The sequence below is a fragment of the Phaseolus vulgaris genome, chromosome 4, assembly GCF_051622355.1.
Source record: "Phaseolus vulgaris cultivar YP4 chromosome 4, ASM5162235v1, whole genome shotgun sequence".
Lineage (NCBI taxonomy): Eukaryota > Viridiplantae > Streptophyta > Magnoliopsida > Fabales > Fabaceae > Phaseolus > Phaseolus vulgaris.
This window is the reverse complement of record NC_143501.1, coordinates 12,619,502-12,763,680: the sequence shown is the minus strand read 5'-3', so window position 1 is coordinate 12,763,680 and position 144,179 is coordinate 12,619,502. Positions and strand designations below refer to the sequence as shown.

The 144,179-nt window shown below is 33.2% G+C and overlaps 8 protein-coding genes, 1 non-coding gene and 3 pseudogenes across 20 annotated transcripts in view; 6 read left to right on the top strand and 6 right to left on the bottom strand.

Moving 5' to 3' along the window:
• The window catches only part of LOC137837270 (putative protein S-acyltransferase 7), a 9,174-nt gene extending 4,327 nt beyond the window's left edge, over positions 1-4,847 (bottom strand). For 2 of the 3 annotated variants that reach the window (XR_011085406.2, XM_068646230.1), the window contains exons 1-2: positions 4,255-4,847; positions 2,967-3,149 (exon numbers count right to left, since the gene is read on the bottom strand). Coding sequence is in view for 2 of the 3 variants with exons in the window: in XM_068646230.1 (XP_068502331.1) it covers positions 2,967-3,149; positions 4,255-4,341 (270 nt within the window). In the remaining variant the exon portion in view is untranslated. The remainder of the gene's footprint in view (positions 1-2,966; positions 3,150-4,254) is intronic. The other variant, XM_090301141.1, reaches the window with a different exon arrangement.
• A 19,768-nt stretch (positions 4,848-24,615) lies between these two features.
• On the top strand, positions 24,616-26,879 carry LOC137838289 (uncharacterized; the record flags this gene model as incomplete). The annotated part of the gene is made up of 4 exons (XM_090300948.1): positions 24,616-25,946; positions 26,043-26,439; positions 26,518-26,626; positions 26,668-26,879. Coding segments are annotated over 4 exons (2,049 nt in total), but the record flags the coding sequence as incomplete, so codon positions are not given.
• Positions 26,880-38,047: 11,168 nt separating this feature from the next.
• Positions 38,048-42,674, top strand: LOC137837269 (signal recognition particle 19 kDa protein). Its single transcript, XM_068646229.1, has 3 exons — positions 38,048-38,450; positions 38,525-38,624; positions 42,429-42,674. Exons 1-3 carry the CDS (start codon positions 38,271-38,273, stop codon positions 42,560-42,562), a joined length of 414 nt encoding a protein of 137 aa, XP_068502330.1. The 5' UTR covers positions 38,048-38,270; the 3' UTR covers positions 42,563-42,674.
• Positions 42,675-49,693: 7,019 nt separating this feature from the next.
• Positions 49,694-53,172, top strand: LOC137837268 (signal recognition particle 19 kDa protein). 2 transcript variants are annotated; one of them, XM_068646228.2, is made up of 5 exons: positions 49,719-49,838; positions 50,249-50,283; positions 51,263-51,462; positions 51,537-51,636; positions 52,804-53,172. In XM_068646228.2, the coding sequence occupies exons 3-5, from the start codon at positions 51,283-51,285 to the stop codon at positions 52,935-52,937; spliced, it is 414 nt and encodes a 137-aa protein (XP_068502329.1). In that variant the 5' UTR covers positions 49,719-49,838; positions 50,249-50,283; positions 51,263-51,282; the 3' UTR covers positions 52,938-53,172. The 2 variants fall into 2 exon arrangements, with proteins under 2 accessions (XP_068502328.1, XP_068502329.1); XM_068646227.1 differs by lacking the exon at positions 50,249-50,283 and having other exon boundaries at positions 49,694-49,838.
• A 5,619-nt stretch (positions 53,173-58,791) lies between these two features.
• On the bottom strand, positions 58,792-68,837 carry LOC137837267 (long chain base biosynthesis protein 2a). The gene is made up of 12 exons (XM_068646226.2): positions 68,324-68,837; positions 68,177-68,242; positions 67,917-68,005; positions 67,609-67,754; positions 67,380-67,504; positions 67,206-67,299; positions 66,679-66,842; positions 65,453-65,614; positions 60,126-60,252; positions 59,831-59,997; positions 59,637-59,744; positions 58,792-59,204 (listed from the first exon to the last, which is right to left on the bottom strand). The coding sequence occupies exons 1-12, from the start codon at positions 68,447-68,449 to the stop codon at positions 59,115-59,117; spliced, it is 1,464 nt and encodes a 487-aa protein (XP_068502327.1). The 5' UTR covers positions 68,450-68,837; the 3' UTR covers positions 58,792-59,114.
• Positions 68,838-86,564: 17,727 nt separating this feature from the next.
• Positions 86,565-106,364, top strand: POL{LAMBDA} (DNA polymerase lambda (POLL)). Of its 9 annotated transcripts, none has more exons than XM_068646221.2 (14): positions 86,565-86,848; positions 86,993-87,130; positions 87,640-87,954; positions 88,193-88,271; positions 88,371-88,501; positions 89,030-89,092; positions 92,309-92,488; positions 92,592-92,645; positions 94,245-94,333; positions 97,959-98,049; positions 101,607-101,687; positions 101,948-102,015; positions 105,891-105,975; positions 106,052-106,364. In XM_068646221.2, exons 1-14 carry the CDS (start codon positions 86,750-86,752, stop codon positions 106,148-106,150), a joined length of 1,572 nt encoding a protein of 523 aa, XP_068502322.1. In that variant the 5' UTR covers positions 86,565-86,749; the 3' UTR covers positions 106,151-106,364. The 9 variants fall into 9 exon arrangements, 6 of the variants coding, with proteins under 6 accessions (XP_068502322.1, XP_068502326.1, XP_068502324.1 ...); XM_090301252.1 differs by having other exon boundaries at positions 86,742-86,848; positions 90,264-92,488; XM_068646223.2 differs by lacking the exon at positions 97,959-98,049 and having other exon boundaries at positions 86,614-86,848; positions 101,603-101,687.
• Positions 95,356-97,426, bottom strand: LOC150027911 (uncharacterized; annotated as a pseudogene).
• Positions 106,365-107,048: 684 nt separating the features above from the next.
• TRNAY-GUA (transfer RNA tyrosine (anticodon GUA)) lies at positions 107,049-107,139 on the top strand. The gene is given in 2 exon segments: positions 107,049-107,085; positions 107,104-107,139. It is a non-coding gene; the product is annotated as a tRNA-Tyr (tRNA).
• Positions 107,140-107,742: 603 nt separating this feature from the next.
• On the bottom strand, positions 107,743-114,683 carry LOC137837264 (V-type proton ATPase subunit C). The gene is made up of 11 exons (XM_068646220.2): positions 114,331-114,683; positions 114,172-114,240; positions 113,855-113,982; positions 113,663-113,762; positions 110,640-110,707; positions 110,407-110,548; positions 110,074-110,190; positions 109,748-109,873; positions 109,296-109,379; positions 109,127-109,206; positions 107,743-108,142 (listed from the first exon to the last, which is right to left on the bottom strand). The coding sequence occupies exons 1-11, from the start codon at positions 114,442-114,444 to the stop codon at positions 108,040-108,042; spliced, it is 1,131 nt and encodes a 376-aa protein (XP_068502321.1). The 5' UTR covers positions 114,445-114,683; the 3' UTR covers positions 107,743-108,039.
• An 8,160-nt stretch (positions 114,684-122,843) lies between these two features.
• On the bottom strand, positions 122,844-125,191 carry LOC137838817 (uncharacterized; annotated as a pseudogene).
• LOC137838947 (small nucleolar RNA R71) lies at positions 124,539-124,644 on the top strand (annotated as a pseudogene).
• A 13,786-nt stretch (positions 125,192-138,977) lies between the features above and the next one.
• Positions 138,978-141,563, bottom strand: LOC137837263 (exocyst complex component EXO70C2). The gene has a single exon (XM_068646219.2). It carries the CDS (start codon positions 141,371-141,373, stop codon positions 139,247-139,249), a length of 2,127 nt encoding a protein of 708 aa, XP_068502320.1. The 5' UTR covers positions 141,374-141,563; the 3' UTR covers positions 138,978-139,246.
• Positions 141,564-144,179: the final 2,616 nt, after the last annotated feature.

Below are 144,179 nucleotides of genomic sequence, written 5' to 3'. Positions count from 1 at the left end.
GAACTTATCTTACCCTGCTAGTTGTCGTTATGTCCCCACTCAGCATGGAATCCCCAATTTGCCATCCCTGATTCTCACCTTACCACACTTAGCATGAGGGATGCCCACACTTGGGTGAAATTAATGTGGCAATGAGGATAGACAAAAAGAATAATTCCCAAAGTGATAAACATTCTGATATATAGTGGCTGAAAGAGTCTGTTCTTGGCTTCCAATTCAAATTTCTTCATTTCTTCAAAACAAAATGGTGATTCCAATGTCTAGGACTAGCTGATGAGTGCATGAAAGATGACCAAGAAAATGAGCAAGAACACATCATTCCAAGAAGAATCACTAGAAATCTGGCAAAACAAGATGTTCTTGCTCTCAAAAAATAATTCTTTAATTTCTATGTTCGGTATTTCTTGGACTTGTAGGAATGAGGAGTTATTTTCTTGTAGGTGCAAATAACCATATGTAAAATAGGATTTAATTGGGTTATTCAAACCCAAATAGGAGATGGGGTGCAGCCAATACAAGGAGTGCAAACAGGGTTTCATGGGAGCAAAGAGGAGGCAAGGAAAGCATGTCTTAGAAAGAGGGAAGGAAAGCATGTCTTAGAAAGAGGCAAGGAAAGCATGACCAAGGCATGTTGCATGTCTTCTAATTTTTAGCCAAACATTTAACAGATGTTTAAAATTTGAATTTCAAATTTTCCCTCCTTTTCATTTTAGATTAGCATTTTATGTTTGATTTAGCAAACATTTCTTTCGAATTTGGATTTGAATTTTTGGATGGCATAGGATATAAATAGCCATCTTCATCCTTGGTAAAATCAGTTTTGATATAATGAAATTTGAGAGCATGTTTTGGCACCTTTGTGTGTGTGAAGTAGATTGTAGTCTTATCTTATTTCTTAGGAGTCAGGTAGTGTTTCAACATTAGGAGCTTATCTTAGAGAAGCATGGAACCATCTTCTACTTCAACAAGTGGTGCACCTTTCTCCATTCTCACCTTTTATCTTTTATTCTCTCTTCATCCATCCATTTCATATTCCATACTTATTCTTGTTCTAGGTCGTGTGTTAATCTAAACTTGTGATTGGAATCATTGACTCTACGATGAACATGAACTCATTTCATAAGATCATCATTGGAGCAGATTCAACTCTTGTTTAATTCATGTTCATAAGCCTATATGCTTCCTATTGATATATGCTACATAATCACTAGCTAAGCTCCTCATTGTTTGGGTAGATGTAATGAAACTAAACTCCATGTATTCTTTGTGAGATAAAGTGTAACAACTAAGAAACCTGGCTATGATATTTGGTTTGTTAGTCATCCTTAAATCCTTCTCTTGCGTAAGTTCCATTGTTAAGATAACTAAGAAATTAGGGTTTAACAATGGAAGTTAGACTTTCACCACTTAAGGGAATAGGGTTTGAGTAATAATTGTGTATAAATGTTGTTTACGAATATAAAGTTTTTTTATTAATAGTTTGTGGTACATGGATGGATGTTTATTACAACTCATAATGACTGCATTGTGTTGTTCTAACTTCTAATTCAGAAACAACAACATATTTACAGTGCAGAGCAGAGCATACGAAGAAGTATATTGTGTTTGGTGAATCATGGAACCTGATAGACACCCAAAGATAAGTACTGCCCTAAAAAATTGTCCACTCAGAATTTCCTTCTGGAATTGTCATTTAAGTTAGTTGTACAATAGAAAGAAACACGAGAAGAAACTAACAAAAGGAATACAGAAGAAAGAATGAAACTGTTTATTTCCAAAATGTAAGATATTACAGAAAAGAATAGCTCTGGTTCTTTGAGGTACCAGAATCCTCCCAACAATATATTTCCTGCCTTCCTCCAGCTTCGCTCTCCTTTCTATGTACAAACCTCTCTTACTGCACTACTCTTAACTAACTCTGCTGACATGGTAAGTACCTCAAACAGCTTTATTCCCATTTCCCTTATTTCTTCTCTCATAAACCTTTGTGATAGGGGACCACCGTATCATTATATCAGTCCAGAACAAAGATGGTACCAATAGTGTTTACACCTGTTGTCACACACTTTTTAAATTTAAACAAAAGAAAATACACAGCATGTAGTTCACAGGATCTGCAAACCTTTCACTTTTCTACTCAATTTCCTTTCCTCCTATATTTTATTTCTCAGAATCAAATTCCCTTCCCATCCCCTTCGTTGTAGCATACACCTTACTTACAGATATTTCTCAAAACCTCATTGCTTGGGAGCAATTCATCTTCAATTAGATTAAAAGGTTTAAACAAAAGCATGGACAATACAGTTGTAAAGTAGAATGCTATATATGCTGACATTCAGCATCTGTAATTAGAACCAAAACTTCGATACTTAATGGGAAGTCACCATAATTGATATGGAAACAATTGTATTCTCCATGGCCGGTTTTCAGAAAGGCTCTCGTACAGCTATGCAGTAATGTGCTTGCAGTGGGCTTGGACTTTATTTGACTTATCTTATTGGATAAAGGAGGAGAATGTCTACTCAAACTTCTCTTCACAATATCTGTTTCCCGTTCAAATAAAGTATTTGCTCTAATACAAATAAAATGACATAACGCAGAATACTTGGCTTGGTCAAGGATTCCATTCCTTTGCCAGGAGCAAAATTATGTTAGTTGCACTAGCTGATCATATTAGATTCATTATGGTCATGGGCTAGTTTCCTTTTAGTTATCATTCAAATAAACAAACAAGAAAAGGGACATCATCCAAGTTGCATTTCTATTCAGAAATTAGAAGTTAACTAAATTCCCAACTTCTAACTTACTTCGAACAAGCATGTGTGAGTTGCAACATTCTACATTTATCAAGATTATAAATAAAGTACTCAATCAAATACAGCTGAACAATGTAGGTTCAAAGAACAAAACTTAAGTTTGGTGTGTGTTTGTATGCATACAAGAGACAGAGAGAAAGGGAGTCTCACATAAATTGTGAATATAACTGCAATGGCCATTATGGTCATCCCCAAGTGATCAGAAAAATCATTTATTAGTTTTCTGGCAACATAGACACAGAAAACTGCAACAGGAGCAGCAATAAGAAAAATCGTCAGGGCCAACGATCTTGCATCTGGTCCAAATATGAACCTGCCCTGAAGAAAAAATTTCTGCAGGAAATGGATGAAAACAATGAATAAGCATTTTCACAGAACCAAAACCACTAGAACAACAGCACATGTTAAATAAAATTGCAGCATTGGCCACTAACATAGTACTGTTCTTTTTGGGTTCTGTCGAAAAGACAAATTATTAAAAGCAAATGCAAGATATAAATTACTAGCAGTTCTACATCACAATAAAGAATTAGGCATACAAATAATGTATATGTCAGTCGGTACTGTCCAAATTCAGTGACAAGGGTTCAACCTAAATTCAATATATCATTTTAAAAATAACCAGCAACTACTTTCTACTTATCCTTGTCAAAACCTCGCTTATTATGCTTTCTCAAAATGTTTTAGGTTCTGTTTGGATAAATTTCTTTATAAATACTTAAAAGAGAAAAGTAAAAAGCTAAAATGAATTGAGCTTTCTAGAAAGCTAAAGTCAACTTGTGCATTTAATTTATAATTTTTATAAAAACTCTTTACAAACTTCTCCAAAGCAAAAGGTATGGTATATAGGGTCTATTTGGATAAATTTATCCATAAACATTAATAGAAAAAGAAAAACAAAGGAAAATGAAAAAAATATCTTCAGAATCTAATGCATAAGTCAAAGTACATCTTTTAGAGAATCTAACATGAAAGAGTTTCTACAAATTAACGAAAGTCAAAATCCATTTCATCTTTTATTTTCTTCTGTTAAAAGCGTTTATGAAGAAATTGATCTAAACAGGCTCAAAAGTTTATTTTAGCTTAGGAAAAAGCTCAATGCATTTTCCCTTCTTATTAATTCCTTCTTCTACAGGTGTTTATAAAGAAGTTCATCCAAACAAGGCCCTTGATTCAAACACCAAAGCACAGGGTTTCCAGCACCCTCCCTGGGTCAAATCCATCTTCCAAGTCAATAACTTTCCCCCTCAGCACAAAACCAATTTCCGCCAACAAAAGAACTAAGCAATCACAGTAAAAAAAAATTGATAAATTTAAGAAATGACCATGATTAATTACAAAATAGGCAACTCAACAGAAAGCTGCGGTGACACTCTTCATAACAATTCCAAAACAACAAACTTTAATAAAATAATAAAAAACCCAAAAGCGAACTCACATTGCTCCCCTTCCACGCTTGGTAGACCCGCAAATCTCCGGATCCCGCACCCGGATCCGAACGCTGGGGAGGAGGTACCACGTACATATCGTACCCACAAAAAAGAAACCAAAACAAGGAAACTAAAATCACACACCCAAACTCTCGGAAAGAAGAGAGGAAGAAAAGGTGGAAGAGGCGGAAGTGAATTTAAGGTTGGGAGACGGAAAACATGGCGGAGAAAGCGGCGGAAGCAGCACCGGCGAGCTGAACAATGCGGAATGCAATGAATGAATGGAAGTAAAGTAAAAGTGAGGGTTTTGTGTTGTGATGTTTTGATGGGTTGGGGAAGCAAGAAGGGGATTCCCTTTACATTTGACTATTGGTGTGACAGTATAAATGTCTGTGCTTTACAGAGTGTAGAGCGGTGACGTGGCTTGTGTGAGAGGGAAAAGGGCCTTCTTCTTTACTGTTCTGGGACTATATGCTTAATCCTTCAGGTAACGTTTCAGCAAGTTTTTGTGTCATTTTATGGTATTTTTTCAGTGACGTCGTCGATTGGATCCATTATTGGGTAGTGTTCCCCATGTTTAGCTTGTTTACAAGATTTCTTCAGTTTTTTGGTTTAAGAAAATGCTTTTCTTTTTAAAAATAGATTTTCTTTCTAGATTCTCAAATCTAAAATATGTTTCCTATTTACACATACGACACAGACATATGTAAAATCTCTAAAATATAGTATACGGAGACACAAATCTATATATTATATAATTATGAATTATATAAATTAACAATAAAGATTCGTGTGCACAAATATGTTTTATTATTTTTTAGAGCAAAAAGATATTTTTCATGACTAATTTACAAAAATTTGTTTATTATTTTTATAATCATAATAACAATTTATACAATAAAGTTTAAAGGTTTAAAAAATTAATGTATTTTTCTTTTTTAAAATTGTGTTAGAACGGTATTAGAATGGTTAGAAATCTAACAAATACTTTTTGAATTGGACACTTCACGGATACGTGTCTTACCGGTGTTATACGAGTGTCGGTGTCCGATACTCCGACACGCCATTTAGGAAGAGTGTCTGAGCTTCATAGTATGTTTCTTTATTTTTTCAATTTTTTTTGAGTTTCATCGTGTAATTAATGTGAGTTCATGTGAATATTTTTCACTCTGCATGATTTATTTCATATGTAAAGTAATATTATCCAGCTACTTTAATTTTCTAATGATGTTAAATATTATGGATGGCCTGTCATTAATTAAATTTTTAAAACGACTTTTTATTCCATTAATGTAAAATAGATATTCTTATTAATTTTTGTAACTAAACCAAATTTATAGGTGAGGAATTGATTAGAATGTTCTAGGTATATTGGAAATAAAAGTACATGTTCTAATAACTAATTGCACAAATACTTTGTAAGGTGATTTGGTGGACCGAATTACATTTTGAAAAGTTGGATTCTTTTATTCATAGTGTGTAAGTTGAATGATCTAAGTCACAGTCAAATAATTTAATTTTTAATAAGATAATTATTAAAAAAATATAATTATAGAAGGTAAAAAGTGTCACATTTAGATGAAACAAGTTACAATCCATTACTGAGACTTGAACAGTTACATTCTTAATTAGAAAAAATTATATATCGACTATCAGTTATATTTTTTAATTTAATAATAAATACTCCATCCAACATTATTATAGAGTGCATGTTATAAGTTTTGTAATTAGTAGTTATATGTTTAATAAAAAATTATTAGGTGTACAAAATTAACTACCTCAATAAAAATTTAATAAAAGTTATAATATCGCAAAAATAAAATATAATATTACGTGAAAAAACATAATAATAATAATAATATAGTAATATATAAAAAATTATAATAAAAAAATAAAATATCACAAAAAATATATAACATAAGGTAAAAAAACAATTAGTAAATATAAAATTATAAAATAAAAAACTGTTATAAAAGTATTACAAAATATATTACTATAATTTTAAAAATGTATTAAAAATATTATCAATAAGAAAATAAATAAATTTTTGTTTATTTTTATTTTACATTTGGTCCAAACATAAAATGAAAATGCATTTTCATTGGATATACCTACTAAAAGAACAGTGTTTTCATTGTGTATAACCATCACAAATAAATATATATATATATTCATTTTTTTTTTAGCAAAACGAAGGCAAAAAGTGGAAATTATGTTCAATTGCGTTTGAGGGAGGGTTAAGGATATAAAAAAGAAGTTCTTGGTTTTTAAAAGTATAGGCTGCCAAAAAGGAACAAAGGTTGCAAACAACAAAATACAAAGGTTGTTTCTTCCTGCACCCCAACATTCTTCTTCCTACATTCCATTATTTTTTGAAATCCTGAAATTGTTCTTCGGATTTTATTTCAAAACTCGATTTCCATGGCAGTTTGTGAGTTGCATGTGGGATCTTCAAGCTTGTTGCAATAAAGGTTGAGCTTGGTGAAGGTGTGATGGAGGTGTTGGTATGTTGAGAAAGCTTCATTGGTGGTTTGAGGTAAAAAAATTAGGTATGTTATACTATTTTGTGGTGGTTATGGTGGCATGGAGGTTTCTAGAAATTGGGTTATGGAAATAAATTCCAAAATTGGTATTCCAGAAAGGGTAAAATGAATTCCATAATTGGAAATCCATAAGTGAACAAAAGCATTTTGGAATGGGGTGCTTCGTAATGCAATTTTGTTTCCCATAATAGGCATTCCATAAGAGAAAAAAACTTATGGAAAGAGTATGTTTAGAATGTTTTTGTCTCATTTGAAATTCCTAATTCGAGAAAGAAGTTTTTAATATTTTGTTGGAATTTCCTGTTTGGTAACATGTTATTTTGCAGGAGTATGGAGAGTACTGTAGGGTTTTACCTTATGAGGTTGATGTGTTGGAGAGACTAGATGATGTTGATATTTAGCCGTCAATATCTTGTAAAACATTAGACATTGTATGTCAACCACATGAATGTAGTGATGTGTTTAAGAGGGGTTAAATGTGGAGGTTGAAAACTATGTTTAGATTGCGCATTATTCGGTAAATTAAATATGAAGTTGATAACTTTTTGTCGGGATTAGATTTTGAAGGGGGCTAGAAAAGTTGTGTTTGATTTGGCTATGTTATAGTTATATTGAGGTCAGATACTTCAAATAATACGTAATATTGGATTGTGAGAGATGAGGTCAATACAAACAATATAAGAAGGACTTACAAATGACTGAGAGTGGAAGTAAGAAATGTGACTGTCGTTTTAGATTACGAGGGAAACCTGTAAAAGGTGGTGAAGGATGGATGTTGAAATTAGTTTGTGGGTCCTATAATCATGATTTAACATATACGTTGGTTGGTCACCCATATGTTGGTAGATTAACATCTATTGAGAAGTCAATGATTATGGAAATGACAAATAGTGCAGTGAAGCCTAAAAATATTTTGCTAGCAATGAAGTAGCATAATGAGAAAAATGTCACCACCATAAAGCAAGTTTATAATGTCATGCACATGTATAGAAAATAAGAACGAGGTAATAGAATTGAAATACAACAATTGATGATGTTATTTGAGCAAGACATGTCCACTGGTGTAGGTTTGATGAAGGAAAAAATGTAGTGCAAAATTTATTTGAGTGCACCCTGATTCAATGAAGCTATTGAATACCTTTAACATCATGTTGTTGATGGACAATATGTACAAAACTAATAGGTACAGGATGTCATTGCTTAAAGTTGTTGGCATTACCTTAACGTGGTTGACCTTTAGTGTTGCATTTATGTTACCCACATTTGCACGTCAAACATAACTTTATATGGGCCCTTGAGAGACTTAAAGGGTTCATACCTTAAGGTCGTGGTTAGTGATAGAGATATTGTTATAATAAATGCAATAAATGTTATCTTTTTTGAAGCTTCTAATTTGTTATGTCGTTTCCACATGATAAAATTACCAAAACAAAATGTAAAATGATCGTTCATTCAAGAAAGGCATGAGAACAAGTGGTGGAATCTTGGGGAGTTGTTGTCGATTGTGATAATGTACAAGCCTACGAACATCGTGTGCATACATTTCAAGTTGTTCGTTCACTATGACCTATATTTATTGAATATGTGATTAGTACTTGGTTAAATCCACACAAAGAAAAGTTAGTTAAGGCATGGACGAATAGGGTCGTGCACTTATGTAATACCACAAGTAACAGGTATGCATATGTTTTACTTATGATCATATTTGCTTTGCTCTGTAGGGTTTAGGCTGCATATTTAATTTATTGACATAATATTCTTTGAGTCTGCACATTGGAGTCTAAAAAGGATGTTTCAGACGCCAATGAGAGACTTATGCTACTGTTGGGATTCCATGAACAAGATAATCATCTTGCAACATAATGCAATTAAATCTTCGTTTGAAAAGATTTTTCATGTGGTGGGTCATGTCTTTAATTTGACAAGATGCAATAAATTGCTTGACTTTGTATTGAAATATGCTTCACAAAATATTGGAAAAGAGATTGATCGAGTTGAATATGTTGGCTTAGATAAATCTCATTGTAGATGCACCCTTACATTTAGTAATGACATTCCTTGTTCTTGTGAATTGACTTCCTTTTGTGTAGGTAGCATACGATTGCAGTCAATGCATTTCATATGAACATGATTAAGCTTTTCATATATTTCAAGTTTTGATACTTCAACATAATTGTCAATCCAACAAGAGTTTGATGTGATCATGAATCAGTTCAAAGAGGTTGATATTGATGGTAAGGTTAACATCAACTCCAAGTTACATGAAATTGCTTATCTAGATAACACATCTTTGTGTCCACCAGTTGAGAGAGTCAAAACAAAAGGTGCAAAAAAGAGATGTGTCATTAAATTTGCTAGATCTACGAGACGAATATTTTCTTATTTTAAGCATGTCAATGCCCTACATTAAGTACATGGTAGTTCTTCTACTTTGAAAGCTCGCAAGGGATTCATTAAAGACAACCCTCCGACTCACTCAAACCTATTGCCAGAAGGATGACAACCATTATGTGATGGCATTCCTATGAGCTCTTGGATTTTTGTTGATGATGGTGCGGAAGCTTAGTGGATGAGAGTGGAACAAGGTCCTCCTAAGAGGTGTGGTGACCTTGAAGGTGCATGAGAGGTAGTGAGGGTTGGAGTGGTTTGGCCATCTCCATTTGGGGGTGAAGTTTGAAGACTAACCCCTGTTTGCTTCCATGGATGTACTGTTCAAGAGGAAGGATGTGAGTGGATATCCATGGTTTGGATCAAGGGATGTGCAGGGAAGTTAAAGAGAGGATATACCTGTGAACAGTAAATATCCTCTCCCCTCAAAATGAAGAGATGTAGAGGGAAAGCCATGTCAGCATCCCTTATTTCCAAATTTACCCTCATTTGAATGTATCACAATGCTTCATTTGAATGTATTAGTATTTTAAAAAAATTATTGTACAATGTTTAAAATATATATATATATATATATATAATATTTAAAATGAAGAAACAAATCACAATAAATTTTAAAGAAGTTTTAAGTTTGTTTATTATTTTATAAAATATTATAAATCAGTGTAAAAAAAATTTAGTTAAATAAAATCTTTCATTTATATATTAGTTATTAGAGTAGATCAGGTGATACCTATTTTCAAGTTCTAATCAGATATTTTATTAAATGTGGTTGAATTTAGTTTTTTTTAAAGAAAAGAATATACTATATCTAATTAAAATTTAAAATATTACCTGGGTTGGATCATGGTCATCACCAAAAGATTATACTAAACATTTTTCATTTTATTTTATACTAAATATTTAATTTATTTAATACAAAAAAAATCTGTAAAAATAATCCTATCACTTAAAATAATTTTATTCTAACTTAAATTATTCATTAGAAACTGAAAATATAATTAATATATTTTCACGTATTTTTACATAATTTATTAATAAAAACTACACTTTATTATAAATATTAGTTATTAAATAAATTTAACTAACACAAATATTTAATAAAACAAAATAATAATAATTAATTATTGAACTATATCGGATTATACTACTAATACGTTTTTATCCTTATTTTTTATTATAATTTTTTATGGAATCCTTTTCTATGATTAATTAAGTTATATTTTTGTTACTATTGTATTTTTTAGATTGTTTTATTGTGAGATTTTTTAATATTAAAAAATAGTAATTTTTTATTTATATAAGATGTGATTTATTTTTTAATTTTATAGTATATGTTTAATATTTAAATAAATTATTTGAAATTCTATTTTTTTTATGTTTATATTAATATATTTCTATATATAGTTATTATGTTTATGAGTTATAATTTATTTTATTATAATTTTTTATGAAATTTTTTTATTGTTAATTACGTTATATTTTTGTTGTTGTAGTCTTTTTTATTTTTCATTTCTAGAGGGTTTTTAATATTAAAAAATAATATTTTTTTATTTATATAAGATTTGATTTATTTTTCAATTTTATTACTTGAAGTTCTGTTTTTATTTAATTTGTTGAATACATATTTTTTTTAATTATAGTTTTTATATTATGCATATTTACATTTAACATATATTTTTTAGTTATAATTTTTAAATCTACGAAATGTGTGAAAGTTTTTCATTTTTAAGCAAAAACAACTCATTTTATTATTAATTTTTTTTAATAGGCAATGGTTAATCTGTAAAGTAACATTTCACATTTTTAAAAAAAATTAAAATTTCCTCATAACCATCACATCACTCACAAACTCCCATAAACTTTCCTCACACATCCACCCTAACAAACACCAATCCAAACACCTTCACTTTCTTCACACTTTCCTCACACATCCTCACACATCCACTCCCTCAAATCTTCACACATCCCCTCCCTAATCCAAACAGAGCCTAAAAACCTAATTCTAGAGAGACTTTGGCAAGGGAGTAATTTGAATGGCACTTGGGCAGCATTTCATTACTCAAAATAGTCTTCAAAATACATGAGCCAAGCCCTCTTATTTATAGTGTTTAGAGGGCTGGAAATTCAAAAGAAAGTGGAGGAAAATTCAAATGAGAAGAATTTGAATTTGGAGCCAATTCCTAGTCACAAGAAAAGTGTGACTTGGTTTCTTTTTTTTGGCACCTCCTAAATCTACACCTACACCTTCTTTTTATGTCACATGGAAGGTGTGGCTTAGCTTGATACATTTGCACCTCTTATATTTATATCTACACCTCCCTTTATGTTCTACTAAAAATACTCAAAAGTAATTACAAAAGAAAGACATCCAATGATGCTTAGTTGGCCCATATCTTCTATTTGTTGGGCTTGAGTTGAAGCTTGAACTTGTATTTGGGCTTGGGCTTGGGCTTTTTCTATCATGGGCTTGGGCCTCTTCCATCATCCTCTCCCTCTTGAAAAGGATTTGTCCTCAAATCCAATGCTTCTTCTTCATCATCATTATGTGGATGTATGTGGCTGGATGGTTTCCATCATCCCCTCCTTCTTGAGAGGATCTGTCCTCAGATCTACAAGTTTGATCTCGAACAACAGCCTTATTCTTATTTTGAAAACTAGGCTCGTCCTCCAGGATCAAATGTCCATCTCTATGAGTCATCAAACAAATCAAATGAGTTAGTTGGAGCAGTTGTATAAAAATCATCTTTAGGAAGTTGCCATTCCTTTTGTTTTTCTTTTGTTTTTGGCAACTTCTCATAATATTTCTCTATTTGTTGTTGTACTTGTTCTTGAATCCTCTCATGCATTTTTTTATCAAATTCTGCTTTTGTAACTCCTTCCTTATGCACAAAGGTATGTGTATTAGGAAGGGGCAATAAATCTAAAGGAATAAGAGGATCAAACCCATATACAACTTCAAATGAAGAAATGTTAGGAGTCTTGTGAACTACTTTATAATTATCCCTAGATTTGTGATTGTCTCTCATGATTACTCTAAGCATAGTAGAAAAAATGATATTTTCAACTTCATTTTGGCCATTTGTTTGAGGATGATAAGAAATTGAAAAGTTCAACTTAGTTCCAAGGTTTTCCAAAAGAATCCTCAAAAAATGGTTTTCACATTTTGGTTCTTTATCTAACACTATGCTTGGAGATAAACCATAAAGTCTTATCACTTCTCTAGAGAAGAGTTTATCCATAAAAATGGAATCAATACCTTTTGTGGTCCAAGGAAGCTCTAATATAAAATCTAGCTTTATATCTTCCCATGGATCATTTACAAAAGGTGAAGGAGTATAGAGTTCATGAGACATTGCCTTAGGTGTAGTTTTAAAACAAGAAATGTATCTAGGGTAATGTCTTTGAACCTCCTTTCTCATGGGTGACAAAAGTTTTCCTTTTAAAAGCTCTAGAGTTTTATCAACTCTAATTTGGCCCATGAGTTCTCCTTCATGAAGACTTTTTCTCTTATGTGTAAAGATAATCTCGTTGTTACAACCATTGTTTATGAGAATTTGTACACTTTGCAATGGTTGTCTCAATAAGACATGACAAGTTTCTTTAGGCACTACCTCACATAAAAATTTGTTTTTGTAGATGCTTAAAGATAACTTGACATTCACTTGGTGATATCCTAGCACATATGAGAAATAATCCACTTCATCTTTATCTATGCAAGCTTCTTTTAAAGACTCTTCTTTTTTTATTATGCTTGCAAGTGTTCCTTTACAAGAGGTAAGGCTAGGTTGTTCAACAAGAAACATGTTTTCAAAGGTATTTTTAATTTGATTGTCTTGTTGAATGACCTTGTGGGAAGGAACACTCTTCTCCCACGCCTTTTGTTTCCCAAGGGTTTTCTCTTGCTTTTCTATTTTTACATTTTCATCACTCTCACTAGCTTCTTTTTCTTGGCTACTATTCTCATCTTTGTCCCTTAAGATCATAGATCTTTCATTGAAACATTGAGATGCTAATTGATCATTGCCAAGGTATTCTAAACATGGAATTTCTCTAGCTTGAGTGTGAGAGATATGCTTGGTTAGGTTTTGGGAAAGTTCTAGAGATGTTTCTTGTATATGTTCTTCCCCTTTGTGGAACTCATCCTTGTCATAAGATACATTGTATGAACTTTGTTTTTGACTTGATTGTTTTCTCGAAATTTGTTTTTCAACTTTAATGCTAAGTTGAATCAAGTCATTTAAATCTCTATAAGATAAAAGTTCAACTTTGTTTCTTATCTCAAGTTTGAGACCACTTAGAAACCTAGCTATGGTGCTATGGTTGCCTTCGTTAATCCTTGCCCTCTCAATATATGATATCATCTTTTGCCAATATTCTTCTACACTCATATCTTTTTGATGAAGTCCTTGGAGCTTGTCCATCAACTTCCTATTGTAATGTGAGGGAATATGACGACATCTTAAGGCTCCCCTAAGGTCATTCCAAGATGTAATGGGAGGGTCCTTGTGGAGATGTCTCTCTCTTTTTAGGGCATTCCACCAATACATATCATCACATTGAAAACTTAAGGTAGCTAAGGGTACTTTCTTTTCTTCACTCACATGGTTGTAAGCAAACAATTGCTCTACCCTCATCTCCCAATATAGATATGTTTCTACATCTTCTTTTCCATAGAAATGAGGTAGCTCTACCTTAACCTCCTTTAGGTTTTCTTGTCTCTCTTTTCTAGCTCTCCTAGGGGGTGGTTGATGATATTCATTTATCCTAAGACTTTCTTCCCCAAAAGATTCATAAACTTGAGAGCTATATGCATGAGAAAGTAATTTTTTTGAAATTTGAGACTTCTCATCCTTTGCTTTAGTCAATTCATTAGTTTTGGCCTCATTCTCCAATTGTTTAGATGAAATTGATTGAATATCCTTGGAAAGTTGTTTCAAAAGGGATTTGATGGATTTCACATCACTTTCCATAGACTTTGAAGAATGGGAAGACATGACTAGAACTTTGTGTATGAAAATGTTTTACTTTGAGAAAAATGAGGGAAGTTAATGAAGGTAGTTTTCCAAGTAAGAGAGGTGAGTTACAGTGGACTACTTAAATACCAAGTCTTGCCTTAGCCAAAAACTATTCCTCAAGATCTTCACACAAATCTTTCTCTTGGTAAATCACTTAAAACACAATGTGGATGGAGAAATCAAATTTTTAATGCAAGAAACAATGCAAGATATCTAACAACCCAAGCAAAAAATATCAAAGCTTAAACAAGACAAAAACAAGCAAAATAAGCGTAGCTAACTAAGGCAATTGATGTAATTAAAACAATTAACAAGTGCTAAGCTAGATAGTTTTTAAGCTAATCGGCCCTAGGTGAGGCTTCTTGGACACTTGGAGCCCTTGAAGACACACTCACCGTCTAATTGCGTAATTAACAAGTAATTAACAAGAGTTAAGTTGCAAAGAAATTAGATGGAACTCCCTTTGTTGATTTTCTATTTGCACTTCCTTTGTTGTCTCTTCTTTGTTGGGCCTTCCAATGTATGTGGTGTATTTAGAAAGTGTTTGTTTCTGCCCCTTGCCTTTGTTCCTCTTGGAATTAGGTAATTAATTCTTCAATCCAGCACCTATTAAGCAAACTAGACTCCTCTCATGTCAATTTCCACTCAAACAAGTACCAATTGATAATTAATCCACCACCAAGCTTAGAGGTCAAAGAAATAAAGCAAGAAACAAATTAATTTGAAAAACAGTACCACACAAATGGACTTAAATGTGACAACTAGAAAGAGTTTCAAAGAAATATTAGACAAACAAATAAAAAGGTACTCAAAGAAAGGATGACACACAAAATGGAACCTATGGAATAGCACTAGATTTGATTTCAAAATCAAAAAACAGCACCACTGAAACAAATTGTTGTGGTCCAGAATGCGTGATTTTCACAGATTTATGCTGAGCTGGCCTTTTAATATTTGCTTCTGAAAACTTATATTCCAACATATCAAGATCTCAACAAATTTTTGGCGTTGGTTTCACTCCAATCGCATGCACCATTTTTTTTTAATAAATTTTCTAAAATCAGTGCTCAGATTCGCCAGTTGTAGCGTCAGGATTGCACACTGTTTTTGTAATATTTATCATTTTTTTTCTATTTATTTTTTTGAACTGATTCTTTTTTTGTCCTTTCTCTAACACCTCAATCTAGCAAAATCCAGAGGCTCAGAAATTTCTTATGTGTATTTTAATTTTCATAAGAAAAATCGGCCAAAACAGAATGGTGGAAAACAGAGGATTCTGAAAATCTGGAAATAAAAACAGAATGATATACCAAAGGAAACACAATGGAATTAGTGTAAGGAATTTGTGTGGATCTAACAAAAAAATATGAACTCAAACTAAAAAATAAAAAGCACCAAAGGATCAAAACACAACAGATTTCAGATCAAACATTTATACCAAAAACAAGAAACAAATAAGCCAAAAAAAGTACTACTAGAATTTGATGACAAATATGGAATCACAAGACTTGACAAAACTTATAGATTCAGAAAATAAAATGACTCAAGCATATTAATATGAACCGAATAAAATTTCAATCAAGAATCAAGCAACCTAAAAATAAAAACACGACACAAAATATCAAGAATCCTACACAAAATTGAAATGAAATGTTCAAGCACAAATTGAACAAAAACTACTGATTGAATTGAATAGAAAAGCATTCAAATCATATTAAAAACAGAAAAACAGCAAGACAACTTGGAATCAAGATGAACAACTAGGAAATAAGAAGAACTCAAAAAGAAAATTGCAAAGAGATACTCATCTTTGAAGAACCATAGCTCATGATACCAAATGATGGCATTCCTATGAGCTCTTCTTGGATTTTTGTTGATGATGGTGCGAAAGCTTAGTGGATGAGAGTGGAACAAGGTCCTCCTAAGAGGTGTGGTGACCTTGAAGGTGCATGAGAGGTAGTGAGGGTTGGAGTGGTTCGACCATCTCCATTTGGGGGTGAAGTTTGAAGACTAAAAACCTAATTCTAGAGAGAATTTGGCAAGGGAGTAATTTGAATGGCACTTGGGCAATATTTCATTACTCAAAATAGTCTTCAAAATACATGAGCCAAGCCCTCTTATTTATAGTGTTTAGAGGGATGGAAATTCAAAAGAAAGTGGAGGGAAATTCAAATGAGAAGCATTTGAATTTGGAGCCAATTCCTAGTCACAAGGAAAGTGTGACTTTGTTTCTCTTTTTTGGCACCTCCTAAATCTACACCTACACCTTCTTTTTATGTCACATGGAAGGTGTGGCTTAGCTTTATACATTTGCACCTCTTATATTTATATCTACACCTCCCTTTATGTTCTACTAAAAATACTCAAAAGTAATTACAAAAGAAAGACATCCAATGATGCTTAGTTGACCCATATCTTCGATTTGTTGGGCTTGAGTTGAAGCTTGAACTTGTATTTGGGCTTGGGCTTGGGTTTTTTTCTATCATGGGCTTGGACCTCTTCCATTGGGCTTTTTCTATCATGGGCTTAGGCCTCTTCCATCATTATGGGTATCGTGTTGTTGTTGTAATGTTGGGTATGGGAGAGACTCATGGGTTGTTGTGCGCATGAACTTGCATATAGAACTTAGTCAATGACGATAAGAATATATTTATTTGTTTGGAGGGGATGCATGATACGAATATCTGAAAAAACTCACTTCTTGTTGACCACATGGTAATTATAATGATTTCAACTCACGTTCTTTATTTATTAACACTTTGTCATATGAATTAAGTTAACTAATTTCCTTTGGTTTGCATGTTAGTAAAGATAAGTGGATGACAACTCCATATATGGGATATGTTATTGCTAATCAATGACTATTTTCCTATTATGGTTTCAACCACCAAGTAATTTTAATCATCATTGCATCATCTTAACTGGATACGTTTATGGAAATCATGTTGTACAGGTATAATCCACTTAACTTGTAATCCACTTATATTGCTTAGGAAAAGATGTTTACCTACATTTTTTAATGATTTTATTTAGATGCAGTTTTAAGGTTGTCTGATTCCACCAACAGATAAATTGTGGTCTATCAATTGTTATCCCATTGCCCAAACTTGGTCATCATATTATACTTAGGGATGGCAATGCGGGTTGGCCTGTCCTACAGAGGTTCGCCCCGCGTAGTGAACGCGGACTGACTTCTCTGCCCCACCCCACATAAGAGTGAGCTCGCATATAATTTTTTGTTTTTGTTTTTTTAAAGAAATTAAATAAAAATATTTGCTACTGAAAAATTGAATATAAAATAATTTAATCAAAATATTTGCCAATATTTGCATTGCTACTAAAAAATTGAATAATAAAATTGAATAATTATAAAAAAAAAATTGAATATAAATTGGTTATAATTGAATAAAAATTGAACCTATGTTTGCTACTGATATAAAATATCAAATATTAATATTCTTTTCTTCCATTTCAAACATAGTCAAACATCAATAATTCAATTAAGATAAAACATCAAACATCAAACATCAATATTCTTCAATTTCAAAACATACTCAAACATCAAACAACTACACCACTACATTAAACATAGCCAATTCAAAAACATTAATATTCTTCCATTTCAATAACATTATATGCATGTTAGTACATTCCTCATCCATTCAAATCCAATTTGCAAATTAAGATTCTGTTGAAAAATATAGAATAAAAAGAACAGTGAATTATCAAGTACAATAATCGCTAAATATAACAACAGAACAATAAAAAGAGTTTTGAATTGATTATGTTGACACTGATCAATAAGAAAACAAATAAAGAATTAGTTGCTTCAATTGGAAAAATAGGGATTGAGTTTCATCTCTCTCACCCTTGATTAGCATGTTAATATTAAGTTCTTTGATTGAAATTGATGCCCGTAGAAAATTCATATCCTTCGCATATAAAATTCTTAAGAATGTTTCCTAAATATCGATCTCTCGCATATTTATAAAAACATCTTAGAATCATACTCAGACGTTAATGACAATTAATATTTCAAGTCTATAACACTCAAATATGTTAAGTATTGTTGTTTAGGTTCGAACCCTATAAATACCTTTCGGTCAGATTTAAGATTCTCAATTTGTCACGGAAAGTTAAAAGTAAAACAACAATATCAATAATCTATCAAGAACTTAATATTAATACATAAGAGTTTGAGTAGATTATTCTCAATCCCAAAGGGTAGAATTAGCCACGCATACTTCTAACACTTTCAATTCTCCCAATTGGGTTACAATCCACTTTATGGTGTTTTCCTCTCAATATGGCACACTAGGGTTGAGCCTTTAGCCCCCTATTTAACATAATTTTCTAGGGTTAGATTGCGTTAATGGGCTAAGTGATAAAACATAAAAAAAGGACCAATCTTTTTTATGCATTCTCGCTCGAGCAACCTGTTGCGAATTGGCTTTATGACACTTTTCTTCATTCTGGGACCTTCCAGCTTTCTCTTTTTAGCTCAAATCATTCCTCTTTAATCCAAATCTCCAATCTTTAGAAATATGCAATTAACACCAAATTTGGGAATAAAATGCTCTTATTCAAATAAAGATCATAAAAAATGTAAAAGTAAAAAGGTATAAATTCATAAATTAGGGATTATTTTATATGTAAATTAACAATAAATCATCATAAGTGTCTATATTTTAATATGAAATATTACTAAAATTAAACCCTTATCAGTGAATTACATACGGAACTTACATACGGATTTTGTAAAATTTAAAAAAAATAAAAAATTTGAAATGGTAATGTATGGTTTTGTATGTGCGCCAGAATTCTCTATCAAAATCTTCTGCATCATAAGGGTCTATTCCAATCAGATTTTGTTTTGATAAGTAATGATTGCACAAGGTAAAGCTTTTAGTTGTTCAACTGTGTAAATTAAATTAATGGTTCAACAAATATGGTCAATGTACAAAATATATAGTCACCGTAGAAAATAAAATATCATCCTAGTCCCACAATAAACATGGATAAAGAAATGATGGTTCAACTAGTTCAATCCAATTCGAAAAAACATTATTGGCTTGTTTCTTTTTCTATATTTTGAATGTATTCAAACATAGGTGTTTGACATAAGTATTCCATAATTAATTTATTGTTAATCATTCAATATGTCCTACCAAAATCTTCTGCATCATAAGGGCTTATTCCAATTAAATTTTGTTTTGATAAGTAATGATAGCACAAGGTTATGTTTTCAGTTGTTCAACTGTGTAAATCCAAATTAATGGTTCAACCAATATGATCATTGCACAAAATAAAAGGTCTCCGTACAAAATAAAATATCATCGTATTCCCACAATAAACATGGATAAAGAAATGATGGTTCAACTAATTTAGTCCAATTCGAAAAAAACATTATTGATTTGTTTCTCTTTCTATATTTAGAATGTATTCAAACATAGGTGTTTGACACAAGTACACACTTTTGCCTTTTTTTTTTTTTGTGCGAGTCAGCCCCAATGCCTATATTAGAGGCATCACACTCAATCTCAAATGACTTAGTAAAGTTGAGGACGGTTAAGATGGGTGTCTTGGTTAATATTTCTTTCAAAGCTTGAAAAGCCTTAGCTTGTTCTTGGCTCCATTTTAAAACTATATCTATCTTTACTATTTCATAGAGAGGTGCAACAATAGTAGCTCTTCTTGATGTTGGGGCCTTCACAGGCTTTCAAATTCGTAAGTTGTTCTCTTTTCTTTTTTTCTTGTGGATTCAAGTTCTTCTTCCATGGTTTGTTTTTTGCGATATCTCTTGTTTGCTTCTAGAATTTATGGTTCAATTTCTCCTTTCACCGATTTCTTGTTGTGCACAAAGCTTGAAATCTTGCAAGGACTTGGTTATGGCATGAGGTAGTGAAGGAGAGACAAGGTATAATCACATAACTGGTTAGCATCTTTGCATATTCCTTCTTTTCCAACTACTGTATAATTATGAGAAATAAACTCTTCATAGGCATATGAGCAGAACAAAATGCATCCTGAAATGTTTACCGTGACTGTCTTTTAGTGTGATGCAACTTTCTTGATTATGCAAGAGTTCAGAAGGCTGGTGTTTGAAGGAAGGGATGGAAAGTATACATCTGAGGAATTTCCATATTACTTAAAATGATTTTGAGATTTCATTAGTATATAATAATGGTAAAATATGACTCAAACTTGGTGTTATTGATTTTTGTGTTATAGACTTCTCTGTTTCTTGTCTACTTAACATTCGTGGTTCCACTTTGCTTTAGAACATATAAAATGGTGATCACAATATATCTGCACACCCTAATTCAAATTATTAATACTACTTAACATTAAAAGATCAGTGATTCTTAGATAATACTTTTTGGTTAGGGAGCATAGTATTCAACCTGCACCTTGTTTTCTTTTTATTTTCAAGTTCTCTTATACACTTGCACCTAGTTTTAATTTAGGTTTTGTTTTGCACCTGCATTCTTTGTTTTAATTCATGCGGGTGTTTGATTTTGCTTGGGACTTGGTTGGTACTGCCTATAATTAAGTTTTGGACGAGTATGGGTACATTTTGTGCATGGAGATTATGCGTTTGGATCATCAGCTACGTTTTCTTACTTTGATCCATCATTTTTTATGTTTGTGAGACCACCGAAGATATTTCAATTAAATTTTAATTTGAAGAGGTGGTTGAATAATGAATATGAATTTGAAATGGGTAATAACCTATAGACTGTGGAGGATCTTGTTAATACTTTATGTTATTTTGTTTTATATTATTAGTTTTTGTTAAAGACTTAATAGTCATGTTGCTCCTTCTCCTTATACCCTAAGCTTTTGGGGGACTTAGTCTATAGCATGGTATCAAGGTCTCCATGATCATTTGGTGCTTGCAGCCTTTGAATGTTGATGAATATTTGTCTTTGAATAAATGCTATTGAAAACTGAAATGACTTTCGGTATATGCAGGTGTGAAACTGATTTCCAGTGCTTTCAAATATAAAAAAAAAATCAATTATAATTATATATGAATCCCAAATCCATAGGTGACAGTTACCTACGACAGTTTTATATATAGATTTTTATTAGTATGTAATCCATGTGTGACTATGTTTTACATCAAGATTTATTGTCTTACCTACGCATTTGTGTTGTATGTAATACCAAATTTTCTTGTAGTGGTAAATTAAAATGAATGGTTCAACCAATATGGTCATCGTACAAAATAAAATATGATTGTACTCCCACAATAAACGGGGAGAAAGAAATTATGGTTCAACTAGTTCAGTCCAATTCGAAAAAACATTATTGACCTGTTTCTCTTTCAACTAGTTCAGTCCAATTCGAAAAAACATTATTGACCTGTTTCTCTTTCTATATTTTGAATGTAATCAAACATAGGTGATTGACATAAGTACACAATTTTGCCTCTCTTTTGTGCGGGTCAGCCCCAATGCCTATATTAGAGATCACACTTAATCTCAAATGGCTTAGTAAAGTTGGGGAGTGTTAAGATGGGTGTCTTGTTTAATATTTCTTTCAAACCTTCAAAAGCCTTAGCTTGTTCTTGGCTTTATTTGAACACTACATCTTTATTTGCTATTTCATTGAGAGGAGCAACAATAGTAATGAAGTGTTTCATGAATCTTCTATAAAAACAAGCTAACCCATGAAAGCTTCATACTTCACTGATATTGGTGGGTGTAGGCCAATTCTTAATTGCTGCCACCTTTTGTTCATCTACTTGCATCCCTTGAGAGCTAACTACAAATGCTAAGAACTTAATATGGTATATTCCAGAGACACATTTTTTAGAATTAGCATACAAAACATATTTCCAAAGATGAGGATGAGGATAATAACATTCTAGTACCTTCCTAGAACTTGGTGGTCTTATATGTTCAAGTTGTAGATGAGGATGTCATCAAAGTAAACAACTACAAACTTGCCTATAAAAGGTTTAAGACATGATGCATAAGTCGTATGAAGGTACTCGAAGCATTGGTTAAGCTAAAGGGCATGACTAACCACTCACACAATCCAAACTTCCCCAACTTAAGCTTCAAATTTGTTTCCCTAACCTAAGGTAAGTTAACCTGAGGTGAGTTTGAATCTCCAATTCCGTAACACCGCCAATTTTCACAAACGACCACTTTTAAAGTTTGAATTTGGTAAGATTGTGCTTTGTTTCTATTTCCCTTTCTTAAATTTCGGTAACTCTTCTTTATGTTGGGGCCTTCATATGCTTTCAAATTCGTAAGTTGTTCTTTCTTCTTTTTGCTCATGGGTTCAAGTTCTTCTTCCGTGGTTGGTTTGTTGCTGTATTTTTTTGTTTCCTTCTAGTATTAACGGTTCAATTTCTCATTTCACCGGTTTCTTGTTGTGCACGAAGCTTGAAATCTTGCAAGGACTTGGTAATGGCATGAGGTAGTGAAGGGGAGACAAGGTATAATCACAAAACTGGTTAGCATCTTTGTCTATTCCTTTTTTTGCAACTATTGTATAGTTATGAGAAATAAGCTCCGCATAGGCACATGAGCACAATAAATGCATCCTGAAATGATTATTGTGATTGTCTTTTAGTGTGATGCAGATTGGTTGTACCGTTCGTTTTATTTATTAAGATTTTTGGGATTTTGGGAAAAAAATTAAACGAATCGCGATTTTTTTTGGGATTTTTTCAGATTCTGATTGAATCAGATTGAATAGAAAATATTGAGATAGAATTGTGAATCCCTTGATCAGGCGATTCATACCACGATTCACGCCCAAAATCGAGTCACTTCCTGATTTGAATCGGCAAGGTGAATTTTTGACTCAAATCGCGATTCGAATAGTACGATTCGAGCGATTCTAACTACCATGATCTGTATATAGTTATATATGGATCCGAAATCCATAGGTGACAATTACCAACGACAATTTTATATACGAATTTTTTTCCGTATCTAATCCATGTGTAACTATGTTTTACGTACAAATTTGTGTTGTAATACCAAATTTTCTTGTAGTGGTAAATTAAAAGTAATGATCCAAACAATATAGTCATCATACAAAATAAATTGTCACCGTACAAAATAAAATATGATCGTACACCCTCAGTAAACAGGAAGAAAGAAATGATGGTGTAACTAGTTCAATCCAATTTTAAGAAACATTATTGACGTTTTTGTTTTTTTTTCCTTCTATATTTTGACTGTATTCAAACATAGGTGTTTGACACAAGTATTCCACATTGTTAACCATTCAATATGTACTACCAAAACCTTTCTGCATCATAAGGGCCTATTCTAATTAGATTTTGTTTTGATAAGTAATGATAGCACAAGGTCATATTTTCAGTTGTTAAAGTGTGTAAATTCAAATTAATGGTTCAACCAATATGATTATTGTACAAAATAAATAGTTATTGTACAAAATAAAATATCATCATACTCCTACAATAAACATGGAGAAAGAAATGATGGTTCAACTAGTTCAATCTAATTCGAAAAAACATTATTTACCTGTTTCTCTTTCTATATTTTGAATCTATTCAAACATAGGTGTTTGACATTAGTACACAATTTTGCCTTTCTTTTGTGCGGGTCAGTCCCAATGCCTATATTAGAGGCATCACACTTAATCTCAAATGACTTAGGAAAGTTGGGGAGTGTTAAGATAGGTGTTTTGGTTAATATTTCTTTCAAACCTTCAAAAGCCTTAATGTTCTTGGCTCTATTTCAACACTACATCTTTCTTTGTTATTTCATTGAGAGGAGCAACAATAGTACTGAAGTGTTTCACGAATCTTTTATAAAAACAAGCTAACCCATGAAAGCTTCGTACATCACCGATATTGGTGGGTGTAGCAATGTAGTCAAAATCGTGAGTAAACTCGCAAAAACGTACAATTCAACGATCCTGGAGCCAAAATCGAGTTGACTCGCACGGTAGATCGGTGCCGGAGCGGATCGCACCGCGTCGTCGCAGAGCTCGCTGCCTCAGAGGCTGTCCCCGAGTCGCCTCGCACTGTGGCACGACACACCCTAACCCTAAAAAACCCTAATTTGTTGTAGTCTGGTGCGGCCCAATCCGACCAGTGCGGCCCAATGTGTGTTTTTTAGAGTGAAACCCTAAAAAAAATTAGAAACCCTAAAAAATTAGATACCCTAAACAACATAGAACAGAACCTACCGCACCCCAGAACTTCATTACCGCCGATTGCGCCGCCGCCGCCGCCTCTGCCCCTGCTCGTGACGCCGCCTTCGCGAACGTTCTCCTCATCTCTTCTCTCTCATTTTCCATCATAGCCCCGTGCTATTTTTTTATTCTACAAGACAGTGCCTTCTACTATGGATTCAGGAGGTGGGGACAGTACAAAAAAAGGAAGTGTCAAAAAAGACCCTGGATGGAATCACTGTATTTCTATTGATGGGATGGGAAATCAAGAAACGTGAAGTGTAAATATTGTGAGAAGATTGTAACTGGGGGTATCTATAGGCTAAAGCATCATCTTGCATGCACTTCAAAAGATGATAGAGCATGCTTTGCTATCCCAGAAGAAGTTAAAAATTTAATGTTGGGTACTGTTTCTATGCTGCAGCAAAATTTAATCAAAAAATCTATGTTCGGAGTAGACTTGGAAAACAATGTGAGTGATTGTGAAAATTTTAGAAAAAGACCTTCTCAAGAAGAGAGTGTGGGGGTTGAGTCATCAAGTATTTTCAAGAGAAAGGGAAGTCAAAGTACTATCAATTCCATCTTCAAGAAAAGTGAGAGGGAAGATACATGTCAACAAATTGCTTTATTTTTCTACAACAATGTTATTCCCTTTAATGTAGCAAGGAGTGAAGAGTTCACTAAAATGGTTGAAATGATTGCCAAACATGATCCTGGAATTAAGCCACCATCATACCATGAAATCAGGGTGAAATATTTGAAGCAACAGGTTGAAAAAACCAATCAAATATTGGAAGAACATAGATTATGTTGGAAAAAATATGGTTGCACAATAATGACAGATGGGTGGACTGACAGAAAGAGAAGAACCATACTTAATTTTCTTGTAAATAGTCCAAAGGGGATTGTTTTTTTGAAGTCAATTGATGCTTCTGACATATCTAAGACAGCTGACAAAATTTTCAAGATGATGGATGATGTTGTTGAAGAGGTTGGGGAAGATAATGTGATGCAGATTGTAACTGATAATGCAGCAAATTACAAAGCAGTTGGAGATCTCTTAATGCAAAAGAGAAACAAATTGTATTGGACACCATGCGCAACACATTGCATTGATTTAATGTTGGAAGATTTTGAGAAGAAAATACCACTCCATCAGAAGACTATATCCAATGGTAAGAAAATCACAGCTTACATCTATTCAAGAACTAGTCTTATTTGCTTGTTGCACAAACATACTGAAGGGATAGATTTAATAAGACAGGCTAATACTCGTTTTGCCACTTCTTATTTAACTTTGGGATGTTTAAATGAGAATAAGAAATCACTGATTAGGATGTTTACATCTAAGGAGTGGCAATCTAGTCAGTGTGTAAAGACTAGAGATGGAAGACTTGTTGAAAATTTGGTATTGAATAAGGGATTCTGGTCAAATATTTTGAATTGTTTGAGGGGTGCTCTTCCCCTAATTAAGGTATTGTGCATGGTGGATTCTGATGAAAAACCAGCCATGGGTTTTATTTATGAAGAGATGGACCTTGCTAAAGAGAAGATACAAAGTCTCTTCAATGGAGTTAGTAAAAGGTAAATAACTAATTACCTTTCACTTTTATTTCATTCCTAATCTCTTTTAGAAATATAAACTTTGTTTCTATATTTATTTACTTTTATCTTACTTAGTTACACTCCACTTTGGGAAATCATTGATCAAAGATGGGACAACCAATTGCATAGGCCATTACATGCTGCAGGCCATTATCTAAATCCCATATTGCATTATCATCCGGATTTTAAAGCTGATTATGAGGTGAAACGGGGAATGTATGAATGTTTAGAGAGGATGGGAGGAGACATTGATGAGATAACTAAGATTGATGCCCAAATTGAGGGTTTCAAGAGCAAATCTGGATTTTTGGGTAGTGAAATAGCTCAACGTGCACTCAAAACAAAAACTCCAGCACAGTGGTGGGAACAATATGGTGATGCACTTTCGGAACTACAAAGATTTGCAGTTAGAGTTTTGGGTTTGACTTGTAGTTCATCCGGGTGCGAGCGCAATTGGAGTGCATTTGAAAGGGTAAGTATTTAAATTTATGAGTTCATTTTATAATTAAAATTTATGAAGGGATAAATTTATGATGTTACAATTATTTAGGTCCACAGGAAAAAAAGAAACTGTTTACACCAGAAGACCATGAATGACGTAGTCTTTGTGATGGCTAATTCAAGATTGATGAAGAGGAAGGATGTTAGGAACACAAAAAGCTACAACATTGATGGACCTAACATCTTGCCTCTGATGAAGAATGGACAGTGGAAGATAATGAAGCAAATGATGTTGAACTTATGGATGATTTGGATGAAGTTGGAGAACTTGAACCTATGGATGATTTGGAGGTTCCTCCAATTGTTGCGGATGATGAAGGTCATGGCATAGATAGCATTAATGAAAATGAAGATCTTGTAGAAGAGAATGATGATTATCCTTCAATTAATATGAAGGATTTCCTTGGATAGTTTAATTGTATTAGATGTTTGTGAACTTAGTTGTTTTTTGTATGAACAATTTATGATTTATGAAATTGTTTCCAATTGTGTTATGTATTGAATGTTATTTTTCATATGTTAGTAACTCTTACGAGTCGAGTTACGATCCTCGAGTTACAATCTTTTAGCTCCTTCCCGATCCTCATACGAGTTAAGAGTTTGACTACATTGGGGTGTAGGCCAATTCTTAATTGTTGCCACCTTTTGTTCATCTACTTGCATCCCTTGAGAGATAACTACAAACCCTAAGAACTCAATATGGTATATGCCAAAGACACATTTTTCAGGATTAGCATGTAACACATCTTTCTTAAGGGTTTCTATTACCTTCCTAACGATCTAATACCTTCCTAGCACTTGATGGTCTGATATGTTCAAGTTGTAGATGAGGATGTCATCAAAGTAGCCTACAACAAACTTGCCTATAAAAGGTTTTAAGACATGATGTATAAGTCGTATGAAGGTGCTTGGAGCATTGGTTAAGCCAAAGGGCATGACTAACCAGTCATGCAATCCAAACTTCCCCAACCTAACCTTCAAATTTCATTTCCTTAACTTAGGGTAAGTTAACTTGAGCTGAGTTTGAATCTCCAATTCCACAACACTGCCAATTTTTGCAAACTACCACTTTTAAAAACCCTAAGTTGCTTAAGATGAGGCGAGTTGCAGTTTGAATGGTTTGAATTTGGTAAGATTGTGCTTTGTTTCTATTTCCTTTTCTTAAAATCCAGTAGCTCTTCTTTATGTTGGGGCCTTCACATGCTTTCAAATTTGTAACTTGTTCTTTCTTCATTTTGTTCATGCGTTCAAGTTCTTCTTTCGTGGTTGGTTTGCTGCTGTATTTCTTATTTCTTTCTAGCATTTACAGTTTAGTTTCTCCTTTCACCGATTTCTTGTTGTGCAAAAAGCTTGAAATATTGTAAGGACCTTGTAATGGCATGAGGTAGTGAAGGGGAGACAAGGTATAATCACATAATTGGTTAGCATATTTGTTTATTCCTTTTTTTCAACTACTGTATAATTATGAGAAATAAGCTCTGCATAGGCACATGAGCACAAGAAATGCATCCTAAAATGATTATTGTGACTCTCTTTTAGTGTGATGCATATTTCTTGATTATGCAGGAGCTTAGGAGGTTGGTGTTTAAAGAAAGGAATGGAAAGTATACATTTCAAGAGTTTCCTTATTACTTAAAATGATTTTCAGATTTCATTGGAATATAATAATGGTATATGACTCAAACTTGGTGTATTGATTTTTATGTTATAGACTTCTCTGTTTCTTGTCTACCTAACATTCGTGGTTCCACTCAACTTTAGAACATGTAAATGGTGATCACAATAAATCTGCACACCCTAATTCAAATTATTAATACTAGTTAACATTAAAAGATTAGTGATTCTTAGATAATGCTTTTTGGTTAGGGAGCATAGTATTGCACCTGCACCTAGTTTTTTTTTTCAAGTTCTATTATACACCAGCACCTAGTTTTTATTTTAGATTTTGTTCTGCACTTGCATTATTTCTTTTAATTCATGTGGGTGTTTGATTTTGCTTGGTACTTGGTTGGTACTGCTTATCATTAAGTTTTGGACGAGTAGGGGTACATTTCTTGCTTGGAGATTATGCGTTTGGACCATTAGCTACGTTTTGTTACTTTGCTCCATCACTTTTTATGTTTGTGGGACCACCGTGTTTTTCTAGTTCATAAGGGTTTAAAGCTATATCAATTAAATTTTAATTAGAAGTGATGTCTGAATAGTGAATATGAATTGGAAGTTGGTTAAAACCTATAGGTTGTGGAGGATCTTATCAATAATTTGTGCTATTTTATATGATTAGCTTTTGTTAAAGACTTAATAGTCATGTTGCTCCTTCTCCTTATACCCTAAACTTTTGGGGGAGTTAGTCTATAGCATGTATCAAGGTCTCTATGATCATTCAGTTCTTGCAGCCTTTTAATGTTGATGAGTATTTGTCTTTGAATAAATTCTATTAAAAAAAGGAATGACTTTCGGTATATGCAAGTGTGGAACTGATTTCCAGTTCTTTCAATTATAAAAAAATGAATTATAATTACATACGAATATATTTGTATGTAAATGTGCACAAAGTTTTCTATGAATATATCTATATGTAAAATATCATCATACTCCCACAATAAACATGGAGAAAGAATTGATGGTTCAACTAGTTTAGTCCAATTCGAAAAGACATTATTGACCGGTTTCTCTTTCTATATTTTTAATGTATTCAAACATAGGTGTTTGACATAAGTACACAATTTTGCCTCTCTTTTGTGCGGGTCAGCCCCAATGCCTATATTAGAGGCATTACACTAAATCTTAAATGACTTAGTAAAGTCAGAGAGTGTTAAGATGGGTGTCTTGGTTAATATTTCTTTAAAAGCTTCAAAAGTCTTAGCTTGTTCGTGGCTTTATTTGAACACTACATCTTTCTTTGCTATTTCATTGAGAGGAGCAACAATAGTACTGAAGTGTTTAACTAATTTTCTATTTAAACAAGCTAACCCATGAAAGCTTCGTACTTCACTGATATTGGTGGGTGTAGGCCAATTCTTAATTGCTGCCACCTTTTGTTCATCTACTTGCATCCCTTGAGTGCTAACTACAAACCCTTAGAACTCAATATGGTAAATGCCAATGACACATTTTTCAGGATTAACATACAACAAATATTTCCTAAGGGTTTCTAGTACCTTCCTAATGTTCTAGTACCTTCCTAACACTTGGTGGTCTTATATGTTCAAGTTGTAGATGAGAATGTCATCAAAGTAGACTACTACAAACTTGCCTATAAAAGGTCTTAAGAAATGATGCATAAGTCGCATGAAGGTGCTTGGAGCATTTGTTAAGCCAAAGGGCATGACTAACTACTCATACAATCCAAACTTGGTCTTTTAAGCGATTTTCCATTCATCTCTCGGTTTATTCCATATTTAATTATACTCGCTTTTAAGATCAATTTTGGTGAAAACTTGAGACTCATGTAACTCATCTAACAAGTCATCTAGTCTAGCGATGTGATGCTTGTATTTGATGGTGATATTATTAATGGTGTGAAAATTTGTACACATACTCAAACTCCCATCCTTTTTAGGGACAAAAATGAAAAACATAGCAAAAGGACTCATGATGTGTTGGACCCAACTCTTATCTAATAAAGCCTCAACTTGATTTGAATTTCCTTGGTCTCGTCTAGATTTGTTATGTATATAGGTCTATTTGGCAAAGAAGCTTTAGGAATGAAATCAATTTGATGTTTAATACCTCTTAAAGGAGGTAATCCTTGGGGAGGCTCTTGGAACACATCCTGAAATTCCTTTAACAAAGGTTCCAAGCATTTATAACTATCTAGAGCTGAATTTATTTTTAAGAATTTCCTAGGATAAGCTATAAAAACTGCCTTGCGAGCTATTATTACCTTTTAGACCTTTTTGGAGGAGATGAGAAGGCTCGTTTTAAAATTTTAATTTTTTCTTTCTTTTCATTTTCTCTCTTCTCTTTCATTTTTAGTTGGTCTTCATTCACCTCTTTTGGAGTGAGAGATTGTAGACCTCATGCCCTTGGAATAAAAAGAGATTTTATTAGTAAGGCTGATGAGCATATATTTATTCACACTCACTAGCCTTATTCATAGATTATTGGACTATAATAATAAATAAATCCATTGTTTTAATTAATATTCTTATAATTGGGTTTATTTGGGCCTTAACTATTATTATTGTTAATTTTGTGTTTTTAGAGTAAATTATCCAGAGGAAGCATCTACCTTTGTGAATGGGCCAAATATGCAAAAGTCCAAGTTGCTTCTTGAACCAAAACAGAAAACAAATTTTGAGGAGAAGAAAGAGAAAATAAAATCTACAATATCTCAGAAACAGAATTGGAAGCAAATCTTCTGCAAAATACAAGAATTCTGGAAAGAAAGAAACTTGGAAATGGTTAACAAAATATAAACTACAATATTCTCTCAAGATCCTTGGAGCAGAAAAGCCTATAAAAGGAGACAAGCATAAAGGAGAAAAGGGAGAGCTTCATAGGGTTTTCTTAGTTTATTTTCTTCTTAGTAATTCTTTTGTTTTGCCTCCGCATGGAAGGCTAAACCTTTTTGGTTGATTCTTTTGTAATTCCCCATTGAGTTCTGAGGTTTTGTTCAATAAAAGTTTCGATTTTTAATTCTTTATAGCAATTGTTTTTATTGTCTAATCTCCTGGAAAACTAGTTTTTGTGAGAGGTTGTACTTGAACGCATGATTGAGAGTCTTCCTTATCTTAAACTTTGGTTTCTTAGTTAGTTCGCATTGTTCTAATTAATTTCTTGAACGCATGATTCAAGGGAGAGGAGGTAAGCATTCCCATGGAGTATACGCATGGAACAAAGTGGGTATTGATTAAACCAGTAGACGCATGTTTTACTTGTGAGTTTCAGTTGAATTAGATTGGCGCATGTTCAATCTGGTTTAGCTCTGTTGCAGGATTGAGAAAAGATTAATCTTTAGAGAACCTGTGAAGAATTCAATGGTGGAAGAACTTGGGATCAACCGCTTTTTATTTGCTATTTTAATCTTTTTTATATTTTCTGCACAACTATCTTAAATCCCATTTTTTTTATCTTTATTGTTATTGCTAACTTTTATTGTTTGCAGATAGATTTTAAACCCTGATCAACTGATTTTACTATTGGATTCGTTGGGAGACGACTTGGGGACATTTGTTCACAATTATACTATCATCTTTTTAGTGTTAGACAAGTCTACGCTAGAATCATATTAATTTCACAGCAAAACGACAGCTATCAAAGGCCATCATGTAAATTTTTTCTTATATATTGTCATGGCCTTCCTAATAGAATATAGGTTGCTTCCATAGGCACAACATCATACAAGACCTCATCCTTATATTTTCCAATGGATAAAGATATGAGGACTTGTTTATTAACAACCAATTCTCCCTCTTCACTAAGCCATTGTAGTTTATAGGGCTTTGTATGAGAGGGTGGGTAATCCAAGTTTCTCCACCATTCTTGTACTTTCCATATTTGCACAACTACCCCCATCTACTATCAAGGAACATAATATGTCTTTAATAAGACACCAGGTATGAAAAATATTTTTCCTTTGACTTTCATCATAAGGTTTTTGGAGTTGCCCCAACATGCGCCTTACTACTAACAAATCACCTTCACATGGTTTCTCATATTCTTCCTTACTTGGGCTTTTTGAAGAGGTAGGGGAGCTAGACCTAGAGGATTGGGAACTATGATCACTTACTACAACCCCCTTTGACCATCATGGTTCTTTTGGTAGGACAATTCATAACTATGTACCCAAAACCTAAACATTTGAAGCACTTTCTACTTGAGATTTTGGTGAGTGACTTAGGAGTAGAGGTGGAAGGGTGATTTTTAGAAACTCTATGTTGGGAAGTGGTTTCCTTTAAGAAATTGGAAGGAAAAGTTTTAGTTAAAATTTTGTTTTTGTCCTTTCAAGAAGAATTATAGAAGCCATCATTATGAGCATTTTTTAAAGAAGTTTTCTTCAAAACTTGTGATTCCACCTTGATGACTAGGTGAACCAATTTTTTAAAGGAGAATACTCATATAATTATACAATATCTTGAATTTCTCTCCTTAAACCACTCACAAACCTAGCCATCTTTAACTTATCATTATCATGCATATTAATTTTGGTCAAAGTAGTTTTTAAGTCTTTGAAATACTCATCTACTGTCCTAGGTCTTTGGTGAAGTCGTTGGAGCTTTAACAAGAGTTCCTTCCTATAATAAAGAGGAGCAAACTGTGCGCGCATACATTCCTTTAACTCACACCAAGAGACCATGATTGACCTCTTGTTCAAACCAATGTCCAGTATAGTTTGATATCACCACTGCATGACATAGTCTTGAAATTCTAGGGAAGCTAAACTTTTGGTCCTCTTCTACGTCATAGACATTAAAAATCTGATCTTCCTTAGTTTCCTATCCTAGATACAAGTTTGGGTCACTTTCCCCATTAAAACTAGGTAATTTAATAAAAAGAATGGCCTTCTTTGGTAGTTGAGGTTGACGTGATGACACCTAGCTTCAAAGTTTTGCACTCTCTAATCTTCTTCTTCTTCTTCTCCTTCTTCTCCTTCTTCTTGACTTCCATAGTGCATGTGGTACCTTGTAGCTCTTCTAGGCTCCCACCTCCTTTCCCTGGCTTGTCTTTCTTGGGTATCTTCTAGTCTTTGCATCCTTTCTACTAGTTGTCTCATGTCTTCTTCCTTTTGAGCCAAACTTCTCTTGGTCTTTTCAAATTCCACTAAAAGGTGTGCCTTTTGAGGCGAAGGTGGTTTGGAAGATTCTCCTAAAGATAAGAGAGCCATAATTTTGCACAAGAAAATTCAAACAATTAGTTTTAATAATAATTATTGCACTCACTCATGTGTATCACTCAACTTTAGAAAAATGATGAAAAAGGTGAAGTGCATTCAAAAAATGATTGTTCAATTTTGCCAAAGGGTCTACACTTGGGAGCAAGACTTCAAGTGAAAGAGATTAAAACTCTTATCACTCACTCAGACAAGGACTCCAACAAAACTTAAAGAAAATTTGAAAGAAAGAAAGCTAAACCAAAATGGAATTAAGATGATGACAAAACTTTAAACAAGACAACCAATAAAAGCACGTTTAAGACTCAAAGACACTTACTTAAACTTTTAACTATGAAGGTTTAATGTTCTTAGAAATTTTAAAAGCAAGAAGGATTAAATTCCAAAATATATGCAAATAATTTGCCACACAAAAATAATCCTCTTTTAACAATTTGAACTTTGAAATGTGAATTGCACTCAATTTGTTTTTGTCTTTGTTTTTGTTTTATGGATTAAAAATTTCTATATTTTTGGCATGCATATTTTTAATTCACTTTCAATTTTCGTAAATGGTTTGGGATTCAATTCATATGATCACTTGAATTCTTTGTTTGAAACTAAATCAACTACTAATCAAACAAATTCTAATTGTTTTTAGTTCTTCACTCTTAAAGTCAAAATAAGTAGAATGGGTGTAAGACTCCTAGAACACTAAGAAAAAAAAGACTCAAGCAAAATAGATAAGGTAAAAAAAATGACACAAATAATTCAAAAATAGAATTTAAATTGCTTAATGAATAAACACTAGAATTGTAAATGACAAGGACTTTAATGACTGAATTGAAAAGCGAAAATGAAATTGTTGGAAGATAAAGGCATAATTGAAATGTGATGGAGTTTTAAAGTAGAAAATCACTTAGAAACAATTAAGCACAAATAAACCATGCTTTAATTACCACATGATGTGAATTGATTTTAGATTTACGAATATTTTAGAAGTTTCACTTTGGATTATGATTTTGATTAGCGGAATATGGTGAAACTCAAAGAAGATTGCCACTGGACACAAACTTAACCAAGTGGTTAGGTAAGTGTGAGTATTTTCTTCTATAGAGCAAAGAGAAAAACACAAGATTAAGGTGAAGATGATGATTGTGAAATTTAAGGAACAAAAAGACAATAACGAATGAGCAATGACCGAAATAAAAAGAAAGGAAATGGAAAGGGTCGTAAGGAATAAAAGGGAAAGGATGAAAAGAAAGAAAGCTTATGAAGGAGATGGCAGTGGAGATAGCATCAAGCCACTTGGAATGGTGGGAGGTTCCAAGATGAGTGGTGAAGAGTCGCCACTTGGAGTATGCTCTCTCAAGATAAGACCCAAAACTTTAAGTTACTCACAAATCACTCAAGCAGAGTTTTCTTACTATAAATGTGTCAATACAAAAGGCAAGACACTCTATTTATAAGAGAGAGTGCCTTGGGAAACAAGAGGGAGAGAGGGGGAAGGGGGCGGCATTTCCAAGGCTTCTAGAAGCTAGGTTAAGCCTTGGAATGCCGCACCATTTATGAGTGCTTCCAAAAGGTAGGTTAACTTTAAAACCTAGGGAGACACATGGAGTGAAAGATGGGCTTGGCACAAGCCCAATTTATATTAAGTACACCCTAATCTACTGACATTAAAAATAATGAAACCAGTTGATGCTCAACTCCAATTATGTAGATTTGCTCCTAGTAATCCTCTAAGGAATAATAGGCTTTGAAGCACTAGCTATGTATTGATCCTGACCTAGCCTTGGGTCTTGTGTCATGCTCTTGGTCATCCTTCTGAAGGTTGGGCTAGCTCAGTGGTTGCTCTATCTCTCAAGGTTCCATCACATACCCAACTAGTTGCCTTGTATTTGCATAACTAGCATCTTCCAACTACTCTTACAAGTAGGTCAAAGTAGCTCCCGCCCATGAGTATCCCTAGTGTGCCTCAAATTTATGAAGAATCCCATGTAAGACACACTAACTGATGTAACACTCTTATCTGCAAAGATGGTGCAACCAAAGAGGTGGAACAAATATGCTCTAGCAACCACTGTCCATTGTCTATTGTTGTATGTATGCATCCTCATAGACCACCCTTGACCAACTTAAATGACGTGACCACCCCGACAATGCGTTGTCTCAACATCTACTGCTCCACGATAAACACTAAGTGGCTTTACCAGCAAATATGTTGCCACAACAACATCTAAGCTCAGGTAGGTGTAGAGTTTCTCGATAATCGGGAAATGCAACAAATTTTACACATCATCCAATGTGATGGTCAACTCCCTCCAGGATAATTCATCCTCCATATTGGGTTGGGCTTCACCTTCCACGTGGGGTTGGGCTTCTTCAGGTCCATGTTCAATATGTTGTCCATCTTCATCACCGCATATTCTTCTTCTAACCAATGTTGTTGATCGTACACGGTTTTCCTATATACCTCCTCCCTTAGTTCTCACCATGTTTATTTGCACATACATCATTCCAACTAACACAAAACACTTTATTACACAAAATCAGGCCCTCATTCAAAACAGTGTTTCTGGAATAGGATTTCCATAAATGCTTTCCAAAATGGCCTTTTCAGAATAGGATTATGGAATTCCAAATATGGAAGCCTATTCCAGAAAGTTCATTCTAAAAAGCAGTTCCATAAAGCCTACTCCAGAAACATGTTACAAAATTCCATTTCCATAATTCAAATTGTATGCACTCTTCCAATGCCTTCCGAATTTACCATTTCTAGAAAAATTCCAGATTAGGGATTCCAAAAGTAAAAAAAAAACAACTAAACCTTACCTTTCTTCTCCGATGAAAAGTGGCTCCAAGCCCTCCCACCAACCATCGAAAAACAATCAAAATCCATAGAAGTTTGTGTATGTCCATTGAAAGTGCACCATAATCACAAAGAATGCTCACTAGAACAATGTGAAGAAAAGATGCAGAAAAGAGGGAGGGAAGCGTTGCATAAGGGTTTATTTAAAATCTCCCAAGGCTATTTTTGTCATTTCATGTTTTTGATGGGTGCAGGAAGAAAAATATTGGGGTGCAGATCCAAGTACAAAATATTTAACTTATGAGCTTTTGGCCCAGAAGATGTTGAGCGGATTTGGCCAACAATATTGTGGTTTCTCTTTGGGGGCTTTCTTCCTATACCTCATGGGGATGGTGCAATTACCATTGTATCCTTAATAAAAAAAAACCTTTGTTCTTTTTCTCTGCTTTGTCCATGATGCACCACAAGTGATTCTTGATGGAGCGGTTAACCCAGTGAGACATGACATGTTTGATAGTGCGTGTGATAAACTTGATAGTGGCGATTTTGCACTGCATGAGCTAGGTGTCGTTGTCGTTGTTGAAGATGCGTGGTCGAGGAGGTCATGAAAGGGGGTGTGCGAAAGACATGCTCGAGGTTCTTGGAATGGCATGTAATGGTGCAGAACCGTTGCCTGGGAGCCAAGAAGAGGATGGGGATGATAAAATTCAAATGTCAGGGCTTAATCCTCCCATAAGTCTTTTCATTGGATTTGAGACTAAGAAGTGAGTCATAGACATCTGCAAAGTTATCAAGCCCCCAAATCCAGAATACATTCCAATTTGAAATATAACATTTACATTTTGGATTGTGTAATCCAGAATACAAATTTTATATTGTATTTTGGATTATACAATATTGAATATAAAATATGTATTATGGATTATGCATTTTGGAATGTAACTTTTCATTTTGAATTTAAAAATACCTTTTAGATTGTACCGTCTAACATGATACATTATGGATTGTACAATTTCGAAGGTAATTTTAGATCCAAAAACACCTTACAGACGGTATAATCTAGAATGCATTACAATATGGAAGTTTTTTTTAGAATTGAGAATTAGTTTTTGGATTGTACAATCCAGAACATATTCAAGGATCTAGAAAAGTATTCCAGATAGTGAAATACGGAATATAAGATTCTATTGTGGATTGTACAATCCAAAATACAATTTGTATTTCATACTGCATAATCAAGAATGCATAAAATCCAATTTTTTATATTTTAGATTCTCTAATTCATAAAGTTTTCAAATTATAGAAATGGTAATGCGGGACGGGCACTATGGGCTAGCGCGCAACCCGTTAAGAAAAAACGCGATGCATACTACCTATTTCAACTTGCTGGCACGTTTAGGTCTACCCTGCATAACCTGTAGTTCGCCCCTCAATTCCTAATTCATAACACTTTCATGAAATTCGATAATAATTTTTTAATATTTAATAGTATTTTTTTTGTCTTTCTACATAGATTGTTTAGATTTTAATACTCATTAAATGCAATAGTCAAATCTTAGTCTTTTCTATAATAAAAGTTAAATATAATATTATATATATATATATATATATTATTTTATATTATAATAATAATCATATCTCTCCAGGTATTACCTTAAAAAACATTAATAAAATATTTTATTAGTCAATTTATAATCCAAATTTTATTGAAAAAAAAAGTATCATAATAATTTTTAACTCATATCTTATTACGCATGTGTCATAAAAATAATAATGTGAAACCATTTACCTAATTCATCTAAAGAAGAAAATAAACTAATTTAATAAAAAAAAATTACATTTCATTAATTTATAAAAATAATTTTCTATGTAAAGTGATCCATACATCCATAAAATAAAATCAACTCACATTTATCATGCATGACCAATAAGTTCAATGCAAGACCGAAAATATAGATGTGGAACATTGTCATTCCACCTAGATTCCTCAATCCAAAATAAAAATAATAAAAAAACGATTTGGGTATTTTTGGGATTTACATAATTGTGGCTTGCAGTAAGAAATTCCCTTCTATTCGTCACCTTCTATATTCCTTCTTCTAATTTGGGAGGGTGCGATCGAAGAAGCAAAGCAAATAATCAGTGTTCAGAGTTAGATTTCGCGATTCTGCAAACCATGGATGCTAGCGAGTTGCCCAGCATAAAAAAGTGGATTGTGATGTATCCTGTTTACATCAACTCCAAAAAAACGATGGCAGAAGGAAGACGCATCGCGGTCGCCAATGCTTGCGAAAACCCTACTTGTGCTGAAATCGGTGATTGCTGTAGCTATCTCAAGCTTCCTTTTGCAATTGAGGTTCGTTAATTTTGTATTTTTTACTCATCTCTGTTTAACCACTGCGAAATTTATTAATGCATAGAAAATTGCAGATAGACAAGGCGTACCCTCGCGATTTCATGCAAAGAGGGCGCGTGAGGGTGTTGCTGAAGAAGGAGGATGGGACACTCAATAATCCCTCCATTGCGTCAAGTAAGATTTAATATTTCACCCCGTATTAAAAAGCATTCTCAAATATGAAGAAGCATATATCATATAATCATAGTCTCTATTCATTCATCTTTATATGTATTCCATGTCTTTTACATCCTTAAATATGATTACTAGCGTTATGAACTGTTAGCTGTTGCTTATATTAGAACTACAGAAATATACTCACCTCGAAGCATTAAAATTTGATAGTTTTTTTATGAATAGTACAAGAAAAAGCAAAGTTCTTGAACTTGTAATAATTCAGTTTAGTTTTTTAATTAGAATTAGTTCGCTAAACTTATGAACAGTTTAGTTCAATTTAGGATTGAAAATAAATGGTTCAGTTTAGTTTTTTAGAACTAGTTTTTAGTTCACTTTATTCCAGTTAGTTTTTCCTCTTGAACTAAGCTACGAACAGCCCTAATAGTACAACAAATGCATAATGCCATCTAAAATGAAATGGTGTCAGTCCTCCACCTTCTCACAGAATATACCAAATGATAATTAACCAGCACATAAAAGTCGATGGTTGTGAAAAACCCTGCCCTGCTAGCAGCTAGAATCGCATGCCCTGAAAGAAAGAATTTAAATCTAGAGAAAAAATTTCTCCTTTCAAACAAATTTGTAAAATTGTATTGTTGGTTTAGTCTGCAAGCTTATTCACCAAGGCGTTGCCCAATTGTGCACATATTTGTTTCGTGAATTACAAGGCAAACTCACAAGTGATTGATCATTTTGTAACACCCAGCAAGAACTGCTTATGCTTGTTTGTTACCGATCACTGGACTTCTATTTTATATTAATATTAGACCTAAAATCCGGATTAGATAAGGTGGTAAATCATATAAAAGTTGTTAATGATATATGATATTAATGATAAAGTCGAAGTTGGTTAATTATGGGGCAGTTGATGGACCAATAATTAGCTCGACTAAGGTATGGAGGGCCTATTCTAGGAAGAACAAATGAGTCATGAAGGAGTGAGTGAGCAGAATATTGTCAAAATTGCAAGTATACTTGCAAAATCGTATCCTGCAAGTAAATGAGAAAACATCGAGCTTATGTGCACAACAGATCAGAAAAATCACAAATCATTGGGAGATCATGCTTTTGCTTGGGAAATCGGCAGATCATGCACCATGTTAATCCAATTGTGCAGGCTGGGATTTGGGTTTAAAACATTAAAAAAGATGACCCTCTTTTCCCCTAGGTTTCCAATCACAAATAAGAAACAAACAACTCTACTAGACTACACTCATGATTGATGACACCCCATCACCATTGTCATTTTGGCCATCACAACATTCACATTGTTGTCGTTGATGCTTGCATCACCGTCGACAAGGTTCACATTACCATCTCTAACACTCGATAAAAATCATCAACACTACCTTCGTCTTCAACTCTACTTTGTTCTGTAGTTTTTCTTTTGTTCTTTCTGCCATGTAGACTTGGAGAGTGTTTTGTTATGGTTAGAATTTGAAGAAAAAAAATGGCATTAGAGTGGTTAAAGTCATTCATCTAGTAGAGGAAGTGGTATTGGATCAAGGATTGATGCTTCGTGGAGTCATTGCATTTCAATTGATGGGAACGCAAGAAATGTGAAGTGTAAATATTGTGAGAAAGTATTAACATGAGGAATTTATCAATGGAAACATCATTTAGTTGGAACTTCAAATGATATCGGAGCATGTGTAGTAGTTCTTGAAGATGTTAAAAAATTAATGTTGGGTGTTGTTTATCAACCATAGCAAAATTTGATTAAAAAGCCAAAATTCAAAGAATTTGAAGGGGGGAGTAGTATGGGTGATATAAAGGATGGTGGAAAGACTAAGGCAGGAAGAAGAGAGTTATACTTCATCAAGTATTGTCAAGCAAAGGGTAGTGAGCATTCAAGGTACTACAATGACATTTTCAAAAAAAGTATAGCAAAGAGTAAAGAGTTCAAAAGGATGTTTGAGTTCGTTGTCAAACATGGTACTGAAATTAAGCCACCATCACATCAAGAGATTAGGGTGAATTATTTGAAGCAATTGATTGAGGATCAATCAACTTTTGGAAGAACTTAAACACTTTTGGAAGAAAAATGGATGCACAATAATGATAGATGGATGGATCGATAATTTGTGGTAATTAAGGGGACTATCCTTTTGAAGTCTATTTATGTTTTTCCCATTATGTAAGACAACTATTTTTTTTTCAAGATGATAGATGATGTTGTTGAGGAGGTTGGGGGAAGAGAATGTGATCCAAATTGTAACTTATAGTGCAATAAAAATTACAAGGACGCAAAAAGGAGTTATATTGGACATTTTGTGCAACTCATTGTATTGATTTAATGTTGGAAAATTTCGAGAAGAAAGTACACTCCATCAAGAGACAATAACAAGTGGTAAAAAAGTTCACAACCTGCATCTGTTCAAGAACTAGTCTTATTTCTTACTGCACAAATTTGCTAAAGGAATAGATTTGGCATGACCAACCAACACTTGTTTTGCTACTTATTTGACTTTGGGATGGTTGAATGTAAATAAGGGATCACGTATTAGGATGTTCACATCGTAGGAGTGACAATCTAGTCAATGTGTATAAACTAGAGATGGAGCGCTTGTAGAAATTTGATATTGGGTAATGGATTTTGGAAAAATATTTTGAATTGCATGAGGGGTGCTTTTCCCCAGGTGTTGTGCATGGTGGATTCAGATGAGAAGCCAACCATGGGATTTATTTATGAGCAAATGGATAGTGCTATAGAGAAGATACTAAGACTCTTCAATGGAGTTACTAAAAGTTAATAATAGCTAGTTACTTTTCACTTGCTTGATTTTCTAATTTACTAAAGGTTTCCTATTAGAGTATTGAGTTTGACTTGTTGTTGGTCCAGTTGTGAGCGAAATTGGAGTGACTTTTAGAGTGTAGGAATTTGAGTTTATGAAATTGATTTTATAATCATTTATCTATACCACCTAGTAGGCTTGTATGTGTTAATTAATTTTATAATTATTTAGGTCCACAATAAGAAAATAAATTGTTTATTGTTTAGGACAATGAGAAAAAATGACTATAACACTGGTGATCTTGCTTTTGTTGATGAATGAATTGTGGAGGAGAATGAAGCAAATTCAGATTAGCTGAAGTTGGAGAAGAAGTTAATGGTGCTGCACCTATGGATAATTTGGAGGTTCCTCCAATTGCTTATAATGGTGTACGTGGAGGAGTGATGAAGATGAAGATCACGTAGAGGAGAATGACTATCCTGATTTTAATATGAATGATTTCCTTGGATAGTTTGTTTATGTTAAATAATTATGAATTTGTTAGTTATTACGAGTAATCTTATGACATGTGATCCTATCCTTAGTTGTGCTATGTATGAGATCTTAATATTTATGATTTATTTTCATATTCTTGCAACTCGAGTTACAAACTTATGGCCCCCATCGGATCCTCCAGCGATCCTTGAGTTTGACATTATTGAGTGGGCGAGCTGGCAGAAGTTAAGGAGCCCTATGTTCTCGTTTAAGTCTATTTCATATTCTAGTTTCCTTATCCAATCTCTGTTAACTGCTTTTACTGCTTCATTTCTGGTTTTACTGTTTTTGGATGATGTTAATGAATAATGATGATATCTTTTATTTATTACGTGTTTGGAAACTGTTACTTTTTTTTAACCTTAATGTCTCTGACATTACAAAAGCAATTTCGTTGTTTTATCTTTTTGGTTGTGAACATGACTTGTCAAATTGATGAGAAAATGACTACTAGAAATCTTATGTTTTCATTTTTGGCGTGTTTGTTTTGCAGGAAAGCAACTAATGTTACGGGTTGCAGAGATGGTGCCTAGGCATCATGGAAGGACCAAGAAGCAAGAGACTGCATCAACGTCAACTACTGCACCTTCCAACAAATCTGGAAAGGGTGGGAAAAAGAGGAGATAATTTGTGTTTTGAAACGTTGTTGTACATGTTTGAGTGTCTTGTCAGATGTACTTTCTATAATATGAACAAGTTACAAAATTTCCAACCGAACAAGTTACAAACTTTAGCACAATTGCTTATTGGACAATTTTTTCAAGCCTTCTTTTGGGTGGGGTGGGATAGAGGTGACAATGCGGGCTAACCGTCTCGCATTTGGCCTGGCCCGCGCTAGGAATGCGATCCCATTTCACTAGTCTATTCTGCATAAGAAATAACCCGCGGGCCAGCCCGTATAAGAAAACTTTGTTTTTCAAAAATTAAAATTTCATTAATTATAAAAATAATTATTCTTACCACTGAAAAATTAAAATTTTATCCGTGTTTCAAATCATTTAATTTAAATAAAAATATAAATTCAAGTATAGGACTTGTTAGAAGGCTTAATTAAAAATAATTAAAGTTTTCTTTTGCATTTATTTTTTTCTATATATACATAAATGTATAAGAGTATCTTAGTAAAGTTTTGTTACAAAATATTTTAATGAAAATGACTAATTTTTTAACTATCTTATTGAAATCTCTTCTTTATATTATTTTTTTATTAACAAATTTAAATATAAGACTTAACTTAAAATTAAATCCACTGTCACTCTTAATACTAACTTCTTTAGATGATTAAAATAAAACATGAATTTTCTTAGTACATTAAATTCATTTTTTTTAAATAAAACAAAAAAAAGTCACACTGTAATAATGGATGAATGGGATATGATTATTTTTTACAAAAAAAAATAATTATTTTTTTATTTACGCGGGCTAGCAGGTAAACTTGCTCCGCTCCGTTGTTACCTGCATGGGTTGTGGGTTATGCGGGACAGGCCAAAGCGGGTTAACGGGTTAGATTAGTGAATTCGTCCTACACTTTTTAGTAGCAAGCCGTAGGGCGATCCCATGACCTGTCCCGTATTGTCATCCCTAGGTGAGATAACTTTTTGAAGTTGTAAAGGGTTACTTCTACATTCAAAAAATTTCTGTGATTTATTTGAACATTTGTTCCATTTGATATTAAATAGGACAAGATTGGGAGGTTAAATTAAAGATTTAAATATGTTTTTAGATTTTTTATTTTTAGTTGCATTTGTTTATTTTTATTGTTTCAAGTTAGAAATTATTTTTTAGTCGGTGTAATTTGAAATTTATTTTTAATTCTTTTGTTTGCATCAAAAGGTTTTTTTTTACTTGTTAGTAACTTTTATGAACAATGTGTATTCGGATTTTCTGGGTATTTGATCGGATAAATATCACATTGGTGATGAACATGAAATGAGTATTTATCCCTATAATTTAATGAGAAAGGTAAATGTATTGTTGCATTAACCCGTTTTACACATATTGTGTAAATAAATAGTTTTTATAGTTTCAATTTACATGATTAACTTAGGTAAAAATGTTTAACTACTTTGTTATAACTTATTAAAATTACTTAAGATTAAATTTTTAATATTGTGTTTGAATATTTTGATTTATACTTGAGAAAATAGTAAACTTATTTTACAATTTTTCTATAATAATAATAATATAGGTGCAGTTAGCTCTAAAAACGGATTGAGTAAAGTTTGAATTATTTTTTCAATAGATAAAGATAAACTATATAATATTCTGTCTAGTATAATCATCTAGCAAATAATCTAATAAAAAACATACACAAAACAATAAAGTAGGAACAATAACAAGAATAATAAGAGATCAACATACAAGAATTTATCATAGTTCATCTAAACTTAGACTACCTTTAGCCCCTTAAGCAACTATTTAAGAGTTTTCACTAACCAACACACTTGGTTACAACAAGTATTCTCACCACTTCAGGTTACAATGAGTATTTCCTGACCTCTTCAGGTTGTAACAAGTATTCAAACCTCTCAAGATTGTACATTCTTAACCCCCCTGAGATTAAGAACTCTCAATAAAACAAAGAACACTCTCAAATAGAGCACAAACAAAGGTCACAAAGGGTATAACTTTACAATGTGAAGAATTATAATGGTTTAACACTCAATCCAAAAGACTAGACGCTCTAATAGCTTGATTGAATGCTCACCATGGCTTTTGTGGAATTGTCTTTTTTTTTTGTTCTTCACCTTCAATCCCTTCATATAGTTTTTCAAATTTGTCCTTAGATACTTAAATTAGTTAAGTTTGAATTTTGCAATATCTTCATCTTTTTTGTGGAAGATGCTCAAAACAAAATGCTTAAATTTATAATACTTCAAATTGTTTTTGCTTCAAATCTGTTTAAGAAACTATTCAAAAGTATTTGCAATATAGGTTAGTAAAAACAAATTAAAACATAATCAGAAAATCAATTTGTTCCTAATAATATGTGATGCTAAAACTAGAGTACTTGAGATTTTCCATTTTTTAAATTCATTTTTGTTTTAAAAAGATTCAGAGATATTTGCAATATATATCACAAATGATAAAATATGTTTAAGCAAGATAATTTTGAAAGAGATTATAAAGATATTTTTGTTTCCTGTACACTCGTTGTGAATATATTTTTATTCCAAAAAACTTGTAGATAAAATCCTTTTTGTGTTTTTATATAATATCTCTTGGGTTGAATGCGCTACTAGTTACATATATGATTCATAAGATTTGATTTAACTATTATAACAAAAAACATGTTATGTATTCAATACATTCATCATATCGTCTAACATGAACAAAATTGTAGAGGCTTAGAGGATCTACTGTATACTGCAACTTTCATTGACCACTGTTAGACGTTAAATCACTGTGATAAAGTCATTTAGCAAATATGTTCTATGTGTACGCTTTGTGAAAAGCACGATGAATCTATTTAACATTTAGTTTTTGAATGTTCTACTGCTTTGCATATTTGGAGATGAATTCGGTAGATTTTTCTTACTCTTGAGTTCTCTAATAAGGAAGATCTTCTTTCTTTTATTAAGAGGGATGGTAGTTCTTTGGTTAAGTTGCTTAAGTTTGTTGTGATAACCTTTTCTATTTGGATGATATGGCGTATGAGGGATTATGCTAAATTTCAGGATAAAATTGATGTTTTTCGGGCTATTTTGGTAATTAAAGATTTAACTTGTCTCGTGGTAAATTCGTCTAAAGCTTCAATGAAGAATGATATGTTCGATTTCAGTGTCATTAAATTTTTTCGTATTAATACTCGTACTGGTAAAGTTCTTCGTCCTCTTCTTGTTAGATGGGAGTTCCCTTCGCCATAGTGGGTTCAAATTAACATTGATGGGGCTGCTAGGGGATATCCTAGTCTTGCTACTTGTGGAGGTATTTTTCGTGGGAGTATGGGGGAGTTTATTGGGGGTTTCTCTGCATTTCTTGATATTTATACTGCTTTGGTTGCTGAGTTTTATGGAGTTATATATGCTTTAGAGGAAGTTCAAAAGATGGGATTTACTAATGTATTGCTTGAATGCGATTTTTTCCTGGTTTGTGTTGCGTTTACTGCTAGGACTATTGTTCCGTGAATGTTTCGTAATCAATGAAATACTTGTCTTAATTATTGTGGGAATATCAGGTTTATGGTTACTCATATTTTTCGTGAGGGGAATGTGTGCTGATAAGTTGGCTAATTTAGAATTTATTCATAGAGAATAATTTCATTGGTATATTAGGCTTGCATCTAGTCTGTTCTTAGAATTCTTTATGAATAAGTATAGTCTACATATGTACCGTTTTTGTTAACATATGTGTTTTGTCTAGTCTCCACATAGTTTTATTGTATTTTCTTTCTTTTTTCTTTTTTTAATAATATTTTTTTTGTAGCAGATGATTGTTGTTACTTGAGGTATCAGCATAGTTGAGATGTCAAGTTGCAAAGTGATGTCTAACATGAAAGTTTTATAAAAAATAAATTTTTTGTACAAAGTATGCTGGTTAATTACTTAGTTTTTCTTAGACTTTGTTTGGTTGGGTGTGAGAGTAGAAAGGGAAGGAAAGGAGGAGAAAATGGGTAGAAAATTTGGTTGTTTTGTTATAGGAAAAATGAGTTAAAGTTAGTGGAAATGAAGTTTGTAGATGAATTGATTGATATGATTGAAATGTAAAAAAAAAAATTGTCTTATTTAATCATTTACCCTTGTCTAAAATTAGGTAAGTTTTTGTTTTAAAATAAATATAAAAGTGTATATAAAGTATTATTTATATATTTGTGAAGAAAAAAAATTAATTAAAGAAAATATTGGGCAAATTAATTTTTACAAACAATATTATTGCGTAATCAAAAAAATATTAATAATAATAATTTGTGGTGTGTTTATCGAAAAATAAATATTTTTTCATAATTGTGCATGAAACATGAAATTTGGTTGATAAACGCATCTAAATAACAAGTTACAACAATAAAAATAAATGAGTTTGAAAATAAGAACAATGAATAATTGATTAACTGAAAACTCATAATTCATTGCAGCACAATAGATAATTGATTAATTGAAAACTCATAATCAATTACAGCACAATTGATTAACTAAAAATCCATAATCCCACAACAATTAGTGATTTTTTTTATAAAATCACGAGATGTATGGACACTAGTGCAAAAAGTTGTTTAGACTATGACTTTTAAAACCATTCGGTGACAATTTTAAAATCATAATCTATGCTAACGTCTAAAGTAATTCAATATAGACGATGATTATTGTTTGAACCTTCGTCTATTTATGCATAATGGACGACAATTACTTGACTAAATATCACCTAACATGAGGCATGTAAAAAAACGCAGAATATAAACATAGTTCACGATTGTTATCTTGGCAAAATAATCATCCCTCGTTCCAAATTTTTAAAAAAATATAAATACAAATTTAGTTGTAGATTTTACCTTCTTTATAAGTAAAAAATAAAATAAAAAAAATACAATTCTTATATTCTAAGAAAAGACAAATGTTTCGACAATAGATACAAAACACATTACGTACACATGTGGGTCTCAAAAGCTTATGCTTAATATAGATGATAATATTTATGCTTATATAACACTCATAACATATAAATAATTTTCACTTGGTAGAGAATGTTCTCTTGGTTAACCACCAATATGATCTCACAAAGAATGTCAATATTAGAAAATTTCTTGAGAAATGTGTCAAAGTTATCTCACGGGTAAATGAAATTTCAATTCATAGATTCAATATTCATATAATTCTTCTTATAATAGTTATTTAAAGTTTCAAATTCAAGTTTGAATCATTAACCAATTTATTTAATTAATTCAATTTAACAGCATAATTTGAGTTCTAGAATCAGAATCAGAAAATACATACCCAAGATTAGAGAGAAAAAGAACAAACTATAGGATTGTGAAATGAATTCAATCCAATTTGTTTGATTTTGATTTTGTAAGTTGAACAATAATTAGTTCTCCGAACAAAGAACATGAATGATAAGAGAAGATAAAAAAAGTAATTCAAATTTTGAAACAAAATTAGAGAAAAAAAAGACCATTTTTAAAACTAAGAAGTTAAATAAATGATTTAAGACCATATATGCATTGCATGAGTTCTTATACAAAAGTTAACAAATATGTTTCAACTTCTCAAAATCGTAAAAAAATAATGTAATACTTCAAATTTAACAAAATGCGTGTCATTTTTGAAGTCTTCTAAATTTATAAAACAATACAACTAGAATTAGTCCAAAATAATATAAAAAAAAGTTTATAAGCAAAGATTATATTAGTTGAAAATAAAAAAATTTAAAACAATTGTATTCATTATATCCAATCTATTAATTATTAAAAGAAAATGTTTTTAAAACTGAAAATACAACATATTGGAAATGTTTTAATGTAAAATGAAATTATTAATGTCTGTATAAAATATTTGTCATCGGTCATCAATGCAAACTTTAAAGAAAAAATATCTTTAACAATGGGTGTGTTCTTTTAAAATTACATATAACTATTTTAATTAGATAATTAAACTACAATTTTTTTATATATAATTCAACCCTATTTTTATATATTTCACATGTCTTTCACTATGGATTTATTCACTATATAAAAATCAAATTGTATTGTATAAATTAGAATGGTATAATACATAAGATTTAAAAATGTTATTTATAGGATTTCGATCTCGGTTTATCATCAGCAGAAGATATTTTTTTAAGTTCGTTACTTAATATATATACCGTTTAAATAAAAATTAATTAACCCACTAAACCAATCACATACATTCCATTTTGTTTTACTTTTAGTTTGTTTTATTTAAACGCTAAGTCAACGTAATCAATGGTTAAGAATTATTGAATAAAATATTCTTTCTATTGTAGAAGGAGATGATTCAAATTTTTATTTATCTTTATTTATGTATATTCATATTTTTAATAAGATCACAAGTTGGTGAAACTATTATATTTTTTGACAAAATTCTTCCAATATTTAGTGCAACTTTATTTTGTAAAATCAATAAATAAATGAAAAATACATTAAAATCAAGATATATATTATATATCTAACTCTCTCTATATAAAGTGATTTTCCTTTTTTTAAGTATTTTTAAATATATACAATTTTTTATTTATTTTATCTTTATAATAATTTTTTTGATTATTCTGTCATCTTGTAATTAATAGAGTAGTTATCAGTTTTTCTAAATTTAAATAAAATAATTATAAAAAATAATTGATAAATAGTTACATAACAGTTTTTTTACTTAAATAAAATAATTAAAAAACATTTTTAATTTAAATAAAATAATTACAGAGTAGTTGATATAGAGATAAAACATTTTTTTTAATTTCATAAAAAGAATCAGTAAATTATCTATTTTATAACATTTAATTTATTATTTTATTATTAAAATTTTATAATTAATTTTAATAAATATAGATACATATATAATAATTATAAAATGCGAATGCAAGCGCAAGAGCGCTTTCCGCTAGTAAATATAAAATTATATATGATGTAAGTAAAACTAACTTATACCCATAATTAAAAATTAAAAATTAAAAAGTAATAAATAAATAAATAAATAATAATAAAAAATCTCAATTAATCGTAGCCCTAGAAAGAAAACATCACTTAACTACACTAAACGGCGTCGTTTCAGTAGCCGCGTAATTGAACCCCGTTCGCACCGCCAGCAAAATGAAAAAGGACACAAATGGAATACGTAAAATGATAAGGGTATTTTCGTCAACGGAGGAAAAAACTTGTGCCGTTTCCTCACTTCTCTTCACTCTATTGTTCGCCTTACTTGTCTTGCGGCAAGGGTTTCAGAGCAGCTTCTTCTAGGTACGATTTCTTATACCGTTTTATTAGTTTTAATACTTCGATTCATGCGTATCCTATTGGATTCTGTTGCCTGCAGCTTATGCTTTTGTATCTATCGCTTATGTCTTCGATTTATCCATGTTTTGTTGATCATTTTTAATTGTTCCATATGAATTTCATGGTTTTTTCGATTTTTGTTTGAGTTGTTGGTTATATTCGGTAAGATGTTTTCAAAAAAGGATTTTTTCTTCGTTTGCTTTTGTACGTTTGAAATAGCTAGATTTGATTTTATTTTGTGGATTTTTGTGCTTGTTATATTCAAATCCCTGGATCCATATCTTGTTGAAGTTTTGTTTTCGGTTTATGATTTTTCTTATTTCTGATGAATGGATCTATAAACTTCGTTTTAATTGAGTTGCGGATCTTACCAGGCCTTGGTGAATATTTACGACATGACATGTTAAAGGTTGTCTTCTTGAATCTCCATTGAGTGTGGCGTTGTATCTTAATTTTGACGTATCTACATTTTGATCTGCGTGAGAATGTTACCTGTGCTGAGTTTGATTCGCTTTAACGAGCTTTATTGATGAAATACTTAGAGGAGATCCACCTGCAAAACATTTTTGGACGTTCAACTTTGTAAGAACTTAGAGAAATATAGAAGTATTTAAGTAGGTGAACAAGATTAAGTGAGTACCTAAGGACCTAGGTTAACATGAGTTGTTACCATTCGATTATAACCGAATCAATTTCAGAAGAATCTGAGATATCCGGATTTTGCAGGTGATTTTACCCTAATTTGAAAAGCTGTAATATTATCATTATTCTCCGAGTACAATACCTTTTCCAGAACTTGTTCTGAATCTGTGGCTTTTTCAGTTTTGCCGTGGGGTTTGTCTTCAGATTCCAGGACTGACACGTGAGTAGTGTCGGAAGTGTTGATGTTCGTTTTCTCCTCTTTATGAGGGAAACTGCTAGAATTATCGTTGAGGTTCTTTTACATTGTGATTGTCACTATGATTGTTAATTGTTTCCATCAGGGAAAACAAACAACGAAAATTGTTTCAGAACGATAAAAGATGCAAAGACAATATTGGAGAATTATCTGCTTTGTGTTTTTGTTTTTTTAATTTTCTTTTAATTAATTACTTCCTTTTGGATTTTGATAGTTATTGACCTATTATTGGTTCCGCTTTTCTTTTTCCTTTGTGCTGGTTTTCTAAAAAAATATCAGGGGAAGAGGGTAGAAAAGGTTGTGCCAGTTTGTCTGTAAAGGGGAGAGAGAGAGAGGAAAAAATGGACAGAAAAATGGTTGCAAATGTGTGGGGTTGATCGTGGACCCTGTTTTCCTTTTATGCATAACAAAGATTTTTATTATTACTATTGTTGTCCTCTTTTGAGAGATGGAGGAGAAATTCATTTGCATGTTGTTTTATCTGTGTTAGTTTTTTCGATTCTACAAACCATGGATACTAGCGAGTTACCCAACATAAAAAAATGGGTTGTGATGTATCCTGTTTACATCAACTCCAAAAAGACAATGGCCGAAGGAAGGCGCATCGGGGTTGCCAAAGCTTGTGAAAACCCTACTTGTGCCGAAATTGGTGATTGCTGTAGCTATCTCAAGCTTCCTTTTGCCATTGAGGTTCGTTAATTTTGGATTCTTTACTCATCTCTATTTAACCACTGCAAAATTTATTAATGCATGGAATATTGCAGATAGACAAGGCATATCCTCGTGACTTCATGCAAAGAGGGCGCGTGAGGGTGTTGCTGAAGAAGGAGGATGAAACACTCTGTAATCCCTCCATCTCGTCCAGTGAGATTTAATTTTTCAACCCATATGAATTTCAGTCAGTATGTTGCTTTGAATCAGATCTCGCTAAATTAGAGTGCTTTTTAGAGCGAAAGAATTTGAATTTGTGAAATTGATTAACTAATTTTATAATTATTTAGGTCCAATTGATTTTATAATCATTTTCCTTACCAGTAGGCTTCTAGGATGTGTTAATTAATTTTATAATTATTTAGGTCCACATTGAGAAAATAATTTTTTATTGTAAAAGATGATGACTGATGTGGTGTTTGTGATGGCTAATTCAAGATTTAACGAGAAGGATGTTAGAAAAAATGACTTTAACATTGATGATCTTGCTTTTGTTGATGATTGGATTCTGTAGGGGAATGAAGTAAAATTCAGATTTGATGCTTAAAATGAAAACATCTTAGCTGAAGTTGGAGGTTCCTCCAATTTCTTAAAATGGTGTGGGTGGAGGAGATGAGATTAATGAAGATGAAGATCATTTGGAGAAGGATGATTATCCTGATTTTAATATGAATGATTTCCTTGGATAGTTTCTTTGTGTTAAATAATTATGAATTTGTTAGTTATTATGAGTAATTTTATGATATGTGAACCTATTTTAAGTTGCGCTATGTATGGGATCTTAATATTTCTGGTTTACTTTCTTATACTCAACTCTTACTAGTCTGAGTTTTGAACTTTGGTCCCCTATCGGATCCTCCTACTATTCTTGAGTTTGACAATATTGAGTGGGCGAGCTGGCTGAAGTTGAAAGGAATCACAGAATAAATATGTGGGGAGGTAATGAGTGATAGAAAGGCAGGGAAAGAGCTTGCTACGTAGTTACTAGTTGGGCAGAAAATTCTTCTCTAAGTTCAGGAGCCCTATGTTCTCGTTTAAGTCTATTTCATATTCTAAGTTTCCTTATCCAATCTCTGTTAACTGCTATTACTGCTTCATTTCTGGTTTTACTGTTTTTGGATGATGTTAATGAATAATGATGATATTTTTTATTTAGTACGTGTTTGGAAACTGTTACTTTTTTTGAACCTTAATGTCTCTTGACATTACAAAAGCAATTTCGTTGTTTATCTTTTTGGTTGTGAACATGACGTGTCAAATTGATGAGAAAATGACTACTAGAAATCTTATGGTTTCATTTTTGGCGTGTTTGTTTTGCAGGAAAGCAACTAATGTTACGGGTTGCAGAGATGGTGCCTAGGCATCATGGAAGGACCAAGAAGCAAGAGACTGCATCAACGTCAACTACTGCACCTTCCAACAAATCTGGAAAGGGTGGGAAAAAGAGGAGATAATTTGTGTTTAAACATTGTAGTACATGTTTGAGTGCCTTGTCAGATGTGCTATTTTATATCACATGACCAATTACCCCGGCAAGTTACAAATTTTCCAACCAATTTTATCTGTTAAATTTAGCACAATCTAGGCATTCTTACGCGAGGGCCTCTATCTTTAGAATAATTTGTTATGACTTGTATTTAAATTACTTAAGATTTTATTTTTAATATTATGTTTGAATATTTTTATTTATATTTGAGCTAATAGTAAATTTTGACATTTTACTAGTTGATTTATAAATTAAGAAAAAAATTTAATCGCAAAGTAATAGTTATAGCTTAGTAATATATTTCATTGATTTGTATATTTAAATGTTGCTTACGAATATAAACTATTTTGATTAATAGTTTGTGGTACATGGATGGATGTTGTTTTTTACACATAATGACTGCATTGTGTTGTTCTAACTTCTAATCCAGAAGCAACATATTTACAGTGCAGAGCAGAGCATATGGAGATATTGTGTTTGGTGAATCATGGAATCTGATAAATACCTGAAGTTGTCATTAAGTGAGGTTGTACAATCCCACTCAGAATTTCCTACTGGAGTTGTCATTAAGTTAGGTTGTACAGTAGAAACTAACAAAAGGTATACAGAACTAAGAAAGAATGAAAAACTGTTTTTGTCCAAAATGTAAGATATTACAGAAAAGAATAACTCTGGTTCTGAGGTACTAGAATCCTCCCAACAATATATTTCCAGCTTCTCTCCTTTTATATATACAAACCTCTCTCTTACTGCACTACTCTTGACTAATTCTGCTGACATGGTAACTCCCTCAAATAGTTTATTCCCATTTCCCTTATTTCTTCTCTCATAAACCTTTGTGATAGGGGCCACACCATATCATTATTTTAGTCCAGAACAAAGATGGTATCAATAGTGTTTACTCCTGTTGTCACACACTCTTTGAAGTTTAAACAAAAGAAAGTACACAACATGTACATCACAGGATCTGCAAACCTTTCACTTTTCCACTCAATTTCCTCTCTAAATTTTATTTCTCGGAATCAAATTCCCTTCTCCCAATATTCAGTTCCAGCTCAACATTCAACAAGAACATTCCTGTTCCCATTTTTCCCTCTTCACCAAATGTAATGACAATGTACTTCCCATACCCTTCGTTGTAGCATACACCTTACTTACAGAGATCTCTTAAAACCTCATTGCTTGGGATCAATTCATCTTCAGTTAGATTAAAAGGTTTTGACAAAAGCACGGACAATACTGTTGTATAGCAGAATGCTATATATGCTGAAATTTGGCATCTGTAGTTAGAACCAAAACTTGGATACTTAGTGGGAAATCACCATAATTGATTTGGAAACAATTGTATAATTGTATTCGCCATGGCCAGTTTTCAGAAAGGCTCTCTTACAGCTAGGCAGTAATGTGCTTCCAGTGGGCTTGGACTTTATTCGGAAAGCGAATGTTAACTGGAAAATTGATATTCTCATTAATTTTAACCGAAAACTGTAATTAAAAATTCTAAACGAAAATTTTAAACTCGATATTATATATTCAAAATGTTGAATCGAGAAACGTTTAAAGTTTAAAGTTAAGATTTTTGGTTAAAATTACTATGAATATTGATTTCTGATTTACATTATTTTCAGTTTTAACTTTCTAGTTAAAGTTTTTTATTTATTTTTACCATATTAGGATTTTATTAATTTAGTTTGATATATTACATAATTAATTTTATTAAAAATTTAAAATAATTTAAATGTATTAAAAAATATTTAAAATATTTTTATAATATATATACATATACGTAACAAAATTTTCCTACATTCTTTAATATAAAAATATTTTAATTATAGAAAATTATTTTAGAAAAGGCGTGCATCCAATGTACGAATTTTAACATGTATTGACATACCTTGTTGATGGAGAAGGAAAGTTTAGGAAAAGTGAGAGTAACATATTGTAGAGCCCCAACGGTAGAGTGATAAAGAGTATGATCATCTACAAATACCGAATCATCAAAAGTGAGACTCAGAGAAGAAGTCACGGGAGTTGGTTGTGGCTTGAAGGTCAAGAGAAAAATCTTGAATATATTTGGTATGAGAAAGATGAATGGAATTATCGTTAAGCCAAGCGACCTCAACTCCTAAAAAATAATGTAGTGGCCTGAGATCCTTCAAAGCAAAATGAGTGCTTAAGTGTTTGATAAAACCTTGAACTAAGAGTTGTGAGCTACCAGTGACTAAAGTATCATCAACATAAATCAAGATAAAAAGAGTTTTAGTTGTAGTGAATAAACAAAGAGTTATCACTTTTAGAATAAGAAAAACCCATTTGAAAAATAATGTTGGAAAGTTTTTGAAACCATGAGCAAGGAGCCTGCTTAATCCTATAAATAACCTTTTTTAGACGACAAACTAGAGAAGGATCAGAGTTAATAAAACCTGGAGGTTGTTGCATATATATAGGTGAATCCATATCACTATGAAGAAAAGCGTTGTTGATATTGATTTAGTGTATGGACAGAGCAATGATGAACACAATGCAAATGGTAATTGGTTTGATAACAGGGCTGAAAGTTTGTAAAATATTTGTTTTCTTGTTGATGAAATCATTTAGCAACTAAACGTGCCTTGTATCTTTGGAGAGAGCTATCGACATTATATTTCCACTTGAAGACCCACATGCACCCAACGATATTTTCTCTAGAAGGTAGAGAGGTTAAAGCCCAAGTATTGTTATGCATAAGTGTGTCATACTCAACTTGCATTTCATGAAGCCAAAAAGGATGAGCCATAGCTTGTATGTAAGTGGAAGGTTTAAAAGAATCATTAATAATCCTAGTATGGTAAAATTTTGGTTTATGAATACCATCCTTAGCACGGGCTATCATGTGATGAACATTAAGGTCTTGAGTTTCTAAAGTAGTTGAAGTAGGAAATGAAGAAGAAGTGGGTGATGAAGATGACAACAGAGGATTGGATTTAGATGAGGGAATTGTAGAAGGTGAATCGCAAGACAATGAAAAAAAGGTGAAGATGAAAAACCAGAATCAATAGTTGTATTATCATGATACTTAAAAGAATTGTTAGGCAAAGAGTAAGGAAAAAGAAACTCATTAAAAATAAGATGGTGAGAGATTATAGTCTTATCAAAAGAAGTTAAATAAATATAACATCTATGGTATCACAACTAAGAAACAAATATAATGAAGAACAAAAATCAAACTTACGTTAATTATATGAGCGTAGCAAAGGATAACAACCACAACCAAAAACTTTTAGAAAGTTATAATCAAGTGTAAGAGAAAACAACTTTTCATACAAATTGATATGGTTTAAAATTGGAGTAGGCAGGATGTTAATAATATGAACATCAAAAGAAAAAGCTTCACCCAAAAAATTTAAAGGAAGAAAGGAGGCATCAAGAATAGCCAAGTCAGTGTCAACAATGTGCCTATGTTTTCATTCAATGGAGTCATTCCACTCGTGAGTTTGTGAGAAAGTGAGCTGTGAAAAATGCCATACTAATGTAAAACTTTGGTTAAAGATAAAAACTCTTTTGCATTATCACTTTGCAAACATTTTGTATAACATCCAATTTGTTTTTCTACAAGCTTTTTGAATTATAAAAACACAAAAGTCACTTACAATTTGTGTGAGATGAGATATAACCATGTATACCACTGGAAAAAAGCATAAAGAAAAGCAGTATAATACAAAGAACCATTTATGAACACAATATGAGAAGGACCCCAAATATCCACCAACACCAATTGTAGCGGACCAGTGTAAACAGTGTGCAAGTGTGTAAAAGGAAGCTAATGAGCCTTAATCTAACACAATAATCATAAGAAGAAACATTTGTATTATAAGAAATATCATTTAGATGCATAACATGATGAACAATTTTAGACAAAGCATGACCAAGGTGTCTATGCCAAAGTTCATAAGCATTCACAACACTATTGTATAAAGTAGTGTTAACAGTTGGATATAATGGATATAAAGGACGTTCTAAAGTAGGAAAAACATAAAGAACATCATGTATTCTTCCTTGAAGTATGATCTCCTTTGTAACTTGATTTTTGACAAAGCAGTGAGTAGGGAAGAATTAAAAATAAACTCCATTGTCTCAAGAAAATTGAGAAACACTCAAAAGATTCTTGTTAATCGATGGAACATGTAAAAGATTATTAAGAGAGGCAAAACCAACGTTATGAATAGGTATACCCGAGTCATTACCAAGTTGGACAGTATCATACTAGTGTAGTTTTTTTTCTTGGAGAAAACAACAAAGTCATGCGTATGTGATGTGTAGCTCCAGTATTAGGATACCACAGGGGATCGTGGAAGGTGTGCCCAAATTGGATGGTTCAAATTCATTGGTAGTGGACTGAAAAAATGAAGCATTAGCAGAAATATGAAAGACCTGGGTTAAACCTTGTCCAACAGTGTAACGCAGTGTGTCCAAATTTGAAGCATAATTGACACTGAACACGTGACTGTTGAGACAGAGAGGAAACAAAGTCGAACCAAGAACTGTTGTTAGAGTTGCAAGAGAAATTTTTGTCTTTTGTTGTTGGAATATGTTATTGAAGAACCACAACCACCACGAAAAGAGTTTCCACAAAATAAATGTTTTGAAGAAGATGTGTGACCCCAGTTGTTAGAGGTAAGATTAACTTGTGCAAGAGAAGGATTAAGAAACTTGTGTTTTTCGAAAAGATCTTCTTGAGCCAAAAGTAGAGTCTCAATGTATTCTACGGTATACGAATTAAGACAAAAGGTGATGGAAGTGATGAAGTTGTCATACTCCTCCATTAAATCGTCTAAAATGGTGTCGATATGATCCTCGGAAGAGATCACAAAACCAATAGCAACAAGAGAGTAAACCACTCTTTTGATGTTAAGAAGGTATGTCAAGATTGAACAATCACGTTTTTATATTTGAGTTTAAGCTTGAGTTTACGAATCTTTGCACGAATATGTGAGGCGTAGTAAAAATTCAACTTCTTCCATATGATATGAGCGGAACACAGGCTAACCATCTAAGTGAACATAGAATTAGACATGAAAGTCAGAAACCAAGCAACAAAAGGATTGTCTTGTTGCTTGTGCAAGACAAAGGAGGGATCCACAGTGGACGTATTAGTGAAAAACTTCTATAGAGGGTAGCAAAGGATTCCAAGAACCAAAGAAAATCAAGACCTTCAACCTGGGCAAGAATTTGTTGACTCAATCAAGGAAGTTTTCATCATTTAGTTTTAGAGTCAGAGTACAGAAAATATGGAGTTGAGTGGAAGGGTTTGAAGAAGAATTGGTTTAGGCACAGACAGAAGAAGACCGAAGAAGATGTGAACTTGTGATACCTTATAAAGAAGAGAGAAGGGAGAGAGAAAAAAGACATCATAGAACTAAAACAAAAAAAAAGGAATATTATTCATTGAGTCATTAGTCATGTATTTTAATTATATAGTGTGATGTATTTAGTGAAATGTTTAATAGACTGAATTTTAAATGCTATTTATTTCATACATTTCAGTTTTCCAAAAACAAACTTATTTGATTAAAATATTGGGCTTCATTTATTGTTTTTAAATTAAGAAATATAACAAATTGAAATGGAGGCGAGTAATAAAATACGGAAAGCGTGATTAGGCTAAGGAATACATATAAGAAACGTTTTTGAAGTTAATAACTAGAGAATTTGTGAGACTTTTGTGAACACGAAATAAACTAATCCATACAACTGAAATTTGGGTCCATAGCTTTATATTGTAAGGATTGAGAAGTAAAACATTGCTAAACCTGCCTACAATTTCAAAATTACAACTCGACAGATCATCTTGAATTTGACTTGATTAATTCCAATAAAAAACAAGTTTAAAATGAATAAACAAACTGCAACTATACATATTAATATCTAATGGGTCGGTAAAATAAGAACAGACTTCCCTTTAGAATACGTTTCACTTGAATCTGAGAACATTTATATGAACCCGCTCCTCCTGGCAAAGTCCACACTTTCGAAGATGACAACAAAAAGCAACGAATTCATACAGAGCATTGAAATCAATCTATCGTTTAAAAAAAATGCCTTCTTATCACTACAGCTCTATCTTCAGTAGTCTTTGTTCCCCTCCCCGCTTTTACAAAGTTCTCTATCAATCAAACTTTTTACTTGTATCTTGTTGCTTTGCTGGTTCAGCTGGGAAATATTTTATGCCAACCAGATCACCCACTCTGCTAATGACCTATGAAAGAACAATCACAGCAATTTACCACACAACATATCAAGGAAGTAGCAATTTTAAACAAATTCCTAAGCATATCTAAACAAACAAAATAACAGTACATGCATATAAACAAACCCTTGACATCTGACACAAGCAGAGGAGATGAAAAAGGGAATTTACTTTGAATAGAAAATACATTTTCTTAGAATGGAAGAGAATAATGTTGCATAAAACCTTATTACTTATTGAAATGTTAAATAGAAGATGACCCAGTGCATTGTGGGGTTTAGGAATGATAGACGTATGCAGTCTTGCTCCCCACAAGCAGCAGCTATTTTAGGGTTTAACCCTTAACCCTCCAGGTCACAAGGCAGCTTGCACTAAGTTTCATTCTAATCATTCGTGTATTTTTCAAAATGATAACAATTGAATGAAAATTCAAATGCACACCTGCAAGGCTTTGATAAGGTCTTCCCTTGAATGGGAAGCAGATATGCATATACGTGCTCTTGCGAGTAGCAGTGGGGTTGCAGGAAATGCCACTGTCACAACAGCAACCTGATTTCAAGAATTGCTAACATTAATTAACAAATCCATGATATATAAAACAAGGAGCGTAAATAGTTAGATATTTATGTTCTCACATTCTGCTTGAGGCACTCCCTTGAGAATGCGGGGATTTTGGCTGGGTTGTAAAGCATGATTGGCATTACTGGAGAATCATTATCCCCAAGAACCTCAAATCCCATCTTCTGCAGTTCTGACCTGAAAAAGTTGCTATTCTCTCGAATTTGTGCTAGTTTCTGGGCACCTGTATGGAAACAGCTTACTTTCAATGCATGGTAAACAAGGCAGATGAATATTATTTGGATTGATGCTTGTAAAAAACCATTGAACAATACAAATGCAAAGCAAAAAATAACAAGTGCAAGCCATAACCTCTATTCGAACCATCCTCTCCAAGAATAACTCTAATCGAAGATATTATTTGTTGTGCAGCTGGCGGTGAAATTGAAGTTGCATAAAGATGAGCAGGGCAAGCGTGCTTCAAATAATGGACAAGTTCCTGATAGTACATACAGAAGTTCAGCATGAGAAAGAGTTTGAAACATCCTATAATGAAATACAGAATATCCATGATGCAAACTTTTAGAGACCATGAAATACAAAATCAGAAAAGATCAATTTTCACATGTAGAGAAAAAAAATCCATCAGTACTCAAACTGCACCAGTACAGAAATATTAAATAAATTCAGTTGTACTCGTATGAAACCAATCCAATTAAGGTAAGGAAAGCCAATTCTGTAGATTTAAGAAAGACAGCATAGAAAGGGAATTTCAACAAAGAAAGACAAAGTCAGTAGTTTGTAAAGAGGAAGGTTTGTATAACAAGCAGGACATCATGCAATCCAGGAGAGGGGGCAAGGATCTGGTTCTCAAATCCCAATTCATGGCATAAAAAAATATATCCCCTTCTCAACCTTTCCCTAAATTTTGTCTCATGTCCCAAGTTTGGAGGATTGTACCAACTATGATTGTCGATTGCATGTATCACCCAAGCCTCCCCATATCTTGATCATCAACTCCTCAGTTACCCCTAGCCAAGAAAAATTATGCCTTTTGGTTCCTACCAAGGTTATCAGACTCGAGAGTCTACTCAGATTCGTGGGAGGTATGAAAACCCGATTCATAGACTCATAAATACAAAAAATTTAATTAAAAAAATTTCATGATACCAATTCCATAATATTGAAATAAACAAGTTCATACACCAACAAAATATTAATTGTCAAACTGATAAGATAATTAAATAACTAAAACAACACATGTTATCAAGTTTAAAAATCTAAAAAAAACCCAGTATGCCCAAAAATCTCCATTCTTCTGTTGTTCTACCGTTGAACATGGTCCTCACTATGTTTCACTTGTTTTTCCTATTGTTTTAGCTCCAATAGTTACCTTTGCTCCACGTATTTTACGTCCAAAACATGCACCAACAGTCACATGTACTACTCTTATAGTGTCATCTCCTGTTCTAACTATCCCTTTGCCAATGTCACTTATACATGACAATCCAATTGCCTTTCAAAAAAGTATTTGACCTTCTCAGCCCTAACCCTCAATATTTATTTCCCTTAATTATGACTAACTATCTCCCTCTTATTTCTCCCTCATCTCTTCCTTGGATTTGGTGTCCATTCCTATAAATGAAGTCATGGTTAATCCCAATTGGCAACATGCAGTGTTAAAGGAAATGGTTCCTCTACATGCCAGCAACACTTGGAAACTTGTCCCTTTACCTTTTTGCAAGACCACTATGATCTCACTATATATATAATGAAGATTGGCTTAGATGGCAATGTTAATTACTTTAAGGTACTCTTGGTGGCTAAAGAATACATTTAGAATTTTGGTATCAACTATGGGGACACCATTTACCCATGGCCAAAATCACCTATGTTCATCCTTTTCTTTCTATGGCTGTCATTTGTAGTTATTATCAACATTTGGAGATACTTGAGAAAAGTACAAAGGAATTAGAAAGAATGAGAGTGAATTTCCCTCTCTTAGGATCTCATATTTATAATTACTTTGGATACATCAGACACTGTATGAGAGGGAAGAGAAGAGATTATGAAAAGAAATATCTAGGAACTAGGTAGAACGCAAAACACACAACACCTTTACAATAATTCTATTTAAGACTAATTATTCTAACACTCCTCCTCAAGTTAGAGCATACAAATTATATGTGCCAAGCTTGGAACAAATAAATTCAATCCAAGGTTGCCCTCTCAATGATTTTGTTAATACATCTACAAGTTGATCATTTGATCCGACAAACTCAATGAGGACTTCCTTGAACAACAACTTTTCTTAAATAAAATGACTGTCAATTTTAATGTGTTTAGTCCTCTCATGGAACATTGGATTGTAAGCAATGAAGAGAGCAGCTTGGTTATCATAGTACATCTTCATCGGCCTAATCTCACAAAAATCCAACTTGGAGGAATTGTTCGACCCATATAAGCTCACAGGTGAGGGATGCAATCACTCTATACTCAGCTTCAGCACATGATCGGACAGTAACATTTTGTTTCTTGCTTTTCAAAGAGATAATGTCTTCCAAGCAAAACACAATATCGTGTAGTAGAGTGTGTCATCCATAACACAACCATCCCAATCAGCATCACAATATCCAAAGCTTTGGGTATTCCCTTTATCTTCATAGAGGGGCCCTTGTTCTGGAGCCTTTTTGAGATATCTCAGAATATGGATGACAACATTCCAATGATCAATACAAGGATTCTGCATGAATTGACTCACAACACCAACTACAAAAGACAGATCATAGCAAGATAAATAAGTTTTCCAACCAGTCTTCTACATCTTCCTAGATTAGAGAAAACTTCTCCCTATTCTGCCATTAACTTTTATTTGGATCTATGTGATGCATTGGTTTGGGATGTCAAGAGCACATTTCTTTTGAGAGATACTCCTTCCTTTGATTGGGCTACTTGAGATTTCCAATATTCTTGATCCGAAAATGATTGCATAGGTGTTCCTTTAACTCGAGAGATTTTAGCAACATCATTTCTTACAACTATATTTTTAACATACACTATTAAGTACACACATTCTCCAGGGGAGGCGTGAATAGAAAACAGAGTGGTCCGTCTTAGTGCATTTTAGCCCAAAGAATTAAACATTGTACCTAAACTTTCCAAACCAAGCATGTGGAGATTGCTTGAGGCCATAGAGAAACGACACAACTTAAAAACCAAACTAAACTCCCTTTGAGCAAAAACCCAAGACGTTGCTCCATGTAGACCTCCTCTTCCAAACTACCATGTAGAAAAACATTTTTAATATCTAATTGATAATGGGCTAATGACGTATGGTTGTCATGGCAAGGAAGAGTCTGACAGTAGTCATTTTGGCCACCATACAAAAAGTATCACTAAAGTCAAACTCAGATCTGAATATATCCTTTAGCCACCAAACGAGCTTTAAGGCTATCCATTTCACCATTAGGTCCAACCCTAATGGCACAGACTCAACGACAGTCTATTGTCTTCTTCCATGAGAGAGGAGGAACTAACTCCCATGTTTTGTTATGTTCGAGAGCCCATTTTAGTAATCATAGCTTGTTGCCACCTAGGATGATCAAGTGCTTCTATCACATTGTTAGGAATAGTAATAGAATAGATGGAAGAAATATAGGAAAAATAGGAAGGAGTCAACCTATGGTAGTTGTTGGAGATTACACATTGACTAGAGATAAGGACATTTCATAGTATATAAGTGGGTGCAAATCTCATCTTATAAACCGGTTTATGAGGTTGAGTTAGGCTTAAAGTTCACTTCTTAATATGGTCTCAGCCATTTAGAGTCTATCATAGCGAGTGTTTGTTGGGCTTATCAGGCCACCCATAATATTTAGTCTCATGCACGAGTTGGTAGTCTAGACGTGAGGGGGGTGTGTTGGAACTAGGTAAGAGAATATGAGAGGGAAGAGAATATGACAAGATACATCTAGGAACTAGGTACAACACATAGCACACAACACCTTTACAATAAATTCTATTTAAGACTACTTATTCTAGGAGAGATAACAATCTTGTTGCATAATTAGGAGATAATTATTCCATAATTACTACAGATTCTGTTTTTTCTATTTATTTGGACAGATTTGATATCATTTGGAGATTTGAATTTATTTGTATAGCTTTAACTACCTATTATTTCTTGCTTTAATTACCTATTATTTCTTTTCTTAATTAGGTTGTAAATAGTCTATAAATTTATACTGTAATCACATTTATAAATACATTCAGAAATACATTCAACCTTTTGCTTTCAACTAATCCTTCTTGCATGGTGAGTTGATGCTTATATGGATTGGCTACCAGGTTTACCATTTCAAGTGATTGTTACCTTGTCTAATCGTCTTAGTCATGTTATCTATATGGTTGAAGTGGTCACTTTGTGCCTAGTTTGGTTGTTTTAGTTCTACTAGGACTGGCATGACTCACTTCCAAGGCTAATCGCTTAGTGTTATCCCTCCTCCTACCTCCTAGTGGACTATGCATTTACCTAGTCATTTATGCTAATGACATTGCCATTACTGAAGATGACTTTGACAATATCCACCTACTAAAATCTCATCTCCAAAGTCACAGTCAAACATAGGAGCCAAGTGCACTCAAATATATTTTGAGAATTGAAGTTGCCTAATCCTCATCTAGCATTATTCCCTACGAAAAATTGAGTAAGCCTAGTATGCTTGATTGTAGCCCTAGTGATACCCCTTGTGGATCCCAAAGTGAAGCTTCTATCGGGTTTGCAAGAGCCATTGAAAGACCTAGGAAGATATCATTGTCTTATGGGTAGACTTAATCATCTAACTGTGACAAGATCAAATATCACATTTGCAATTAGTGTGGTAAATCAATTCTTGAATGCTTCCTTCATAATCATTGGGATGTTGTAGTACACATTCTTTAATACATTAAGAACCCACCAAATTGGAAATTACTATATGAAGACAAGCAATGCCAAAACTGTTTATTACTTCAATGTTGATAGGCATCACCATTAAATAAGAAATCCACTTCTAGGTATTATGCTCTTATTGGAGGAATCTCAACAAGTAGGAAGCAAAACATAGTTGCTAGATCCAATGCCAAAGCTCAATATTTTGCTATGGCAGTAGTTGCATGTGTGATTACATGACTTACAACTTAAAATTTGGAGATAGTAAAGAGACTAGATATGGACAATCAAGCAACTCATTGCATCAAATCCAACCTTCCATGAGCAAACTAAATTCTGAGATTGACTATCACAAAACTCGAGACTCTCATGCTGCCAACTTGATGTTAGTCAAATTCATATCACAAATTATGTAACAGGCTTGATTCATACAACATCTATGCTCCAGCTTGAAGGTGAGTATTAAAGATCTGATTCTATCTTTACATAAATGGGGGAATGTCATATTTCATATCTGAAAGTTAGGGATTTCATCCATTGTTTGTTTCCTTGATTGTAGTATTATTGATTAAATTAAAAATAAAGCACTGTATGAGTGGTGTAAACCCACATTTTCAGCAAACCTAATAAACAAGATAGAAGAAAATGATATAGTTGTTTCTCAAATGTTTGATAGAAAAGAAAATATGAAAACCTCTGTCTGATTTTATCAACTTACTACCTCAATTAAAAAGCACTAAATTTGGAGTCTAACATTTAACGAAAGTACCTTAGATCCTGCAATATATCCTCCACATGATCCAAAAGATTTGGTGAATGTTCCCATCATAATGTCAACATCAGCAGTATCCACACCCAGTAGCTCACAAACACCTCTTCCTGTCTTGCCCACAGCTCCTATGCTGTGTGCTTCATCCAAATATGTATATACCTATAAAGCAATTTAAAAAGGAAGCGACAAATGAACCAAAGTAAAATGGAAAATTAAAGGTTGCCAATGAAAGTTTTTTGCAAAATCCCTCTAAATGTCTGCTAAGAGAAAAGGAGTGCTAAACGATGGAAAACCTAGAATACTGTGGGCTCTTCTTCCCCTTCTCTGAACTAGACTTTTACATTGTGTTTGGATGACAGATTTCAACAGTCCCTAGAAATTGAAATGCATGATATTTAAATCCTTGCAATTGAATTCTCTTCATTCTCTAAATATTTTGTTTGGATAGAGGAATTAAAATATCTTACATTTCAAATTTCTTATTTGGATAAAGTAATTGGATTTCTCTTTTAAGATAAAATTCCCTTTCAAAAACATTTATTTTAAAATATAAAATTTTAAAATTAAACATTACAAAAAAAATATTAGTCAAATTTAAATATTCAAATAATATTTAACAATTTAATTTTTTTCAATATATGTGTGCATAAAGAGAAAGTGACTAGTGGTGGAATTTCCCAATTTTCTGCTTTTTTTAGTGAATTTCAAATTCCATTGTTTTAGTTATTTGAAATACCTTCTAAAAATTCCTAAATTTCAATTTCCTTTTAATTTCCTCATCCAAACAACTCCTTTTACTCCAAAGAACTTTAAACTCACCAAATAAATGAATTACTCTATTAAATTACTTCATCCAAACACACTATTAAGGAAAAAAGTAGCAGCATGAGGGTTGTAATGAGACTATACAAAACTATTCCAGCAAAAAAAAAAACTACAGGAAAGTAGTATCTTGTTTCTTTTACATGGCATGCCCATTTGAGTCAATAGATTAAATTATGTTAAATCGAATACAGTGTTCCTAAGCATAAACCATGTAGAACATTCCATTCAGAAATTTTGCAAGTAGCCTTGTCTGTGTAGACTTCCGCAAAGCGGATCTTAATTTTAAGATTAAATACTGGCCCCATATAAAATAGAAAATGAAAAATGCACACCAAAAACAGGTATAAATTAAAGAAATACAACTTGTATATTACATTAGAGCTACCATAATAGCCAACCTTATATTTTTTACATATAGCTATGATCTCTGGAAGTTCGCAAAGCTCTCCTTCCATGCTGTATATCCCCTCCACAATAACCATTATTTTCTTCCAAGGCCTATGTGTCCTTGGCTGTCCCTCGGCAATTTGTTCTCTTAACACTTCTTCTAGATGAGATGGAACTGTGGATAAAAATACACAGAAGAAAGTGAATAAATATTGATGTGATCTCAGCGAGCAACATCATATTAACACAAATACAGAGAAATTTAAAAAATAACTCAGCAGGTAACCAAGTGCTCAAACTACATATAAACATAACTAATCATAAGCCAGTTCAGTTACCCTTTCTGTTCCATTCTGTTAGCATAAATGAGGTCACTGAAATTTAACCATCCTATCCTATACACATATTTAGGATGAATCCCAACCCACGAATTAAAATAAAGATCTTTCCTTTCGTAACAGTATGTGAAATTGAAAAGCTGGGGACTCCAGGACTAGCCCAAAACTTACTTTAGTATACAGCAAAGAACAATACTCACCGTTGTGTTGAAAAACACGAATAGTTGCTCCTGATCCTCGTGCACCGTTAACAATTGAGTTGTGGTTCAACGAATCACTAATAATCAGACTTCCCTGTGAAAAATTGTTATAACAATGAATAACCATGCAAACATTAGTATCTCAAAATGGTAAAATTACTATATTTCACAAACCTTCCCCATCAAGACTGGAAGAATAGCAGAGTTTGTCACGTAGCCCATACCAAAAACTATAGCAGCTGGCTTCCTAACAAAGCTTGCAACACACTCCTCGAGTTCATTGTGAAGTTCAGTCGTCCCTATTGGAGAAGTCACATTCAATGTAACATAATAAGACACATGTAAAAATAAAAAACCAAAACCACACTTTAACAGCTAAAATACAAACAAAGATAATACCTACCTCCATCCACACGAGAACTGCAAGTGCTTGGAGAGTACTTCTTCAACGTTTCAACTACTCGAGGCGTGCAGTATTCGTCAGCAGCCGCAAAACCAAGATAGTTGTATGATCCCAAGTTAAGGCATCTACTTAGTTTATCAGTCCGTCTGCATTAGGATAAATAGTTACAAAAAAATTCTAGGGGAAGGATTCTGATAGTTTGCAAGAGATCATACATTAAACTTAGTTGCCGCCATTGTGTAAAATAAATCATATTCTCAAACATAAAAATATATTTATAGGCCTGAAAACTAAATAGAAGGTTTTACGTCAGTGTCTTGTTGCTATCATTGGAGAAGCGTTCCACTACATCAAACCACGCATCAGGAGCACTTGCAATTGGTCTCCCAAAACAGTCCTGGGAGAAACCAAAAATCAAAACAAATAAACTAAAAGAAAAAAATGAAGAAAATTACACAAAAAATCACAAAAACGCACCCAAACGAAAATCAATAAACATTCAATGTTGGAATAGACACACGCATTTCACTTGCTATTAAGGAAGCGAAAAGCGAAACGAAATAAAAACCTGAATGCGAAGATACAAACGGCGAATGTAAAAATCTTCGAGCCCTAAGCAGATCGGTGCGTAACCCTGAGAACCAACGCATTGGTATAATTACAAGTATTATAGTATAAATGTATGGAATGAAAAGAAAATGGCGATAAGAAGGACCTGAAGATTGTTGGAGCTGCACCAGTCGAAGATTTTGCGGAAGAAATCCCTGAACTGGCCGAAGGCGAAGAGCAAGCCGTAGCTGAAGTAGGTGGTCAACGCGGTGAGATACGGAATGGCGATCATGGTGTGGGGAATGGGAGGGATCTGGATTCTGAGTTTGGAAACTCGTTTCGCGGTGCGGCGGCGATCGGAGATCCGAACCCGAGTCTGGCGGAGCCGTGAGGGAGAGAAAGAGGGAGAGAGAAAGGGTGGTGTTGGAAGATGGAAAGTGGTGTTGGGGAAAGAGAATGTGTTGAGCTGTGTTGTGTTGTAATGGGTAGTAGATGAAAACAGACCATACAATGAAGGAAAGAAACAGAGAAAGGTCCACCTGGCGGCTAGACCAAGCTTCCCTCCCAGCGGTTATGAATGTAATTTTGTTTGTTTGATTGGATCTTTTGGTGGAAAGAAAATAAGGTTTCATTACAAGCTTTTGAAAGCAAAATTATTCCGACTGCTGACTCTCGTGGATGTGTGAGATTTTTTACTAATTTGATCAAATCAACTTCTAATTATTAAAATAAATAAAATATAAAAAAAATATTAAAATAAATAATTCGTGCTACATGATTTTATTGTAAAAAATCGGATTTTAATATATTTGAAACGAAATTGTATTAAGATGTATAATTTTGATATAATCAAATTTTAACTAAAATTATATCAAATTTACATAATTTACTTATTTTGATAATTTTTATTTATTTTGATAAAATTGTATTAAATTAATAAAAACTTTAAATGTGTAACAATGAGAATATATTAATATTACATACCAATACAAATATATACTACAAGCAAAATCTATTTTAGTTGTCAATAAAAAGTGGGGCTATAAAAAAAAAGTCACTAGTACGGATAAAGTCTACTCTAGTTGGACACAAAAATAAATGTTAAATATTATGTCGACAATAGAGACCTTTAATTCACACTAAAAATTATTAAAATAATAATAGTAAGTTAGTGTCTAGAGTGAGTGGAGACACAAAGTAAATGCAATAAAAAAAATTAAGTGATAGGATAATATTGAGTCTAGAATGGGGACACAAAGTAGATGTAATCAACAAATAAGTTGCAGAATGATATTGTGTCAAGAATGGAAACACAAAGTGAATGTAAGTTAATATTTTATTACATTTAGTGTAGGTCTAAGCTACACTAAGGTGACGTAGACGTTTATTGTCCCATTTGGCACTAAAACTCACTCCAATTCTCACCAAATCCTCCTCCATTTGGTGCAATCACTCCTTAAAATTATGTCACTCACCCTCAATCCAAGCAAGCTTCTACAGTTTGCATCATGTGGTACTCATGGCAACATAAGATCCACTGCATTGCTCACGATTTCAGCTAAGTTCTTTGGTTAAAAAAAATCACTCAGTTTTTGTGTTGTTTCATCATTGTTCTTGATGTTTCATTGTTTGATTATGAGTTATACCAAATTTTTTTCAAGTTTCATCTTTTATAATTCAATTCCACCATTTAAAACTTAAGTTACACCGTTTGCTTTGTGTTCCTCACTGTTCTTCACAGTTCTTGTTGTTTGCACTGTTTAATTTTGTTTTTTCTGTGTTTAATATTTTTTTCCACTGTTTAATTCAAGTTCTTAACAATTTAAACAGTTCAAACTATGTTTTAATCAGTCCAAACCATGTCAACTTGTTCTACATGTGTTCTGTTGCATAACCTATAGTTGTTCATGTTCTTACGTGTTCTTGTTGTTCTTAATTGTGTCATTGCTTTTGATATATTTTCCCATTTTAATCAGTGTAATGTGTTCTATGTGGTATTAATTTTCGTTTTTAATCCTTGCATGTATTGTATAATGTCATGTTCTTTGATTAGTTGTCCATCAATTCGAGTTTTTAGCTATTTTCATAAGTGTTTGTGTAAATGCCTCTTAAAATGAACATAATGTGTTTGATGAAATGCTGTGAGTTTAAAACTTTCATAAAAGCTTTGTGCATTATCTTTTTCTAATCTTTGAGTCTCTAGCTTGATATTTGTTCATTAGTAAACCTCTATTACAAATTTATGTGCATGTCTTGTTGTATTGTTCTCCAATTCTTTGGTTTCCATAGGTTTCTTCCAATTTCCAGATTTGTGTGTTTCTGACCTAGTTTACAATTTTATTCTAAATTTGTTTTCCTTTTTTGTATGAAAGATTTGATGTGCTCTTAATATCCAGTTAAAAAGGCACGTCCAAAAATAAAATACAAAAAAGGAATAAATCATAAAATCCTCGACATCCAGTGATCATAAAAGACTGACTCAATGTGTTGTATAGCTCTCAATTTGGAATTTTTATGTGTATGTCTTGTTGTATTGTTCTCCAATTCTTTGTTTTCCATAAATTTCTTCAAATTTCCAGATTTGTGTGTTTCTGACCTAGTTTTACAATTTTATTCTAAATCTATTTTACTTTTTTGTATGAAAGATTTGATATGTTCTTAATATCCAGTTAAAAAGACACATCCAAAAATACAATACAAAAAATAAATAAATCATAAAAGCCTCGACATCCAGTGATCATAAAAGACTGACTCAATGTGTTGTATAACTCTTAGTTTGGAATTTAGTGCACCTTATTCCGTAGTTGTTTTGCACTAATTTTTTTTACTAGACCTTGCCTATAGTGTTACCTTGTGTTTAAGGATTCATTATACACAATTTGCAATAAATTTTTGACACACTTATGCCAATGTTGAATTTGAGACTTATAATCTAGTGACCTGGGCTATGTTTTTCATTGCCTTATCTAATTTTTTTCTCACAAAATACACATAAGTTTTACCTCAAATTTAATGCGTTTGAGCACATTTTGAGTTGTCATATTACCATAAAAATTTCACACCACAATACGTTCTGAAAAAATTGCAACACATTGGAAAAGTAAGTGTCATAATCACTCTAGATTTTTGTTTTCTTTATCTATTCTAGAGCTAATTTTTTAGGTTCAATTTGTTGTTTTAGCCTTTTATTTTTCCTTTAATTTTTGTTTGTCCTTTTAGGCTTTCCCTTGATGTTTGTCTCATAAATTCTTTTTGTGTTTAATTTTTTTTTTAAAAATAGCTTTTATTGCTTTCCTTTTGTTGGCTTCCAATAGTACTAAAGTGCTTGGTGTTGAATTTGGTGTTTACGGAATAAGGGATTCAACAACTTTTTTGTGGTGCTAAGACATTAGCATCGAGAAGTTTTATCAAAGAAGAGATAAGGACCAAAGAGAAATTAGAAATCAAATTATTCTTTGACCTTAAAAAGCTAGTCTCTCTACACGCCTCTCTAAGGGACTTTCCTCAAAATACTGATAACTTTTCTACGGCAAGTGCACCGCGTTGTCAAATGTAATAATTTGTCCCTAAGGATAGATATCGAATCCACAAGGAACTATAGAATAATAAAGTAAAGATTCACTAAATATAAAACAGAATAATACAAGTTTGTTGAGATTTGTTATGATGACAATGATTAATAAGAAAACAAGTCAAAGAATTTGTTGCTTCAATTGGAAAAATAGGGATTGGGGTTCATCTTTCTCACTCTTTTGTATTTTGATTAGCATGACAAAATTGTGTCCTTTGATTGAGATTGATTCCCGTATAAAAATCATTTATATCGATTCTTCGCATATAAAATTATTAAAATGCTTACTAAATATCGATTCCTCGCATATTTATAAAAACTTCTTATCATTATGATCATACGTTAATAGCAATTAACATTTCAAATTTATTCCTAACATTCAAATATGTTAAGCATTATCATTTGGGTAAAAAACTTAGAAGTACTTTCTAGTCAAATCTAAATTTCGAGATCAAGGTAAACAAGCATTACAAACAAAACAATAATACCAATCATCAATCAAGAAAAAAATATTATGTTTAGATATCACCTCAATAGATAAGCGTTTGAACAGATTACTCACAATCCCAAAAGGTAGAATTAACCACACATTATGGTTGTTACAAGCAGGGAGAGCAAGAAAAGAAGATTTCGGATGTTTCTCCTTAACGACTACCTCCTCTAAGGTTTTCTAACACCTTTTATTCTCCCAATTGGATTACAATTCACTCAATGGTGTTTTCCTTTGGATGACTTATTCCTAGGGTTGTGCCTCAAGCCCCCTATCTAACTTAATTTCCTTGGGCTTAAGTGATTTCTCGCTTGGGCGCTAATGGGCTCGCTTGGGCAAGTTTCACGTAAAAAGACCCAATGTGGAGCAATCTCGCTCAAGCGAGCTCACTTGAGCGAGATCCACTGGTGACGTCTTGGCTTTTTGCGAGTTTGGGGCAGCTTTGGTGATGTTGGTGCATTCCAACTTTCCCTTTTTAGCTTTGTATATTCTCATTTTGCCCAGTTATCTCCATTATTCCCTAGAATCCTGAAATTAACACAAATTTGGAATAAATCGTTCTTATTTAAATTAAAATAAAAAATATGTAAAAAGGTAAAATTTCATAAAGTAGGGGTTATATTAATACTCACAAGTGCCTATTTTTATATGAAATGTTACTGAAATTCCACACTTACCAACTCCCTCCAACTTAGAATCTTGCTTGACCTCAAGCAAAGTAAATTAATATATTTGAATTTAAAATCAAAACAGCTTAATTCACTAAACAACAAATTAAATTAGAAACTTATGATGTTTCCAAATTCAAATACAGACAAAATAGATACAATTAACTTTCAGGATAAAATCAAAACCATAAAATGACAATTCTTCAAGGATTTTATTTTCATATGCCCACATGTAAGTGTTTCTCTCTATTTTTACTGAATCATAACAAATCAGAATTACTTTTCATTTCATCTTCCTATCACAAACATATTAGAAACATAAATCTTGAGGTCTTTTCCAGGGTTGTAATGAGGCTAAGCTTCCAAAAAGTATTGGTTTTTCAGATAACAAAATGCACATCTTAAAGAATAAAAACATATCTACAATCCAATTATAGCACATATGTGTTATTTAATCACCAATGTCTTTTGACTTCACACTTTCCTCATTTGCTTTCTACCTTTTCATGATTTTCAGCATGAATTTTTCTATTTCTCTTTTTTTTCATCAATAGGAATAAATTCTTCATATTTTCAACGTTTTGAGCTTTCAACAATTAGAACTAACCATTCACTTTTCTATGTATATTGTATATATGTTCTCCTTCCTTAAGCGTGCCAAAGGGTAGGAAAATATATCATTAAAGGTTTAAGGTGCAATAATAACAAAAAATTATTGGCTCAAAAGGGATATATAAAAAAATGAATTTTAATAAGAAAAAGGTTGGCTAATTGGTCGTGGTTTCCTAATTAACACAAATGTCTCAATCATCTTCATGCTCTTTTTTGATGTAACACAAAATAAAAATTAAGCAACCACAACTGTCAACTCTCAAAACTGTTTGAGGTTCACACACTCACTTGGTTTAATTGGTCTCTTTCCTTTTTGTTTTCATGTATCACAATTCAAACTACATTTGAATACAAATTCAATCATATTTTCTATTCTAACATGTGTCTAATTCATTTCACTATTTAATATTTAAACATAAATTCCTTTTTTCCCCAATTTTAATATTGTAGTTTTTTTTATTTAAGAAAATAAAACTACTTAACTATTAAAACTGAAATTTATTCAAGAAAAATAATTTAAGACATAAAACTAACCAAATAACCAAATATCATAAATTTATTCAAGAATACCAATAAAAAAACAAATAAAATAAACTAAGCAAATAAAAAGAAAACAAAATAGCAGAAAAATAAAATAAAATAAAATAAACAGAAAAAACAAACAAAATTCAAATAACTAAAAAGAAAAGAAAATTACAAAGATAAAAAACCATATTTTTACTCAATCCTTTCTTCTTAAGAAGTTACTCGGCTCTGTGTTAAAATCTTCATCTATAGGTGTAAATGATCTTGCTTCGTTTGCTGGATCTGCCCCCCTGAAAAATTGAACTTGTCCCCAAGCCCAAAATACACAAGCTTCAAATTGATCGAGAGGCATATAGGGATTGGATTGCCTTTGAGGATTTTTTTTTTAAAATTTTTTCTTTTGTAAATTTCACCCGAGCGAGATTCCCTACAAGAAATCTTAAATTTTTGTCATCAAACTCGCTCAGGCGAGATTCCTTGCAAGAAAACTCACTTTTACGTCGTCAAACTCGCCGAAGCGAGATGACTCCAAGAGCACCTCTTGCTTGTCCTCCTAACTCGCCTAGGAGAGATTGGACTCGCCTAGGCAAGAATCCCTACAAGAAATACTGAGTTTTCATCGTTAACCTCGTCTGGGCGAAACATATCACACATGGGTGAGTTCTTATGCATAAAAACATGGTTTTTGAAAGGGTAAAATAAAATAAAAAAGATAACAAATTAACATAAGACTTAAATGTGCATTGAGTTGCCTCCCAGTAAGCGCTTGTTTAACGTCATATAGCTTGACGCCTATTTCCTTCAAGGTGGACGACCTTTAGTTGCAACAACTTCCTGGTTACAACTTTAGTTCTTCTTGAGTAAGGACTTTCAAGTTCAATAGTTCCATTAGTTATGACTTCTTTGATAACCCATAATCTTGACCCTTTTTTCTTCAACCAGCTAGGGTGAAATTTTAACTTAACACTTCTAAGCATAATTGGTTGACCAGGTTTAAAGTCATCTTTCATTATAATTGCATCCTGATAAACCTTGTCTTCCTCTGTTATGCATGGTGCAGATAACTTATTCACAATGAGTTTCTTTTCCCCAAATTCAGGTACAAGCTTTTTCTTCTCTTCATTTGCTTGTGGAGTACAACATTGTAGAAATTTCTTTAACATATTTGAAGGGTGCAATTGCTTTTTGGTTTCAGGAAAGACTTTCTTTAATGCATCTATTTTTAGACAATCTCTCCCCTTACCAGAATGTTGCCAATTCTAAAAAATATTGAAAGTTACCTCATCATTTTGAGCTCTCACTTTCTGCTTTCCCTCATCAGCATCAATGATAATTCTAGCAACCTTCATGAATGGTCGTTGAAGAATGAGAGGTACTTCAACATCTTCCTTTATGTCCAAGATTACAAAGTCAAGAACATAATATTATGTTTAGATATCACCTCATAAGAGTTTGAACAAATTACTCACAATCCCAAAGGGTAGAATTAGCCCCACATGATGGTTATTACAAGCAGGGAGAGCAAGAAAATAAGATTTCGGATGTTTCTCCTTAACAGCTAGCTCCTCTATGGTATTCTAACACCTTATATTCTCCCAATTGGATTACAATTCACTCAGTGGTGTTTTCCTCTCAATCACTGATTCTCAGGGTTGTGCCCAAGCCCTCTATTTAGCCTAATTTGATTAGGCTTAAGTGATTTCTTGCTTGGGCGCTAATGGGCTCGCTTGGGCGAGTTTCACGTAATAAGGCCCAATGTTACTGGAGTAATTTTGCTTGAGCGAGATCCACTAGTGGTGTCTCTGATTTTTGCGAGTTTAGGGCAACTTTGGTGATGTTGGTGCATTCCAACTTTCTCTTTCTAGCTTTGTATATTCTCCTTTTGCCTAGTTATCTCCATTATTCCCTAGAATTATGAAATTAACACAAATTTGGGAATAAATCGTTCTTATTTAAATTAAAATCACAAAATATGTAAAAAAGTATAATTTTATAAATTAGAGGTTATATTTATGTTTATTGTATCAATTAATACTCATAAGTACCTATTTTTAATATGAAATATTATTGGAATTTGACACTTATCAAACACATTGCATGCAACTTTTACTTGTAGTATCACAAAACTTTGTGTAATTTTTTTTAAAAATTTCTTTTGCTTCCCGTTGTTTGGGAAAATTCTTCAGAAGGAAGTCCCAATAAACTTTGTGATTGTACTACGTGCATTAGTGTGAAAGTGTTCAATGGTCTCTCAGTGTTAACTACATTTTCAATATAGGACTTGTTTAGTTTCTCTCTTTCCATTTGCATTCATTATGTTTTTTTGTATTTGTATTACTTTCTTCTTATATTTTCTTGTTTTATACGTCTTTGTGGTACTTAGGACATTCTTCATTTTTAGGAAACCTTTCTTTGGTCTTAAGGTTCATTATTATCTACAAACTCTAGGGCTTCAACTTGTTTTGAAGTTCTTTAAGGAAAAGTTTGTAAGCCCTACTTGAGGTAAGCTTTGGCTAGGAAAGTCTTGGTACATAAGTAGTTCTTGTGACTCACCTTGCTTTTTTGGGAGTGAACTTGGAAAAATCTCACTTAGAATCCTTGATTAACTTCTCCAAAACCAACAAATAATTTTTTTTAAGAAAAATATCACCCCAGTAGAATTTACATCTTTTGTGAAAACTCTTTCTATTTTAATTCAACCATGAGTGATCCATCTCATCATTCTAGTGTTCATGGTACTCTTAATGCTCAAGATCTTATTGATGTCCATGAAACACTCACAAAACAAACCAAAGAAATTTGAGTTAAGGGATATGCTAACAAAACTTTTACAAACTTATAAGAGTAAAATCCATAAGTCTAAAAGTAGAAATGGGGAAAGGTCTCTTAAACATAGAAGTGTTCATCATCATAGTGCTTCCCAAAATAATGAGCATTTTATAGTGACCATAACACAAACTACTACCAACAACCTCCTAAACAATATAAACATAAATCTAATTATATGCCCAGAGAACCTAAGGTTGACATTCCTCTTTTTTATGGCTCAACAAATATAAACGATTACTTAAACTGAGAGGTTAAGGTTGAAATATTTTTTGAGTGTCACCAAATTGATCATGAAAGGAGGGTTACCCTAGCCACCTTAAGTTTTCAAGAGTAATCCATGACTTGGTGGACAACCTACACAAAATACCTTAGGTTACAAAACAACCTTCAAATAAGATATTGGAATGAGCTAAGGTCAACCCTTAGGAAAAGATATGTCCCTTCATAATATGATAGGGAATTAATGCAACAACTACATAGACTCACCTAGAAGGACCTATCTGTAGAACACTATAGGCAAAAAAATGGAGTTTCTCATATTAGAGGTGGGTATTCAAGAAGAACCTAGGTTAATTATTTCTCGTTTCCAAAGTCGTCTTAATTTTGACACAAGGGATAAAATTGAACTCCTACCTTATAATGATTTTAATGACCTTGTTCAACTTTGTGTTAGAGTAGAGGAACAATTGAAACGCAAATCCTCTTTTAAAAAATCATACTCTAGCACTTCCTATGTCACCAAAGAGTATAGAAAATATAATTATTCTCCCAAAGAAAAAGACAAACCATGAGGCAAAGAGAGGGATAAGGCAACATCTAAGAAAAAGATAAACATAATTATTCTAGATCTTCTAAAGAAGTAAAAATTAAACTAGTCACATGTTTTAAGTGTCTTGAAAAAGAAAACTACTCTTCTAAGTGTTACAAAAACGAAACATGGTTTTAAAAGAACAAGACCCTAGAAATCATGAGTTTTCAGTTAATTCTTCTGGAGAGTAAAAAGTTGAGATGTTTGAGGAAGAAATCCAACCATATATAGGTGAATTAGTAGTTGTTTAATGACTTTTACAAAGTCGTTCACTAGAACTAGATCAGTCACAATGCAAGAACCTAATCCACACACGTTGTAAAATTTTGGAAAACATTTTCTCAATCATTATGGATAGTGGTCTTGTTGCAACTTTTGTAGTTTTAGATTAATTGATAAATTGGCCTTGAAAACACTACCTCACCCTCAAGCTTATAAATTAGATTAGATTAGTCAAGATGGTAATGTTGTAGTTAAAGACCAATTCAATGTTCTAATTACCGTAGGAAACTATAAAGAAAACATTTTATGTGACATTGTCCCTATAGAAATCAGACACATCATTTTTGGTAGACCTTGTCAGTATGATCATAACACATCTCATGAAGGTCACTCTAATAAAATCACATTTTTCTTCCAAGGCCATAAATTTATTTTTTGTCCACCTCACTAGGTTAAGGAGGATGAAATAAAATTGAAAACATAAATTGAGAATGAAGAACTAACTATTAACAAACATGACAAACCAACTGAAAAATCTCAAGTAACCTATTCAAAATAACTTTGCATGCTTATATCATCAATTCATAGAGGTACTTCTTCTTTCTATTTTCACTAACATGTTACACAATCCAATTAAACCATTTTTAGTCTTCATTACTATTTTTCAATTTTTACCCGTGTCTTTTGCTTTCTTATTATGTTTGTTGTTCTTTTACAAATGGATCTATGAACCTGGCGGATCTTGATCATTTCCTTTTCATTAATAAGGTGGTATCCCTAACAGGATCTCAGGACAAATCCCTTTGAAGGGAGAACATGATGGAGGATCATCCTCACTACCTAAGCCATTATATATGTAACTAAGAAAAGAGACCATTCTCAAGACTTACAAAATAAATTTTTGTCTTAGTTTCTATAAAATGTAAAAAGTAAAATAGGTATTTCTTGAGACCTTGTATTTTTGGGCCATTTCTAGCATAGAATAAGAATAACCTGGAAAGATCTCAAACCCTCACCTGAAACTCAAAGCAAGGGTTCATATAAAGTCTTCTAAAATTTAGGGTTTGGTAGCTTACTTCATATGCTACCTTAGGCTATAGATAGGCTTTTATCTCCATTTGTAATCAAATTTGGAATATATGTGAATGAGTTTTATGAATTCAAAACATTCTATCACAATCTCTCCTTTGTTTGAGCATGTTAAACCCTAGTGAAGAACTCCAACGAATTTGGCTAAATCTCTTCCTTGACTTGGAACCAAAACTCACTCCAATTCTCACCAAATCTTCTTCCATTTGGTGCAATCACTCCTTAAACTTCCGCTACTCATGCTCAATCCAAGAAAGCTTATACAATTTATATCAATCCCACAAACTGTTATTTTCCATGTAGTCATAAAATAGAAGGTGGCCATAAGAGGACGAAGAGTAGCCTTTGAGACTAACCAGATTCCGGTGCTTAATGTTGCCAATAGTCTCAAGTTTAATTTCAAATTATGTAATGCATTGGGGATAGTCAGAATAAACCCTCTTGATAACCATTGGCATGCAATTCTTAGGAACACATTTATAAACTATGTTTGATGCCCCATATCCAATTATATACTTCTCACTCAAGTTTTCTATCATCCTCATTATATATTCATACACATGAAGTGCCATATTCATATGAAGAATCACTAGTTTCTTAGGTGAGTAATTAACTGTCAATTCCATAGTTGGGTGCAAATGGAAGGTATGCGCAGGAGCCAATGAAAGGATGCATGCAGGATGTGAATGAAGGTAATGGAGGACGTTGGAGGTGTTGTAAGAACAGACGGGTCATGGCATGAAGCAAACTGTTTTGTAGATGGACGTGTAGTAGCTGGAGCTAAAGGCATAAGGCCACTAATGGGTCATGTGATGAAAAACCTGAATTATGCAACTGCAGTTGCTTGTACTTGCTGCTTTTGGTCCCTCTGGTTTCTCTGGTTTTTGGCTCAGTTACTGCAGGAATAGCTTACTGCAAGCTCAAGGCAACACTAGTTTTTCTCAAACAAGATATGTTAGATGATGTTAAAAGGCCAAATCAAGGTTGTTGCTCTACAAGGCTGATATTGCTGGTGGTGGGGTCTTTGCTCTAAAAGAAGTACTTGCTTAAATCATCAAGAATATGGTTGTTGTTTTTAGGTGTTAGTTGTTTTATGTTCCATGGACGGTAGTTTTTTTGTTAGGAAGGGAAGAGGTGTCATATAGATAGATATCATCCTATGTATCTGTATACTTTATCTGTAAACGGGTTGGGATACCCCTAAAGTATCCCATTTTAATTTATTTAATTCTTTGCTGATAAAAAAAAAATTTGTCAATTCCATAGTTGATGGAATGTGTAACATGTCAAATTATGTTTCAATATATAGAGTGGAATATAATACTTTCAGAGTATAAACCTTACAAAATCCTATACAATTAAAGGTTGGCATGTAAACTTTGTTGAAGATGGATGAAGTTCATCTCTACCTAGCCTTAGTGTGTTTGATGTAGATGTTAGCTAGTTTTGCTTTGTAGGTTGCAATGTGTCTTAGATGATCTTGTACTCTAGGGTTGTGTGTATTCAAGGTTGCCTTTTGCTACATGACCTGTCCTAGATGCCTAACCAAGCATAGATCAAGCACTTGAAGTGGTTAAAGGTTTTTCCAAAAGCTTTTTAGAGTTTTCTCCAAAAATCAGGGTACTGCACAAAAAATAAATTTGTTTCTCTGTAAAAGAATAGGTTTATTTTTGGTGTGCTGAAAGGATTTTCAAAAGTTGGTTAGGGCACCAAAGGTACAACTCAGTCAGTTATTTCAGTTAACTGAGTTGGCAGTTTTCCTAAAAATAAATCTGTTTAGTTTAAAACTGAATCTGTTGTTTTCATAACAACTTTTCAACTGTTTTTTGAAAAGAAGTTAGCAACTGTTTTCTATATAAAGAAAAGCTTCTCTCACATGAAAGGATGCAGAGCAATTACGTTTTTGACAGAGATTAAACACTTTCTATATGAGAAGAAGGATTGAAAAGAGTTTTTGAAAGGTTTTCCAAAGGGATTTTCAAGTGAGCTTGTTCTAGGAAAACTTTGATCTTGGTGAAGGTGCTGGTGCAGTTTTGCAGCAAATTGAACTACTGGTTTTGAGTTCTTGCATCTTCTTTTCAGGTGTTATCTTTCCTTTATTCTGGTTTGTAAAAGTGTAAGTGTTAGTCACTCCTTGATAGGGTTTCTTGGAGTGCAAGGTGTGCTGAAATAGGGTTTTTCAGCATTGGTTGTATCGTTCTTGTAGTGTTCAAGAACTGTTGTGTTTGTAAGTGATTGATATTGTTTTTAGTGGATTCCTCCTTGGAGTAAGGTGAAACTGGATGTAGCTCTGTATGAGTGAACCAGTATAAAAACCTGCTTGTCTTTTTTCTCTCATCCCTACACTCGTTTCTGGTTTTGCTTAATTTTGTCAAGAACTAAATCTGTTCTTTTGAAATCAAATCTGTTAATTCTGGGTTTAATAAAAACTGTTCTACCTGATTTGTTAAAGTTCTCTAATCACTAACAAAGTGTTTGTATATGAGGTTTTAATTGGTTTAAGAACAAATAGTCCTATTCATTAAATCCTGACAAAGATTCATTCTCTTTTGAAACCTTGTGTTGAATGAACTTGATTGATTTCTTGGCATAATTTGTACTATTCAAACTGGTAAAATTTAACCAATCTGATTCTGTTATACCTCTCTGTTGATTGCAATTTTAATCTGAACAAGTTCAAATTGTGTTAGACTGTTCTGAAGAATCAATCTGTTTCTTTTAAAAACAATCTGTTCTTTTTCCTCTGATATACTGAAAACTATTTGTATTTGCGAAAATTTTATATGTTCAATTCACCCCTCCCCTCTTGAACTTAGACACTAAAAGACCCAACAAACTTTAATGCATATAATTACACAATCCAATCAATTTGTGATTTTATAACACTGCTAGCTTAAGGCCAGGTACACTAAAGTGACTAAAGACAATTAAAATCTACAAAAAAAAACTCAGCTTGCTCTTGGAACTTGTGCTGATTGAAGGGTACAAATTACAATGTAAGGAAGAAAGAAAGATAAGTACCTGGCTTGTCAAGTGATCTATCAGGAAAAGGAGGATTGTGTGGTCCGCAAGCTACCAGCAATACCATTAGAAGAATCATAAGGGCACCAAGAATAATTCCAAGAATGGCAGCCTTAGATAATGTAAGTAGATAATTAATAAAATACATTAGCTTATTTTGTGTAATTTAAACGCATAACTCTTTTATCTCTTGAATAAAAGAATATCACAAAAATAACACAACAACTCTGTTTGACCATCTTTCAATAAGTTTTTTTATGATAAAAGCAATAAGAAATTCCAGCAAAGTGTAACTCACCTTGCTCTACAGGTTGAGAACCATGACATGGAAAATTCAACCAATTACAACAAAGACAAGGGTTTATGATGAAACTGCAAAATAAAAGGTTGTACTCATGAATCCATAACATGTTTATGAACTTAAAAGATGATAAAGACAATGTCAATAATGAATGACCGTCACATGTCCAAGAATAACCTAGTAATTCAAAAGTGTTGCCACATCACATTACCAGTTAATTTTTTGTCTCACTACAATAAATAATAATATTGGCCTCCCCAAAAAACCCACACAAAAAGTAAAAGGGAGACACTATATGATACTTAGAGTGAGTTTAGTGTCCCATTAAGTTGACACTAATCCAAAGGTTGCTCAACAATCTTTGGGTTCTACTTTGGTATTCAAGACTCTCTATCAATGGGAGAAAAAGGGATTGAAAGAGAAGCAATTTTATACTACTTCACTTTAAAGAGCAAGTCAAACACTTATTTTAGTGCTTTCACCAAATAACTCATGCTCAAACTTTGTAAATTTTGTTTAGTATCACAAAATTTTGTGTACTTTAATTCTTTCTAGTGTAATTTCTTTTAATTTTCTAGTTGTTTGGAAAAATGTTCCAACGACAATCGCAATAAACATTTGTAATAGTTTTACGTGCATTAGAGTGATAGTGTGTCAGTGAGGTACATCAGAGTGATAGTGTGTCGGTGAGGTACATTAGAGTGATAGTGTGTTAGTGAGCTCTCAGTGTTCATTGCATTATCACAATATGACTCGTCTAGCATTACATTTGCATTTATTCTTTTGTTGTTTTTTTTTATACTTTTCTTCCTTTTTTATTTTCCTTGCTTTTACGTCTTTGTGATACTTTAGGGTTTTCCCTTTTCTAGCGTTTAGATAACCTTTCTTTGGTTTTCAGATCATTCACATACATACATAATTTTATTTTTTTCAAAAACTGTTTTGAAGTTTTATTCTGAAAACTTTAATGAGATATTTTTGAAGTAAGCTCTAACTAGGAAAGACTTGGTACTTAAGAAGTCCTTATGACTCACCTCGCTTTCTTGGGATTGAATTTAACCATTTCTCACTCTAGATTCCTTTAATTTACTTCACCCACAAAATATAAAAAATCTTCTCATTAGAAAATTTTTGGGCCTCACTCTAGTTGAATTTTTTTAAATACCTGTGAAATTTTTTACATCCAACAATGAGTGGACCATCTCACCAGTCTCTAGTGTGCATGGTAATTTAAATGATCAACCTCCAATGGATATTAATGTACACCTCCAAAACAATGATCTATAGTTTGTTGAGATAAGGAATCTTTTACATCAATTTGTTATAGACAGAGATGAAAAAACTCATAGGTCTCAGAGTAGAAATAGGGAGGGTTCTCACAGTACTACTAGTGTTCATCATCCTAGTCCTTCTCCTAGTCATGTTGATTATAGTAGTCACTATAATACTGATTATTACTAAGAACCTCCAAAATATCTTAAACATAAAACCCATTCTACTTTTAGGGAACCTAAAATAACCCTTCCTTCTTTCTGTGGAACAACCAGTGTAAACAATTACTTAAGTTGGGAGATGAAGGTTAAACAATTGTTTGACTACCATCAAGTTGAACATGAACGACGGGTAATCTTAGCCACTCTTAGTTTCTAAGAGACTAATATAACTTGATGGACTGCCTATTTTAGAGACCTTAATTTACATCATAACCCTCCAATTAAATACTGGAACGAACTACGCTTTGCCCTAAGAAAAATATATAGTCCTTCTTATTATGATAAGGATCTTATTCACTAACTCCATCGGCTAACCTAAAAAGACCTATTTGTAGACCAATATAAGCAAAAAAAATGGAGTTACTTATGTTATGGGCATACATCCATGAAGAGCCCACATTAACCATAACTCATTTCTAAAGTGGTCTAAATTTTGACATTAAGGATAAAATTGAACTATTATCTTATAATGATTTTAATGAACTATTATCTTATAATGATTTTAATGTGTTAGGGTAGAAGATCAACTCAATCGCAAAATTTCTTTTAGAAAATCTTCTTATTTTACCCATCCCAATAAAGAATTTCGAAAGGATAATTATGACAAAAATAAGTCAAACGAAAAAGAAAGGAATAATTCACAAATTAAGTATAAGGATAAAAATAATTATGTATCATCTCCTAAAGAAGTTAAGACTAAAACAATTTAATGCTTTAAATATCTAGAAAAGGAACATTACTCTTCTGAATGTCCATACAAAAAACTTTACTTTTAAAAGACTAAGACATTCAAAGGATTGATACTTCATCCTTTGCCTCTGAGGTAAAAAAAGTCCAAACTTATGAAGACGAATTCCATCCATACAAAGGAGATTTATTACTAGTACAACGACTACTTTAAAGTCGTCCCTTAGAAATAAGCACTTCACAACGAGAAAACCTCTTCCATACTAGATGTAAAGTTGTAGGTCATATATGTTCTTTAATTGTTGATAGTGGTTCTTGTTGTAATTGTTATAGTTCAAGGTAAGTAAATAAACTTTCTCTAAAAATTCAACTACATCCTCCACCATATTGCTTAGATTATATTAATTAACTTGACGATGTAGCTATTCAAAACCAAGTAAGTATTCCCATACAAATAGAAAAATATCAAGAAAATATTTTATGTGATATTATTCCTATGGATATTGGACACATACTTGGAAGACCTTAGCAATTTGACTAACATACTTTGCACAAGGGTCATACAAAATAAAATAACTTTTCAAAATAATGGTCATAAATATACCTTGTGTTCTCTTACACCCAAGGAGGTACGAGAGGATGCTATAAAACTAAAAACAAAAATAAAAATAAAATAAAATCATAAAGACACCTCCATCCATAATAGAAGAGTCTAATTCTAAACCTTCCAAAAAGTTATTTCTTCTTACTCCGTCTTCATTGGAAGGTACATCTCATTTACACCCTTTTTCTCTTCTTTCAAAAAATACCTATACACAAAAACAACTAATTAGGAATATTTACTATCCTATTTAAATAAAAATATCAAATATATAAAATTATTAAAATGTTAAATAAATACAAATCCTAATATTTAAAGTCCTATTTAAATAAAAATATCAAATATATAAAATTCTTAAAATATTTAAAATCTTAAATAAATACAAATCTTGAAAGTTTAATGTTCTATTTAAATAAAAATATGAATATATAAAATTTCTAAACTATTAAAAATCTTAAATAAATACAAATTCTAAATATTTAATGTCCTATTTAAATAAAAATATGAAATATATAAAATTTCTAAAATATTCAATATTAATTAAAAACATTTCAAACTTCATAAAAAAAATAACAAAAGAAATTCATTCCAGCACAAACAAAAAAAGAAGATAATCGATTCTTGTATTCAATCAACTTGAAAATCGATTTTCACCCCACAAACAAGAGAATCAATTATTGCTTGTGTGTAACTACATGAAAATCGATTTTGGACCACCAATAAAGACACAAAATCGATTATGTGGAGAATACAACAACATTGAAAATCGATTCTCCCTTTCTGCACAACCCAGGTCAAAATCGATTCTCAATCTAGTACAATGTAACAGAGAATCGATATTCACAACATGCAAAAACAAAGTGCAAAATCGATTTTCACTTCATTACAACGTGAGTGAAAAACCGATTTTGGTTAAGAACATAATAGTGAAAATCGATTTTTCTTCTTAAAACACTGCATGCAAAATCGATTTGAGTCACATTGGTTCAATGTCTTAGAGGAGGTAACTATGCCATTAGTGCAAGAAGGGTATCTGAGTAAATTCATTGAAGCTTACATGACACCCTCTACAATCTCTCTACATCACATTCGACCAAAAAATGAAACTCACTCGCTCCCCCATCCATACCAGTCCCATCAAATCATTAGAACCTAACATTCTTCTCACCCGCTCGGGAGTCTTCCCTCACATGTGATCAGTAGAACCAAACACAACATTAAACTCTTAAATTACATATTATAATTTTTTGATTAATGAAAAGAAGAGAGAAAAAACGTAAAACTTAAACTTGCAAAATAATTGTTTATACTTAGTTTACTATGAGTATCATCTGAAATCACTTACACATACCATGCAAGCGAAAGTGTGAATTTTATAAAACACTGTTCAACCCAATCTTTTTATGTTATTTTTCTCTTTTTCACAATATTATATTTAATCTAAATTTCTCCCGTTTCCATTTAAAATATTTTCTCTCTTTTATTTTCTTGTGGAGAGTGAAACACACCAAAGGGCTATTTTTGACAAGAGAACTTACGTGTCCAACATATGCTGAGACACTTCAGCTGGGCTCCATGAGGTTACACCTACGGATTGCACGTACTGAAGCATACGCCACTGGCATCACCGTGTTTTCTCGTAGAAGCCACCAACAAAGAAAGTAAACGTCGCAAAATGGCGCCAAAGAAGAAACCAGAGTCCGATCCTCACGGAATGTTCTCTGGCATGATCGTGTTTTTGGTTCCCAAAGGAGTCCAAGCCCGTCGATTCCAGGTACAATACAAGTTTCAAGTTTCACCGGCTAACAATGAATATCGTTGTACATTTTTCATTTTTCAAAACCCACTTTTTTATTCCCATTTGAAGTTTCAAAGTTTGCATCTTTTCCAATTTTCTCCACTATTTCCCGTATGTCAGATTTGGAAGGAGAGGTTGGTGCGAATGGGGGCTGTGATAGAGGAGCGCCTATGCAAACGGGTCACTCATGTTTTTGCTATGAACTCAGATACCCTTCTTCAACAACTGGATAGGGACCGTTTGTCACGTTTTAAAGGGGTTGGTTTTTTCTTCATTATGCCATTTATGAGTGCTTAGTCTGATTATGTCTCCTTGGAGATGTAAGGATAACAATAGTATCCATAAACATCCATTTTGGCCTTCCATTCATCAGAAATATTGATTGGTATTTCACTAGCGGTTTAATAAGAAACTTGTGTACCTTTAGAGGGCTAATGAGATGTCTTTATTGATGATATAGGGGCAATGTTGTTTCGGTTTGAGTGTATCTTTCAAGGATTAAAGTGGATATCTACTACTGTTGTTTGAAGGGTCTTGATCATGTTTGGAGCTCCTTTTTTGTTTTTTAAGAATTGTTATGTTGTAGTATTGTACTTTGACTTATGTGGACTGTAATTGGTACTGGATTAGTGTGATGATATAGCAATTGCCTTTGAAATGTATAATGTGGGTTTCTGTTCTTGTGTTAGCAATGTGCTTTTACTTGCCTTTTGTTTAGTTAGTTATTTAATTTTTTCCGGTTAATGATGTAATGGTGATTTCTGCAGAGAGTTCTCCTTTATCAATGGTTGGAGGACTGCTTGAAATCAGGGGAGAAAGTATCCGAAGATATGTATGTGCTGAACTTGGATGCTCAAGGAAAACCTGAAATGTCTTGGAACCCTCAACCAGGTCAAAGCACTTCTAGCGATCCTCAGCAATTGCATAATAATAAGAAGACCAAGTATACGGAAATGGTGAATCATGAAAGTAACGATCAGGGAGGAAAAAATGCGCCATTTTTATCAACAAGCAGCCATGGGGGAGGTGATAGTTTAAGTTCTGGAAATACAAGACCTCAACACCTTGATGCTGAAAGTGTCGTAAGTGCCAAGATCTATAAGCCACAGCTGAACATTATTTCGTGACGATATTTTACTCCAAAACAAGCATTTTCCTCAGGCACTTCTATTAATAATTGGATTCTGACGAATAAAATTAATATTTTTTTCTATCTTCTGGTGCATGTAACTGTGTATAGTGTTCGTAGCACGCACACACTCAAGTTTTTTCTGTTTTGTTTAAAGCTGAAACTCCAATAACATGGGTTGCACTTTGCAGTCATCTTTATCATACAGTCCACCTGATCAAAACAAAAACATAACAGAGATATTTGGGAAACTTGTAAACATATATAGAGGTAAGGCTTTTATAACCCCTAGTCTCCTACATATTGCAATCCTTTTATGTTTCTTGTTACTCTAGTGCTCTTATTTATTGCGGTAATGCTGTTTTAAAGCATTGGGGGATGATCGAAGGTCCTTTAGCTATTACAAGGCTATTGCTGTTATTGAGAAGTTGCCATTTAAAATTGAAAGTGCTGACCAGATAAACAACCTGCCATCTATTGGAAAATCAATGAAAGATCATGTAAGTGAACTATGTCACTAGACAATTTGTCTTGAAATTTGTTACTTTGAATAACAATGTATATCTTTATTTTCTGAATCAGTTCCTAATAGATTTATTGCTCTTCTGCCCTATTTCATCTTCTGAAATTTCTGTTGTCTTCTATGATATCCTCCTAATTTTTTATTTCTAGGAATAAATGTGAATAGCATTGTCTGGTTGTACTCGAAATCCATTTAGCGTGTTAATACCTACGAGATATGATTTTTTTTAAAAGTTTTTTATTATTGGGCTATCAAATTATGATTATTATTGTTATTATAACATAGTTGTTTGGTTCAAATATTTAGTTTTGCAGCTTATTTACCTTTTCCTTTGTCTTCTGAAATTTTGTTTTCTTCATTTATAATGACAGTGAATCTACATTAATAGCAGAGTGATAGTAATTTGGACCTCGAACAAAAATTTCTACCTCTTTTGTAATGATTTAGTGTTTTCTTTTACATTTGTTTAGATAACTAGACTAGCAACTGTTCTTACTATGTACAGATTCAGGAGATTATAACTAGTGGGAAGTTATCCAAATTGGAACACTTCGAAACAGATGAGAAGGTATTATAACCATTAACCCTCATTACTCAAAGATTTATAAAGAATAATTTGTATTAATAATGTATTTTTTTTGCTTTAATGGTTCAAATTTTATCTTTATCCATGATCCTCGTACAACCACATCTTTTTAGTTCTTTTCCATTATATTAGATTATATGCACATTGACAACAATACTTATGTATCACAGTCCTTGATAGCTCTTAGAAAATGAATTTAAGTCTAACTGAACTCTAAAAAACCCGTTTGTCAAGTGAAGTTTGCATCCACCTATATATTATAATTTGACCATATCTCTAACCGTTGTAAGATCTTGAACACACTCCCTCACACCAAGTACTGAACATCTTGAACATGAGACTAGATATTTGTGGATGGTCCAATAGCACGTGACATAATAGGGCTAGTGACAAAACAGGTAACAAAAGATGGTACCACTCTGGTACCATCTTAGAAAGTGATTTTAAGTTGAGCTGCTGGTCCACCAACTAAAACGCTTCATTTCCTTATTTTAGTATCATAAGGTTTCAAAAAGCCCACATGGCTGAGTAGTTTTCGGATCACTAGTTTTCCTTCAAATCAAAGTCCTGTTAAGGTAATTGTTGTTTCTGTAACACCAGTTTTGGGGGCACCCCCAACTTCTGTACCATCAGTTGATGGATCTATTGCTTATTGCAAACTGGCAACCAATTCATGCTTGGAATGTGGCTCCTCCTACTACTGTAAGATGCAGCCAATCCCTATAACCTCCATGGTATTTGGATATGCTTTTCCTCATAATTCATCTATATAACCTCCACTAGTACTAGACAAAGAGTCCCAAGCTTGCAAACATTTTCAGTTTCTCTAAATATTATAACATATAATGAAAATGCACTGGATACAAAGCCTACAGTGTTAATGTTGCAACCCTATCGTCCAGTCAATCCCACTCAAGCAAATGTGAACCTTTTGAGCAATCTCTCTCAAGCCTAGCAGGTGATGAACTCTGCTGGCTTAAGTGGTGGAACCTCTGTGGGACTTCTGTCAATGGGTTGGACTCTTGTTGCCATGCACATGCCAAAGATGAAATCTAGTGGGATGCATTTCTGTACCTGCGACTCAAAATGTTTGTTCATCTGGACAGTCAGTAATAACATCACTAACACTAGGTCCCTTTCCGTTCCTGCGCAGGTTGGACAAAACCCTTGGCTTGGTTCATTATCTTCCAACACTTATAATTTGTCTTCAAGGTCAAACATTGGGATTTCACAACCATTGGGTTGTTAGTATGGGATCACAGGTGTCTTGTATGAGCAGAGGAAACCTTTCAGGCCCGAAATGGTGCATGGTGGAGTTCCCATGAACAAAAAGGAAATCAATGGTCTTGGTTCATCAATTGTCACTTCTGGGAATGGCATCAATTGCAGTTGGTATGCCTTTGTCACAATGAACATCCGGTGGTATGCAATCTGCTCAATGCAAATGTGAAGGCCTGGGAGGGAAGCTTGTTTGGGCAAAGAAAAGGACAGTCAGTCTTTATCACCAAGCTAGAAGGTTACAAGAATTCTTCTGCCTCCGAAAAACTTGCAGCGAGCTGGCCCTCTGTAATGCAAATAGTTCGGCTTATATCTCAGGACCACATGGATAACAAACAATGTATATGATAGGCAAATTTCCTTGTTTTTGGGGCAATGAACCCACATGTTTTTCTTGTTCAGCTGCTGGAAAAGAAGTTGTGTGCAGTTATTCAATTACCATCATTGACATTGCAACTATTTGTTTCTGACAAAGACTCCCACTTGATTGGGATGCTTTTACCTAGGGATATGGTTGTATTTAAGCCACAATTGTCCAGTCAACAGCAACAACAAATGCTGAAACAACACCAACAGTTGCAATCACAACAACATCTTCACAGTTGCAACACAGTCACAACTGCCTAGCATGCAGCAACAACAACTACCTCAGGTCCAACAACACCAACTTTCTCAATTGCAACAAGAGCTTCCACAATTCTAGCAACAACAACAACTTCCTCTACTTCAATAACAGATTTCACAGCTACAACAACAACATCAACTACCTTTACTTCAATAATAGATTCCACAACTACAACAACAATAGCAACTTCCACACTTACAACAACTGCAACCTTAGCAACAATAGATGGTTGAAGCAGGAATGGGTCAAGCAGATGTTGGAGGCCCTGGGCAGTCTTCATCAATTAGCTTAATTTTTAATAGGTTTCCCCATGGCTAACTCACGTATGATATTTATTGGAAATCCCACATCGACTAAAGATAAATACATTTCATAGAATATAGGTGAATGCAAACCTCATCTTATGTGAGCCGATTTTATAAGGTTGAATTAGACTGAAAGTTTATTTCTTAATATGGTATGAAAACAATTTAGAGTCTACCTAGCAAGAGTTTGTTGGGCTGATTAGGCTACCTCCTATCGGGCCGCTATCGAACCATCCATTATATAGTCCCACGCACGAGTTGGTAGTTCGGCGTGAGGGAGGTGTGTTGGAGATCCCACATCGACTAGGAATAATGACATTTTATAGTATATAGCTAGGTGCAAACCTCACCTTTAAGCCGATTTTATAAGGTTGAGTTACGCCTAAAGTCCACTTCTTAATAATATTTATATGAAATGAAACATCTGTGCTATAATATTCTAGCACTAGTCATAAGTATTTTAGCTCATAATTTGTCACTCTTAGATATTTCCTTATCACAGACATGTCTGCAATTTAGCCATTAAAACTTGACTAATTAGTTAATATTGAAATCATGTTAGAAAGTTCAAAAAATAAATTTACCGCTAGAGATATGATCAAATTATAATATATCATCACTTAACAATCTGGTTTTGTGAGGTTGAATTAGGTTTAAAGTCTACTTTCTAAAAATAACTTATCGTCTTGGGGTTGGAGCCTGTAATTATTATTTTTTTAATTCCTTGAGATTGATGTCTGAACTTGATTTTTATAGTGAAGGTTGTGCCCTCTATTATTTGCATGAATAGTGAGTCGTTGGTCTACTACTTTATGATTTGTAGAAGTTGTGTTGTAAAAGTTACCTTTGATTGCATAATGTTTATCCTTTATTGCTTTGTTGATCAATGTGTAAGGGAACTACCAAGTATTTTGTAAGATATCAACTTGTATATTATTACATTATATTGCAATCTTACTTCCTTCTCTTCCCCCCCTTATTGAACTATAGGTGCAGACAATATCATTATTTGGAGAAGTATGGGGCATAGGTCCATCCACAGCAATGAAATTGTACGAAAAGGGACATCGTTCATTAGATGATCTTAAGAATGATGGCTCACTTACAAATGCACAAAAGTTAGGGTTGAAATACTTTGATGATATCAGACAACGAATTCCACGCCATGAGGTCTGTAACACTAGTATTAAAGAGATAATATTCCTCCTCACCCCTCTTTCCCCCACCCAAAATTTATTTTGTTTAAACCTTGATAACCTTTTTTATTTGATAGGTTCAGGAGATGGATCACATTTTACGTAAAGCTGGGGAGGATGTTTTGCCTGGGGTGAGTGAGCTCTACAAATTTTTGTTGGACTGAGACTAATGTGTTTTCTATCTTGTCATAAATGGTCGTCCACCCTGGCACTTCTAAGGGATTCTAAGACATTCTTGATCCTTTTAGAATATTTTGGAATCTCCTAAATATTATAAATTATTTTGCATCTTGTTGAAGATCCTACATAGACTAGAGATTAGGACATCTAGGATAGACTCTAAATGACTATGATAATATAATATATAGTCCTACACACGAGTTGGTAACCTCGACATGAGAGATGTGTGTTGAAGATCTCACATTGACTAGAGATTAGGACATTTCATAGTATATAAGTGGGTGCAAACCTCATCTTATAAGTCAGTTAAATAAGGTTGAGTTAGACTTAAAGTCCACTTCTTAATACATCTTAATTTCTTTTAATCATTTTGAGTCTTTCTTTTGCTCTTTTCTTACCATGTTTCTTGTTAGGACTCCTTGATCATCTTGTAAATTTTATCCTCCTCCTTCTTGATTTGATTCTTCTTCATCCATAATCACATCAAGAAGTGGCATAATCCAAGGGATCAAAGTTTCAAACTTAAGTTTGACCACGGAGAACCATGTTCTTATCTTTGGAGACACAAAATGTTTGGTGAACTAAATTATCTTACTGTTACTCGTCCTCACATCACCTTTGCAGTGAGCACAGTAAGCCAATTATTAAACTCTCCTTGTCAAGACCATTAGGAGGCATTCATACGGATCTTAAAGTATATTAAGAAGGCTGCTAGAAAAGGAAACTTTTATGAAGTTAAGGGAAATATTCTAATTGTTGGGTATTCTAATGTTGATTGGGTAGGGTCACTAAGCGATAGATGCTCCACTTCAGGGTACTATGTTTTTGTTGGAAGTAATTTAATATTATGGAAAAGTAAGAAACAAAATGTTGTGGCAAGATCAATTGTAGAATCTCAATTAAGGGCAATGACATTAGTCACTTGTGAACTATATGGCTAAAACCACTCAAAGAATTCAAACTTGATGAAAAGTTCCCAAAAGTATGTGACAACCAACAATATTATACATTGTCTCTAATGTTGTCTTTCATGAGAAGATCATGCATATTGAGGTAGATTGTCATTTCATAAGAACAAAAGTAGAGTTTAGGGACATGACCACTAGATTTGTCAACTCTAGGGAACACTTTGTTGACATATCTACTAAAAGGACCAAAGGTCGATTATATTTGCAGCAAGCTAGACACATGACTTATATGCTTCAACTTGATGGGTAGTGTTGTAATTATAGAACTAAGGAACTTATTCTATATAATCAAGAATATCTTGATTATATATTTATTATGAAGAATGTGTATATTTATTTTCATATCATATATTTGTTATTTAGAGGATACCAAATATCCTTTACTATTGTATTAGTTCCTTTTACTCAATATAAATAAAACATTTGTGTTGTCTCTGGAACACGGTTTCAGCTTAATGTTTCTATTTTTCCTAAAGTTTAACTACTCACATAATCAGAGCAAGAATATTATTTTGTTGCTGCCGCAATTTGAATTGAAGAATCGTGTTGAAAACTTGGTCATTGTGCTCTTATGTCATTTAGGTTGCTATCGTTTGTGGGGGATCATATCGACGTGGGAAAGCTACCTGTGGAGACATTGATATCATTATAACACATCCTGATGGACAAAGGTATGGCTTGATTTCTTATAACCTTTATTTTTGAAGAAAAATTGTGTTTAAATATATAATAATTTTTTAATTGTTAGATATTATTAGATATTGTTAGATATTTCTATGTAATGGACTTAGCCCATATTTTTTTGTATGATTTTTCTCTATATAAACATTTATCCTATTTTTCTTTTTTCTTTATTTTAATATTAGTCATAGTAATAACATATTCTAGTGGAGTGGAAAAGCCTTTGGTTGCAAGAAGATTCAGATAATGGAGTGCATTAGTTGCCATCACTGCTACTATTGCCTTTTTGTCCACCATGGTGGTCCTACCATGGTATAGGTCCTACTAAATCCTAAATCATAAACCATAAAATCTAAACCCTAAACCTAGTTTTGCCTCCAATTTTCTAATGCATTTTTTTGCCTTAGAAGCATAATAGGATTTGAATCCTTAAACCTTGACCATTTGAAAGTTACCGCTGTTTGACCCTGTTCCTGCACACATTACACTTTCTAGAATCCCATGGATTATGACCTTCCATAAATTGAAAAATGCATGCAGTTGGCACACTTGGCATTGAAGAGGATTGACCTTGATTGATTGATTACTGGTTCCTCAAAAATTTTGGTACTCTTCATAATTTTTCAGATTTAGACACATGAGCAGCTTTGTTTGGAAAGCCATGCTATGAATAGCAATTTTCTTAGGTATGACCTATTTTTTGCAATATGAGCATTGAGGATGTCCATTCCTACCAAGATGTCCTCGTCGTATGTTCCGACCTCCTCTTCCTCTTTCCTGAGGGACTGCCATTGCGGAAGTTTCAATAACTTCAGTTTGATTGTCATCTTTCATCAATTTAGGCACACAAATTTTATTTTATTTTTATCAACAAAGAAAGAATATGTATAATTGGGACATTTAAGGGATGTCTCAACCTGTATGCAAGAGAATGATTAAAGGAAGTGTACCTTAAACCCGATATGTACAAAATACAAAAGAGCAAAACCTCCTTAGAATATTGTAGTAGAACCTAGAACAAACACCTACTACAGCAACAGTACATCAAACTGCTAACAACAATCATAGTGAGTCTAGTAATTAAACCATCCATATAAAGGATTTGACCACAAACTAGAATTTGACCACGAAAATTATCAAAATCTGAATGTAGGTTTTTTAGAATCAATACCATATAATATTTGTCAAGTTTTTTGTTGAGTTTCTCTAATGAGTTTGCCATTAGAAATTGTTTAACTTCTAGTGCAGCCTTAGCCTATGCCATATGTGAGATCCTATCATGGTTGGTCTGTTTGAGAGAAGTTACTCTTTGGAGTTGTTTCAAAGAGACACTCAATATAATTAGCAAAGATGTCTTGCGCATTCTTCCAAAAAGTGAAACATGTTTTGCGGGATCTGAGCATCTCTAAAACATTAGGCTCAACACCATAAAACAATACATAGTTGGAAGTCAATCTTTTGCTAATGAAATCTATTTGCATCAAGAATAGAGTTGACTTCAATTTCTAAATGGTCATGATATCCTTGACCAAGGAACCATAACTCCATGGAGGTAGACTAAGACGAATATTTCTTTTAGTTGAGTCTTGCACTTGTAATGGTAGGAATAGCAGAAAAGAAAGGGGCAACACTAAACTTGAAAGAGAGAAGAGGAACCCTAAGACCATGAGAGGGAGAATGTGTTCTAACACCAAAGTATGTTGGAACAATGACTTCTTCCAATGAAACAGTGATGGTGATATTGTGATGTCAATAGTAATGCCTGTGATGACAATAGACTTTGTCGAAGACAATGAAGGAGAAGATAAAGTGGGATCATACCCACTTTGATACCAACTTGAATAAATAAGATGGAGGAACAAACAATGTAGTAAACCTAGACTGTTGTGCGTTTTATTGTTGTGTATATAGGAGTTACAAACTAAGGCAAGATACTTCCCTTAAACCCTTACCCTAAAGCTAGGTACATACAAAAGAAATAATAACAAATAACATTACATTTAACAAAAATAATCACCACCCTATATAAGATCACAGGAAAATCAAACCACAAAAGCTACTTCTTATTGTTAGAGACCAAGACCTTACACATTAGAATCTAAGGGTGACAAAGCAATCCATTTATTTGTCATCTATGCAGAGCCCATCTACAAGTACATTCATCCTTTCCTTTCATTATTAGAAAGTCGACTTTAAGTCTAACTTGACCTCACATAATTGGCTTGTAAGGTAAGGTTTGCACCCGCTTATTGTAATTTGGCCTTATCTCTAGCCGATATGAGATCTCCAACACACTTTCTCACGCAAGAACTAAACATCTTGAGCATGGGACTAGAGGAGAGAACCTAATAGTAGGTGACATGAGTCCTAACAAACTTGACTAGGATAGGTTCTGAATAATTTTGACACCATAAATTGGACTTTGAGCCTAACTCGATCTCTTAAACTCAACTTGTATGGTGAAGTTTGTAACCATCTCATATATTGTGATTTAGTTGTATCTCTATTCAATGTGGGATCTCCAACAATTAGAAGTATAAAATTATTGCATAAGATGAAATCCATCCATTTAATTTATGGATAGTTAATGCTTCATTATTTCTTGAAATCTAATGGATCCTCCTATAATACTTAACGGATCAAAATCAATCCAACCAATTTTTGTCACAGTTAAATCTTTCTTAAATTTACCTTTTTAAAAGGTTTTCATAAATATTAAATTTGTTTTACAATTTTTTTAAATATTTTTATGAATGGATTCATCGATGAAAAAATTGTTCATGGATAGATTGTGGGACTCAAGTCTCATACCTTGCAATTGAATGGTACATCCAACCATGTTTCGCAGCACACATGGGTTGGCTGTGCTCTGCATCAGGCTACTAGCTCTTTTGACTAGTTTTGTGAACCACGGCTATGCTAGTGTCACCACCTAAGCCATGCTGTTTTTTTGCAAATGAGAGACATGGTGAAAATCTCTAATTTCAATTGACACGTACCTTGGAGGAGCCATAAAGATAGCTGTTGTAGCTTAAAGCCATGTAGAGCCACACTAGAATTTCATACTCCAATGACAAAGTCATTCTCATGCCTTGTAGTTGGATCAAAGTATCCTACTATATCATGTTTAGAGTTGGCCGCAATGTGGTGCTACCAGGATTTGATAACTGGATTCTAATTTATAACTAAAAGTATGTTTTTAAAATAACAAATTTATGCCATATGTACTGCTTTCCAAATTAAATTTTCTTTTGTACATGGCATATGTCTAATTTATTAAATTTTAATAGAATAGTACATAATAATTTTCTATTGTACCATGTATCAAAATTTTATCTTGGTAAAACAAAATTCTTAAAAGAGTCTTTTAGAAGCATGGTTTAACTTTGCATACTGTTTACTTTGATTGATTGAATGATTATGGTTGTTCTAAATTGTTAAAGCGATTTATGTCATGAAGATTCATTATTTCTTTCGTGCTTATTTTCATCTCCATTATTGGAAAAATATGTAACATTCATAATCATTTACTATGCACTTATTTATCATTGTTTGCTTTGTGGATACTTCTTTTTTCATGTTCAGAGGTTAAACAAATATATTCATTGCTTGCAGTCACAAAGGATTTTTGCCAAAGTTTGTAAAACATTTAAAGCATATGAATTTCCTAAGAGAGGATTTAATTTTCAGTAATCATAGTGAAGAGGTAATTTTAGCATTTTCTTGTTACCTATAATTTATGGTTTGTTTGGTTTATTGATTAAGCTTTCCTGGAAAACATTGATAAAAAATTTCCACATATTATTCTATCATTCGTATGTTGATATCATCAAAGATAAGTGTAATTAGGTGTAGCTGGGTAGTTAGTTATGCGGTTTGGGAGTAAGTACGTAATAGGTCCTTAGTTGTAAATGGGTTTTTTTAGCTTTTGTTTTTTATCTGGTAGAATAAAGTCTTATATAGAATTTATTGTAAAGTTGTTGTGTGCTTTGTGTTGTATCTAGTTTCTAGATATATCTTTTCATATTCTCTTCTTTTCCCTCTCATGTATTGTATTTGATGTATCCAAAGTTATTATAAATATGAGATCCTGAGAGAGGGAAATTCACTCTCTCAAATTCATTCTTTACACTTTTGTATTTTTCTCAAATTGGTACAAAGTGGGTCGATCCCACCCTGTCCGTCTCTATCCGAAAAAGAAATTGGCATTGGATCACTATTTGTAGCCTTTTGCCACCGTAGTTTCATCAGCCGACACTTGGATCCAGTGTGCCTCGAGGAGTGCGACCCTACCCTGACAACTCCTCATCCAAACTCGACCAACGCGTCGTTAATGTCGTGGCTGGGCCACTTTCCAATGGTCGCAATCTTCTGGACAACCACAATTTGACTTGTCGGAGTCTTTTGAGCTCATTTCTGCCCTTTGTGCTTGATTTCGGTATCATTTGGTGGGTTGTTTAGAGTTGTTCACTATTTCTCTCTTTTGATTCCTAGGATTCTCCTTTCTTCTCGTTGCATTACGGGATTGTGTCCCTCCCTCTACCTTGTTTCAACATGTCTTCAGGGAGTATCTCCTTTTTTTATGGGACTTCTTCTATAACTAATGAGAAATTAAATGGTAAAACCTACCTATGAAGTGGAACAGAAGCAGTGGAACTAGAGTTTTGACAATCCTCATACCATTTAAGAAATTCATTGAAAATTGCAGGTTGGTCTGAGATATAAGATGAAATAGGGTCCATAGTAGAAAGTTACAAAGGAATAGTTTGGGCAATCGTAACAAATCTAGGAGGACAAACATGTAAGGCATAATACTAGTCAATTTTTTGGCCAAGTTTGCCACAATGGTCTCACTTGTGATGCCCTTTTCTTGGTTTGGAAGGGCGAGTGCAATCATAACGTTGAGAGATTAAAGCAGAAGAGTCATCAACTTGAAGAAATATATCAGTGATGTGTTTACCTGGCACACGCAGAAGGGTAGAACAAGTGGAAGTAAAATTGGGAACAACAAGAGATCCCAAAATCTGATCATGGACATGAGAATAATCACCAAGAAGGCCAAGTAAGCCCAATAGCATGAAGAACCTGAGTGGGTTCACCCAAAAAAATTGAATTTTAACCCTAGGCTCTAGATATCATATTAAGAAGTGAACTTTAAGTCTAACTCAACCTTATAAAACTGACTTATAGGGTGAGGTTTGCACTCACTTATATAATATGAACTGTTCTTATTTCTAGTCTCCAATACAAAATTTTCACATGAAGTTAAAAATCAATTTGGAATTATTGTTTGAATTTTGCGCAATGATAATGGACATGAGTATCTTTCTCATTATTTTAAAAGTTTTATGACTTGTAATGGTATTCTTCATGAAACTTTATGTGTTTATACACCTCAACGAAATGGAGTGGCTAAGCACAAAAATAGACATCTTGTTGAAACAATTCGCACTATTTTAATCCATTGTGAGGTTTCTCAACGTTTTTGGGATGATACTGTTATTAGTGAATGTTATCTTATTAATCACATGTCATCTTCAGCTTTAGATAACAAAATATCTCATTCTATTTTACTCCCTTATGACCCCTCTCCACCTCTTAACTCCCAATGTTTTTGGGTCCACATGCTTTGTTAATTCAAATGATCAGTTATCAGATATTTTAACTAAATCCTTACGATTGCCTAGGAGGATTGATTGTATTTGTAACAAGCTGGTACATACGATTTATATGCACTAGTCTAAGGGGGAATATATATTTATATATGCAATGGGCTCAACCCATATTTTTTCGATGTTTTGTTTTTCTATATAAACATAACCATGTGTTCATTAAACACAAGGAAAATTAATCTTATACCTAGTTTTCTCCTAATTACACATTATCAACCATCCATATTTCGCAGAAGTGGTTGCTGAGAATTTTGTTAGAGAAGTGATACGACTACATGGGATGCCCATCTTCATTGTTAGTGATAGAAATCCTACTTTTATGAGTTTGTTTTAGAAAGAGATATTCAGGCTGCAAAACATCTTTAAACAGGAGTACAAGAAGTCGGCTGGAATTAGATGGCCAAACAAAAGTCTTGAACAGAATGGTGGAAATATATCTAAGCACTGCTTGTTAGGTAGTTTATGGCACACTCTTTGTACTAGGACCTATGGTGGAAGTTGAGGCTCAAGATTTAATGGAACGTGATGAAGCTCTGCAGAGACCACAGAATCACATGACACTTTGTACTAATAGCCACAGAAAGATAACATTGATTCAGCCAGGGGATTGGGTATATTAGAATATTAGGCCGATTAGGCCTCATAGGCACACTACCATGGTTACTAGACTCCATCCTAAACTAACAGCCAGATATTGTGGACCCTATTTGGTTCTACAACAAATTGGACCTGATGCATTCAACTTACAACAACCAAAACAGTATCGTGTGCATCTTTAAGAAAGTTGTGGGGGACCATCCACTGGAGCAAAACAAAACTAACAGCAGAGTTACTGGAGGTGATCACAGTTTTCAGCTTCTTCAGGCATTAGATAATCGAACAGTGAATAAGAATGGAGAGTTAATTCATCAAGTGCTGGTGCAATGGCATAACAAATCTCCAAAAGAAGCTACTTGGGAAGATCATTCAGATTTCACGATTCGATTTCCAGATTTCATCCTTTAGGACAAGGTTGTTTCATAAGGGTGGTGTATTATTAGGAATGGGGACAAGACTGACAAGAAAGGGGAATGACCTTTAGAAGTCTATTATAGAAAGAAAAAAAGGGCTAACTTGTAATTAGCTGTAACTGGATAGTTAGTTGTCGGATTTGGAGTAAGGACTTAATAAATAGATTCTCAATTATAATGGGGGACTTTTAGCTTTTATTTTCTAACATCGGTGAATCTGATTTTTCCAGAATGAAAGGAGAGTGCTTCTTTTGGGGTAATTTTGTTCACCTTGTTGTTTTGATTGTTTGTGTTGTATAGAAATACTATTCCTTTCAGTCACACTGTTTTTGTATCTGAGAAGGTGATATCGTGTTAGGATTTCTTGGTTCCTAACACTGTGTGCTTTCTCTCAAACTTTAATAGGAGTTCATAACCTGTTCTCTACTTCATATATATATTTATCTTTCCATAATTTTGATTTAATTCTATCTAGATATACCTTTTTGATGAATCAATCCCTACTTGATATTTTGTTGTACCAATCTATCTGGAAGATGTTTTTGCAATATTTCTTTGTTAATTTTTATTTCATTAGACAGGGTTCTGATTCTGGTGTGGACACTTACTTTGGCTTTTGCACCTATCCTGGACGGGAGTTGCGTCATCGTATTGATATAAAGGTGACAATTGTAACTTTAAAATATTTTAAGGTGTTCGTTTTATCTTTCTTTTGACATGTAGCATGGCATATATTAGTTTTATTGCCATGTTTGTTTTCTGTTTAATAGTGTTTGATACTGCTGGGACTATTAATTATTTACCTACTTAACCAACCATAGGATATTGCAGTAAAAATGTAAACGTAGTTGCCCCATCTTGTCGTTTGAACTTTGTTGCATAGCCAACTTTTTTAAAATGGTTGATTTTAATGTTTTTGCAGGTGTACCCAAGAGACATATATGCATTTGGGCTAATAGCTTGGACAGGAAACGATGTGTTGAATAGGAGGTATAGTTACTTCTCTATGCACTAAACTTTCTGTTCTAGACTTTGTCTTTTGGCCATTGATCTGTAGTAGAGCAGTTCAAATAGTACCTCTGGGATTGTTCTTTTGATTTATGGGAATATCATATGAATTTACTTTTTGAGACATATGCAGATAACATTAGTGAAAGGTTTAGAAGTGAAATGAATATTTGATCATTTTAATAATAGAGAAAGATGTTTCCCTTTTTTTTTTAATGATGTAACCATTATATCTAAGAAATTGGTTATTAGTGGTGAGCTAGGTGGCATCTTAATTTATGTCTGTGTTGTGTCAACATACTGTTAGATGTATATGAGCCTAGGTCTATCTCTATGTGATGCAATGCAATGTTGCGAAACTCGAGAATCATAAGAGGTTCGGAAAGGGAGCGACTCGTAAGAGTTACAAGTATATAAAAAAATATATTCAATATATAACACAATTAAAAATATGTTCATAATTCATAAAATGTTCATGTACAAAACAACCAATTTCTAATGTCATCTCTGCCATGACCTTCATCATCATGGGCAATTAGAGGAACCTCCAAATCATTCATATATGCAGCAACACCAACTCTACTAGCTTCTTCATTTTCTCCAACTTCAAGTAAGATGTCATTATCTAAAGTATAACTTGAATTTGCTTCATTTTCCTCTAGAGTCCATTCATCATCAAAAGCAATATCATCAATGTTATAGTCTTTTGTTTTCCTAACACCCTTCTTCTTCATCAATCTTGAATTAGCCATCACAAACACCACATCATTCATGGTCTTTTGGTGTAAACGATTTCTTTTCTTAGTGTGGACCTAAATAATTATAAAATTAATTAACACATTATCATCTAAAAAATAATTATAAAATCAATTTCATAAATTTAAATTCTTATCCTTTCAAAAACACTTCAATTACGCTCATAATTGAATGAACTACAAGCAACCTCAATACTCTAATTGCACATCTTTGTAATTCCTCGAATGTTCATCATCGTATGATTTCCACCATTGTAATGAAGTTTTGGTCTTGAGTGCCTGTGGAGCTACCTGACTACCAAAAAATTCAAACTTGCTCTTGAAACTCTCAATTTGAGCATCAATCTTACTCATCTCATCAATGTGTCTGGCCAACCTCTCCAAACAATCATACATTCTAGGTTTCACCTCATAGTCAACTTTAAACTCGGGATGATAGTGTAACATGGGATTAAGGTAGCCTGCAGCATGCAATGACGTATGTTGTCCCATCTTTGATCAATGATTTCCCAAAGGGGAGTGTAGCTAAATAAGATAAACATAAATAAATTAATCTCCAAAAGAAGTCTATATTTCTAAGAAAACAAAATTAGAAATCAAATATAAATGAAAGGTAATTAGTTATTATTATTATTATTATTATTATTATTATCTTTTACTAACTCCACTGGAAAAACTTTGTATTTTTCTTTAGCAATATCTATCTCTTCAAAAATAAATCTCATGGCTGGTTTCTTTTCTGAATTCACCATGTGCAACACCTTAATTAGGGGAAGAGCACCCCTCATGCAATTCAAATTATTTTTCCTAAATCCTGTTCCAATAGCAAATTTCCACAAACCTTTTGTCTCTAATCTTTACAAAATCTTCTAAAAATCTTCCTACATTAAATGAATGCAATGGGCTACACAAGATGTCCAATACAACTTTTTTTCTCCTGTGCATTAACAATTCTTGAGCTGCCTTATAATTTGTTGCATTATCGATTACAATTTGGATGACATTCTCTTCGCTAACCTCTTCAACAACATCAACCATCATCTTTAATTTTTTTTCAAGTGTCTTGCCTATGTTTGAAGTATCAATAGACTTCAAAGAGACACTCTCTTAAACTATTTACCAGAAAATTAAGTATAGACCTTTTCTTACTATCATTCCATATGTTATTATTGTAAACCCATTCTTCTTTTTTTAAAATATTTTATGTTCTTCCAATATCAAATTAGTCTTTTCAACCGGTTGCTTCAAATATTTCACTCTAATTTCATGATATGATACTGGCTTAAATTCGTCACCATGTTTAGCAACTAACTCAAACATTCTCTTAAATTCTTAACCGTTTGCTACATTAAATGGAATAACATTATTGTAGAGAAAGAGAGTCATTTCTTGACATGCCTCCTCCCTCTCACTTTTCTTGAAAATAAAATTAAGAGTAGTTTGAGCGCCCCTTCTTTTGAAAATATTTTATGAGTCCCCACTGTCTTCTTGACTTGTTCTTTTCTAGCATTTTTTGAATCACCCACACTATTGTCATCTCTAGATATTGATTTCTTCATCAAATTTTGCTGCAGCATAGTAATAGTATCCAACATTAATGTTTTAACCTCTTCAGGAACTGCTATACATGCTCCAACATCCTTTGAAGTCCCTATTGTATGTTGCTTCAATCTATAAACCCCTCCTGTTGATGAAGTCCCTATTGTATGGTGCTTCAATCTAGAAACCCCTCCTGTTAATACTTTCTCACAATATTCACATTTTATGTTCCTTGCTTTGTTATCAATAGAAAGAGAATGTTTCCACACAGGATCAGTCCTTCCACTTCCATTTGCCATTATAAATATCAGCTAGTACATTCCAAAAAATTAAATCAGGAGAGGAACATAACCGCGACAACAATGAAAAACTTAAAACAGAAGAGAAAGGAAGTAATTGTGATAGAAGAAGAACAAAGAGGGATAATGGTAGCAGGTGACGAGCACGATGGCATCTGCAAGCGATGAGCACGATCTCGAACGAAGGTGACCAATGAGCGGTGCCAAACATGAGCGAAACCACGGTGGCGAACAGGAATGGCGCGGCTACATGAAGGGCGAAGACGTGAGCTATGGAGATGCGAGCGACAAAGACTTGAGGTTTGTGTGCAATGTTCTTCTTAAACTTGAGGACCAAAAAGAAGATAAAAAGAACATAACTCAAGGATTTTGACTTGTAGGAATTAGTGGTATATGAAAAATAATATTCAATACATAACACAAGTAAAAATAAGTTTATAATTCATAAAATTAATCCATAAAACAATTAATAAATATTAAATACAAATAAACCTTCCGCAAAATCCTTTATGTTAGTAAACAATTTTTTCCTGATACCATTTTAAAATAAGGGAGTAAGGAGCAGAACAGATCAGAGAAAATAAATAAGGCAGAGGAGCAGAACAGATCAAAGAAAATAAACAGAGAGAAACAGGGGCGGTGAAAGGGAGTGGCAAGCAGCACAAATACGAGCTATGGCGAGCACCACAGCAATTGAGAGCAAGCGGTGGCAAGCGAGATGAGTAGGAGAATCTTGACGGTCCAACGATCCTCCGATTTACCGAGCAGCACGCCTACTTGGTCCAACCCAATCCGCTGTTCGAGTCACCTTGCCTTCTCCTCCAAACTCGTTGAATTGTACGAGTTTGTGTGTATACCCAGGATTTTAACAACATTGCTTGTGTGTCAACACTGGCTGGTTGGATGGAAATGGTTGTGGTGGATGACTTGATTTATTTTTTTCAAGACATATTCTTCTTTTCTTTACAATACTTTTTAATAAAAATCCATTAAAGTTATAGCAAAATAACTCATAAAACCCCGGAAACATGGTTTATCATTTTACTTCTATCTCCCTTTGTTTTAAGTTTTCTTCTCCTACCAGTGATTATTGAGAAGCTTTTAGACTCTAGCTTTTTGTTGTTTTCCTGCGTACGATGTTTTCATAACCTTACCCTTTATTTGATGGGGCTTGTCCGTCTTGTTTGTCTTGGGTTGTAATTTCTGGATCATGCATAGTTAATAAGTTGTGATGGTTTTTCTCATTCTGGGTGTATGAGTGCAGGTTGAGGCTGCTAGCAGAATCTAAAGGATTCCGGCTTGATGATACTGGGTTGTTTCCAGCCACTCATGGTTCTGGCAGCAAACGGGTATGGCATAAAAGAATCGTTTACATTTGCGTTATGATTTGCCTGAATTCTCATATATGGTTTTGTTCCATTTCAGGGTGCAAAAGGTAGTGCGAGTTTGAAATTTAATACTGAAAAGGAGGTATTTGATTTCCTGGACTTTCCTTGGCTTGAACCACATGAAAGAAATCTATAAATATACGCATGGTTTGTAAATTTTTTGCTTGCTCTCTGCAATCAACCTTTTTAGAATATTTTAGAATATGGTGATGTATTTAGCAAATGCCTTTTTTTATTATTCTCAGGGTGCTGCTTTGTAATAGATACACTTGTAAGATACAATCATGTCTGACTTCAGTATTTTTTGTACAAAAAGTGGTACCATAATGAGAGCAGTTTTGCTGTAGGGATTTATTTAAAATATATTGTAAGTTAATTGTCATGGCTGCAGATTAATCATTAATCTTACAAATTGTTCTACAATTAAACATAATTTTGGGGTTTGTAGATGCGGTGAATTCTCAATTTAATATGTACATATAAAATTTATTAAATTGGTTTCTCTGTTAAATGTTATTATCTCTGCGATCGTTATCTCCTTATACATTAATAATTTAATCCTTGGTGTAGTGAATTTTTATTTGGTCTTTACCTTGAGATCAAATTAAAAACGTGCTACATGAATAGAGAAACAAATTATGAAGAAGTTAGGGACCAAATGAATAACATTTTATTCATATATAGATCAATTAAGAACTAAATTAAGAATTCACTACGAATCTATATTATGTCTGACTTTGTTTTAATTTACCCATTTGTCCAATTTATTCATTCCCATGAAAATATTTTTAAAGAAATAGATATCTTCAAACTCAGATTATATATTTTATATATTTATAAGTAGTAGCGGGTGATATGAAAGATACAATAAAATGAGAAATTTGTATATATACAAAATTTGTTTGTAAGATGAGATTGATATTTGTTTACATACTATGAAATTGACTAGAATATCTAGTCAATGTAGAGTTTTCAAGATAAATATTAAGTGATTTTAAGTTTAATTGAATATAACAAAATTTTCTTATTACAAGCCGACCTTAGCTCAGTTGGTAGAGCGGAGGACTGTAGTTGGTAATCCAAGCTGATATCCTTAGGTCGCTGGTTCGAATCCGGCAGGTCGGATTTTTTTTGTGTCTTAATATAATCTTTAACACATTAGTCAATGTAAATGTAGGCTCACCGAGATAAATGTTTAGTCAATGGATCTCCAAGATATGTTGGAGACAATGATGCTATTCTAACTCCCAATGCTTCGGGCATCTCCATGAGAATATAGGATGTAAGCTGCATCTTCTCGGCATCTTTAAGTGTATGAGAAATATTATTACCTGAATGCAAGTCTTGGTTGCTTCCTATATATATAAATTCCTTTAAAAGAAATTAAATCCATACATATAATTCCATTCAGATTTAGCCTTGCTATGTTCAAAATCTCCCGTCTAAATTGACCTTACCATATTCCACTATTCTTAGTTACTATTGTTATAAAGATTTCACAAAATGAAAAACAACATTTTAAAGATAATATTTGTTTATTAATAACATACACCAATAGAATAAATTTTAAATTGTGTAATCATAATCTCAATTTTTAGTTTGTAATTGTAATCAATAGTTCTATCAATATTTTCCTCTAAAGTGTATCTACTTTAAAAGTGATACACTTGACCGAAAAGTTTTGACCATCCTCAGATAAACCTAGATCGGCCCGAATCCAAAAATATAAAAAAATGGGTATATATAAATCTCAAGATATAATCAAAGTATTATATAGTATTTAGTTGATATTCTACCAAGAAAATACAAAGATTGTAGCTTCTCAAATTACATGATCACGGACGAGAAAACATAATGAAATAACTCAACATACAAGATAATGATCAAAACTTGGTACCATAAGAATTGAATGCGCTGAAATTATATTATATATAAAAATAAATAAAAAAGAATGGAACATGACCCTAATGTACAAAGGAATCCTTCCTGACCCTGAAACAAGACCGGGCTTGTTTCTGGGTGCGCTCAAACAAGATTGATAGTGAAGGAGACATAAGGGTGAGCATCAGCATCACCTGCTACTAGGCCAGCCATCCCAACTCCTTCATCCTCGGTCTTCCAGTAACCACTGCACGGAAAATATCAAAGGAACAAAAACATTATGAGCATGTGACATTAAAAAAAATAAAAAAACTATATGATACTAAAATAATAGAACTATAACTACAGCCCTGTGGATCAAATATATGGATGGTGGATGCAAGTTCTGACAAAATATGTCGTATCGTAGGAATTACTGATTGAATTTCTGGGCATTGGTTCCATAACGCTAGTATATTGCCCTTATATTGCAGGGTTAAAATTAAAGTAGAATTAAAAGATAGTACTAATAATAATAATAATAATAGTAAAAGCAAGACAGCGAGAAAATTGAGTTTCGGGTTTCCCTGATAATAATGGGTTGGCGATGCCTACAATAATTGAGGCAATTAAAGATAGAATATGTGGTAGTATGGTGTAACGAAGTGGACAGTGTAATTGACGCTTCCTTGAAAAAGGAGCATTGGATATTTTGGAGAGAAAATCACAGGACTTTGACAAGCATGCACAACAATGTTAGATTGAACTACAGATTACGCGAAGCAGCAACAAATTCCGTTTTGCTTTCTATCTCTTTTTCATCTGGTTCTGAAGAGTTCTGAAGAGTGCCAAATGTCAACATCTCAAATAGTTTGAGATTAGTCAAGGGTTGTGATAATTGATAAAGAAATCACCAAATATGGTTGTACTCTCTTTAATGTACACAGGTATGAAACCTGTTAAGTTTCTAAGCATTTACCAAATTTACGTAAAAGATGCACAACACACATTTAGTGACAAACTCACCAAAATTATAAAAGCAATTTTTCTCAAGCATCTTATTTTCTTTAAATCTATAGGAGGTAAGGAGAGAGAGAGAGAGAGAGAGAGAGAGAGAGAGAGAGAGAGAGAGAGAGAGAGAGAGAAGGATTTTGACCCCAAACATGTCATTGCCTTCCCATAAATCAATCTTGGTAGGTACATATTAAGTATATCCATTTTAAGCCTTACACGCATGAAATAAGTTTCTTACCTGTTTGTGCTATCGCTCAACCCTTCAAGGATAGAGCGTACTTTCTTCTCAGCTTTGACTGATGGAGCTAAAACGCTTGCCTGGATGACCACAAGAACCAATGGTCAGTGATCAAATATTTGGAGGGAAAAAAATGAAACTGAAAGCTGTTGTACAGAGTATATCTAACCAAGAAAGATGGTGGAAGACCATATCTCAGAATGCTCTCAGTAAATACACGTACTGCACAAAAGTGCATCCAGGAGCTGAAAACCTTCAGTAAATAAAACAAGTAAAAACATCAAAAAATCAGAAATCACAATATTTATGATAACAGGACAAGCACAAGAGAGATCATAGAACTTATTAATATTTTATGATACTGAGAACTGAGAACAGCAGAATTTTCAAAAGTAAACAAAAAGTAGAAATTTAAACTGAAAAATTAAGGGCCGCTAAAAGTGCCAACAGTGGTTAGCCAGGGAAAAGGCATCATCAACATAAGAAATCAAGGATGCAGATTGCAGATAATCAAGTAATTGATCATAATTGATTTCATCATCTGCTCAGTTTCTTCTTGCTACCTGAATATTGTGCGTTATATTGTACAAATTAAATGATGTGATAAATAATGAACAATACCTCTCCATAACTAGTATAACACCACTGCAATAGAGAGGCCCTCAAACTTTCCTGGTCCTCTATCAATTTGTCTAACTCTTGCTTGCGACTTTCATGTGATTCGGGACTATATTCAAAATCACGAATCTGGAGCATGATATAAATTTCCATTAAATACTTTTCCAAAACTCACGAATTGATATTGCACACTTGGCATTGCATAACATGCCTCATGCTTTCTCATATATTTCCATAAACAAGTTACTTTACGTAAATCTAAAAGGGATATAAATTTTACCAATCCTATAAATCTGAGACAGTATACTAAACTTCAGAAAAGTACTTACTTGGAACCCTTTTTCTCGCGCACTAGTTCTAAAATTGTCTGCAACACGACTGAATAGTGTTACCGTATAAAGAGCATATTCGTTGTCTTCATACAACTTGTTGGCAGACCTCGGAACCTAAAATACTTATTTTAATCAGAATTAAAAATAAACCAAGGCAAAAAGGTTGTGTTCAGGAATATTCCTAGATAAAAACAAGGTTGGACTATTTATTTAAATTACAGCGATTGTTTATATTAAACAAGAGAAAAATATAGTGAATCATTATTTATAATGATCTTGGGTAAGTAGCAGCAGAGATTTGAGTATGTGAACAAATATGGCAACTCTTACCACATAGTTGGTCAATGTTTCATAGCTTGAAAGCCAATCCTTCTGTGAATACTTGGGAACAATAGCAAGAAGGGTTGTTAAATTTTCTGATGTTATAATATCCTCAGGTTTTACCAAGTTCGAAAGATCACGGACAGCTAAGCTAAAACAAGAAAAAGGGCATTAAAGTCAGATAAGAAATATAACAGTCTTATATCAAAAAGTTATGATAGGCCAATAAACAACATTCACACCTTCCAGTTTGCTTTCTATTGATGGTATTAAGCTGACTGCGGATATTGTTATACTCAGAAACACGAACCTGACAAAAAAATCATAGATTTAAGGGCAAAACAGAAAATTTAATCTACATTGTGTAACATGGAGATTCTTTATTTTACATTGTTCATCACCAATGAACAATGCCATTCTTCCTTTTTCATTTTCTTTTTTGGAATGAAACAACTTTAGCAAGGGCGACTGAAATTGTCTGGTCAAAACAATTTCATATGGTAGATAGAAAAACCTTAAGTTTTATTTTATTTTATGGGCTGAAAGAAAGGAATTCTAAATTCAATTCAATCTATATTGTGCAAAATGGGGATCTAAGTCCTTAAAACATGAAAGATTAACTCTACATTGCTAAGGGTTTCACTCAAATGGATGTTACTAGGAGAGTTTTGCTCCAGTTGCAAACATGAATACAGTTAGATTAATATTACCTCTTGCTACAAAGCAGTGTGATGTGAAGCATGCTTTCATGCATGGGGATCTTGAGGAGGAAATCTATATGAAGGTTCCTCTGGTATATAGAGTTTCTGCCAATTCTGTTTGCAAGTTAAAAAAAAGGCTTTATATGGCTTTGGAAAAAACTTCCGAATGTGGTTTGAGAGATTCACAAAAGTCATGAAAACCTAAGGGTCCATCCAGACAAAGTTAAGGAGACCACACTTTAAATATCAAATACTCGAGCTCAAGGGGAGTGACTATGTTGTTAGTGTATCTAGATGATATAATTGTCACTAGTGATGATCGGAAGAATCACCTCGAGTTAACATTTAGCAAAGCAGTTTGAGATAAAAACTCTTGGGAGGCTGAAACATTATTTGGGGATTGAAAAATCTCACTCCAAGAAAGGTAACAAAAATGTCACAGATTTGCTTAAGGAGACACATGGAAACCTACAAGTACTCCCACGGATTCGAACCTTAAATTTAGTAATGCAAATGATAGTGTATCATAGGATAAGAAATGGAAATTGGTTTACTTGCCTCACACAAGAGATATTGCATTTGTTGTTAATTTGATTAGCCAAGTTGCAAGTCACCTATAGAATTTTGTAAACCGCAAAGAGACACCATGAAGAAGAATTTTATTTAAAAGTAATGGGAATACAATACTTGAAGCTCACTTGACATTGACTATGCCATTGGAGAAAACATCGTAACTTACAGAAACATGAGAAAAGGAACTTGAGAGATCTTAACTTGGATATATATATATATGTGTGTGTGTGTGTGTATGTGTGTGTTTGTGTGTGTAGCCTGCAACAGAAGTACAAGGAGAGAGAAAAAGATACAAATTAATGTTCACCCCTAGGACTCTAGACTACATATAGGCACAACACAAAACAAAGAAATTAAATAAACAATCCTAAGACTCCCCCCTCAAGCTGAATCATATAGATTCTATGTACCAAGCTTGAAACATGTAATTTGAATTTGAGGTCCTATCAAGGATTTTATCAAAATATCTACCAGTTGAAAATTAGAGCCAACAAACTGAGCACATATTTCCATCGACAATAACTTTTCTCGAACAAAATGACAGTGTCAATTTGTATGTATTTGGTCCTCTCATGGGGGTCAGAACCAACGTGAAAAATTGCTTGATTATCACAATACATTCTCATTTGCTGAATTTCACAAAACTTCAACTTTGGAAGAAATTGTTTTAACCACACAAGTGATGTCATTGCTCTATATTCAAACTCGGACCATGCTCACGGGTTTACTAAACAATTTCAAACTCTTCTGTCCACTGGATTATTCTAGTTACAGAACTCTTAAAACTCCAAAACTATTTCTTTTTTCCTCTAAGTTTCCTATAAAAGGGTCCTACGCTAACAAACTCTTGGCTGTATAAACTAACTTCCAATTGTATTCTCAGTTTCTGTTTTTAAACTTCCTCCTATAATAAACCTGTAATCCTGTCCTATTGTCAACAAGTTGTATTTGCTTCCGTATAACACACCCAGCAACCAATCAAGGCACAAAACCAAACAACAAACACCAATCTCTAAATAAAATACTACTGAAAATTACACCAGAGAGTACAATAATGCCAAACATGCCATTAAACTATGGAAGAAAATGTTTTAACCACACAAGTGATGTCATTGCTCTATATTCAAGCTTGTACCATGCTCACGGGTTTACTAAACAATTTCAAACTCTTCTTTCCACTGGATTATTCTAGTTACAGAACTCTTTAAACTCCAAAACTGTCTCTTTTTCCCTCTAAGCTTCCTATAAAAGGGTCCTATTGCTAACAAGCTCTTAGCTGTAAAAACCAACTTCCAATTGTATTCTTAGTCTCTGTTTTTAAACTTCCTCCTATAATAAACCTGATATCCTGTCTTATTGTCAACATGTTGTATTTGCTTCTGCCTAGCACACCCAGCAACCAAACAAGGCACAAAACCAAACAACAAACACTAATCTCTAAATAAAACACTACTGAAAATTACACCAGAGTACAATAATGCCAAACATGCCATTAAAAGGATGGAACAGAAGGAGTAGATAGACAAAAAGGATCAGCTTAGCCAATCTTACTGAAATCATCTTCCAGCCTGAAAATCCCTTTGTTACACTCACCTAACCTCTTTGAAATCACCATATACCATCATCAAATTGTCACCGGCCATAGGAACATCTGGCATTACTTAAATAACAAAGCTGTTCCAATTACTAGAAGAAACATTGCATAAAAAATATGAAGAATGCGAAAGACGTAAGAAAAATAACCTATCAAAGCATCACCCTCACCTGTTCTTTTTCAACCAAATTAATGTGTTAATAATCCTTTACCTTGAGGTACTAATCAAGAAGGAAAAGCACATAGAACTTCCACAATAGTAAGCAAGACCACTATATATATATATATATATATATATATATACACACACACATCACTGTAAAGAAATAGTCTGCGCAATCGGCTCTCACACAACAAAATCAAATTATGCCTAAATCTGCGTCAGAAATATAAATACCTTGAGATCATCCTCAATCTTTGCCACCTGACCATGAATCCCATCCACAGTCTCCTTCAACGACGACATAGTCGGATACTTGGCTTCATCCCAAACAAACCTGCATCCATCACAGCACCACCAAATCTTCATCACACAACAACAAATCATCAGAAACAGATCACAGTCTTCAAAGATTCCAATCGAACAAACCTCGTCAAGTACGAATCAACAGGGACTCCATCCACCGTCAAACTACTGCTCAGCACGCCCGATACTCTCTCCAGATCCTCAATCTGTCGCCTGATCTTGAGCGACACTCCCTCCACGAAGCTGTTCGACTGCAGACACACAAACCAGATCAAGCACAGCGAACAAACAAACAATCTACAATGTATAAGAAATCCGCAACCGCGCCACAACGTAACAACATTCCTCCGTAATTTTCCGCAATATCAAGAATCGCAACGGAAGCATGAACCGGCGAAAGCAGCGAATAATGGATTAGTGTGATGGAGAATTTTACGAACCTTGACGAGATCGTCGCTGAGAGAGAGGAGAGAGTCTAGGGTTCCGACGCGGAGATTAGGGATGTTGAACTGCGAATTTGAAGAGAAGAGGAGAAGAAAATAAGAGACGATTGTTGATTATATAATGTGAAGCGTTGAGAGAAAAGAAAGAGAATGTACTCTGTAAAGAGGAGTGTCGAAGGAGTGTTTGGAGATTTGTTCCTGCAATTTGTTCCACAGAGTGGATGCGGAATTCGGAACGGGGAGAGACACTACCCAGTACCTCGTCGCCATTCGACCCTTCTTTCTCTGATCACACGGAGAAATGAAATATACAGAGAGAAAGACCGCGTTTCTTCCTTTGTTTGTCTGTGTGGGATGAAATTGGAAATAGATCGCGCTTCTTCACACACAGGTACTCTTAACGTCCAATTACTTCTTGTTTTGTTTTCTAGTTGGGTGTGATTGCACGAATGATTGTTTTGGAGAAGAAAAAGATAGAAAATGGAAACAACTAGAAAATTTAAACACATGAAAGTATGAAGAATTTTTAATTATTTTATTTAATAGAAATAAAAATTAAGTAAAGGGAACATTTTTTTTTTCACTTGTTTGTTTTAGAATTCGGATATATTGACGGTACCACGTGAGAAACTCTCTCTTGAGAAATAACTTTTTTACTAAGTTGTGGGATCTCAATAATTTTTTAAAAAATGAAAATTTGAAATTGGATTTATTCCATTAGTGATGTTTTTAGTTTCATTATACAAGGCTTCTGCATCTGCATCTCTCCTCTAGTTTTCTAATTTCATCACGACAATGTTGAAACAGTGGTAGTTGGTTTTGAACTGTTCATTGATGGTTATAATCTTCAGAACTAGATAACCATGATGATAAGTGAAATCAGCTAGTGAAGAACAATAGAAATTAGTATCAAACAAAAAACTCGAATTCACATATATCAACCTAGGTAACCACATTTTTAGCACTGCAACCATTAAGTACATGTGAAATATTCCTTTTCCTGTTACAGTCATATTTGATGTTAGGTTGTTTGTTGGGAGAGTGGTTATGATCATCAAAATTAGATAACCATGATGATAGGATAAGATCATGACAACATAAATTAATATTATGTAAAAAAAAGACTTAAATTATCACATATATACTTAGATAACCATATCTTTACTTCACCAGTTAAAAAATCATGTAAAATAAAGAGTTTATATATTCCAATACCATATCTTTAAATGATGTCACTTTATAGTTGTTATCTAGATGTAAAATTTATGTTTGTGTTAATAAAACATTTTTCTATGTTACATACAAAATAGTACATAAAAAATATAAAAAATATAGTTATGCATATAATGTCTATTGTATTTATAAAAAAAATGAAAACTATTATGATTTTATACAAAGATTGAAAAAATATTTAATTTTATTGTGCTTTGAAAATCAAATTAACTATTGAACTAGTTAAAGTTCTAGATTAATTAAGGAATCAATCCTTAAATTGGTGAATTAATAATTTAAATGTATAAATTGGCTAAAGTTAGAAAATTGAGCAATTTAAAATCATTATTACTGATTTGGGAAAAAAATATCAATTTGGGTTAATTTGTGGGAGATGAAACCGATTTTAAAAGAGAACTCTTGGTCACAACAAATGAGTTTGTTGACGAAGACAAACTTGTGAACATGATACACAATTTTTTTGTATAAGTGTTGAAATTGTGGACATATGTACAACTTTGTTTAATAATGTTAATTAAGTAAAGTTGTGTCACTTGTGCACAACTTCAGTTGTATTATTTTACACTGAAGTTGAAGTTGTGTCACTCATGCACAACTTTACTTTTGGTTAATATTTTATGTTTTTTAGAAAAAGAAAAAATTAGATTAAGTTTTAAGTTATTGATTTATAAAAAATTTAGTTGAATAATTTGATGACACGAAACAGTTAGGATTTCTTAAATATATATTATTTGTGTAACTATGTTGTTTCTTATTTGAATTGGAAAATTTGTATAATTAAATTTAGCGACACAAGAATAATGAAATAACATAAAATAACGAACATTCATACAAATAGTGAAATTGTTTTGATTACATAAATGAAAAGGGAATATCTATGGGAAGAAGTGTCACATGGTGGTCTCCTTCTCTGCCTTTGTGGTCGTCGTAGAGGCACAAGTTTAGTTGGTTTTGGTTAGATGGTGGATTATGAAACCCTTGTGAAGGCACGAGGATTGATAACAATGCGATGGTGAAAGTGGACGTGGACGTAGCAAAAAAAATGTTTTTGTGTGATGCAAATGTATGAAAACTAGGCAAAATTATTGGTGCAAAGGGTGGGGAAACATGCTTTGTTGATAGTCCGTGTACCGGAACATATGGGTTGGTTGAGCAAAAGGATGGTGAGCACTAGAAGAAGGTCCAACATGATATTTGTGTTGGAGAAATGAATATGGTTATTGAGCACTAGAAAAAGGCCCAACATGTTAAATGTGTGGGGGCTCTAAATATGGTTGTGGTTTGTCGTACGGTTAAACAAAATGTGTTAGTTTTGTTTAAAAAAGTATAATAATGTAGAAAAGTTTGTAAAAAACATACATTATCATTGTATTCTTCTTTTGGTGAAGAAATGTATCAATTAGTGTGTCTGATATACCATTGCATGTATGGGGTAGTATCACATAAGTGACTGTTTTCACTTATGTTGTGTTTGTTTCTAGGCGAAGAAATGCAAGCTTTTACTATGCATGACTAAAACACGAAAATCAAGGCACTGAATGCTATAAAAATGCTAAAAACGAAGACATTTATAGCTTCGAAACTTTCTTCGCAGTTTAGAGAAGATTAGCGAAGAAAGTTACATATATAATTAATTATTTGTAAATTACTTTGTTATCCTTTTTATTTTAAATTCAAAATATTTTTATTTTCATTTAAAATAGAATTACAAATATAAATAAAATAATTAATCATATTATATATACAATAAATTATAAATATAAATAAATAACAATAAATATATTTTTTAATAATAAAGAAATAAATTTATATAATAATTATACTAATTATAAAAAAATAAAGTTAAAAATAATAATGTTATTTAACATAAAAATAATTTTTTATTAAATATTTAAATATTTTTTTTATCAAATTTACATTATTTTGTATTTTTTTCTAAATTAGTTCTAATATATTACCAAAAATTAATTTAAATTTATAAAAAGAATATCTTATATTTTATTATTTAAATATTTCTAAAGATATGGGTAAATTTGTAAATCTACACTTTACACATTTAAAAAAAATTAAAAATACTTTTATAACTGTCATATCATTCACCAACTTCAATAAACTTTCCTCACAAATCCACTCTAACATATCTTAATCCAAACAACATCTCTTTCTTCACACTTTCCTCACAAATCCACTCTAACATACCTTAATCCAAACAACATCTCTTTCTTCACACTTTCCTCTCAAATCACTACAAATCCACTCCCTCAAATCCTCTCCCCAATCCAAACACACCCTTAACTTAATTCCTTGAATAACACAATTATGACGATCGTTCCATATTGTTATCCAAGATGCATGATATTGTGACCAATATCTATCAAATTTTCCCCTCATGTCCTCCTTGTGCAGTTGATAGAGGTTTAGAGGCTTGGTTGGAATACTCTTTCAGAAACCAAATTGGCGCATAACTCGATCAACTTGATGTATTTAACTGTCGCAAAACAAATTAGAGGAGCAATGTGCAACTCACTAGAGATATTTTAATGGTTATCAGATGACTCAGTTCATTGCAACGATAAGGAGTCCACAAGAACTGTTAACAATTTTGTGGTTAGCACATGTGCAAAAGTGGTATATTATGAAAAATTGAAAAGAATAATAAGTAGTTAAAGTTTCGAACCTATCTTGACTTTACGTCGTCCATTTTTTTTTGCGTACTTAGGCAACTAAAGTTGTGAAATTGTTCATTCGTTGTTACACTAACTGAGACCACCTATGAAAAGTAATTATGTTATTGATTAACACATTACATGATATGAAATTATAAAATGCGTTAAGGAAAAAAATTAAGTAACCTTTTAACAAGGGGAATGTTTGCATCACTAAGGGGCTCAATATATGGAGAAAGGCATGTGATGCAGTCTCATGCCTAACATATCAATAATAACATGCATCTGTTGATGTTGTCTTGGTTGAAATTCACTCTGTGGTTGAGAGCACGATATAGGCAGGCTAAGACAACTAAGCCTCGACTATAATTTGAGACGTTGTTAAGGTTTGTTGCCAGTGTCAATAAACATTAGTTTAAGGGCTTCAAGACTTTTGTTTTCATTTTCCTACATTAGTGATTGATAAAGTCCTTCAACACCAAACCACATAGGTTTGTTTCTATTTTCATAATATGAGGTTAAATACACTCATCTCACACATATTTGGATATATTACATATTTTTTATGGGGCAGATGGACAATTTCCATGGAGCTGGAAGTTTAAGAAACACCAACAAAGATCCACTTATAAGGGAAATGTTAAATGATTTCGGTTCCACCAACGAAGATACATATGTTTGTTGATTTTTCTCTCGGCAAGTGTACCGAATCAACTGTAATATAGTACTCTTTAAAGTACGAATGTCGAACCCACAGGGAACAATCCTAATTAAGATGTTCTGTTATAATACTCATTAAGTATAGAAAATAATGTTGAGAACTTGTTCATAACCAAATTAAAGATTTCACAAGATGTAACTCAAAGGTTTAGGGTTTGATTCAACCAAAAACAAAACCAACTTATCGAATATAGAGAAAGATACTTGGGATTGAATTGCTTTTATCTTAATCATCTGTATTTTGAATAATACAATATATAATACTCAAAACTACTTATTCTTGATGCTCAATTTAAAGTCATCCATCTTGATTCCTCACAGATGAAATTCATAAGATAATTTCTCAAACACTGATTCCTCAGATATTTAACAAATCATCCAGCTTTAGGAATAGAACTATAATGCAATCAATAACCTGGAATCTATTCCTAGCATTAGAAGTTATCAAGTATTTTCGTCTATTTCAAATCCTTAAAGGTACTTTCCAGTTAAATTTAAGGATCAAAATCAATACTTTATTGATCAGACAGAATCAAGCAATAAGCATAAAACGAAAATACCAAGAACAAGTAGAAAAGAGAATTTTATATATATATCACCAAGAATACATTTGATCAAGGTAAATTACATTCAATCCCAAGTTAGAAAGAACTTAGCCACTCATGACAGCTCCTCCAATCTTCATTCTTGATCTGGATTGTATAAGAAAGGTTGATCTGAGCAAGTTCTTCTCCAAGAGTAGAGTTCTCCTTCTTCTTCTCTCACTAACTTCTCTCTAAAGATCTCACCTTTTTTCCACCTCTGGTTTTGAGTTGTGTTTCAAAATTTATATAATCAACTTTAGCTCAAGCTAGCCAATTTAGCTTAAGCTAGATCTTTCGGTGCATTTTTAGCTTGAGCTAGTGATTCTAGCCTGAGTTAGATCAGTACTGCACCTTTAATCAACTCTGGACAATTTTAGCTTGAGCTAGCAATTCTAGCCTGAGCTAGATTAGTACTGCACCTTTAATCAACTCTGAACAGTTTTAGTTTGAGCTAAATCCTCTAGCTTGAGCTAAATCTTCTTGTGATCCAATTAAGTTTTTACTTTCTTTCTTTCAATGCCAGCTTGAATAATTCTTTCAATGCTTCATATTCATATGCAATTTACACAAAAAAATGAGATTAAATTTTTTCATTTGTTTCTTGGTTCAAAATATATAATCAGATTCAATAATTCTCAGATTAGGGTAATTTTATTACATTAAGCTACAATTAAGTTCCAAAGTGTTCAATTTTCTCAATCATAAAAACTACACATTGGCTCTTATCAAATTCCCCTCAACCTAGAATCTTGCTTGTCCTCAAGCAAAGTAATTGAATCCCAAAAAAATATGAGTTCATTCTTCCCCAAAATCCTTAGAAATCAAATCTATAGTTTAATATTAGAACAACTTCATGGAAAGAGCATAAGATAATTCAACAAAAAATTATGGTGTTTCTTATCAATTCAAACCAAGACAGGATAAGAATGTATTCAATTTCCAAGGTAAACAATTGTTACTCTTCACTGAGAATCAAACTAAGGAATTTCTCTCTTCATTCCTCACTAGTGAGTGTTTTCCCTCTCTTTTCACTGATTTCCAAGCTAATTTAAGGTTGCCCTTCATTTCTAGTTGATTACAAACACTTTCACAAACATAGATCTTGAGGTATTTTTCAGGTTGTAATGAGGCTGGGTTACAAAGAAAATTTGGTTTTTCCAGGATAACAAAATGCACGGTTAAGAAAAGATTATAGCATATTTGCAATTCAATTTCTAATTGTGTTATTCATTATCCCTTCCATAAGATTCAACCACATTACTTTTTTTTATATTCTTGTAATCCCCTTTGCTTTTCTTTTTCTTTCTTTTTCTTTTTTATTATTATTATTTTTATTTAGAAAAGAGAATGAGAATTTGGATAATTTTGTCATTCCCCTTTTTTTTCTTTTTCTCTTTTTTTTCTTTTTTTTTCATTCTCAAAATCCCAGCAGCCACACCAAACCCAATTCTTTTAATTATAGAAATTTGAATTGCACCTATGTTTTCCTTTTGTTATCATACCTCAAGGTATGACAATATATGTATATCAAAAGCTAGGGTGCAATAAAACAAATTTGGCTCAAAAAGGGTTATTTTTCTGCACATTTCATCATATATTACAAAGGTTAGCTATTTGGCTCTGAGTTTTCTCACCTCCAACTTTATTAAACATGCCTCAATCATCTCCATATTTGATTTTGTGATGCAAATTGACTAGAAAATTAGACAACCTCAATTAACTCTTTACTAGTGAAAGTCTCTCAAACTGTTTAAAGGTTTCACACTCTCACTTGGTTGGCTAATTGCAATTCCTCATTTGTTCTCGGTCATTGTTTTCAACTATTTACCATGTTCCCACTTTTACACATTACCATCCTTTCTCAATTTGAGTGATAGTTCCATCCACAAATTCTTTTTCAAATTAAGTCTCTGATCAATCCATTTGGTTGTTCTAATTTAGAACTATGGTTTGATTTCTTTTTTCCAAAAAATTATACCATCATCTATCTATATACAAGATTTAACTTCACAAAATATGCAAACATCAACCATTATACTAACTTTAGCTTGTCATCAACAAAATCTAAAGTAAGAAATATTAAACCAAACTGCTAAAGTCAACTTACTAAACTGAACTACTTAAACTAAATTAATACTGAAATTAAAGTTAAACAAAAAAAAAAGATAAAACCAGTTTTCTAATCATTGTGCATGAGAAGTATCAATCTCCTCTTATGACTTTGTTCCGCTCTGTGCCAACATCATCATTCTGAACTTGGTTTGGATCTTCATCTTTTGTTGCTCCAGATGGTCCAACTCTCATTTCAGATTCACCTCCAAATCTATTCCCAACTCTAGACGCTCATGCTTCCCCTGAAAAATTGTGTTTGTCCCCATGCTAAGATAGATAATCATCAAATTCAGTGGGTGCCAACGACAGATTATTTAATACCAGCTGTGGATTTGGTGCGACTCATTTTTCTGCACAAGTAAGAATAAACATTTCTCAAACCAAAGTGTTTTATTTGATTGGCATTTCAACAAACACTTGATATGCAATGTATAAAATGAAATTGAATGAGTACCTTTTGTTTTGGTATTTTATCCATGGAAACCGTACTTAACTTTGATTATCCTATTCCACAATCCTATTCAACATCAAGACATTGAAATTTCAAAAAGATTGAATCTTTCAATTTAAAAACGAAACTGTGAAATGGAAGTAGAAACATGCATGACTGGACTTGGTTGAATGGAAATGGCAATGAAAATGATTATGGAGATGAGTAATTACTTACCTTGATAATGGCAATGTAGATGAAATGTTTGTTTGAGAATGGTTATGTAGATGGAAGCTTTGGTATTTTTATTTTTTTTAGAACAGAGGGCGCTTCTGAAACTGAGTTAGGGTGTAGGGTTTTCAAAATGTGATTTTTTAAAATGCTGCAGTTTTTTTTTTTTTTTTAGAAAACCCACTAGCTTAGGCTGGATCTTCTTAGCTCAGGCTAAAATTTGGCAGAGAGCAACAAATTTGTTTAGCTCAAGCTAGATGAGTTTAGCTCAGGCTAAAGTTTGGCCGAGAGCAACAGAGTTTTCTAGCTCAAGCTAGCTCATTTTAGCTTATGCTAAATTTTGGCAGAGATCAACAGATTTGCTCTAGCTCAAGCTAGCTCATTTTAGCTCAGGCGAAAGTTGCAGAACAAAATTTCTTTATTTTTTTGCATATCTAGCTTAAGCTAAAATTAGCCTGCAATGAAATTTTCTTGAAAATTTTCATTTTGTCTTTGCCAAAAGTTTCAAAGCTTTCTAAGCTTTCTTCCATCCATTCATTTCACCAAACATTTCAAACCTACATGACCATTTCACATATCAAACTAGTTTTAAAAACCTCAAATATTAAAACATACTACTAAATCAAAACAAAAATTAAAGACACATTTCAAAACAAAACACCGGGTTGCCTCCCAGCAAGCGCTCGTTTAACGTCATATAGCTTGACGCTTGATTAACATCATTGAAGGTTCAACAACATTCATATCCACTCTGAAACACTCTTTATGATCATTTGAATACTTCTTTGCTTCAAAAACATTAAAGCTTACTTCTTCATCTAGAACACAAACCTTCAATTTTCCTTTGTCTACATCAATTATAACTTTGACAGTTTTCATGAATAGTCTTCCCAATATCAAAGGTACTTCAACATCTTCTTCAATATCCATTACAACAAAATCTACTGGGAATAGAAATTTATCTACCTTTACCAACAGATCTTCAACTATTCCATGTGGATATTTGATTGATCTATCAACCAACTGTAAAGTCATTCTTGTTGGTTTCACTTCTACATCTCCAATTTTCTTCAGCATTGATAAAGGCATCAAATTAATACTAGCTCCAAGATCCAATATTGCCTTTTCAACAGTAAGATTTCCTATGGTAACTGGCAAAGTGAAACTCCTAGGATCTCTGGATTTTTGTGGTAATGATTTTTGAATTATAGCACTGCATCCAGCTTCCAATTCAACTATCTCCTGGTCATTGAATTTTCTTTTCTTTGTCAATAATTCCTTCATGAATTGAGCATATGTAGGCATCTGCTTTAAAGCTTCAATAAAAGGAATGTTAATTTGCAATCTTTTGAGAATATCCATAAATCTTGCAAATTGCCTTTCTTTGCATGTCTTTGTAGGAGCATGTGGATAAGGTACATCTTTTATAGGAACACTCCTCTCTTGTTTTTCATTTTTTCTATTTTCTCACCAATATCTACAACATCTTCCTTATTCCTTCTTTCTCCTCCTTCACACTCAATTTGTTCTTTTTCACTCTCTTTATCTTTTAAAACCTCCTCCTCAACAACTAAGTTTTTTCCAATTCCTTTTCCTATAACTTTCTCATTTCTGGTAGTGATAAACATGCAATGTTCCTTGGGATTGGTTTGTGTATTGGCTGAAAATTGACTTCATTGATTATCAGCTAATTGTTTAGGCAACTGCCCCACCTGTGTCTCTAAATTCCTTATTAATGCTTCAGTATTTTTCTGATTGGATATAGAGGCTTGCATGAACTTCTCAAAAGTATCCTCTAATTTAGATGTTCTCTCATGAATGGAAGGATAATGTGGTTGTTGCTGATAAAGAGCTTGCCTGTTAGATGATCCAACCTCTTGCTTCCACCCAAATCCTTGATTTGGATTATTCCTCCATCCTTGAGACATGTTATTTGGATAATTAAATGCAAAGCCACCTTGTCTTCCTTGATTATTCATATACTGAACTTCTTCCTCTGATGGATTTTGGTAAAAGCATTGGCCATTAAGATGATCTCCCCCACAAAAATCACACTTCAAAGTTTGATTCTACATTAAAGGAGAATTTACTGCATGTAATTGTTGAGGCAATTTTGACATTTGCTTGGTTAATGCCTCAATTTGCTGAGTCAAAATTTTATTTTGTGCTAAAATTGCATCTGAAGTACTAAGATCCTGCACCCCTTGCTTTTGCACTGTATATCTATCGTGTTGAGCTTGGTAATCTGTTGAGGCTAAGGCATCAATGATTCTTGTAGCTTGCTCTGCATCAACACTCATCATTGTACCTTCTGCTGCAGCATCCAAGATCATTTTAGTATCAGGCCTCAAACCATTATGGAATATGTTCAACTGAGCAATATCATCAAAGCCATGATTAGGACATCTTCTTAACATCACTTTAAAGCATTCCCAAGCTTCATAAAAAGGTTCATCTGGCCCTTGCCTGAATGTGGAGATATCAGACTTAGCCTTGATATATCGAGAGAGTGGGAAGAATCTGTGTAGAAATTTCTCTTCTACATCATTCCAGCTACTTAAACTCTGGTTTGGATGCGACTTTAACCATTCTTTTGCTTTGCCTGCAAGTGAGAAAGGAAATAGACGCAAATAAACAGATTCAATATCATTTTCCTCGAAGCCCATGGTCCCAACCAACTCATAGAATGTGGATAGATGAGTATAAGGGTCTTCATGATCCATTCCAGTGAATTGATGAGTGCTGATTAAGCTAAGAAAAACTGGCTTCATTTCTAATGATTTGGTGGCAGGAGGTATGGCTATGTTGGAGAAATGTCTCGGTCCTTGTTGCATAGCTTAGTCTCCCAATGTTCTTCTAGGTTGATTTTGTCTATTTTCAGCCATTTGTGACTCTATTTGATTGTGTGAGTTGAGAGTGTTGGAAGATTCTCCTTTTGCTTGTCCTTACTTCTTCTTTTCTTCTCTCTTCTTGCTTTGATTTTTTCAAGCTGTTTTCTCAATTTCTAGATCAAATTCCAATTGATCTTCAGGAACCTGTCCTCTTAATAGCATGTGTCTAAAACAACTCAAGCAAGGATTAACACAGGATAAAAGAATAAGATATAAACAAGTGTATATTCACAAAGAAAACAGAATATTCACAATATTTAATGAGTTATACTTCAGAAATTCTTAAAAGAAATTGTTCCCCGGCAACGACACCAAAAACTTGTTGATTTTTCTATCGGCAAGTGTACCAAATCAACTGTAATATAGTACTCTTTAAAGTACGAATGTCGAATCCACAGGGAACAATCCTAATTAAGATGTTCTGTTATAATACTCATTAAGTATAGAAAATAATGTTGAGAACTTGTTCATAACCAAATTAAAGATTTCACAAGATGTAACTCAAAGGTTTAGGGTTTGATTCAACCAAAAACAAAACCAACTTATCGAATATAGAGAAAGATACTTGGGATTGTGTGTTTATCTCAATCATCTGTATTTTGAATAATACAATATATAATACTCAAAACTACTTATTCTTGATGCTTAATTTAAAGTCATTAATCTTGATTCCTCACAGATGAAATTCATAAGATAATTTCTCAAACACTGATTCCTCAGATATTTAACAAATCATCCAGCATTAGGAACAGAATTATAATGCAATCAATAACCTGGAATCTATTCCTAGCATTACAAGTTATCAAGTATTTTCATCTATTTCAAATCCTTAAAGGTACTTTCCAGTTAAATTTAAGCATCAAAATCAATACTCTATTGATCAGACAGAATCAAGCAATAAGCATAAAACGAAAATACCAAGAACAAGTAGAAAAGAGAATTTTATATATATATATATATATATATATATATATATATATATATATATATATCACCAAGAATACATTTGATCAAGGTAAATTACATTCAATCCCAAGTTAGAAAGAACTTAGCCACGCATGACAACTCCTCCAATCTTCATTCTTGATCTGGATTGCATAAGAAGGGCTGATCTGAGCAAGTTCATCTCCAAGAATAGAGTTCTCCTTCTTCTTCTCTCACTAACTTCTCTCTAAAGATCTCACCTTTTTTTCACCGTTGGTTTTGAGTTGTGTTTCAAAATTTATATAATCAACTTTAGCTCAAGCTAGCCAATTTAGCTTAAGCTAGATCTTTCGGTGCATTTTTAGCTTGAGCTAGCGATTCTAGCCTAAGCTAGATCAGTACTGCACCTTTAATCAACTCTGGACAGTTTTAGCTTGAGCTAGCAATTCTAACCTGAGCTAGATTAGTACTGCACCTTTAATCAACTCAGGACAGTTTTAGCTTGAGCTAAATCCTCTAGCTTGAGCTAAATCTTCTTGTGATCCAATTAAGTTTTTACTTTCTTTCTTTCAATGCCAGTTTGAATAATTCTTTCAATGATTCATATTCATCTGCAATTTACACAAAAATTGAGATTAAATTTCTTCATTTGTTTCTTGGTTCAAAATATTTAATCAGATTCAATAATTCTTAGATTAGGGTAATTTTCTTACATTAAGCAACAATTAAGTTCCAAAGTGTTCAATTTTCTCAATCATAAAAACTACACATTGGCACTTATCGATGTTACAGATCTGGAGGATGATAACCCAACGTATTCAATTGATGTGAGTTGATTTTAAGATTGCACATTTTATTGTGACACTTTGTTTATGAGTTTTTGTTTTTAAGCAGAATATGGTGAGAAACCCAAAGAAGATTCTCATTGAACACGAACTTAACCAAGTGGTTAAGTATGTGTGAAGGTTCACTTTTAGAGGGAAAAGAGAAAAACATAATATAAGATACAAAAATTATAGAGCATAAATGGAAAGACAAATAATATAGAAACCAAAAAGGCGAAAAGAAGAACACATGATCATAAAAAGGAAGGGAAATGACGCATAGGGAAGAAAAGAAAAGATGAAGTGATAAGAGAAAGCTTATGGATGGTGAGAGTGTAGTCTGCCACTTGGGGGGAAAGGAGACTCCAAGATGAGTGGTGAAGAGCCGCCACTTGAGGTGTTGTGCACTCAAGATAAGACCCATAGATAATAAGAGACTCAGCTCACTAAACACTCTGACAAAGTTTCTTTTCTATTCAAAATTCAATGTGTGAAATACATAAGGCAAGACACTCTATTTACAAGAGAGAATGTCTTGGGGAACAGGATAGAGGGGTATGGGTGTCATTTGTGAGAAACCTTTTAAAAGGTAGGTCAAAGAAACCCTAAACCTATGTGCACTTGTCATGAAAGGTGAGCTTGGCACAAACCCAATTTATGTTCAGTACATCCCAATTTATGCTAAGTGAATCCTACTCTAGCTTAATTTTCTATTTGGACCCCCAAAGTGAGCCCAATTTATTTACACAAACTTGTCTTTTAAAAAGATCATAAGAAATAACATCTAATGCTTTGGCCTATGTCCAATTCTTCCTCTCTTGAGGTCCTTCTAAAGTTTGGTGGGGCCTTGATGACAACCTAGAAAAGGGTGCGCCCACTGACCAAGCCTGGCCTTCCAGGAGGATGACTCGGAGCATGACTCGAGACATAGGACTAGGTCAGGATTTACCTCTAGCCAATGCTTCAGCGCCTAGCCTTCCCTAGAGGATCACGAGGAGTAGAGCACAGGCCTTGGGAGCTGAGCATCAGCTAGTGTCTTTATTTTTAATCTCAATAAAATAGGTTTTCTTTAGCATAATAAGGGGTGTGCTTATAACTTTAGCTTGAGCATAGCCTTTTAGGGTAGGAATTTGACCTATCTTCTAGAAAAATAGGACTTAGGGTGCAACGTTGACTTAGTGATGAAGATCAAGTAGAGGTGCCTAAGGCCCAAGCCCAAGTAGCCCAAACCCAACCCATGAGCTCAACATCCTTCATGCCTCAAAGGATTACTAGGAGCAAGGCCAAAGATTTGGAAGATGAGCATCAATGGATGTCTCTTTTTGTAATTTCTTTTGAGTAGTTTTTATTAAAACATAAAAGGAAGGTGTAGATATAGATATAAGGGGTGCCAATGTACAAAGATAAGGCACACCTTCCATGTGACATAAAAAGAAGGTGTAGGTGTAGATTAGGAGGTGCCAAAGAAAGAAACTAAGTCACACTTCCCTTGTGACTAGGAATAGGCGCCAAATTCAAACACTTAGCATTTGAATTTTCCCTCTTCAAATTCAGCCCTCTCACACTATAAATAGAGGTGCTATGCTCATGTAAAATTACATTGAATTTTAAGTAAAGTTACTATACACATATTGTGTGTGAGTTGTGAGAATTGTTTCTCCTAATCTTGTCTCATCTTGTGAGTGTTTGGGAAGCTCTCAAGTGGCGGCATTCTTGAACTTATCTTGGATCAATCACCTCCAAGTGGCATGTTCTTCCCTCCCATGGCTTCAACCACATAAGTCCTTCTTGCTTCATCTTCCATTTCCATTTCCGCACCATAGTTTCAATTTCTATTCGGTTGTTTTGCTTTGTTCTTCAATTCTATTCAGTTGATTGTGTTCTTTGTCCATTCTAATCAGTTCAATTGAGTTGTACTATGTTCTATTCGGTTTAATGTTTTGATCTTGTTCTCCTTTTAATTTCCACATTGTTTTGTTGTTCATTTACTTGTTCTTGTTTCCTTTCCATTCAATTGTTGTGTAAGGAGATGACACTCATGTTCATGAGTTTGGTTCATCATTTGGAAGACATTGAACTCCATTGATGTTTCCTTAAGCCTCCTTATTTTGTTCTGCATATATTTGTCATCATCCATCACCTATAATTGTGTTTTTACCTTTGGTCTTTGGAAAAGAACCTTCACATTTACTTAACACTTGTTAAGTTAATGTCCAGTGAGAATTTTCCTTAAACTCTTCACCTAAATTGCTAAAGAATTTGATCCTAATCCTAAGAAACTGTCACCAAATTAATGAATCTAAAATTAACTCACATCACTTAGTCAATGCCTAAGGTCGCCCATTTTTAGTGTTTCCCATCCTATCTTTGTTTCTTGTTTACCATGTAAGAAATTATGTAAATTAATTTCTATAAAGTGACTCACATGACTTAGAGTTTGGGCTTTGAGCCAAATATGATTTAATAATAATAATAGAATAAAGGCTCATTGGTTAATGTGAGAAATATATATATCTGATGATATACCTAATGAAAACCTACATCTGATGGAGATTGGGTACTAAAAGCTATAGGGTTCTGTCTCTGCAAATAATAGTTGTCTCACTGTTAACCATCACGAAAGTGTGTGATAAGAACGGGATTGCAAGAGATAGATTGGGATAAAGGAGATAAAGTAACGGCTCAATTAGGATCACTCATGGATCAAGGTAAGTGCCTATTCCTTCTTGATTGTATGATTGTGTGAGAATCATGATATGATAAGATCTATTTGTAAACATAAATTGTATGTGTTCAATTTACGTTTATTCATGTTTTGACTTACATGTGGTATCAGAGCCTTGTTGCTCATTTTTGTGATCCTCCATTAATGTTTTTTTTTTTAAATTTGAAGAACCCTAATTTTAAAAATTATTCCCAATTTAAGAACCCTAATTTAAAATTAGGGTTTATAAATTAAGGTTTTCATTCCTCTATAATAGTTCCCTAATTGTCCTAAACCATCAAAATTAAAGAACTCTAATTTTAATTAATCCCAATTAAAGAACCCTAATTTTAAAATTAGGGTTTATGGATTAAGGTTTCCATTAACACGATCCTAATCTTCTTGCACCCAACGGCACCATTAACGGTTTTGAGAAAAGAAACCCTATAAGTTTTTTTTTTCTTTTCATTACGTAATTTGGCTGCCTTTTGATCATGTATAATGTGGGTAGCTTTTGGTCCAGTTTAGGATCGAAGACCAGACTCCTGGCTTTGGAGTGGGCAGGCCAAACAAACACAGTGTCTTGTTCCATCACCCTTTTGTTCCAAACAAACACAGTCCCAATTTTCTTTTTTTTTAAAACTTTACGTCATTAATTTTACTTTATTTTGATTAATGTTTAATTAAAGTTTTTAATTCAAATTTACGATATGTTATAATGTAATGCAATTTATATTTAAATTAAAGTTTAATTAATTAATTAAAAGTGAGTAACGGAAAATTAATTTTTCTGTTTATGTATTATTATTATTATTAATTTTCCTGTTTATGTATTATTATTATTATTTTTAAATGTAATTTAATTTGCATTAAATTAAAGTTTTAATGATTATGTTCATTAAATTAAAGTTTAATTAAAATTTTAATGAAATTTTATTATGTTTTAATGTAATTTTATTATGTTTTAATGTAATTTTATTTGCATTAAATTAAAGTTTAATTAAATATTTAATGAAATTTTATTATGTTTTAATGTAATTTTATTTGCATTAAATTAAAGTTTAATTAAAGTTTTAATGAAATTTTATTATGTTCATTGAATTAAAGTTTAATTAATTGACTGAAAGTGAGGAATGGAAAGTTATTTTTTCCGCCTTATGTATTTAATTTTAAATTGAAATTTTGGAATTACTTGTATGATAGATTTGTAATCACTAAAGTGATCAAATCTTTAAGTTTTATCCAAATTATGGATGAAATTTTATTTCATATAATGATATTATTTATGGAATTATTTGTATGGTAGATTTGTAATCACCAAAGTGATCAAATCTTTAAGTTTTATTTAATTCCAAATTATGGATGAAATTTTATTTCAATTAATGATATTATTTATGGAATTATTTGTATGATAGATTTGTAATCACCAAAGTGATCAAATCTTTAAGTTTTATTTAATTCCAGATTACTGATAAATTTTATTCCAATTACCTATAGAATGGATGCTAAATTATTTATATATATGGGTAAATGGAAATTCATTATTATAGGGCATTATGGATCACCCAAAGGTTGATTAGTTGTCCTTATAATTAATGGATATGATTGTTGGTAGTGAGTATGTGTTATTAGTTTTGCTTGTATATCCAAAGATAACAAGTGTTTCTAGTTAATGCATACATCTTGCCAAATAAAGTTAATACTATTAGCATCATTATGTTTTGTGTATTAATGGATCTCCCAAAGGAGAACATTAGTATACATATAATGTTTTCTGAATCTGTATAGTATGTTTAGTTTATGACTCAAAGTATTAATGTTAAGCATGTGTGATTGCAGTATCTGTTCCTGTAGCCTTACGTTCACAAGTTACGTCTGTTCCAGTCTTTAATGCTTATTATGTATGTTTTGAATCAAACTTAACTGAAGTTCCACATAATTCTTGGTGGATTGATTCTGGATGCACAACTCATGTTTCTAACATGATGCAAGGATTCCTTTCAACCCGAACCATAAAGCCAAATGAAAAGTTTGTCTTCATGGGAAATAGAGAGAAGGTTCCAGTGGAAGCAGTCGGGACTTATCGTTTAATCCTCGACACAGGATTTTATTTAGACCTGATGGATACTTTTTACGTACCTAGTATATCTAGGAATTTAGTATCATTGTCTAAACTTGATGTTGCCGGATACTCTTTTAAATTTGAGAATGGATGTTTCAGTTTATATCAGCGTACCTATTTGATTGGATCTGGTACTCTTTATGATGGATTATATAGATTGAATCTCGATAATCTATATGCTGAAACTCTTATGACCTCGCATCATGATGTTGGCATTAAACAAAGTTTGGTGAATGAATGTTCTGCTTTCTTATGGCACAAACGTTTGGGACATATTTCCAAGGAAAGAATGGAGAGATTGGTAAAGTATGAAATACTTCCAAGTTTGGATTTTACTGATCTGAATGTATGTGTGGATTGTATTAAAGGCAAACAAACAAAACACACAAAGAAGGGAGCCACAAGAAGTACTCAGCTTCTTGAAATTATACACACTGATATATGTGGACCTTTTGATGCAAGTTCTTTCAATAAAGAAAGGTATTTTATCACCTTCATTGATGATTTTTCACGTTATGGTTATGTCTATTTACTGCATGAAAAATCGCAAGCGGTGAATGCCTTGGAAGTTTATATAAATGAAGTGGAAAGACAATTAGACAGAAAGGTGAAAATTGTCAGGTCAGATAGAGGTGGTGAATATTATGGAAAGTATGATGAAAGTGGACAACACCCTGGTCCGTTTGCTAAGTTCCTTGAGAGACGTGGTATTTGTGCTCAATACACAATGCCAGGTACACCACAACAAAATGGTATTTCAGAAAGGCGCAATCGAACCTTAATGGATATGGTTAGGAGTATGTTAAGTAAGTTAACTGTACCTGTTTCATTGTGGATGTATGCTTTAAAAACTGCCATGTATCTATTGAACAGGGTTCCTAGTAAGGCAGTTCAAAAGACACCTTTTGAATTATAGACAGGAAGGAAACCCAGTTTGAGACACCTGCATGTTTGGGGATGTCAGGCAGAAGTCAGAATATACAATCCGCAAGAGAAGAAATTGGATGCAAGAACAATCAGTGGATATTTCATTGGTTATCCAGCAAAGTCAAAAGGGTATATGTTTTACTGTCCTACCCATAACACAAGAATTGTTGAATCTGGAAATGCACGGTTCATGGTGAAACTAGTGGGAGTAATACTTCACAAAATGTGGAGATTAAGGAAGTTAGAGTACAAGTTCCTTTAACTAGTACCTTTACTTCAAGTATTGTTGTTCCTAATGTAGTTGAGTCACTCAACAATGAAGAAGAACAACAAATTAATGATCATGAAGTTAACAATGAACCTGTAGTAGAACAACCACAAGAAATAGTATTAAGAAGATCTCAAAGAGAAAGAAAGTCTGTTGTTTCGAATGATTATGTGGTTTATCTACAAGAGTCAGAAAATGACTTAAGTATTGATAATGATCCAGTTTCATTTTCAGACGCCGTCAATGATGATAATTCTGATAAGTGGTTAGATGCCATGAAAGATGAGCTTAAATCAATGGCACAGAATGATGTATGGGACCTTATAGAATTGCCAGAAGGATGCAAGAGAGTCGGGTGTAAATGGGTCTTTAAGACTAAACGTGACTCTCATGGCAATATCGAACGTTACAAGGCCCGACTTGTTGCCAAAGGTTTTACTCAAAAGGATGGCATTGATTATAAGGAAACATTTTCACCTGTTTCTAAGAAAGATTCCTTTAGAATTATCATGGCATTAGTAGCTCATTATGATCTTGAGTTGCATCAGATGGATGTCAAAACTGCTTTTCTGAATGAGGATTTAGAAGAGGATGTTTATATGGACCAACCAGTGGGGTTCATTGAAGAAGGAAAGGAACACATGGTGTGTAAACTTAAGAAATCAATATACGGGCTTAAATAAGCTTTTAGGCAATGGTATCTTAAGTTCAATGATACTATTGTGTCCTTTGGGTTTAAGGAAAACGTCGTTGATCGGTGTATATACCTGAAGGTCAGTGGGAGCAAGTTTATATTCTTGATTCTGTATGTTGATGATATCTTGCTTGCAACTAATGATCTTGGTCTATTAAGTGAGACTAAGAAGTTTCTCTCTAATAACTTTGAGATGAAAGATATGGGTGAGGCATACTATGTGATAGGAATTGAAATATTCCGTGACAGATCACAAGGACTGTTAGGTTTGCCTCAGAAAGCATATATTAATAAAGTTTTAGAGAGATTCAGAATGGATAAATGTTCGACATCTCCTGTTCCAATACAGAAAGGAGACAAATTTAGTCTCATGCAATGTCCAAAGAATGACTTGGAACGGAAACAGATGAAGAATATACCTTATGCATCTATTGTTGGGAGTTTAATGTATGCTTAAACTAGTACACGACCAGATATTAGTTTTGCAGTTGGTATGCTTGGTAGATACCAGAGTAATCCAGGATTGGATCATTGGAAAGCTGCAAAGAAAGTTTTAAGATACTTGTAAGGAACGAAGGATCACATGCTTACTTATAAAAGATCTGATCACCTTGAGGTGATTGGATATACAGATTCAGATTTTGCTGGCTGTGTGGATACACGAAAGTCTACATTTGGTTATGTGTATCTTTTAGCCGGAGGTGCAATTTCATGGAAAAGTGCGAAGCAGTCAGTCATCGCTGCGTCCACTATGGAGCCTGAATTTGTGGCATGCTTTGAGGCCACAGTTCAGGCTAATTGGTTGCGAAATTTTATTTCAGGACTTGGAATTGTTGACAGTATTGCCAAGCCGCTGAAAATTTATTGTGATAACTCCGCAACAGTCTTCTTTTCTAAAAACGACGAGTATTCCAAAGGTGCTAAACATATGGAATTGAAATACTTTGCCGTTAAAGAAAAAGTTCAGAAACATAAAGTGTCAATAGAACATATTAGCACTGATCTTATGATTGCTGACCCTTTAACAAAAGGGTTACCGCCCAAAACATTTACTGGTCATGTTGTAAATATGAGCATTATGTCTACTAGTAAATTATGAATGTTGTTAATGCTTATTTGACACTCTGAGCTCATTGATAAATAAAGTTTCTGAAATTTATGTTGTTTCCTACCTTATGTATATGCATGCAAATTATGTTATTGTGTTGTGGAAAACAAATTATGTTGTCATTGATGACAATGACATTATGTTTGAACCTATTATGAATTTCTCACTATAAAGTCATATTAAGGAGAAAGAATGATATAGTAGTACATGGAAGGAAATGTGTTGATTCAAATGACATGTAACCGCCATGACTCTTATTATTTCTGTATTCTTGATTATGAATAATGATAGAACCAATTTATGTAAGGCCTTTTAAATGCGCATTTATATAATTATTAAATCATGAAAGTATTATAACTCATATGAGTCAAGTGGGAGAATGTAAGAAATTATGTAAATTAATTTCTATAAAGTGACTCACATGACTTAGAGTTTGGGCTTTGGGCCCAAATATGATTTAATAATAATAATAGAATAAAGGCCCATTGGTTAATGTGAGAAATATATATATCTGATGATATACCTAATGAAAACCTACATCTGATGGAGATTGGGTACTAAAAGCTATAGGGTTCTGTCTCTGCAAATAATAGTTGTCTCACTGTTAACCATCACGAAAGTGTGTGACAAGAACGGAATTGCAAGAGATAGATTGGGATAAAGGAGATAAAGTAACGGCTCAATTAGGATCACTCATGGATCAAGGTAAGTGCCTATTCCTTCTTGATTGTATGATTGTGTGAGAATCATGATATGATAAGATCTATTTGTGAACATAAATTGTATGTGTTCAATTTACGTTTATTCATGTTTTGACTTACATACCAAGACACCATCTCTTATAAATAGGGTGCCTTACTCCATGTATTGGCATGTTGATTTTAAATATAAAAGGAAAACTCTACACAAATTGTGTGAGGCTTGTTTCTTTAGCTTTAGGTCTTATCTTGAGTGAGTTGAGAGCTCTCAAATGGCGGCCCTCCTACACTCATCTTGGAGAAACCATACTCCAAGTGACGTGTCCATTCTCCATTCCCATCATAAGCATTCTTTTCTTTCATCCTTTCTACCATTTCTATACGCCACTTTCATTTGTGCTTCCCATATTTGTTTTGCTTCATTTTTCAATTCGGTTTCCATCATGTTATTGTGTTTCCTTTCATGTATTTTAATTTCCACATTATGCATCATTGTCACCTTGTTACACCCACAAACACCAATGAATTGAAACCTTTAAAGAACAACTCTTCCACTTAAACAAAACCCTAAGATACACTGCCAAGGGTACATTTGACATTTAAAAGTTTTATGGAGGTGTAGGGGGAATTTTTCTACAATAAATTCCATAAGACCAAATGATACAACCCAAATAGCCAAATAGATGATGAAGGACACAAGAGACACTTCACACTTTGATCAGTCATCTCAGCGTCCAAGATAAGGCCTCACCAAATGTCGGAAGGACCTCAGGAGAAGAAGGACTAGGCATAGACCAGAGCATTAAATGTTCTTTCTTCTGGTCTTCTTACAAGACAGAAATGTTTGTAAATAAACTTAGCTCACTTTGGAGGTCCAAATAGAAAATAAGCTAGAGTAGGTTTACATAGCATAAATAAAAGTGTACTTAGCAAATTGGGTTTGTGCCAAACCCATTTTTTATGACACATGCACCTAGAATTATGGTTTTTAACCTAGCTTCTAGAAACTAGGCTTAAGGGGCAGTTTTGACCTTAGTCAAATCCCTAGGCTGCCCCTCTTCCCTTCCCATTCTACCATTCACTCACCTTGCCCTCCGGGTTACTCCTTCCTATATAAAGGGTGTCTTCCTCCATGTATTGACACGTTGAATTTGAATATAGTAAAGAAACTCTGTAGGAGTGTTTAGTGAGACTTGAGAGTTCTCTTAGTGGGTCTTATCTTGAGTGTGTGAGCACTTAAAAATGCGGTTCTTGCACCACTCATATTGGAGTATCCCATCCTCCAAGTGGCATGATTCTTGTCCATTACTCCATAAGTTTTCTCATCATTTCATCTTTTCTCTTTTGTTCTTTTCTTTTGCATCACCTTCCATGTCTTCTTTATTTTGTTATGTTCTTTTATTTCGATATTCATTTTGTCATCATCATCATTGTGTTCTCTTAATTTTAGCAACCATCTCATCACAATCACCATATTGTATTTTTTTTCTCTTTGCCCTCTAGAAGTGAACTTTTACGCTTACTTAACCACTTGGTTAAGTTCGTGTCCAGTGAGGATCATCTTTGAGTTTTCACCTTAATTTGTTATTCTAAAAAATCTTAAACAAAAGAGTAACATCTAAAATATGTCAATCTAAAATCAACTCACATCACAAAATCTCTTAAACTGGATTACCCGAGACCAAAACACTACCTGTTTCTTCTTGCACCCCATAAATTTCAAAATTTCAATTGCCCTTCTGTAAAAAGTAAAAAACATGAGCCATTGGTCGTGGTTTAACTGTGTTCTGGATTGGGTAATCCTATGCATTGGATTATCTAATCAATAAACTTAAAAAATTAACAATTTTATTTAAGGTTGAGTAATCCAGAACTCACTCCTGAATTCGAATTAACATTTCATTTTATCTAATCCAGAATACATAGTTGTGTTACAGATTATGTAAGTCAGAATGTTAATCCAAATTCGAGAGTGAGTTCTGGATTACTCAATCCATAATAGAATTACTATTTTTTCATGCTTACAAATTCCATAATCTAGAAAGTTGCAAGATTCATAATGAAGTGAAAATATTGATGGATTGCTTCCGGACTACGTAATCCATAATGTTGTCTCTAGTATGGAATCACTTCCAGATTACCCAATCTTGTTTTTGAGTTATTAAATGGCTTACATATCACTTCAAAGACTTTGGTTGGAGTGTTGTAAGCTTGTGCTAGTGGAGGATGCTTACCTACATTTTGAGTCCCTGAAAAACAAGTATGGAATAGAGCTTGGGTGGAAGAAGTATACTTAGCATGCTTGATGGAAGAAACAAAATTATTGAGTATAAGAATCCTACTCTTATACAAGAATGAAGAAAAGTTGAAGGCCTTGAATGAGATGAAAGATACGGGATATGTTCATGATATAAGAACAAAATCTATAAAAATCTAAACGAGAACCACCACAGATGAGATTTTGGGAGTGTTTGGAATGAAGACAGGTTCAGGTGCCACGAGATGAGAGAAGAGAGCAGAGAGAAAAAGGTGAAAACTGATTAGTTTTTATTTTTAAAAAACACATCACCTAGTACTCACCCGAGACAAAACATGCCATGTAGAATGTAGTAGCCACCCCAATAGATTTAAATTTTTACTTAAGAACATATCTGAAAATAATGCATAAATAACATCATTTAAAGATATATATATATATATATATATATATATATACATTTTTTATAAATAAAATAGATACGAACCTCCATAAAAAGAATCAAAAGTCTCAATCTGTCAATTATATATTGATGTGATGTGATTTTATTTTTGAAAGAATGAATAACCAATTAAAAAGGCATTTACCTTAATATTATATATAGTAACGACGATCCACGATAATTTTGCTGATCTGTGGACTATCGTTAGAATCCGTCCATGCATTACATTAATTCTAGTTTGGCCCTAGATTCAAAATTGGAATTATAAATTATTAACCATATATAATGGTTCCTCTAGATCAGCAAGCAAAGGTTTAATGTTGAAAATTATTATTTGTTACATTAAGAATATTTTATATTTAAAATACACTTTTGTTCTCCTTTACCAAATATAAAACGGTATTTTTATATTATGTAATTTGTCCAATGTTAAAATATTGCATGTATCAACCTAAAATAGTATATTTTCTGTACCATTATAATTTGTTCGATGATCCATAGTCAAAGTTTAGAAAATAGGTTAGCTATTTCCAGTATGAATACAAAAATGATGGATGTTGTTCTCAAATCGGGTTAAAATAAAAAGAACGTTTTGAATCACTCATTAGTCGGTCAGTCTGTGTCTCACTTATTCCTCTCAGTTAAACTCTCATCTCTTCTTCTTCCATTACTTCTCGTTAGTTTGAGACTCGGATGATACCTGCAAAAGATACATTGACACTTAAGTCAGACTTCAACATTCGGTACTCGGACTCATTATCGTTAATGAGTCTAAGAAGATTAACATGTTATTAATAAACATTATTAATCAATTTCGCTGTTGGTTTAGTTTTGACCGAGTGCAGATGAATTAATTAAATTTAAACTTTGAATTATGTATATAATAAATTGGTGGAAGAGTTAGTTGGCGACGCATAGAAGAAAAGTGTGGTGAGATTTGAATGTGTAGGAGTGATGAAGAAGAAATGTGAAAAAAGAATTATAGAAAGTGGATTAAGAATTGAAAATAAGTAAAAAAAAAGAAAAGAAAAGATTAAAAAAAGAAAAGAAAAAGGTAATGGGGTGACTTGAAAAATTGAATACAACTCAGTCACGAACCCTAAAGACTAACAAAATTAATCCTGCATGTATACAAAAGAAAAGAAAGGTCATAATAATAATAATACTATGAATTTGATTGATAATACATTGAAGTGTGATGTGATGTGTGGTGCGGAGTGGTGTTGTTGGTCTGTAGCTAGCGACGGGTGTGTGGGTTGCCATCGAACAAATCGTCAATGTAAGTCTCAATATCCTCAGCTTGGTACTTGATATACTTCTCGGTTTGTCTGCCAGGATCCAAAATCTGTGAGAACCTCCCCAAGAAGGATCTGTAGGCAGGAATCACGAGGGCAGAGATGGAAACCCTAAGTTCCGATTGAAGCTGTTCATCGCTAACTACCCACATGCTCTGCGTCTTGTGGATCTCCTCAAACGCTGCGTTGAACCCCTTGAACCTCTCCTTCAGCACCGGCTTCTGCACCTTCCCGTGATCGCTCAATCCTTTCGGGCTCAGGCAACTCAGAATCTTGCTCCACGTCTCCACCTGGTAGTTCTTGTGGTAAGTCCTCAGCTCCGTCGATCTCTTACGACACCACGTTTCTCCCATCACCTGGTATATCTCTGCTGAACCTTTTATCTTCTGCACTATGTACCTTCCATTGTTCATCATGAAAATGCAGCTTAACGCAACCTCCTTGTACAACTTCGCCTTCCCCTCCAGATTCGAGTCCAGAAGCTCCATCACCCGCATTAACTGTGCGGCAAACGGCGACACGTCCTCTTTCTGTTTGCTCTCGCTCTTCGCTTTGCTCTCCTCGCTTTCGTGGCGAGGCCTGCTGGTTGAATCCGCGCGCTCGATTTTCGAATGCTCTTTGAACACTTCCTCCAATGTGTCTTTATACTCGCACGCTAGCCTTAGGTAGTTCATGATGTAACGTGTCAGGGGATGCACCGCGCCCCCCGCCACCGGAGTTCTTCCGGTCTCCGATTTAATCGAGTTCTCCAGGTCGCAGAATATCAACACCGCCGCCTCGCCGAGGCGGCATTTTGCGGATGTCGTTTCTGCCTTGATTTCCCCCATTATGTCGTCCGGGAACAAGTTCTCCATTATTGGAATCGCGTCTCGTAGAGTCTCGTACATGTCCAAGAGTTTGAACAGTTTTTCCCCTGCGCGCTTTGTCATGGCTATGCTCTCCCCGAAATTAAGCAGCTGAATCACAATTGTGCGGGAGATGTTGCCCATGAGGCTCAGCACCGTCTCGGCTTCGTCGCCGAACACCATTTCCACTAGCTTTCTCTCGGCGGGGAACCATACGGAGGTGCACTCCTTCCAGGTGTTGATCCATGTGGGGATTTCGCGCTCCAGTGCCTCCCACTGCATTCTCTGAACCTCGTCTATGCTGAACTTCTCGTACCCTAGAAGTTTGTACATGCCATCCTCGAACGCGTGCCTCCGCGAAACTGCGTACACTTGGCAACACTCGTTTTCGTAACCGCTGGCTATCATTTGCTTGGCGATTTTGTTCAGATTCGCAATGGTTTCCTCCGCGAAACCTGGGAATTCGGGAATGGTTTCTTCTGGTGTCTCTGACTCTGAGGAGTCTGCCACCTGTTGTTTCCCCTTTGAATCTGGTTTGTTTGGGTTTCTAAATTCTTCCATCAGTGTACGGAACTCGTCCTCCAAAAACGATATCACGCGCTGCTGAATCACGCTGATGCCGTTGATAACGAAGTCTAATCCGCCCATCTCCTTCTCCTTCTCCTTCTCCTCGTCCTCTTGTTGTTCCTGTGTGTGAGACCGCGAGTACTCTATGAAATGGTTCATCAGCCTCGAAATGCGATTCGCGCATTCCAAAAGCGACGAATCGTCTTCAATTGTTTGTCCCCATTTCGTTTCACCTGTGTCGTATTTCTCTATCTTGTGTTCCACCAGATGCAAGAAAGCGTGGATGAAATTAGGGATTTCCAATGAGGTAGATTCTTTGGCATCGACATGTTTTTGTAATCTCAAGATAAATTGGTCAATCTCTTCTGTAACCTTCTCGAGACTCGGAGCCGGAGATTCCGGTTGAGTCTCCACGGTTTCTTCTTCTACTTTTTCCTGTTCTTGTTCTTGTTCTTTTTCTTCTTCTTTCTTTTCATTTTCCTCCTCCGCTTTGGATTCTTCCTTTTCCAGAACTTGTTCTGAATCTGTGGCTTTTTCAGTTTCGCCGTCGGGTTTGTCTTCAGATTCCACGACCGGCGAGTGAGTAGTGTGGTCTGTGTTGATGTTCTCCTCTTTAGGAGGGAGACTGCTAGAATTATCGTTGAGGTTCTGTTCCATTGTGATTGTGACGATGATTGTTGATTGGTTTTCGTCAGAGAAAACAGACAATGAAAATTGTTTCAGAACGATAAAAGATGCAAAGACAACATTGGAGAATTATCCGCTTTGTGTTTTTGTTTTTTTAATTTTTCTTTTCCTTAATTACTTCATTTTGGATTTTGATAGGCTTATTTTTTCCTTATGCTGGTTTTCTAAAAAAATATCAGGGGAAGAAGAGGGTTGAAAAGGTCGTCCAGTTTGTGTGTGAAGGGGAGAGAGAGAGAAGAAAACCAATGGACAGAAAAATGGTGGCAAATGTGTGGGGTTGACCGTTGACCCTGTTTTCCCATAACAAAGATTTTATTATTACTATTGTTGTCCTCTTTTGAGGGATGGAGGAGAAATTCATTCGCATATTGTTTTTTTAGGTTATGTGGATTTTTACAAACTTCAAATTTTACTTTAAAATAATCACTATATAAAATAGCAGTAATGTAATTTTAAATAATCTAAAGGATTTAACTCGATCAATTTCTTGTTCTCTTTCTGTATATTTACATTTGAAAAAAAAATTATTCATATTTGTTATCCTGACGGAGTGATAGCATATTTACAATATTCCATTTTAATTAAATTATAAGTGATTCAAAAACTAAATTGGGTTCATATCTTCGAGAATTAAAATTGAACCATTTTTTGCTCGAAATGAACCTGATGATAAAACTACAAGGCGAAAATTTTGTTCATAATCTGTATAATGTACTGTACAAAAATTCTAAAAGAGAGATAAATGGAGAAGAAGAAAGAGTAATATAGAGAACGGTGTGTTATGTTTTTCTTTTTATCATTAAAACTTGATTGAAGATAGACAATTAAGCAAAACATAAACTTTATAATATTTATTGCATTTGGTGAATTTAATTATATTTCACCAACAATCTAATTTTTCACATATGTTTATTACTTAGATATTAATGTAACACTTAATGCTATTAAAGAATGTTTTATAAATATTTTTTAAAATATATCTCATTAGTGAAAATAACACATTTTATAATGATATATTAGGTCGGTTAAATGAGAACCGGTGTAAACAAAATCACAGTGACATTTTTGTAAATATTTGACACATAGTACATCGGTTATGCTATCCAACTGGTGTAATATGTCTTACTCAAAGCAAAAGTTTTTTTTTAAAAATTTTATCTATGAGATTACATATAACACCAGTTGGATAGAGAAACCGATGTTATATGTCATTCTCAGATTAAAAAAAATTTAGAAGTTTTTAAAAATGACACGTAACACCGATTCTTCTATACAATCGATGTTATATGTCATTCCTAGAGTTTAAAAAAAAATTCAAAAATTTAATTATGGACACTACATATAACACCGGTTAGATAGAGGAATCGTTGTTATATGTAATTTTCATATTTTTTTTTTTAAGTTTTAAAAGTTACATATAACACCAGTTGGACTACACAACCAGTTTATATGTCCTTTCAGAGTAAACAAAAATTAAGTTAATAAAAAGATATATTACACTGATTATTACTCATAACTAGTGTAATATATGTTTTTATCCTATTTTCTTGTCTTGCGCCCTCACTCATTATTCATGCTATTCTAAGTTTCTTGCTCAAAAGTTCATTTTGTTTCTGTCAACGTTGTTGCCACCGTCGCTGCCAGTCATTGCCTCCATCGCTCCCCCGTTGCTTCTCTCTTATTTCGTTCTCTTCGTCGTGAGAGCATCCACACCGAACGAGATTCTTCTGTTCACACTTCTCTGCTATTTCGTTGTCACTCTTGTCATCGTTCTTGTCGCCTTTGTTTTCGCCTCTGTCGTCGCCACATTACCTCCATTGATGCCACAGTTTCATTCATGTTCACGTTCCAAGTTAATTTTTTTTTAATCATTTTAATTTTAATTTTAAATATTATTTAGTTTATAATTATTTATATAGATAATTAGTTTTATTATATTGTATTTGGAATATAATGTATTATGTTTTAAATTGGGTCTAGGGGTGATCTAACCTCGACAATGTTAAACGCTTTGGTATTGGGTTTAAGATTTAGTGTTTAGTATTTAACTTTGGAGTACATATTTTTGAATATTTTATTTAAATTTTGGGACATATTACATCGGTTTTTACAACCGATGTTATATATAATTGACATTTTACATCGTTGAGATCTACATCGATGATAGAAACGGTTTTATATGTTTCTTATAATCAGTGTTATATGCATTTTCAGCACTAGTGTTTATTCAATTTATATAAATATAACTATACTAAATGCACAACTTCCCATTAATCCTTACACAATTAAATTTGATAGTATTTTTTTCTGATTTAATAAGTATGCACTTAAATTTGAATTGATAGATAACATTTTATTTATTTTAATTTTGATGCATACTACATTAGTATTTATGAAATCTAATTAAATTTAACTGACCTAATTATATTTATCAAATTTCATTACATTAACAAATACATAGTCCATTAAAAATAAATGCATAATGTTTTGATCTCAAGTATGTTGAGATGGCATCACTGGGTCAATTACCGAATCTTAGATATTGTTTGTTTTGGAGCTTGGAGTTCCGTCACGGTTTTGTTAGAGGATTAAGGGAGGAATATGTATTTAAATTGTCTTTGGTCTTAACTCTTAAGTGATGTGAGACTATTGGGAATACCAAAATAAACCTCCTAGTTGAGGTCTAAGGAGAACGAAGATTTGTGTTTGAAACCTCTTTTCGATCCCCACAGATGACACCAATGTTCTGACCTCAAGTTCGTTGAGATGACATAAG

Coding starts and splice junctions, on each gene's coding strand:
- LOC137837269 (XM_068646229.1), top strand. CDS start 38,271: ATGGATGCTAGCGAGTTGCCCAGCATAAAAAAGTGGATTGTGATGTAT. Junction 38,451..38,524: donor AGCTTCCTTTTGCAATTGAG/GTTCGTTAATTT, acceptor AGAAAATTGCAG/ATAGACAAGGCGTACCCTCG. Junction 38,625..42,428: donor TAATCCCTCCATTGCGTCAA/GTAAGATTTAAT, acceptor TTTGTTTTGCAG/GAAAGCAACTAATGTTACGG.
- LOC137837268 (XM_068646227.1), top strand. CDS start 51,283: ATGGATACTAGCGAGTTACCCAACATAAAAAAATGGGTTGTGATGTAT. Junction 51,463..51,536: donor AGCTTCCTTTTGCCATTGAG/GTTCGTTAATTT, acceptor GGAATATTGCAG/ATAGACAAGGCATATCCTCG. Junction 51,637..52,803: donor TAATCCCTCCATCTCGTCCA/GTGAGATTTAAT, acceptor TTTGTTTTGCAG/GAAAGCAACTAATGTTACGG.
- LOC137837267 (XM_068646226.2), bottom strand. CDS start 68,449: ATGATCGCCATTCCGTATCTCACCGCGTTGACCACCTACTTCAGCTAC. Junction 67,505..67,608: donor CAGTTCTCGTGTGGATGGAG/GTAGGTATTATC, acceptor CTTCTCCAATAG/GGACGACTGAACTTCACAAT. Junction 59,745..59,830: donor GGGAGTGCCTCAAGCAGAAT/GTGAGAACATAA, acceptor TCTTGAAATCAG/GTTGCTGTTGTGACAGTGGC.
- LOC137837264 (XM_068646220.2), bottom strand. CDS start 114,444: ATGGCGACGAGGTACTGGGTAGTGTCTCTCCCCGTTCCGAATTCCGCA. Junction 109,874..110,073: donor CGCGAGAAAAAGGGTTCCAA/GTAAGTACTTTT, acceptor ATCATGCTCCAG/ATTCGTGATTTTGAATATAG. Junction 109,207..109,295: donor GTCTTCCACCATCTTTCTTG/GTTAGATATACT, acceptor GTGGTCATCCAG/GCAAGCGTTTTAGCTCCATC.
- LOC137837263 (XM_068646219.2), bottom strand. CDS start 141,373: ATGGAACAGAACCTCAACGATAATTCTAGCAGTCTCCCTCCTAAAGAG.